This window comes from Ursus arctos, unplaced genomic scaffold (genome assembly GCF_023065955.2).
Source record: "Ursus arctos isolate Adak ecotype North America unplaced genomic scaffold, UrsArc2.0 scaffold_6, whole genome shotgun sequence".
Classification (NCBI taxonomy): Eukaryota; Metazoa; Chordata; class Mammalia; order Carnivora; family Ursidae; genus Ursus; species Ursus arctos.
The window spans coordinates 754792-898970 of NW_026623078.1; the positions used below are offsets into that span (position 1 = coordinate 754792).

General features: G+C 47.4%; 2 long non-coding RNA genes across 4 annotated transcripts; both read left to right on the forward strand.

Moving 5' to 3' along the window:
- The first annotated feature begins 52525 nt into the window (after positions 1-52525).
- Positions 52526-99423, forward strand: LOC130542932 (uncharacterized). Of its 3 annotated transcripts, none has more exons than XR_008957855.1 (7): positions 52526-52603; positions 54863-55001; positions 67819-67974; positions 69284-69448; positions 70522-70723; positions 71290-71399; positions 98354-99423. It is a non-coding gene; the product is annotated as an uncharacterized LOC130542932 (long non-coding RNA). The 3 variants fall into 3 exon arrangements; XR_008957854.1 differs by lacking the exon at positions 98354-99423 and adding an exon at positions 74515-76585; XR_008957856.1 differs by lacking the exons at positions 67819-67974; positions 98354-99423 and adding an exon at positions 74515-76585.
- Positions 99424-99428: 5 nt separating this feature from the next.
- LOC130542933 (uncharacterized) lies at positions 99429-100810 on the forward strand. Its single transcript, XR_008957857.1, has 3 exons — positions 99429-99736; positions 99872-100064; positions 100256-100810. It is a non-coding gene; the product is annotated as an uncharacterized LOC130542933 (long non-coding RNA).
- The last annotated feature ends 43369 nt before the right edge of the window (positions 100811-144179 follow it).

Consider the following 144179-nt stretch of genomic DNA (forward strand, 5'->3'; position numbering starts at 1 on the left):
AAATTCATTCAAACTTAATAGGAAAAGTAGTATTTACTAACTGGCAGGCTTTTAAGATTACAGAAAGAACCAATTTTACATGAATACTATATCTATTCCTCTGAAAATGCTACAAAAATATAGGAATCCATAATGTTAGATATTTTCAAGTTTTGTAGTCAAAATAACTTCCTTAATATTTCTTACACATTTCTCATACACATATGCTTCACACATGCTCCCCATTTTTCAGACAAGGTCAATGTTTTCACTACAATTCATTTACATTGTTATTAGAACTATTTTCTAGGTCTGTTGATAAAATTTGGCCTCACACATTGATAACACATTTTTCTAATTACACTGTAATTTTCACTAGTAATTCTAGCTTTTTTGAATATACAAATCATTTCAACTTATTATATCATTGCTTTAACACTTCATACACATCTTGAGACATTTAGGCCACAAAAGATTATATTTAATATTAAAAGGATCAAATGTAAATAATTCTCAATTACTTATCCAAAGTGAAAACTTGAATAACGTGTATAGTCTAAATGTGCAAATAATCAGAAGATACAGATTTTTTACCCTCCTGCTACCGAATGTTTCCCTGAGTTGCTGTCAGAGACAATGTTTACAGTGTTGTGCTTTAATTCCTACTCTCTTGTCAAGACACCAATTGAGGGGGCGCCTGGGCGGCACAGCGGTTGGGCGTCTGCCTTCGGCTCAGGGCATGATCCCGGCGTTCTGGGATCGAGTCCCACATCAGGCTCCTCCGCTATGAGCCTGCTTCTTCCTCTCCCACTCCCCTGCTGTGTTCCCTCTCTTGCTGGCTGTCTCTATCTCTGTCAAATAAATAAATAAAATCTTTAAAAAAAAAAAGACACCAATTGAAAGCAGAATGCTAAGAACTCAGTGAGAACTAAGAGTGATAAATGAAGTGCCAGCATAATTTGGAAATTGGAAAATGTGCCCTTGAAAACATATTAGTTCGCTCAGTTTGTAACGTGTAACAGCAGTATTGGTTTTCTCTCTTCACTGCTAGGTCAAGACACTGATGGAAGTAGGAGTCGGCCGAGCCAGAAACAGATCTTCAGCTGGGGTCCAGTAAAGAGTGTGGGAAGGCTTCCCCGAGGCTGGCAAATATCTCGCCCCAGTGGCTAACACCCCTTGCTCTGTCATTCTGCCTGAGATTTCACCCAAAATGACATTCGCTTATGTGGTTAAGCTCAAGTATTTCCAGGAAGCTTAAGCAAGCTATGGTAGCCATTCCAACTTCCAGAAAGTCTCCCTCTTTGCTGTGATTGACCAAAAAAAAAAAAAAAAGAGGTAATTTTTGGTGGAAAGCAGAAATGAATTTGGAGCACTGGGATATTTTTCAGAGAAGAGAGGCCTGGTAAATTTTAGTAGCCAACAGGAAACATGAAACATAGAAGTCAGGGGAGAATGAAAAAGGTGATACCAGGACATAAATAAACACAGAAATGGGCAGAGGAATAAAATAAATAAATAAATAAATAAATAAATAAATAATAACAACAATAAGAACAATTATAATAACAACTCTCATGTCTTAAACTTTGCCCAGAGCAGTCCCAAAATATTCTATGTGGAGAAAGTGTAGGAACATGTCCAATGTGTAACTAAGATCAGTGGTCCCCTTGTGCGTTGCCATGATCTTGCCTGGCTCGTGGCCTAAACAACTGGGTGAATCCTGAAATCTGCTCCACTCAGGAGAAAAGCTGGAGTGGCACATCGAATGTGCACATCTTCACAGCCTGGAACCTCAGGGTGGTTCCAGAACACTTTTCTCCTTTGCTTCCACGTTGGTCCAGTTATGTAGTTCTATCAATACGGATAACAGAATGTACTCAGAGAATCAGATGAGCATGGACTCTCCACCAGGAAGGTAAGTCAACATAACACAAAAACAGATATGGCTATCAGAGTGGAACACGTGTCTTTTCCTAGCTGGGTATTTTGTCTCTCACAACACAACCTTGCAGACTATCAAGGATATAACAATTTTTGAAAGGGTCATGTTAGGAAAAGAAAATTATACACAGATGCAGCATTTTCCAATCTCTGTGCCATAGATAAGGTAGCTCTGAGAGTAACCAGGAAGGGGCTCAAATAGCGTGAGCCACTGGATCACTGTCACACACACTATAAGAAGCATGTCCTTTTACAGTAGGCTGTCTTACAAAAATGTCCATTTTCCGGGAATGGCATAGTACCAACAAAAGATGTTTTTGTTCTCCATTCCCACACTGTTTAAGAAAAGGCGAAAAAACATGGGTTACTTAAATTATAGCACATCCATAGCACACCATGGAATACAAACAAGGACGAAAACATCCTTGAGGGGGCTTAACTAAAATATGTGTGCCAACAATGCTGCCATGCCTGTACAATAAGCACATAAAAATACCAAAACTAATTTATTAAATTAAAACACACAGAACTGTACACAGTACAGAACTTTTGCCAAAGTTCAAGGGTAACACACGTGAAGAGTTAACACCTTCCAGAGAGTCTTTCAGTAAATCCTGAAAATTCCTATCCTCAAGTCCCCTGCCTTTGAGAGTGCTTACTTCTAACTTCTGCCTTAGAATCTCCAGCCACCATTAGCACAATCTCCTCCTTACTAGCGAGGTTAGACCTTCCCTGACACAAATCCCTCTTGTCTTTAGGATGTAACACTAGGTCTGCATTATCAGTCTAGAAGGACCCTCTGGTGGCAGTTGTGGTGCAGGCTCCTAGTGGGTCATTTTGTGGTTATCTCTGGTCCTTCGCGTACCTCCAAATAATATTAGCCGTGAGGCGATGGGTTTGACACTGCTAATTTCACAGAAGCATCTAAGGCATGAAAGGCTTCTCTTTGAGTATAAGGGTAAGTTACAGACCTTTATCTTTTATTTATTGGTAACGGTTGAATCAGATGTACGTGCATATATATTTACATACACACACACACACACACACACACTCCTCTATGTCCCAAAGATTAACGCTGAGCCTTATCTTATCCTGAAGTCTCCAAACTGTTTACTGAAATCAGGCAGATGAGATGAGAAGAGATGAGAAGGGGAGGGGAGGGGAAAGAGAGGACAGGAGAGAGTGGAAAGGGAGAGAAGAGAAAGAGGAGAGGAGAGGAGAGAAAGAACACCACAAATCTCAGTGGAACAGGCCATGCGTAAGAAGCAAGCTATGTGGTGAGAATGAAGAAGTGAGCACTAAAATTCCATCAAGAAACGACTCTTCAGCTCCACTGCCTGCCGCCACATGGGAACGAGGACCAGGTTTCCAGAGCTTCCAGTTCTTACACAGAAGCCAGGAATCCTCATGTACAATTTCTTATATGTTGACTTAAAATAGTTAAGTCTTGTGCAGACCAAACAAAAAATTTCCGTGAGAAGGATTTAGTCAATGAGCAGTGAGCGTGACCCTCAGTCTAAACAAATAAGAAGATAGGGAAACATCTGCCTAACTTCTTGATCACTGGCCGTTATTTCTCAACACCCGAGTTAGTACTTCTGGATTCTAGAGCATTGTTTCTTCCCCTTCTTCAATCAGACACTTTCAAATCATGCTGCCTCCCCTACACACACACCCCAACACACAAAGTGAGACTAAGAAAGGAGTCTACTGCTGAGCCAGGAACATATCTCTAAAAGTTACCCTATCCCAGTTACAAAGAACCCTGGAGGAAACTTCCTCCACCTGACCTGTTCGGACTTTTTATCTTATCCAAGACCCATTTCCCTGCCAGGCTCACTGGGGAAGTAGAAGGAGGATTCCTCTATTAAGTGTGTACTAAAACTATTGTCTCCTCCCTCGATCTACTCTTTCGATATGAGTTCAAGCTCTCATCACTTCTCATCCGGCCCACTTGTCAATTTACATGAAGTTCATCGCCGCCCTCTAATCCAAACTTCCCACTGTTGACAATATCCTTGCTTATGCCTTAGACACCATCAAAGACACACCAAAGTCACTCTGCATTGCCTTAGACTTTCTTATGGTTACCAACTGTGACCACAGGCTCTCATGTACGTTCTGTCCTCCTATTATACTCATCCCCAGACTTAAATCCCCCTTAACACTGATCCTTGAAATTGGTGTTTCAATCAAAATCCATTCAACCACAGTCAGGATTATTTAAATTGAAAATAATGTAATAATGACAATTTAGTAAAACATGTTAGAATCAGAGACTTGATGAAAGACAGAAGGTAAGATTTTTAAAATGAGAGATTACTCAACATTCTTCAAGACACATTTCTTTATTTTTTATTCTCATTCACATAGGATTGATGTTATACCTAAGATAGTTGTAAAGATTAGAACTTAGAAGGAGGAATATATGCATGTATTCTTTTAGGAGTTATCTTCTGAAACCTTAGACTATCACCAATATTGAAGATAAAGAAATGTTTTGACAGGCTCTTGGATTTCTCATGTTGTATTTCTATCAAGAATTATGCTTAACTTGTATGCTCATGCTACAAGTTAACTGCCTTTTCAACATTCTTTACAGTCTTCTGCATGACAAAAGATACCATAAAGGAAATCAAAGACAAGCAAATTAATAAGGAAATGACAAAACAGTAAATAAGGTTAAATGGATAAAGATACAAATAGCAAATTCACAGAAAAACCTATACAATGGGACACAAAATTATGAAAAAATCCTTATGAAAACATGTGCAGTCCCATTAATAATCAGGATTGTACCATAAAACAGCAATGGGATCTTTTTTAAAAAATCAACTAAATATTATTTATTGTTGGATAATTTTAAGTGTAAGTGAGAGTATAAAGAAATGGACATTCCTAAACTGGGGATGAAAATGCAAATTGGTATACAACCTGTTTGGAAGGAAAATTAATTAGGGAAATTAAATATGCACATACTTTGTGATGCAAGATTCCATTTGCCAGCATGTACACCAGAGAAAAGTGTGTTACATCTTCAAATAGGCAGACACTGAGTGCTCTGCATGGCTGTCTGTAGGAGGATAGTGCATTTAGAAAAAAATGGGGCAGAAACAGATAGGGAGTGATAATTTCAAAAATCCAGATACAAACTATGGGTGATTTGCTGCCATTTATGTCACCAATATTTAGTGGAAGAACAAAGACTTAGGGTCACCTTAGAAACCATGAAATGTATGTAAATATCAATCTTAAAGCTTTGGGAATATTTATCGATCTTTATAATTTATAGGTAATGGGCACTGGATGCTTGATCATCTGATGATGTTAGTTCATCAGATTCTCAAACAGTTCATGACTCAGAAGATGAACAACGTTTTTAGAGTTAATAAAAAAGGATTACTGAATCTATTATATATATTTTGATCTTAGGATTTAAAATGCTTTTTGTACTTCTCACAGTCAACACCGAGGTCTATGATACAAAATAGATTGATAATAATATTTACAATATAGGATTGTTATAGGGCTTTCTTGAGGTAATGTATGTAAGTACCCTACGGATATGCGAACCGCAAGGCTGGTCTGTGGGAGGGACTCATTATGTTGGTCAGTCATGCTAGTATTCCACTGACTCAGCATCTCTCTCTAAAATAACGGTATTTATGAATTCAAGACATACCTTTCATGAATAGCAAGAACTTGCTCTATGACAAAAATAAACATAACAATTTTGTTTCTGTTGAACACCAAGCCAACTCTTTCCTTTCAAACCATGTTTACAAGGGAAATACTCATAAAGCTGAGATGGCTGGTGGTTCTAGGGATCACCTAGAAAATGGATTGTCAGAGATTGATTAGACACTGACTGGAGACACCAAGTAAGACAACAGTAACAAAGTAAGCAAGCTATCTGTGATTCAGAAACTGATAATCAAAAGTGCACTGATCAGCTACTATTACAGCAACCAAGTGATTTCCTCCAGTTCGGGCTCTATTTCTGATATAGCGTCATATGTTATCAATGAAAAAAATAATAACTAAATCTCCCTTCTCCTAATTTCCAGTTCCCTTCAAGGGAAACAATAATTTTATCGCCCCATTGCTAAAATGAAGTTGCATTAAATACATCTGCTCTCTAAACTTTCTGATGTGGTACTGTAAAAGTAGTTAGGTTTCCACTGTAAGACTGAATGAAATCAGTGGCCGTAATTAGGACCCAACTTACGTCATAACAGTACCTGAGGGGGGGGGGGAGTATTTATCTCAGTGTTCCTGCTTTTCCATTCTTGGAAGCCGGTTTGGATGGATCCCAATGCCCTATAAGTCCTCCTGCGTTTGACTATTATCGGTCTCCTCCCCAGGAATCATTCTGCCCAAACCAAAACTCCACTCAATAGATAAATGCTACCAATCACGGAAAGGGAAAATTGAAAACTTGTAAGTATTCCCCAATATTAATGTGCCTGAACAATCATATTTAATTAGTTCTCGGGTCTATTATTTGTTCTGTCTACCCAAAGTTCTATTGTAGTTATTTCAATGATGAACTTGCTTCTTCTCAAAAAGTTTTATTATTCTGAGAAATTGCTTGAAAATAGCAGAAGTTGTAGTGGGGTAGTGAAGGCCTGATAATACATTCTAAAGGTTTTTTTAATAGTGTAATTTATGTTAAAACTTGTCCTAATACATTGCAAGATCACTTAGATATTTTATTTTAAATACTGTATGTAGCTTTCTCACAGCTCTACTGCCATTTCCAGTAAAATGAGATTTTCATGAAAGACATTAAAAATCATGTTGCACTTAAATGGTGATATTGTTTCAATCTTTCATCAGGCGAGGTCATTTTCGTTCAGAAATTTGACATTCATCTAGAACATTCTGTATCTAAGAAAAATGAAATGCCTACAGTTGCTTCAATTTCCAGACTTAACTACTTTTACATAAGAGTCGAGTTCCTCTTCAGCCCACTAAGGTACTCACACATCTTCCTTTATTCTTTAAGGCCAAACTGTCCTGAAACAGCTCCCCTGGAAATCTGACATAGTTACAGAAAAGAGCCATAAAATGTCTTATTAAGGGATTCAAGCTCGCAATCATTAACATGTAGATATGTATTTCACTTGGGTATAGAAATTAACCTACTATGCTTTATTTATTTTTAAATTTTATACACTGATACCCCTTGTACATTAATACCCCTAATCTGGGATTCAGGGGAGCTAATAAACACACATTTCCTCCTGTTCCTTTTCTTCCTCCTCCTCACTCATTAGTTTTCTTCTCTAAGAATACACATTAAGAAGTTAAATGCTAAAAACTGAAATTCAACAGGAGACTTGCATGTTTGCAAAGACCTCTGATGTTTCTAGTTAAACACATACCTTATCTCCTTACTCTCACCTAATTTCTTTTTTTTTAATTTTTTTATTATATGTTAGTCACCATACAATACATCATTAGTTTTTGATGTAGTGTTCCATGATTCATTGTTTGCGTGTAACGCCCAGTGCTCCATGCAATACGTGGCCTCCTTAATACTATGCTTTTTTTTAATACAAAAGGAGGCAGTCTGGAGAGATTTGAAGGAAACACAAAGGCACAATTAAATTATTAACAGTTCTTGATAGATACAGAAAGAGAAGCAGGTACAGTTAAACTTTCATCTGATACAGGCTGGGATGAGGATATCTGTGCCTAGAGGCAAAAGTAAGGAAATAGGAAAATGTACCGATTTTGCTGATGATGTATCCTAAATACATGCTTTATTTTGGTTTCCTTCTGAAAAAATTTACTTTTCCTATAATTTACACTTGTATTCCTTGTTTGATTACAAAACAATTTTACATATGTTATGTCTTTGGACTTTTACAGTATTGTATGTTAGAGCAAGTTTTGGCTATTTAACAATGAGGAAATGGAACTTAAGTGACTTATGTAATAAGTTGAAGAGCAGGGTCATATACCCTATGTCTTGTGTTTCACTAAGTTTTTTAGGCATCATGTTATTGTCTTAGGGGAAAAAAACCCTGCTTTATGAGCCTATAAAGAACATTTTGACACCCTTTGATTTATAAGATTTGTTAGTTGGGCATGCATCAGATTTTCTTTAGTGCACAACAAAATAAATTTAGAAGAGTAAGAATAATTCAAATTCCTAAAGACAACATTGAGTAAATATTTTTAAAAATCAAAATACTATCAAAGTTAACACACACACGCACCCACAACATACGCACACAGCACAAATTTCAAGATACACAGCACAAGAATTTAAAGTCTATCTCCCTTCTGTCTCTTGCTGCCAGAAGTATCCCAGCCAAACAATTATATCTCCCAAGCGAAGATATTGAAGCATGATTTCTTTTTGCTTCCCTGCCCTTTTTTTTTTTAAATGATTTTTTATTATATTATGTTAGTCACCATACAGTACATCCCCGGTTTCCGATGTAAGGCTCGATGATTCATTAGTTGTGTATAACACCCAGTGCACCATGCAATACGTGCCCTCCTTACTACCCATCACCGGTCTATCCCATTCCCCCACCCCCCTCCCCTCTGAAGTCCTCAGTTTGTTTCTCATAGTCCATAGTCTCTCATGTTTCATTCCCCCTTCTGATTACCCCCCCTTTCTTTATCCCTTTCTTCCCCTACCGATCATCCTAGTTCTTATGTTCCATAGATGAGAGAAATCATATGATAGTTGTCTTTCTCTGCTTGACTTATTTCACTTAGCATTACCTCCTCCAGTGCTGTCCATGTTGTAGCAAATGTTGAGAACTCGTTCTTTCTGATAGCTGAGTAATATTCCATTGTATATATGGACCACAACTTCTTAATCCAGTCATCTGTTGAAGGGCATCTCGGCTCCTTCCACAATTTAGCTATTGTGGACATTGCTGCTATGAACATTGGGGTGCATATGGCCCTTCTCTTCACCACGTCTGTATCTTTGGGGTAAACACCCAGTAGTGCAATGGCTGGATCATAGGGTAGCTCAATTTTTAACATTTTAAGGGACCTCCACACTGTTTTCCAGAGTGGCTGTACCAACTTGCATTCCCACCAACAATGTAGGAGGGATCCCCTTTCTCCACATCCTCTCCAACAATTGTTGTTTCTTGCCTTGTCTATTTTTGCCATTCTAACTGGCGTAAGGTGGTATCTCAGTGTGGTTTTGATTTGAATTTCCTTGATCCCTGCCCTTTATTTTTAACACAATGATTCTGTCCTACAAATTAGTTTCAACTTTTATCACTTAGCTCCATGGACAAGTGTGCTTGCACACACACACACACACACACACACCTGGGGACGCACACACTCTTCGTTCCGTATCAGCACAGGATCTTCCTTATTTTAATGGCTATAGAAATGTGTTATAATTTATTTGACCAGTTGGACATTTAAGTTATTTCCAAATATATCTTGCACAGATGTCATTTAGATAGCATGTATGTCACTGGATAAATTCCTAGAAGGGGAATTATTAAGCAAAATGAATTATACATTTCAATTTTGAGAAATATTGCCAAACTGCCTGTTGTATTGTATTAATCTCTATTTCCACCAGCAACGCATGAGAATGCATGCTTTCCTGACACCCCATTGACACATTGTGTCAGTAATTTTTTTTTTTAACTATAGGAATAGGATAGGTATGTTACATAGCTGAGTTTCAATTTGTATAAGTGAGGATGAGATTTTTCCCCACATGCATGTCATCTTCCCAATCCTTCATTGGACATTGGTCTTTTCCCAACTGATTCACATGGATGCTGGACATGTTAAGAATATGAATTCCTTAACTGTTAAAGGAATTATAATTTTTTCCAGTTTTATCTTTTGTTTGTAGAAGTTTATATGCAGTTTTACTTTAATGTAATTAAACACAGCTATTTATATATTTTTGAGCTTTTTGTCATTTTAAAAAAGCTTTCTCCAATCCAACACCATAGCATTTGAGTTGAGCTTTGCCTTGATAAGTTAACTAGTGGTATGTTTTATATAAAATGTATCATGCAGATGAATGAATTATCCTATTGGAAAAAAATATCTCCTATTTAAATTTTGGAGTTTGAGATAGTCAACATTTTGCTTTTTGCATGGTTAATATTCAAATGCACAGGCATTGGAAAACGGGCCTAATTGTTTCTAAAGCTATTTCTGGTTCTAAATGATAAAACCACATCTTTGACACAAACAAAGATACTTTGTTCTCATTTCCAGTAGAAACTGACAGCCTCCAAGTCATCTAGTAGTTACCCTAAAGGATCCAACTATAATTAAGATGTAGGAGATGTAGTTTACATCCCTTTGACCAGAATTAGAATTGTATTTGTCAAAATATTTTTCTTATGTTTATTCTAGCTGAAACTAGAAGCTACTTCTCATGAAGTAGATGGTGTAAAAGCATTTGTGGTTTTGTATCTTTACTGAGATTTTACAGTTTTCTGGTGATATTTCTATCTGTGGACTCAAAGCCTCGTAATTAATCATATATGTTGAAAACGCCTTTGTTCTTCATGACATGAAACTGTATTTTTTGAGTGACTTAAATGGGAGTATCTACACATAAACCTATATGCTCTTTTTATATTGATATATACATTTAGTCCAAAAAGTATACAAGTATACTGTTGGATAACAGTAATATTTTGAAGGGATATTCTATAGATTCATGGCTTTGTTCTTTTGTGAGAAAAGATTTTCCCTTTTTAAAAAAGAAAACTATACTCACATTTCTCGGTAAGGCAATTCTGTGTAGTTAAATCAGAGAAAGAACGTTTTGTAAGGTTTAGAGAACTCTTTCAGGAGAGACTACAACATAGACTTGCAGTTAGTATACGTGAGTTAGTATAAGTGAAGTAATTATTTAAAGTCCAAGGACTTCATGTGAATCTCCAGAGCAAGTCAAAGCATACCAAGAATTCTCAACATAAAAGAGAGGAGTTGGGTTTGTACATGAATAAGATAATCAGATTTTAAAATTCCAATGTAGTTATCTAAACAGTCCACCCATACCAATTGTAAATTGTATTCACTTACTTAAAATGTGTAATTCTACCCAAAAGTTCATTTGTCCCGACAATTTACTTAAATGATGTCCCTATAATAACGTGGAAAGTAAAATGGAAAATTCGAACATTTATCCCACATGGAGCAATATGGAAGACTCTAAATAAGAGACTTCAAATAAATACCTTTTTATACAATGAATTGCTTTGAATGAACCAAATTTCCAGTGTTAGTGACATATAAATGGAGATGAAGGAAAATCTTGTCTTTTACTTCTATTTTTATTATTACATACAGAAATAAGATTTTAAACAACAGAAGGAATAAAATCAAATATTTCAGAAAAATAGAAAGTTTTGAGGAGTAATTGTATATGGTATTGTTTATCCATGAGTATGATTTGGTAGGTCTTTCAACCCAGGTGGGAAAAGCAGGAGAGCAGCCCTGTGGGTGGGAGTGTGGGGTAGAGTGGGTGGGTGATTGGCACCTACAACTCCCAGACATATCCTGTGCAGGATTTAATACTGTAAGTGTGATGGAACTTCACTTTAACATTCCATAGCAGAGTGTAGCTTTGACATAAAGTGACTCTACCTTCGATCCATAGCAAGATGGTTAATTGCAAGTACAGAAGAACCCTATTAGGCAGTACTTCCTTAGACGATGACTACGGAGTAGTTTACCTGCCTCTTGGCCACAACTTTTGTAAGCGAAAGGCCGCCTAACTCCCTAAAGTTGGCTAGTATCCATTGCTTGCTTCTAAGCCAGTGCATTTCTTCTGCTCAATTTCCCAATTAAATCTGATCTTTCTTTGGGATCAAGTAAGTGAGCTGTAAGTAATAAATAAAAATACTAGCTAGAGAACAGGTGGATAGGTAGTGAAGGTAAGAGTTTGCCTGGAAGGAAGAGAAAGAAAATACAAACATATTAAGAGTCTCTAAAAAGTTAATACACATTGAATGTGAATGTAACTACTCATTTTTTTAAAACTGTGACTCTATCTAAAATAAAAGAGATGCTTTTCTGTGTGACTTTGGGATAATTATCTTTTATTTAAAAAAAAATCAAAATCTGTCCATGCGTTCCCAAGAACATGTACTTTGGCAATTAAATGCAGCAGTAGGGCTATCAGAATGGGAAGTATTTTAGCAATTATTAGTTCATAAAATAAACTTGATTTCTTTTTGAGTCAAGTTCATATAAGTGGGATATGCATGGAGCACTTTACTGTGGTTTACAAAAAAAACTATTTCATATGGGAATCTGATCTCCATCAAAGCATTAAATCCTAGTCAATCACTAAAACCACTAGATCTCAATCACGACATCACCTTTTAGGTTTACAGTTCTTCCTCCTATGTTGGAGGTTCTCAGAATAACAAAGTTTTTCAACTAGATCCAGGAGAACTATGGAGGTCCTCATGTCAGACAGGTAGGTAGCAGAATTTCAAAAATCACATTTGGACAGTCAGGTGCCTTTCTCAGTTTGCTACATAAATTTGCCACAGCCTAACAAGTCTACCATTTTATGTTGCAACCATGTAAGTTATATACTATTTTCCAAACTGAACTTTTAAGAGTAAAAGGGACACCAATAATAAGGATACCAGGAAAACAAACATAATCTGGGCCTATTTCAGGCTAACTGGAACTTAATGGCCACCTTACCAGGGAAGTGTTAGGGTCCTTTGTCTGCTTCTATTTCAAGAATGCAAATATTGACTTTGATATTTATATTGATTAAAGCAGGAAAAACATTACATCTCAATTTCTTTTGATGAAATGTGGATACACCATTTAGAATGATGGCTCACCCTTTCACATCCTATGATCTACCAATCTCGTTACCACTTTTTAAAGCTGGTTCATACAGAGAAAACCCAAAACACCACTTGTTTTAATATTGTAAATAAAAGACTTGAAACAGGGTAACAGGATCTCTGAAAAGCCAGGCCTTAAAAGGCATAAAATTGCAAGTCATTGTAATGTTGATCTTTATCCCCAAGATGATTTTGATAATGATAAGGTTTGTTATCATTCCTTGGATGAGTGCTGTATGCCAGGTGTTTTGCTATGTGCTTTTCATATATTAACTTTCCTCACCTATCTAACATCACTCTCAATCTGTCCAGATTTGCTTTATTCTAAGAAGAAAAATCAGTCATAGATAAGTTTGATTTGTTTAAAGAAGCCCAGCTAGTCACCCAATGGAAGCTTCTGTGTTCAAACTGGGATACAATTCCAATCCCCATGCTCTTCTTGAATAAGCTACAATACCTTTATGTCATCTTTCTTAGGAATTTTAGGATTCCTCCTGACATAGTACTGTGGTCAGCCTTGTTCCCACTGCTGACTTTTACATTAAGGAATTAGTGGAGACATTTGAGGCCATCAGGAAACAGAACATGATGTACATTTGCCAATGTGTAAAGAAGAAAAATGTCCACATTACTAGCAAAATAATAAAAGCCACGTGTACCTAATCCACAGCAAATAATATTGACCGGAGACAATAAACCGTGGGAACTGACATGGGATTGGAAGATAAGAAATTCTTAGTAACTGCTTTGTCAACACCAAATTCCCCATGAACTCCTCTTTGCAGCCCAGTAATAAGGGGCTCCTCTACCCTGCCACCTACCAGGCAGTCACATGAGGAGAGATGGGAGGTCTACCCAGTACACGTTCCATAGCAGGCACCAGAACACCTACGTGCTGGTAAATATCTGTTAATTGCAAGAAGGACCTAGAATTAACTAAATCAGGGCATTAGTCAAATGGATAGGAGTATTTCCCATCTGCAAGGCCTCTTTTTTCATTAAGTTAGTATTAATATATGACTATTATCATTTCCATCTCTCAAATCAGAAAACCAGGCACAGCAACATTACTAATTAGATCACACCCTTTCTAAGTGATATAATCAATTAAAAGATCTGGGTATTTTAATTTGAATAAGACTGTAGGCTTAAGTACTATGCCCCACTCTGCTTTTACTAAATTCTACAAATAAAAATTTAATTTGCAATACTGAAGAAAAATCATTAAAGTACAGATATGTTCGATTTTTAAAATGAAGTGCTTCTATTATTTCAATCCACATTATTATAAAGCTATATTTAAAAAAAAATTATCTTCAAAATGTTAACAAGGTTGCCCAAGGTCTACTCCTTAAATGATCTGAGCTAATCATCCTGCTTGGCCACTCCCTGACATCTCGATTTCAAGAAATAAAAGTTCTAGATGAAAACACATATTGAAAACATGTGCTGAAGTGGTGATTGGAAATCAGGCATATTTCACTTCATCAGCTACACGAAGTATCAGGGATTATGTGATGTTTCTACGTACACCTTGTCCTGATAGAAATAAAGTTGCATTTTTACCTATATTGTGATTTTACGAAAGGATCACTATTTGTCTTCCTCTCTACTCTCAGCTTCATTCTAGCAACTAATACTAATTACAGGAAGGTTGAATCGCCATCACGTGTGATTAACTTCAATGGCGTCCCTTTCTCCTCCACTTCAGACATCCTCTCCTTTCATGGAGTTCTTCTCAAGGCCACTTAGGACATCGGTGACACCTACAGAGAATACTAAAACCAAACTCATTATGAAAAGTAGTAGGGAGAGCCACTGTAGACAGGAGGAGGCATCTGGGGAAACCCAACAATAACAACAACATTTGCTGGAGCAAATGAAGATTGCAGCTGTGTCCCTACATCCCTTAGCACTATGGGAAAGATGAAGTAGGAAATGCTTTAAAAAAAAATTACACCGAATTTTAAAAAATTGTTTAACACTGTTTAATCCTGTTTAAAGCATACAAGAGAGTATCATTAAAAACTTCTCGAGAAACAACTGTGTTTTGATGCTTTGCTACTTAGAAATGTAACAATGGAAGATGTAGGGTTGGAAGGGTTTAGATTTCATGTGAGCATTCAGGGTAAAGAGAGCGGAGCACTGGGATAAGGCACAAAGAGAATCTGGAGAGAGAGACAGCAAGAAGATGGTGGACTTGGTATGACATGCCAACCTTAGTGGGCTCAGCTACCACCCTGAAGGGCAGCTTCTGAGTCAGACGACAGGAGAAGAATGAGACACAGCTCAGTCCCTACAGATTCAGTGAGGACTTGGTCTCAGTTCTGAGATTCAGAGGTAAAACCGGTACTGCTGTGCTCTCTGTGGGTGGGTTCTGGCACTTGGCTAACAGCAGAAGAACTACTGCATAGGGGAGAGAGACAAGACTTGCCCCAGGGCTGTATATAGCCAAGGTGTACTTGAAAGTAAATCTGTCTTCATAAACCAGTAAGAAAAAACAAACTTCACTCATAGTGGGCAAGTTAAAACTAGACTTATATCTTTTTATTTTCACATCTTGCTTTCTTTTATTTTTAAAAGACTATTTGAGAGACAGAGAGAGAGTGAGCAGGAGGGGCAATGGGAGAGGGGGAGAAGCAGACTCCCCACCGAGCATGCAGCCTGATGTGGGGGCTTCATCCCAGGACTCAGAGATTGTGCCCGGAGCCAGTCAGATGCTTAACCAACTGCGGGGTGAGGCACCCCTCACATTTTGCTTTAACGTCATTTTGTCTTGTAATGGAAATGTATATATGTTTTATCCATATTTGCCTTTTTATTTAATAAACAGCTATTTTTATATAGGTAAAACACTTTGAATTTTAGTAAACTATGACCATATAAAGGACGCTTTCTCAGAGCACTGCTTTTGTCTGTCAAGCAGCTACGTCATTTAATGGAAACTAAGCCAAACTGTAGCCATAAGCACAAGCATGGTACTCCAATATATATGCTCTTTGAATGCATATTAATCACATATTACACTCTCAAATGGCTACTTGGACCAAGCAAGTAATACATGAATGAAACGAGCCAAGATAAGAAAAATCATAATTGTTGGGGCGCCTGGGTGGCACAGCGGTTAAGCGTCTGCCTTCGGCTCAGGGCATGATCCTGGCGTTATGGGATCGAGCCCCACATCAGGCTCCTCTGCTATGAGCCTGCTTCTTCCTCTCCCACTCCCCCTGCTTGTGTTCCCTCTCTCGCTGGCTGTCTCTATCTCTGTCAAATAAAATAAATAAAATCTTAAAAAAAAAAAAAAAGAAAAATCATAATTGTTGAAATCTATGGTAAACTGATGTGTACTTGCCATGGCTAAAAGGACTCTACTCCAGAAGATTTCTTCCCTGTAGAAAGTGAACTCCATGTTGGCAAATCCCACAATTTTCAAAAGCCAGGTTACATGAAATTTCCCGATTTTTAAAAGTTATTCAATTAAAAAATACTACAGAGGTAAAAACAAAACAATACCACTCACAACAGTCATTGCAATAGAAATACATCTGCTGAATGAATTTGGCTTACAGGCTGCCAGTTTATGACTTCTGATCAAATTTTTGAAATTATCTTTGGGAGGGTGGGGAGGGGAAGACTCAATTTGAAAGGAGCCACATGTAGTTTTGCAAGAGAATTTGTAGACGTCAAGTATGCACTCAGAACATTGCCCAAGGGAAAACGAAAACTAAAATAAGACACATTAAGGTTAATACTCAAAGGAAGGAAAAGTCACTCCTTTGCTATCATGCAGACGTACATTCACACATGATTGCTGGCTGTAAGACCAAATCAGTCTGTGAGACTAAACCAGAAAAAGTAAAAAGAATATAAACAAGCAAAAATAAAAGAAATATAAAAATCTTTCAATTTCTCATAGACAAGGACTAGAAATCCAATGTCAATAAAAACAAACAAACAACCCCACCAAACAACTTCCCTAGGTATTACCTGGCAAACATGGGCATTAATCACAGTTTCACACTAAACTGCAGATTTTATAGCAGTATTTGCTGCAATAAAACTTGCTTAGTCTTAGCGCTAGTTGTAATTTATGTTTTGTTTAGATGAATTCATGAGTTCTCTGTACCTAAATTTAATTAATGAATGAAAATAAATAGTTTAGCTTATGTGCTTGCTTTGAAAAATAGATATAAATAAAAGGTAATAGTACATGGGTGATGGACACTGGGGAGGGTATGTGTTGTAATGAGCACTGGGTATTATATAAGACTGATGAATCACAGACTGTATCCCTGAAACAAATAATACATTACATGTTAATTAATTGAATTTAAATTAAAAATGTTTTAATAAAAAAATAAAATGTAATAATACATTTAAAACCACATTTTGCATGGTAAGTATGTCCTATCTACTGGTGAGTTGATTACCAGAAAACATAGCAGGTGCCAATGGGGAATGTAAATATAGTTATTGACCTACTGTGTCAGTGACAAGAGATTAGTCTTTTTTTCCAGGAGGTTGTAATTAGCCTTGCAGAAAATATTCATTCCATACCAAATTAGACTACACATTGTATTTCTGTCATTGAATGTTTTCCTTGATGGTTGTCTGAGTAAAACAAATTGGATGTAGGTTGAAGGTATATCATTCAGGCACCTTCTTTCAAAAGTAATTAGGGTCTTACTCACTTGAAACCAGATAACTACATTTAATGTAATCTTAAAAGGGCCCCTAAGGATTGTTTTCCATTGGTAAATGAATGAGAAGTGGAACAAATTGACTTTCATGATCACTAAAGTTTAGAAGAACTAGGAAAAGAAAATAATGCTGAATCGAAAATTTAGTCTCTTAAGACTAATAAAGGTAAAATACTTTTTTTCATTTATTCTCATGTAACCCCCAAGGGATTTTTGTCCAGTGACAGTGGCACATGGAAGGATGTTCCACAAAGACTCATTCAGTGATCAGCTCAGCATGGTTCCACACTAGACCTCCAACCAAATGAAAGCTAGACACTCATCCCCTTGGCTTCAATTCATTTAGGAAAAAAAGTGTATCTTTGGATAGCTCACTGTACTCCATGCTAGCACACCAGGATGATAAGACTTCATTCCTGACTCAGAATATAGGTGGAGACCCATCACTGTCTGACCTAAACCAGGCCACCTGTAATTAGAAAATAAATTCACTACCAGACCAAGAACTAGGTTAGTAGATACACAAAGATTTTAGGAGTAACATCATAAAATTAGAACAGAGGAGATCTTGAAGGGAAAAAAAGGGTTTGGTAATTATTAATGGGCAGAAATGCTAATGATTTTAAAAATTCAGCAACTTTCAGAAGAAATCTTTCCCCAATTTCAAGTATTTCTAGAAAATGAATCTAGATGCAGTTTTGAATAGGTTTGTATACCAGAAAACAATTATATTTGATTTTTCTTATTTTTCTATGTCCAGTGTAAGAAAAAAATTGTACTAAATCACTGCAGGTACTGTCTAATTAAGTCATATTCAACAATATATTTTAGTCTTCGAATGTACCCTACTAAAAGAAATACAATTTTTGAATCAAATAAAAGCTATTTTAAATTTCACTCTGCCAATTTCTAAAATGTATTCAGAAATTTATATGAAAATTATTTCAATGGCCACCGTGCTTAAATCTCTTATTTTAAAATATACATTTTCTTATTAAATCTATTTATTTGAATTTTAATTAACATTTGAATATGTTAATTTGTAAAGATACTTAAATATGCCAATGCTCCTATTTCCTTCCTCTGGGTGGGTATTTGAAACACATTTCTGTAAATTTAAAGGACCCTTTAAACTTTGAAAACATAGCTATTATTTTGTACTTTCAAAACTTGGTGTTGCCTATGACCCTTTTTAACTGAATGTCTTCTAAGCAGTAAGCCTGCCACACTTCACCCATGTAATGGACACCCTGTGGATAAAATCATGATGCTTCATCTTCCTGACAGCATTCTCTTCTCTCCTGAGGGAACTTCTAATGGGATGACTCCGGTGTCTTGAATGTTTCTTTCAATTTCCTTCATATGATACACAGCCTATTCTTATTATGCTGTTTTTTTTTTTTTTTTGTAAAAATTCTGATCTAGAATTTGGCCTACTGTAGTGTATTGCTTATAGGACTCTCTTTTCAGCAACTTTGAACAGATTATTGAGGTTTAATTGACATACAATTAACCACACATGTTGAAGGATACAATTTGATAAGTTCTGAGTATGTAAATAAACATATATTGGTCAAATTCTAAAAAGATATGTTGAAATATTTGTTTCCTCAGGATGTGAACTTATTTGGAAATAGGGTAACTGCAGATGTAATTAGTTAATATGAGGTCGTATTGGAATTCCAATATGACTAGTGTTTTATGTTTTTTTTTTATGTTAGTCACCATACAGTACACCATTAGTTTTTGATGTACTGTTCCATGATTCATTGTGTATAACACCCGGTGCTCCATGCAATACCTGCCCTCCTTAATACCCATCACCGGGCTAACCCATCCCCCACCCCCCTCCCTTCTGAAACCCTCAGATTGTTTCCCGGAATTCATAGTCTCTCATGGTTCGTCTCCCCTCTGATGCCCCCCCCTTCATTTTCCCCTTCCTTTAAGAAGTGGGAACTTTGGAAAAAGACACAGATGCAGGGAAGATGGCCATATGAAGATGGAGGCAGAGACTGCAGGGATGTTGCCCCAAAGCCAGAAACACCCAGGACTATTACAGACTGGAAGAAGCAAGGAAGGATCCTCCCGTAGAGACCTCAGAGGAAGCATGACCCTGGAACACACGGAGTTTGAACTCCTAGTCTCCAGAACTGACGTCATAAAATTCTGTTACTTCAAGCCAACCAGTTTGTGGTAATTTATTATAGTTGCCCTAGGAAACTAATAAAATTTGCAATCAGGAAACTGACAACAAAAATAGCAAACAAATGCATCACCTCAAAGAGTTACATGATCCCCTTGCCATTGACATTTCCCTAACACTCACCCCATCCCCATGAAACCACTGAACATTTTTCTGTCATCCTAGATTGCATTTTCTACAATTTTACATATATTTTACATAAATTTATAAGAATTCTAGAATTATATGAAATATAGACATATGGCATGCACTGGATTCTTTCAGCGTAATTATTCTGAGACTCATTCATGGTGTTGTTCATTCACGTGCACATTCACTTGTTGCTCCTTTGTGTTAACAAACAGTATTCCATTACATGACTTTACCACCATCAGTTCATTCACTCACCTGCTGACATACATTTAGATGGTTTACAAAATCCTGGCTATCCGAAATACACCAGCTATATACATCATCTGAGTGTACAAATATCTGTATGGAGTTACACTTTCACTTCCCTTGGGTAGAGAGACCCCTAACTGTGGAATCACTGGGTCACAAAGCAGGTAAATGTTTACATTGTAAAGCAACTACCAAACTGTCTTCCCAAATGTATGAGAATTCCAGTTCCTCCACACCCTTGTCAACACTCGGTATGTGTATTAATTGTTCTTGGTTATTTTCTGTATATTATGACGTTCTGACCTCTCTTGGGAGCCTTCAGACCCGGGAAGAGACTGCCCTTCCCGGAGCTAGAGGATATCTGAAGATAATGACAACCTTCCCACAAGCACGTTTTCACGTACACACCAAGCAGTGCACTGTCCGTGCCCCAACTATGTCTTACCCAGCTCTCCCTCCCATGCCCGTACGGTCGTGTCCCCTTGCTGGGGAGCACACGTGCCAGGACCGCAGCGGTGCCGGAAACCGTGGAGAGTACCGAACCCCGTGGACATGACGCCCTTTCCTATGCCTAAGCCCCTCTGACAAAGCTTAATGCCTACAGGAGGCACTGGAAGAGACACAGCAGTACCCAGTAATAAAATAGCATCATTATAGCAATATACGTTCACAAAAGCTCATGAACGAACGTGGTCCCCCTCTCCCCAAATCCCTTATTACAACGCACTCACCCTTGTCTCTGTGACGTGCTACGAAACATCCACAGCAGGACAGGAAGTGGGACTAACGAGACGGGCGCGCCATGTGAAGCAGCTTCAGCAACCGGCTATTTACGCTCCGACCGGAAGGAGGTGGAGCCACAGCTGCTCCCTGATGCAGGTGCAAGTGCGGAGCTGAAGATGCGGAGTCCGGTGCTTTCTCTGCCCTGAATGGGTTTCAGGCAACTAGAGACCACCTCTGTGGCCCCAGACGCACCAGAGTAATTCGAACCAGCTGAGCCTAAAGTGTTGACTCCTTCTTGCCTTGTCTTTCCTGGGGGAATTCCAAGGCGGCTCTGGCACAACTGCCTTCCTGGTTGGATTTACACTCTATTATTAAAGAAAGTCTTTCGTATTGATTTGTTTTTTCAAAAGTCTTCCCTAATTCATCTGTCTGTTCTGCCTCATCATTCCTTTTTGATAGGCATCGAGCATTCTCGCATCTGCAAGGATGAAAATACGGTAGCTATTTATGAGACCGCCATGAAATTGGAAAGGTTGAAAATCAGTTTTTGATACAGATTTCCATAAATAATTTTATTATTATATTCCTAATCTCTAACTGCTGAATGCTAGATGAATCTCTTACTTTGTTTTCTTGAAACAGAACATAATTTAAACTATTTTTGGGTTTTTTTGGTTTTGGGGGTTTTTTTGTTTTTGTTTTTTGTTTTTTTTGTAGCTGGTCTGTGATGTCTTTTAGCTTGAACGAAGTTTTGTTTAGAGAAAACATTTCTTCCTTTATCTGTATAGTCACACAGATTATAGTTTTAAGGGTGGGGGAGGGGCATAGGAAGAAGGAGACCGAGAATCTCAAGCGGACTCCATGCTGAGCACAGACCTGTCACAGAGCTTGATCTCACAAGCTTCAGGTCATGACCTGAGCCCAGATTAAGAGTAGGACGCTTAACTGACCGAGCCACACAGATGCCCCTCTTAGTAGATCTTATTAGGAGTGTATCAAATCTATTAGTCTATAATTTATAGAGAAATCAACTTTTGGCTGTTTAATACTTTTATTGACTATTTAGTGTTCCATAGATTTTAAATTTTAATTTCTGCTCTTTGTTTTTCTTCCATTTTCTTAGAATTGATATTATCTAACTCCTTTAGAATAATCATTTTTAGCCTTTCTTTTTTTGTATATATACATTTAATGTAATACCTTCTGTCTAAACAATTTTGCCTGCCTCTGCAGGCAATACTAGATTTTTAAAAAATTGTAATTCAGTTCAAAATATTGTCTGTGGATTATTTAGTAATATATAGCTTTACTGTATAACGCTTGATCTGTGGATTATTTAGTAATATATAGCTTTATTTTCAAATATAAGGACATATTCTAGTCATCTTTTATGACTGAATTCCAGTTTACATTGTGATCAAAGGACTTTCTGAATTATCTAGTACTTTAACATTTGTTGAGATTTTCTTTTTACTCCAGTCTATATAAAAATTTTTTACAATACTCTTTGATAAATGTTCATGTGAATGTCAAGAGAATCTGTGCTTTCATCTATTTTGTTCTGCAGCACTTCATATATATCAATTAGGTAAATATCTTAATAACTTCTATAGATCTTCTATGTGCTTATTGAATTTTTTTCCTGCTTGGACTTAGTTATGAGAAATGTGTGTTAAAATCTTCTTCATTGTGGATTTTTGCACTCCACCTTTTACTTTTGCCACTTTGTTCTGTATATATTTGGAACTTAAATTGTTGGATGCACACAATTTTAGAATTATTAAATCTTCTTGGTAGATTGACCTTTTTCATTATGAAATGTTTTTCTTCTATTTATTTTTTTGCTCTCTCTTTATTTCTAGTGATACTTCTTGCCTTAAAATATTCCCTATTTGACATTGGCATAACTACATAAGACTTCTTTTGGATACTGCTGAAATAACATGTTTTACCATTCTTTAGTTTTTTTAGCACTTTTTTCTGTATTTATTTCTAGGAGTATTTTCCTTCTTCTTGAAGACTTCCTTTTAGTATCTACTACTAGTGAATTCTCTTCACTATAATTTTGTGGACATGTCTTTATTTCACCTTTACTTTGAAGGATTTTCTCAGTGGGCATAGAATTATATATTTTAAATTATTTTGTTTAAAATGATAATTGCCATTTTTTAAAAATATTTCTATTAAGAATTCCACTGTCAGTCTTATTTTTAGTCTTTTGGGTTGCAGTTAAGAAATACACCCTTCCTATAACACTAACTTGACTACTAAGATAAGGAAAAACTGAAAAGCGGGAAAAGTTCATAGTGAGGAAAAAAAACAACTATAAGGGGAAGAAACACCATAGAAAATAATTTATTAGACAATTAAGTGACACTTACTTTTGACCAAAGTTTGTAGACTGGCTGGAATTTGATTATTAGCGGTCAGATGAAAACAAGTAATGCTCCACTCTTTGTCAGAATACCTTCCAGAATGTCCTTTAGTAGAACCTGGATGTTACATGAAACTAATTGCCACAAATGAGGTTATAGTTTTAGTAAAATCCAGCATGGATGTAAATTTTGACTCGTATTCCAAACCTAAAATGAAAGTAGAACTACGTTAATAACAGTCATATTTGATGAAAATAATTAATTCACTTATTCATTGATCAATATCGTATACCAATGAGGTGACAAAAGTTAATTTTCTTTCATTATAATTCACTTGATATATTTTGTTAAAGATATTTATAATATCAGTCAATAAAAATAAATACTGACTTTCAGTGAAGACACGATGCAGACATGGGTATTACATGAGAACATAAACCCTATGAGACTGTGAACTTTGTGTATCTTGTTCTCTGTGGTATCTCTTGCACTGAGATTAAGGTTTATTTCATAGTGCTCAAAAATATGTGTTGAGGGTGCAGGAATGCATTACACAGGTGATGGGGATTAAGACATGCCCTGGGGATAAGCACCAGGTGTTGTATGTAAGTGTTGACTCACTAAATTGTACACCTGAAACTAATATTACACCGTATGTTAACTGGAATTTCAATAAAAATTTTAAAAATATATATGTGTTGAACAAATGGATCAGTTTTTCTCTAAAAGTTGACTTAAAAACATCTTAAGGGTGATGATAATAAGCAGTATAATCTAGTTGGAGAGGCATCTAACAGAAGTCTGTAAACATCAATCTCTTATTCACTCTAAACACATAGTCCAGATAGTATTTACAAATGAGGCAAATCTTGAATGTCCCCTGAGATTGGCTCCATCACTATTTTTAGGGGATACTGAAGTTACCACGTAGTGTGATCTGAGATGTCTTCAGGCCTAGTTTGCTCTAAAAATTATTAACACCTTTCAATGGTATAAACCACCTCTTGAAACTTTGAACTCTTCATCGTTTGCAGCACTTCTGGCGAGGCTACCAAGCTCTGTATATATTCAGTATGTTTTGATGGTAACAATAGTTTGAAAAGAAAAATATGGAAAATAACTACATATATTTGGGTGAGAAAGATAACTCCAAGTTTAGACATATGAGACAGGCCTACGTTTCTCACCAATAGCATTTCATGATTGTCTACAGTTCCTGCCTGGCTTGAAGATCTTTAATGTAAAATACTTATTTGGTTAGATAGTGGTGAGGCTCTTGCCTCCAGACTTATTTAGCAACTGCCATAACTTTTACTCTCTTAGCATATTATTAGATTCTATGAGTGGTATAAAAAGTGCATAACACAGTCTGTTTTTATGACCATCACAATTTGTTTTCCGCAAGAAAAAAATAGAGATATCTGCATTTGCTTGAACATGTATTAGAAATTCTGAAACCTCATATTAGAAGTCTGAAACTTCATAGTGGGATTATATATTTGAGGTCTAAATCTTGACTTAACTTTCCTAAAGATATCCATGGTTGGCAAAGCTGGGAAGTTGTGTTATGTAAAACCTTCCTGGTCTACTACTTCTGGGTTAAATTGAGAGTGTTATCACCCATCCTTGGAAAGAGAAAAGTTCCCCTCCCCCCGGAAAAACCGGATTACTTTAACCTTTACAAATGTAAAATAATGCCACCTAAAGGAGCTCCACTGATACAAAACAGAATTAGCATGCAGAATCTACTTTCATGTGAAAAACAGAGCAAAGAAACTATAGTCTGTGTCCTTCACCACTACTTCCCTGGAATAATGGAAAGATCACAGCCTTTTGAATGAGATAAATCTGGATTTGAGTCATATTTGTGAATTAGCACAGGTTTCTTAGTTTCTCACCTACAAAATGGCCTTAATAATGTCGCCACAGAGCATTCTTGTGAAGATTAAATAAGAGAATGCATGTGAAAGCTCTCAGCAATTAGATTTTCAGTAAAAATGAAGTCTAGTCTTCTGTTGTTCTTATAGTTGTTTCCACAGAGTTTAACAGAAATTGTCTTTCATTTCATACATTAGCTTTGTCTTTCTATTGGGTTAACATATAATTGAGGAAATGGCCAAGAGTTGCGTGGAAAAAAATCACTAATCATCAGGGAAATGCAAATCAAAACCACAATGAGATATTACTTCACATCTGTTAGAATGGCTGTCATCAAAAAGAAAAGAGGTAACAAGTGTTGGTGAGGATGTGGAGGAAAGGGAAGCCCCCCATACACTGTTGGCAGGAATGTAAATCGGTTCAAACACTATGGGAAACAGTTTAGAGTTTCCTCAAAAAACTAGAAATAGAACTACCATATGATCCAGCAATTCCACTTCTGGCATGCAGCCAAAGGAAATGAAATCTCTATCTTAAAGAGATATTTGCACTCCTGTGTTCATAGCATCCTTATTTACAATAACCAAGATATAGAAAGAGCCTAGAGCAATGAGAGATGAATGGATAGAAAAATAGCAAATATACATATATATGGAATATATATATATATATATATATATACACACATATATATGGAATATATATATATATTCCATATAAATTGATCAATGTGGAATATTATGCAAACATAAAAAGGAAAGAAATCTGGCCATGTATGACAACCTATATGGACTTTGAGGACATTATGCTAAGTAAAATAAATCAGACAGGGAAAAACAAATACTCATATGTGTAATCTGAAAAAGCCAAATTCAGAATCAGAGAATAGAATGGTGGTTGCCACAGGATGGGAAATGGGAAGAGTTGGTCAAGGAGTACAGACTTCTAGTTATAAGATTAATAAATTCTGGGCATCTAATGATGATTACAGTTAGCAATACTGTGTTATACACTTCAAAGTTGCTAAGAGAGTAGATCTTAAGTGTTCTCACCACAAAAACAAAATGGTAATTATGTGAGATAATGGAGGTGTTAACTAACTTTATTATAGTAGTCATTTCACAAAATATGTGTTCAAATAATCACCTTGTATATCTTAACCTTATACAATGTTATATGTCAATTATATCTCAATACAGTTGGAAAAAATACAATAATAAGGTCTTAGTCTTCTCCTTAGTACCAGTTTTCAGTCAGTTATAACACTGTGGTCTGGAAATACTACTTACCAGTTTGAGAAATAGACTGGTTCTCTCATTGTTTCATTTATGCCTATCTGCCTATCTATCTATCATCTATCTATCCATCCATCCATCCCAGATCTTCTATACCTGATATGGATACAAGTGAACTTCAATATTTCTGTATTTATTGTTAAATTTGGTATTTTATTCCTTAAATACTTGAACAAAATTATCGTAAGTGCTATATAAATAGTAGATGCCATTATTATAGCTCAATCAGTAAATACTTCATTTTACAATAATTCATTCAAAAATTATAGGAGAAAAGATATAAATTTCTTCTGAAAACATGGTTAAAATCAAAATTCAAGTTCTAAGCTGATAAAATTCTTAGTAGTAACAATAAAGCTGACAATACTTACTCAACCAGAAAAGTAGTTGACTTATCCCAATCTTACTCAAAGATTTCTGTTAGGTGACTTTAAATATCTCTTCTCACATACAAAAATGTGTACCTCATTTAATTGAGATAAAGATGCTTTCAATTTCCATTTATAAAATAATGGCCCTAAAGACTTTAAAACAAATAGTTAACACCAGTATGATTTATGGTGGGGATTTCAACAAAACTCCATCACAGATAAAGGTCAAAGTGATAAACTTATATTCCTAATGACAGAGAGTTCCAGAAACAGAGGTAAATCGAAGGTCTGTATACATAATCATGGAATGATAATGTACTAGAGAACACCTGCATTATAACTCTGGCAGAAACCCTGCATCCTAAACGGCTAAGCGGGGAGCAGAGAATGAAAAGATGTTGATCACAACATAGTTACCAACACTCCCTTCACTGCACCCCCCCCCCCAAAAAAAAAGGAGTAATCCAGATTTATCAGGCAGTCATGGACATTTTTTTAAAAGGAAGTTTTTTTTGTTTTTTGTTTTTAATTTATTTATATTGCATTTTCTTTTAATTTCTGGAAGGATGAATGCACTTACAATAAGTTTTAGCAAGCGTATATGATATTTGTAATTCTGTCTTCTTTGTGTAGACCACTCATTATACACATTGGCATTGCCCAGGTGTGTCTTCTTCCCTTGACTACTTGTTTTTCCCATTCTGTGGATTTAACTATCACTTTAGCCATATGTGTGTGTGTGTGTGTGTGTGTGTGTGTGTGTGTGTGTGTGTGTGTGTCTATACATACAGATATAGAATATATCAGAATCCAGTGTCTCTGTAAGGTATCATTCACAATGTTGGATATAATCCCATATTATTAGCTATACAAAGAAACCTTAAAATGTAACTAATACTCAGAATAAAAGGCAATCAATGAACAACTCTATAAATATACTAAAAACCACTAAATTATAGACTTTAAATGATAAATTCTATCATATGAGTAATTTCTCAAACTATTTCAGCAATAACAAGCAATCACTGGGGTTTCTGAGATGATCCATATGTAATTAGCAGACAAGATTTTAAAAGCATTTATAATAACTAGGCTCAGTATGTAAATTAAAATACACACATAATGATTAAACACATAAATCTTAGCAGATAAACTGAAATGTTCATTGAAGAACCAAATGGAAATTCTAGAAAAAAGTATAGATACATAGATCTTATGTATATGTATACTCCATGTACTTATATCTACATTTATAACTATCTATAGTAAAGTTTTCAACCATAATCATTCTCTACTTGAAACTTCTGTAATAGATACAAGGGTCCAATGACCATCTTCACTTTGTCTCATATGCACCTTGAAGTCAACACATTTAAAACTGAGCTTAACATCTTGTCTAAAACTCCACCTTCTGTATACCTCCACAGAAACAACAGATTCCACCCATCCCATCCAATATGGAAACTGAGATTTACCTTTGAACTCACATTTTTCTTCTCCACTCACATCTAAACAATCACCCAGTGAACACAGATTTTACTTTCTTAGTTTCCGTTTTCTTTTTTCTGCATCACTACTAGATCTATCATGGGTAATTGGGGGGAAAATCTCCTTTGTTCTCTTCTGCCTCTGGTCTTATTTCTTTAAATCCATTCTCTAAACAAAGCATAGTTACAAACTGAAATATAACTAGGGGCGCCTGGGTGGCGCAGTCGTTAAGCGTCTGCCTTCGGCTCAGGGCGTGATCCCGGAGTTATGGGATCGAGCCCCACATCAGGCTCCTCCGCTATGAGCCTGCTTCTTCCTCTCCCACTCCCCCTGCTTGTGTTCCCTCTCTCGCTGGCTGTCACTATCTCTGTCGAATAAATAAATAAAATATTAAAAAAAAAAGAAAAGAAATATAACTATACTACAGTTATGATCAGGTATTTTCAATGACTCTACATATCCTTTGAATTAACTCCAATCTTCCTATATTATGTGCAAAAGAGAAGATACTTCCACATCCCCTTCTTCAACTGGAAGAAAAAGATGGGAAAGGGAAATTTTAACTTTAAGTCAACTAGGAATCTTGACTATTTTATGGGACTGGGCATTTTAATAATTGACTGAAGGAACTGACTGGAAAAATCATGAGGGAAACCCCATCTGAGTTTCAGCTGGAGAAAAGAGAAATGATTAGCCTCATCAAATGAATATAAAGAATAATAAGAGGAGGATCAGGGTCATGTATACTTTCATTCCAAGGAGGATGGATTTGATACACTAGTTATATGTGCAATTTTTTATACTCGATAGAAGCTCTGTACTTCATGTTCATTTAAAAAAAGAGAAAGAAAAGCTTTATCCTTAGTTTAGAATGCCCTATCTCCTCCTTCTGCCTTACTTGAATAATTACTCTTCATTCTTTAAAACACAACTGGTGATTTTACTTAGCAATTCCTGATTATTCAAATCTTAGTTTGTATTCCGCATCCTTGTTCCCATCATACCCCTTGATCTACACATGCCATCATCCTTACAGTATTGGATTTTGACCATGTGTTTTGGTTCTGACTATTCCATGAATTCTTTAAAGCCAGAGAATATGGCCCATTCATCTTTGTGTTTTCAAAACTGCAAACTGGACCTGAAATATTAGGTTATTGATAAATAAATGAAATGATGTTGCAGAGAAGGAGAGACAAATGGAACTATCAACAACAATAGAGAAGTAAGTATGATTATTTTTGAGAGGGGATGAAGAACTCCATCTGGGGAAGTTCATACTGGAATGGCAAAAGGTCGTTTTTAAAAATAGAGCTTCCTACAGACCTAATAAGCACTAGTTGAAGTTAAAACAGCACAAAAAGCTAGTTAGCACAATATCATTGGGATGCTTTGAAATTGCACTCTCTTTAGATACAGGAATCTGAACTGGAAATTCTGGGAGTTTCAAAAAATAGAAGGTATGGTCCCTTCACTCCTTAACATCTCTGTAACCATGCACCACCTTTGGGGAATAATCATCTTCTGAGAAGATCCATCTGATGACTGAGATACAGAGAATACAAGTGATTCTCTCAATTGCTTAATAACGAAACTAAGACAAAACAAAAAACCTATCTTCTCTAAGGAAAATAACCCAATGCTTTGTGTGAGAGAAAATAGAACTAAGGAATGATTTAGCTATAGAAAACACAAGTATGATGATTATTTCAGTTCCTCTCAGAAGAAAGGAATGTCTTATGATACCACGTACAGAAAACCCAAAAGACTACCAAAAATCTATTGGACTAATAAAGGAATTCAGTAAGATCACAGGATATAAAAATAAATATACAAAAATCCATTACATTTCTATACACAATAAAGCAGCAGAAAGAGAGATTGAGAAAATAATCCCATTTACAATTGCACCAAAAATAATAAAATATCTAGAACTAGGGACCCCTGGGTGGCTCAGTCAGTTAAGCGTCTGTCTTTGGCTCAGGTCATGATCCCAGGGTCCTGGGATGGAGGCCCACATCGGGCTTCTTGCTCAGTGAGGAGCCTACTTCTCCCTCTACTTCTGCTCCTCCCCCTTGTTTGTGCTCTCTCTCTGGCAAATAAATAAGTAAATCTTTAAAAAATATATCTAGGAATAAACTTAACCAAAGTGATGAAAGTCTATACTCTGAAAACTAGAAAACATTGATAAAAGATATCAAAGACAACACAAACGGAAAGATATTCCATGTTCATGAATTGGAAGGACAAATATTGTTTAAATGTCCATACTACCCAAAGAAATCTACACATTAAATGCAAACCCTATAAAAATACCAACAGCATTTTTTACAGAAGTAGAACAAACCAACCTAAAATTTGTATGGAACCACAAAAGACCCTGAATAGCCAAAGCAATCATGAAAAAGAAAAACAAAGAGGAAGTATCACAATCCCAGATTTCAAGTTATACTACAAAATTGTAGTAGTCAAAACAGTATGGTATCAGCATAAAAATAAACACATAGATCAATGGAACAGAATAGAGAGCCCAGAAATAAACCTGTAATTATATGGTCAATTAATCTTTGACAAAGGAGGCAAGAATATGCAAAGGGTAAAAGAGAGTCTCTTCAACAAATGATGTTGGGAAATCTCTATGCAAAAGAATGAAACTGGACCACTTTTTTACTTGGTACACAAAAATAAACTCAAAATGGGTTAAAGACCTAAATGTGAAACCTGAAACATAAAAATTCTAGAAGAAAGCACAAGCAGTGATTTCTCTAACACTGGCCATAGCAACATTTTCTAGATATTTCTCCTAAGGCAAGGGAAATAAAAGCAAAAATAAACTATTGGAACTACATCAAAATGAAATGCAAAGGAAATGACCAACAAAACTAAAAGACAATCTAATGACTGGGAGAAGGTATTTACAAATGACATAATCAACAAAGGGCTAGTATCCAAAATATATACAGAACTGATACAACTCAACACCAAAAAAACAAATAATCCAATTAAAAATGGGCAGAAGACATGGGAGGTTACTCAAAAAATTAAAAATAGAACTACCATATGATGCAGTAATACAAAACCACCAATTCAGCTAGATATATGTACCCCTATGTTTATTGCAGCATTATTTACAATAGCCAAATATCCTAAAGTGTCCAACACTAGATGAATAGATAAAGAAGTGGGATATATATACAATGGAATATTACTCAGCCATAGAAAAGAATGAAATCTTGCCATTTGCAACATGAATGGATCTAGAGAGTATAACGCTAAGTGCAATAAGTCAGACAGAGAAAGACACATACCATATGATTTCACCCATATGTGGAATTTAAGAAACAAAACAAAGGAAAAAAGTAACTAACCAAAAACAGACTCTTAACTACAGGGAACAAACTGATGGTTATCAGAAGGGAGTTGGGTGGGGGGATGGGTGAAATAGGTGACAAGGATTAAGAGTACATTTATCACAATGAGCACTGAGTAATGTATGGAATTGTTGAATCACTATATTGTATACCTGAAACTAATATAACACTGTATGTTAACTATATTGAATTAAAATAGAATAAAATAAAAACTCACTTTCATATTAAAAGAAAGGGGATTTCTTAACATGGGTTTTAACTATTTTTTTTACTTTATTTTTATTTTTTTAAAAGATTTTATTTATTTGAGAGAGAGTGAGAGAGAGAGAAAGAGAGAACATGAGCAGCGGGAGTGGGAGAGGGTGAAGCAGACTCCCTGATGAGCAGAGAGACTGATGCAGGGCTCGATCCTGGGACTCCAGGATCATGACCTGAGCTTAAAGCAGATGCTTAACCAACTGAGCCACCCAGGTGCCCCTTAACTATTTCTTTTGAAAAAACTCTACAAAAAAAAAACCTATTACCTTTTCACCTAATATAAAAAAGTGAAAAATTACCATATAAATAAAATTAGGTGCATATGTTTCTATTTTCTTTTGAAAATATATCCCAGGGTAGAAAATGTTGCTTTAATAATGTTATGACTATCTATCATCTATCTATCTATCATCTTTGTGTATGTATGCACACACATTATATATCAAGGATTATCCCTTTTTTAAAAATTTTCTTATGCTACCCTTTAGTTACTTATTTTGAACATTAAGATACTAAATTTTTAAGAACTTCTTTTAATGAAAAGTTTCAAGTTTATTAATTTAGTTTTCCTAATAAAAATGAAGAAAACAAGGCATTTTACAGAACTGACTATAATCACTGTTATATAGCCAATGGAAGGGAAAGGGGATAAAAAAAATATCTTATGGAGTTAACAATGGTTAATTAGTATTTCATGTTAAAGTAAAGGCATTCAATTTAAAATAATATTAAATGGCTCAAGTGGCATAAAAATGCTCCCAAGTTTGAGTAACAAAATCTAACAGATTGATTAGAGTTGGTTTGGGTTTTCAGAGTTCAACTCTAGAGGCCTTGTCTCTGCCACCTTACTTTTACAATGACATTTTCAGTGCACAGTGATTACTCATTGGGTTTTCCTTTCCCTCTGAATGGTTTATGGCAACAGGAGTCATCGGCCATGAAATTGCAGGAGGTCTCCGAATAAATACTATCATTGACTGAAGGGAAACAGCTGCACACATTTGTAAAGATTTCTATAACATTTAATGTAAAACAAGGCATCACACTGGACCTGGCGAGGTGGTTCTCCTCCTTCTTCTTCCCCTCCTCCTCCTTCTTCTAATGGAAATATCCTGATTTAGGCAGGCAAAGGCTGGATATGTTTTCTTAAGTGAAAAGCAATGGAGACATCCTGGAACTGCTGCAAAGATTAAGCCCCATTCATATAAACACCCATTTCCTATTCCTTAAAGTAAAAAAAAAAAAAAAAAAAAAGCTATAAATTAACTTACTGAAGAAAACCACAGGCAAGTATATGCATATACATATATGCACATATATCTGCATATTTAATTTACCTATTGGAAATCTTTTCCCCATTTAAATTCAAACAAGTCCCTTAATGAGTCTTCATCTGTCCCTTCATTTGTTCATTTGTCATGAGTCCCCAGAAATGAAAGACTCCATTTTATGAATGAAGATAAAATGTTCCTTGAATAGTGAATCTTTCTTAATAAAAGGAGAATTCAGGTTAAAGCAAGGGGGATAATCAGTACTTGAGGGCCTTGGGTTATTTTTTCTAAAGTTTTAATTCATTTATATCTTCACTAAAAAGAAAAATGTAAATTAATCTCTGGGTTACCATTTAGCACACAAGTGAGTTCTAAGATATTATCTGAGGGAATTAAGACAGCCGAAATTATCCTGATATAAGAGAAAATCAATAGTATTCAGTAATGTGTAATTGCATTTTATTTTAGTGAATGTTAGAATAACGACATATACGTGTTAAACCACAAGCATCTTATGGGCTTTAAAATATGTGGTTAGGGGATTTTCCAGCTGCCACATATCCTGCCAGATGCTTCGGGTTTTTGGTCTATTCCACACATTTGGAATGAAGAAACTTGCTCTGCAGAAGTGCCAGGGCCTGCATTCAGATGCTTTCCTCCAGCCACAGAGCTGCCTGCAGTTCCCGCCCTCAGGATCTCTGCCCATCAACAACTTTGCCTCGAGTTTCAATGTGCTGATCATAATAACAAAGACGAGGAGAGCTACTTTCAGTCACATGAATTTAGAGCTGAAGAGCTCTAATTTTTTTTTTTTTTTGGCGTGGTTATTCAGATGAAATTGTATAACACGGTAATGAAACTTACAAGGTTAAAAATTAAAGGCCAAAATAACATTTAAATAGGATGTGAAACACACAGCATAATCATAAAGCGGTAGACTAGTTTCCAAAAGTCACTACAGAACACTAATCTCATAAACTTATAATGAGTACTATGTATATAAAGATATGTGTGCATAATAAAAGCTTAGATATCTTTGACGCAAACATTTGTAATATAAATAACCTTCTCAGCAAACATGTGCACAGGGATATTTTGAAACTCACAACACTTGTCAAGGGGAAATTAATTTCCACTTGAAATAAGGTAATGTGAATGTCAAAAATGCCCTTTGGAAGTTTAATCACAAAACAAAAGATCATGTCTAAGGAGTAAATTTACATACAAAAAAATGATCTATCACACGGCCTAAATGTTGCTTTATTGCAACCCAGTTTAGTAAGTAATCTAGCTGTGTGATCTTGGGTGAGTCAGTTTCAGTGTGCGCATATAAATAACTGACTTGTGAGGGTACAGTGAGGCATGTATTCAACAATCATAAAAATAACAAAGCAAGTCCATGATACCTTATTTTAAAAATTGTAAGATATCTTTATATCCATACATCTATATGTATAGACAGGAGTTATTTACATAACTAATGATGGCTATACTTTCCTATTTCCATCTTAAACACAAGTATACATGTACTTATAAAAATTTAATTTTTAGATTTGATAATAGTTTATAATATTATGAAATATTCTTCATATCAAAGGAAGAAAAGTCCTATAGGATCATCTCTTCCAAGAGTAATAACAAGAGGCAGATTTGTTCAAAATTTTAAAATGACTGTTGAAAAATGTTGAAAAGCTATCAGAGAATTTTTTTTAATGATTTTTTATTATATTATGTTAGTCACCATACAGTACATCCCCGGTTTCCGATTGCTTTGGGTACGATGGACATGTTCACATAATTAACTCTTCCAGTTAAGGAGCATGGCATATGCTTCCATTTGTTTGTGTTGCCTTCCAAATCTTTGACCCATACATTCTGCCCCCCCTCGACACACATGTTTTTCATTTCTTTTCTGCCATGTGTTGAGTGTACTATGTCTTTCTCATTGTTGGTTACTTTTATTCCTAGATTTTTTTTTTTTGATGCAATTGTAAATGGCATTGCTTTTTTAATTTCTCTTTGCGAAAGTGTGTCATCAGTATACAGAAATGCAAGAAGTTGGGTCATCTGGGTGGCTCCATAGGTGAAGCGTCTGCCTTCTGCTCAGGTCAGGGTTCTGGGATCGAGCCCCGTGTTGGGCTCCCCGCTTAGCGAGGGTCTGCATCTCCGTCTTTCTGACACTCCCCCGGCTCGTGCTTTTTCTCTTCCTGTCAAATAAATAAATAAAATCTGAAAAAAAATAAAGACAACAGGTCTCTGTATATTGACTTTATGTCCTGCAGCTTTCTTGAATTTGTTTATTCTAACAGGTTTTTTTTTTTTTTTTTGGTGGAATCCTTTGGGATTTCATGTCATTTGCAAATAGTGACCGTTTTCCTGTATGGATTTCATATCTTTCTCTTTTTTTAAAATTATGTTAGTCACCCTACAGTACTTCATTTGTTTTTGATGTAGTGTTCCAGGATTCATTGTTTGCATATAACACCTAGTGCTCATTATGACACGTGCCCTCCTTAATACCCATCACCAGGATAACCCATTCCCCTACCCCTCCCTTTCTGCAACCTTCAGTTTGTTTCCCAGTGTCAATAGTCTCTCATGGTTCATCTCCCCCTCTCATTCCCCACCTTCACTTTTCCCTTCCTTCTCCTAATGTCCTCCATGCTATTCCTTCCATTCCACATAGGAGTGAAGCCATATGATAATTGTCTTTCTCTGCTTGACTTAATTTCACTTAGCATAATCCCCTCCTGGTCCATCCACGTTGGTGCAAATGGTGGGTATTCATCCTTTCTGATGACTGAGTAATATTCCATTGTATAGATGAACCACATCTTCTTTGTCCATTCATCTGCTGAAGGACATCTTGGCTCCTTCCACAGTTTGGCTATTAGGGACATTGCTGCTATGAACATTGGGATACAGGTGCCCCTTCTTTTCATTACTCTGTGTCTATGGGGTAAATACCCAGTAGTGCAATTGGTGGGTCGTAGGATAGCTCTGTGTTCAACGTCTTGAGGAATCTCCATATTGTTTTCAAAAGTGGCTGTACCAGCTTGAATTCTCACGAGTAGTGTTAGAGGGCTCCCCTTTCTCCACATCCTCTCTGACTTTTTTTTATTTCCTGTCTTGTTAATTTCTTCTCAAGATTTTATTTATTTATTCCACAGAGATAGAGACAGCCAGCGAGAGAGGGAACACAAGCAGGGGGAGTGGGAGAGGAAGAAGCAGGCTCATAGCGGAGGAGCCTGATGTGGGGCTCCATCCCATAATGCCGGGATCACGCCCTGAGCCGAAGGCAGACGCTTAACCGCTGTGCCACCCAGGTGCCCCCTGCCTTGTTAATTTTAACCATTCTAACTGGTGTAAGGTGGTATCTCATTGTAGTTTTGATTTGTATTTGCCTGATGGCAAGTGATGTGGAGCATTTTTTCATGTGTCTGTTGGCCATTTGTATGTCTTCTCTGGACAAGTATCTCTTTGTGTCTTCTGCCCATTTTTTGGGTGTCGAGTTTGAGGAGTTCTTTATAGATCTTGGATACCAGCCCTTTATCTGTAATATCATTTGCAGATATCTTCTTCGATTCCATAGGTTGCCTTTTTGTTTTGTTGATCGTTTGCTTTGCCGTGCAGAAACTTTTTATCTTGATGAAGTGCCAATAGTTCATTTTTGCTTTTATTTCCTTTGCCTTTAGAGACGTGGCTTGCAAGAAGTTGTTGTGTCCAAGGTTGAAGAGTTCTTTTGATTTTGATATGAGACAGGAATCCATTATCTTTCTTTCCTGATTGCATTCGAGTCCTCTGTCTTTCTTGGTGAGTCTAGCTAAGTTTGTCAGTTTTGTTTATCTTTCCAAAAAAGGCAGCTCTCATTTTCATTGTGTGTGTGTGTTTTTGTGTGTGTGTGTGTGTGTGTTTTTAGTCTCTGTTGGATTTATTTATGCATTCCTTTTTGTTATTTCCTTATTTCTACTAATTTGGGGCTTTGTTTGCTGTTTTTTTTTTTCTACTTCTTTACCACAGAAATCAGGCTGTTTATTGGAGAGCATTCTCATGGATTGATGAAGACTTGAATTTCTATGAACGTCCCCCCCGTAGAGCTACTTTTGCTGCATCCCATAAGTTTTTGTAGGTTGTCTTTTTCATCAGTGTCAAGGTATTTCTAAAAATTTTTTTGATTTCTTCTTTGACTGTTGGTTGTTCAGTAGCATGTTGTTAAATCTCCACATATTTTTTTAAGATTATTTAAGTATCTGGCAGAGAGTGAGACCGCGAGAGAGGGAACGCAAGCAGGGGGGTGGGAGAGGGAGAAGCGGGCTTCCCACTGAGCAAGGAGCCTGATTCGGGGCTAGATCCCAGGCTCCTGGGATCACGACCTGAGCTGAAGGCAGATCGTTAATGACTGAGCCACCCAGGCCCCCCAATCTCCACCTGTTTTTGACTGTCCCATTTTTTTCTTGAGACTGATTTCTAGTTTCATATCATTGTGGTTGGACAAGATTTGTAGCAGAAGGTGAAGAGAGCATTCAGATGAAAGGTTTGTTTCCTGGAGGGTTTTCTGAGGGCAGACCATGAGTTCCGTGGGGACGGAGGAAGGTTTTGTGAGACGGGGGGTGGGGTTAACCCTTGTTAGAATTACTGACTACTACCATGCAGGCTGTGTGCTACCGTTCACACCGTAGTCCTGATGGGCTTGTACTTCATTAGAAATATTTTCTAGGAGGTGTAGGCATAGGCTTCTCTAAAAGAAAGGTGCCATGTGGGTTCATGGCATGACCCCAGGTCAGCAACCAGGATGTATGGTATTGTGGGGGATCAGAACCAGGCTTTCTGTGGGAAGTGACGGAAATAGGGTATGGTGAGCTCCATGACCTCATAGGTGAGGTCCCGAGTGACCCACTGGGTGTTGGGTTCCGTGGATCTGTTTCATCAGGTGCTGTGGAATTCAGGGACACCCTCCTGTCTGTGGATTTGTGTGGAGACAGGTAGACATCAGTGTCTGGCCAGGCACGAGGGTCGCACTGGACCACCACCAGAGGTGCAGCACGCGGGGGAGCCACTGCTTGGTTTCCACGAAAGCTGACCAGGGTCTGTGACCGTGATTCCTAGCAGCTGCAAGGGGAGAGGAGGCCGGGGGTGGTGCACACTTCCTAGACTTGTGGTCAGGACTAGTCTGGAGCCCACTGAAGTCAGCCACTCCTGGCACAGAAGGCCCCCAGTCAGTGTAGCTGTGGGCACTGCTCCCATGGCACTTTCGGGCCGGCTCCATGCTGCCACCTCCTGCTTTTCATCATCATCTTCAAGGTCGTGCGCCTCTGCTCTTGCCCCATGGCCTCCGGGGTATTGTCCGTCCTCCATCTGGCCCTCGTCCCTGGTGCCCTGTGCAGTCCGATGCCAGGGTAGCCTTCTCGAGACAAATATCTGGCCCTGATGGAACACTTCCATGGATCTCGTGTGATGCGAGGATGATGTCCTGCCCTGGAAGGGGGCTGCAGGTCCCCAATCAGGAGAGCCATGTCTCCCTTTTCAGCATGGCCTGCCCTCCCCTCAGTCTTCTTCAGGGAAGCTCTCCCCACTTCCTGAGATGACAGCTCTGAACTTAAAAGTGGATGTTATTTTACATATCTCTATGCCTTAGTTCATCCATGGCATGTCTTCCAACGCCGTTAGTGGGTTTTTGTTTTTGTTTTTGTTTTTTTTTTTTTTAGCAGTTCTGAAGGGCTGTCTGCTCAAGGAGGGGATGACCTGGGTGGGGCAGCTTTCCCTCTCATCTCCCTCAGCCTGTCTCTGAGCCCTGGGGCCAGCTGTCCCACTGAGGATTGAGGGACCCGAGCCAGCCCATCCTGAGCCCAGGCTGTGTGTCAGCTGTGTAGACGGATGCGTGTCGGAGCGGTGGGCAGCTGGCATAGGCCAGGGGCAGGCAGTGTCTCCCCATTCCTTCCCTCCCTTCCTCCCAGAGGTAGCTCAGAGCAGCCTTCAACCCCTGCATCTCCGGATCCCTTGACCTATGTCTCCTGTGTTCAGCTGGTGACCTTGGAGTTTCGCATGGATTCTACCTCCCATACCCTCTCCTGTAGCAGTTCCTGGATCAGGGGAGGGGTCGGACCCTTGTCTGATTTTGGTCTTCTTCCTGTCCCGCACCAAGCCCACTCACCTTTGCATCTTCCATGTATGTGCTTGGAAGCAAGTCCATCCACAGGGAACCTATTAGCCAAATGGATCCAGGTAATGAACATTGAAGTAGAGATCCAGGATCCATAATAAACCTGCTCTGAAACCTGTCCCAAAGTCTGTGACTCTCTCACACTGAAACAGAAACAATAATAGCTTTCTGGACTGTGAAGTGACATGTGTCTCTACTTCCAATCTTGAAGGCATAGGTGCTGAGCCTGGACAGAAAAGGACCATGGCTCCCGTGGGCTGGGATCCACAGTAAGAACTCAGTGAAATCTGAATTCGAGGCATAGAATGAATAATTATTGTAGAGTGAATCCTCCCAAGTAGGGCTTATGCACATTGCAGAGGAAAAGCTTTTTCAAAGAGGTTCCTGAAAGAAAAATCTTTTTAAAAAATTTATTTTAATTCCAGTAGAGCTAACATACAGTGTTACATTCGTTTCAGGTGTACAAGAGAGTGATTCAGTAATTCTATATATTACTCAGTGGTCATCCAGAAAAGTGTCCTCTTAATCCGCTTCATCTATTTCACTCATCCCTCTATGCACCTCCTCCTCTCTGGTAACCATCCGTTTGTTCTCTATTGTTAAGAGTTTGTATTTTGCCAGGCCCATACTCAGGCAACCCTGTTTGGGTAGAGTTTCCGTGTCCCCTGCGAGGGGGGATGGCGGTGGGCACGCTGTGAGCCGGTATTTCCAGGCTTTTGTTCCCTGGCGGCTTTCTCTGGCGGTCTGCTGTGCCTCTTCTGAGAGTCAGAGCAGCAGAGGCTGAATTGTCACAGAACAGAGGGATTGCGGCCCATTCTCCACCGATGTTCTGGCCACTTTAACTCCGTTACTGTTGGTGCTGCTCAACCCTGTAGCGTCCCGGGCTGTGCGCCCCACACCCGGCGTCCCTGCCCTCACTTCCAGGGCAGGCGCGTCTCTGTCCTTTGTGTTTCTAATGCCGCCAGCCGCCAGCCGCCCCCCGCGCGCTCCCGGATCTCCCGGTCTCAGTCTGGATCCCGTGAGCACACCAGGATTCCGGAGTTCCGTGAGAAGCCTGGTGGCGCGCGCACCCGGTTCAGGGTCTCAGTCTGCTGTTTCGTGGGTGCCGACCGTGAGTCCGCCCGCTCCCCCGTGCAGGTGGCCCGCCAACCGCCAGCCGCCCTGCGCGCGCTCCAGAAGCTCCTGGTCTCAGTCTGGATCCCGTGAGCACACCGGGATTCAGGAATTCCGTGAGAAGCCTGGTGGCGCGCGCACCCGGTTCAGGGTCTCAGTCTGCTGTTTCGCGGGTGCCGACCGTGAGTCCGCCCGCTCCCCCGTGCAGGTGGCCTGCCAGCTGCCAGCTGCCCCGCATGCGCTCCGGGAGCTCCCGGTCTCAGTCTGGATCCTGTGAGCACACGGGATTCCCGGGTTCCGCGAGATGCCTGGTGGCGCGCGCTCCCGGCTCACCGGTGTCAGTCCGCTCTCTCGCGGGTGCCCTCTGTGAGTCCGCCCGCTCCCCCCCCCCCCCCCCGCAGGTGGCTGCCGCTTCCCGGCGCCCGAACGCGGCGGCTCCCTCCCCCTTCCGTTTATCTTCCGATATCTGTGCCCGGTTTCACGGCTCCCCGCTTCGTACCTCTCAATACTCAGCGCTGGAGATGTTCATTTGTAGAGATCCAGATGTATCTTCCTGCGTCTCAGGCTGATTCCGTGGTTGTTTAGGCTGGTCTGGTACCTATCCAGCTCGACTCAGGGGACCTGTGAAAACGGGGTCCCCTACTCCTCCGCCATCTTAACTCCTCTCTTGTACCTGAAATAGTATTTAAAAACACTCAGCTCAGCCTCTTCTACAAAGTGAGCCAATGCTTATAAACACGGCTAAAATATTCCCTTACCGACGATGACTTCCCAGCCATCGTAGTGTTTAACTGGTATGACTGTGACTTACATTAGTCAACATTTGCAGAGAAAGAACTTAGTGCATCCAGGGGGCACTTCATGTTGAAATTAGTTTGTGACAACGAGCTACTGTGTTTTCTTCTGCAGTCCAAGGGAATGGTGCCAGACATGTCTAAGGTGTCTAGCAGTTCTACAATTCTGATTTTAAGTGGTCTGTGTGCTTCAGAGATTTGGGCAGGAGAAGGGCAGGAGTCCAGAGACTGTGAACACTTCTGTTACCTGTGCTGACCATGGAGCAGGTAGCCTTCTGTGGGCATCATTTTGATTTCTTGGTACTCTTGTGAAAGGTGCTTTTGTCTCAAATTCCTCCATTTAGGAGCAATTATAATGATAAAAGTAATGTTTATCTTATATCATCTGTGGGCCCTGATCCTGGGCTCCCAGGGAAGCTATCCTTTAACATTTTACCCGGCTCAAAATGACTGGGCAAAACCTCAAAGCATGGGCCCTATTTCTGCCCCAAGCACATGTTGTACATCTGTTTCGAGAAGAAAACAATAACCCAAAATGCCAACATGAAGATAAGAAAAAATAAAGAACCTCTTTGGCTCCCATAAGATTAAAGTCATACTGACATGTACATACTGAAAATGCATGAAATCATTGCATGTCCTAAAGCCCAAGCCTTGGAGGGTCTGAGAGCCACTGACCTTGCCCAGAACCAGGCACACCCCAGCAGGGAGGGCTGGTGCAGAAAGGGAAGGGGCAGGACGCTGAGGGTGGTCTGCAGCTAGAGGGGTCCCTGGAAGGGGCCAGGTGTGTGGGGGGAGCCCGGCCCACGACCCCACCCATGCCTGTGCTGGGTGTTGAGTAGAGGAGGCGCCTCTTGGACCCCCTGCACTTTCAGGGTTCCAGGGGCTTGAGGGCGGGTTGCCCGGCATCCAAGGGGCTAGGGCACCACCCTCCCCGACCAATCACCGCTTGGGGGTGGAGCTACGTCTCTGTGGGCGGTCCCAGAGTTGCAGCGGGTTGCAGACCTGGGGCAGAAGAAGGGGCACTGGGAGAGAGAGAGTTGCCCTGCGGAGGTCCGGGCTGGTGAGTGAGCAGCATGCCCCGGGGTGGGGGTCGGGGGGGTAGGGTGCGCCCCAGGTGGGAGGCAGGGTTCTGGAAGGGCACGTGGAGAGGGTTCATTGTGGGGACTCAGGTGAGTTTTCTTTTTCCCTTTAAAGTCTCTTCCGCCCCATGTCCTCAACTGGCCTTATTCCCCATACCCGTGAACCCCAGGGCGCCCACTCACCTGAGCTTTTGTGGGATGGGTTGCAGAATTTCAGGGTTTCCCCTGTTCCCCGGGAAGAGTGCGGGTAAGGACCTCACAGAATCCCCACCTTCAGTGGGGTGTCCCCCGGTTCTCTGACACAGTGCAGGTGATGCATCTTGAGCAGTACCCCGAGTTCAGCAGGGTGTGCCCTGGTCCCCCAGGCACAGGTGTGGCAGTAGCAAGCCCCAGAGCCATCCCCCAACTTCAGCATTATGCCCCGTGTGCCCCCGAGTTAGTGGTAATTGGCTGTTAGAATCATGCAGGAGAATCCTCCAGGTGGGGGCCTGGAGGCGGGCGTAAACCAGACCCCACTCTAGTTGCATTGGGAATAGACGAATTGAGGGTTTCTTTAGAAGAGTAAGTCTGCTTTCCAGAAAAGGCAAGGTCATTGGTCTATTGAGAATGAAGATAATTAGTGCTAAACAACAAGTATGTGTTGCCCCTTCGTCCAGAAACCGAAGCAGGTGTGCAGGCTTTAGGTCAGAGGTGCCTTCTTCTCCCCAGCTGACAGCACTTCTCTGCTCTGGCTCCATGAGACCCGAGGTTTTGAACGTCAGCATCTGAGTCAGGGAGGCAGCTTGTCACAGGACGCCAGTGTTCAGAGAAAACACAGCTATTTTGGCATAATGTCCTATCTATGTCAGGACTGGAGGTAAAACCTCTCATTATCCCAAAACCTCCTGGGCTTTTCTCTTTTCTCTAGTTGAGCCACAAAGTAAAATTGAAGTAGCTGTCAGCATTCTGGGTTTGGTGCAAGAATTACTTAGTTTCCCTGCAGGTAGAACTTTGCAGGGGATCACAATTTCTCTGTCCATTTATTGCTTACAAATGTATTTTGACTATCTGTTTCCTAGGAACCCTCTTTTATTAGAAAGGGAAGGTGAGATTCACTCTGTGCCTGTTTGTAACATCTAATTTGTTCCTTCATCTAACAGTGTTTATTCAATTGGGCCTAAGATATGGTTGAGTGGCCAGCATCTAGAGTTAGATGGCTTTTTTTCATCTGATACAGACTTGGATGATGTCATTTGACAAAGGTGATGTTTCATCATTGATTAGTTTATTCATCAGAAGAGTTAAAATTAGGGTGGAGGGAAAATTCAAAATTATCCAAATGGGCCTGTTCCTGTTTAAAAGTTGAGCTTGACTTTCTAGTTTTACTATTATCTCGATATTTTGAGGTGCCATATTCTGTCTGTAGTTTCTTTGGTGGTGGAGTCAGAAGGAGAGTCTGGGAATTCTTTTGGATAGTGGCATGCTGGTGGCTTCAAGGGGCTTGGCGTCAGGAGCCTTGGGGTGAATTCTGCAACTGCTTGCCTGACCCTGGGTGCATCTCGCAGAGGTTTTGTTTCCTCTTATGAAATTGCCAGCAGATAATGTTCTGCTTAAAGGGGAACCCTCCCATCCTGTTGGTGGGAATGCAGAGTGGTGCAGACAGTCTGGGAAACAGTGTGGGGGTTCCTCAAAAAGTTAAACATTGAACAACCACATGATCCAGCAATTGCTCTCCTAGGTGCTTACCCAAAAGATACAAAAATGCACATTCGAAGGGGGTACATGCACCATGATGTTTATAGCAACAATGTCCACAGTAGCCAAACTATGGAGAGAATCCCAAAGTCCATGCACTGATGAATGGATAAAGCAGATGTGGGATACGTGTATATATGTGTGTGTGTGTGTGTGTGTGTGTGTGTGTGTGTATATATATATATATATATATATATATATATATATATATATATATATATATATATGAATATGACCCAGCTTCAAAAAGAATGAAATCTTACCATTTGCAAGGATGTGGATGGATCTAGAGCGTATTAAGCTAAGCAAAATTAGTGAGGAAAGACAAATATCCTATGCTCTCACGCTTGTGGAATTTCAGAAAGAAAACAGATGAACAGAGTTGAGGGGTGATGAGAAAGGCAAACAAGGAAATAGACTCAACCTTGGAGAACAAACTGAGTGTTGCTGCAGGACAGGGGCGTGGGGGGAAGAGTTAAATGGGTGAGGGGTATTAAGGAGGGCGCTTGTGATGAGCACTGGGTACTGTATGCAGGTGAGGAATCACTAAATCCTACCCCTGAAGCGAATATTCCATGGCATGTGAACTAACTGGAATTTAAGTAAAAGAAGAAAGGAAAAAGTGTTCTGCTTCATGAAGAGTGAGGTAAAATTGTAGTGATTTGGGCTGTACTGTTCTATAGATGATAGTTGTAAAACACCCTGTTGTAAGATACACTAGTTTCTTATCACATAAGGAGTCCTCAGAAAGCTGCAATGAAAGATTCAGATCTCAGAGCATGTTCATGTTCCACTGATATGTTACAGTTTGCACAGGTAGGACAGAAGGAGAGAAAGGCAACAGAAGGGGAAAGTAGGTGTGAACCTTTCATTAGTTAGCATTATAGGTTTCTCATGAAAGCCTTGCGCCAGTGTGATTTTGCAAGAAGAGGGGGAATCCGGGAGCTTTGCAGGAGACGGGGGAGTTCCAGGTCTGGGTAAAGCTGACAGGGGTCCCAGAGGAGAGCTGAATGCATTCTGCAGCAGGGTGTGGGCAGGGTGGGCTCCAGGGGTGGCTGTGGGTCTCCTGTGTGAGAGTTGTGACAGGTGAGGGCTGTGTGCAAGTTCCTGGCTGAGGACAAGTGAGGCACAGGTGGAGAGCTGGCAGAAAACCTTTTTCTGGGCCACCAGCCTCACCCAACACACACAGCCTCACCTTCTGTCCCTGTCACTCCAATTCAGACTTCTCAGAAGGCGAGTGAGAACACATCAAGAGCATTCGAAACAGAAGGGAAAGCATGTGCAAAGGCTCTGGGGCAGGAGAATTCCAGATATGTCCAGGAGCAGCAAGAAGGCCCTGTGGCCACAGGGGACAGCTTAGGACATGACCTCGGGGAGGTGACAGAGGGCGACAGAAAGCCATTCCAGGGCTATAACCCCATGAGACCCTGTTTCACTAGGCCATCGTGGCTACAGCGTTGAGAACAGATGACAGAGGGTTGAAGATGGCAAGGCAGGTCAATGACGAAGCTTTTCCAGGAACTCAGGCACTGTGGACCAGACAGGTGGCCTTGGATGGAGTGGCTAGACCTATTCTGGGTCCATTTTGAAGATGGAGCTCACAGGATTTGCTGATGAGTTAGATATTAGGAGCAGGAGAACGGAGGAATTGGGGTAACTCCCAGCTGTTGTGGGTTGTCCTGATCGAGGGGAAGGAGAGGGTTTCTGGGGTAAGGAGGTAGTCCGTGTTCCGCATGCTGAGGAAGGTGCCTTTCCCGGTGGATCTGCTGAGGTTTGTGTCTGGGAGAACCTTTCACATCTCCTCCCTCAGCAATGCTCAAGTACAAGTATCCCCCAGCTTTTAAACGTTCACAGTAAGACACTTGGCTTTCTTGAAAGAACTACGTTATTACCCAGCTTCAGTGAGAGGAAGAGACCTAAAGAGGATTTCCCTCTTATGAAAAAAGGTGAACAGTGAGAATCGCGTTCAGCATCTGTTTTGGGGCGAAGCACGACAGAGGCGGCGTGCACCCCAACCAGCTCCTTCCGCTGGGAACCGCTCTCCGCATCCAGCCACCAGCACTTTGAATTGTGTCTGTGAGCCTCTGCTGTGCTTTATCTTCATTTATGCTGGGCCTCCGTTAGAAACTTGTGTCCTGAGGCCTAAGAAAAGCCAAAGAGAAGGAATCTTGGAGTCTGAGCACACTGTCCAATTTTTCCGTGTAAATGAATGGTCATTCCTTCTTTACACCATTTCTGCTGTGCAAGGTTTCTCAGAAGCCCTGTACTTTCAAAGAGCAGGGAAACCTATACCCCATGCTGCGGGGTTAGTTTTAGTCTCCATGCTGGACAGAACATTTCATGACTGTCGGATTTTCTCACTCAAACATTGAGACTTGGACCACCTTCACCCGTTTCTACCACCCCATCCCCGAATCTGGCACCTACCAATCTGCTCTCAGTATCTGTGCGTTCAGTATTTGTTTATTCCACGTGGAATGTACATGAGAGCATCTGGTATTTGTCTTTCTGTGTCTGAGTTACTTGGCATAAGGCCCCCAAGGTCTGTGTTTCCATGTCTGGTTATTGAATAATGCTGCAGTGAACGTGGGAGTGCATCTGTCTTTTTGAGGCAGTATTTTTGTGTTCTCCAAATCAATACTCAGTAGAGCCATTACTGGGTCATGTGGTAGTTGTATTTATTTTTTCAGGAACCTCCATACCGTTTGTCACAGTGGCTGCACCAATTTCCATTCCCACCAACAGCGCACAGTGTCTCCTCGTCTGCACACCCTTGACCCCACCTGGTGTCTGTCTCTGGGACAACTGCTGTTCCAACAGTTGTGAGGGGATAGCCGATTGTGGGTTTGACTGATGTTTCCCTGACGATGATTAGTGATGTCGAACAACTTTTTCTGTCTGTTGGCACCTGTGTGCCATCTTTGGACAGTATCTATTCACATATTCACCCCATTTTTTATACAGTTTTTTTTGTTTTGATTTGTATGAGTGTTGTGTGCATTTTGGATATTAGCCTCTTCTCACACATATGATTCGCAGATATTTTTTTCTTATTGGGTCAGTGGCCTTCTAAGTTTTTGATGGTTTCTTTTGCCGTGTGGAAGATTTCAGTTTGATGTTGTTCCACTTGTTTATTTTTGCTTTTGTTGCCTTTGCATTTGGTGTCCGATCTGAAGACTCTTTGCCAAAACCAATGTCGAGAGACTTAGTACCTGTGTCTTCTTGGAGGTTTATGGATTCGGGTCTTATGTTCAAATCATTCACCCATTAAAAATTTTGTGTGTGGTGTAAGAAAGTGACCCAGTTATATTCTTCTGCATTTAGTGTCCAGTTTGCCTGTTACCGCTCACTGAAGAGACAGTCCTTCCCTCATGGCATATCTTCTGCTGCTGTGTCGTAAGTTAGGGTCATCTACGTGTGGGTAAGTTTCTGAGCTTTCTGTTCTGTTCCACTGACCTGGTGTCTGTGTTTCTGCCAGCACCATCCTGTTTTGATGACAACAGCTTTGTAATCTAGCTTGAAATCCAGGAGTGTGTTGACTGCACCTTTCTTTCTCCAGGTTGCTTTGGGTATTTGGGGTCTTTTGTGATTCCATACAAGTTTGAGGACTGTTTTCTATTTCCTCGAATAATGCCACTGGAATTCAGATGGGGATTTCATCACATCTGTCGATTGCTTTGGGTACGATGGACATGTTCACATAATTAACTCTTCCAGTTAAGGAGCATGGCGTATGCTTCCATTTGTTTGTGTTGCCTTCCAAATCTTTGACCCATACATTCTGCCCCCCTCGACACACATGTTTTTCATTTCTTTTCTGCCATGTGTTGAGTGTACTATGTCTTTCTCATTGTTGGTTACTTTTATTCCTAGATTTTTTTTTTTTTGATGCAATTGTAAATGGCATTGCTTTTTTAATTTCTCTTTGCGAAAGTGTGTCATCAGTATACAGAAATGCAAGAAGTTGGGTCATCTGGGTGGCTCCATAGGTGAAGCGTCTGCCTTCTGCTCAGGTCAGAGTTCTGGGATCGAGCCCCGTGTTGGGCTCCCCGCTTAGCGAGGGTCTGCTTCTCCGTCTTTCTGACACTCCCCCGGCTCGTGCTTTTTCTCTTCCTGTCAAATAAATAAATAAATAAAATCTGAAAAAAAATAAAGACAACAGGTCTCTGTATATTGACTTTATATCCTGCAGCTTTCTTGAATTTGTTTATTCTAACAGTTTTTTGTTTTTTTTTTTTTTGTGGAATCTTTTGGGATTTCATGTCATTTGCAAATAGTGACCGTTTTCCTGTATGGATTTCATATCTTTCTCTTTTTTTAAAATTATGTTAGTCACCCTACAGTACTTCATTTGTTTTTGATGTAGTGTTCCAGGATTCATTGTTTGCATATAACACCTAGTGCTCATTATGACACGTGCCCTCCTTAATACCCATCACCAGGATAACCCATTCCCCTACCCCTCCCTTTCTGCAACCTTCAGTTTGTTTCCCAGTGTCAATAGTCTCTCATGGTTCATCTCCCCCTCTCATTCCCCACCTTCACTTTTCCCTTCCTTCTCCTAATGTCCTCCATGCTATTCCTTCCATTCCACATAGGAGTGAAGCCATATGATAATTGTCTTTCTCTGCTTGACTTAATTTCACTTAGCATAATCCCCTCCTGGTCCATCCACGTTGGTGCAAATGGTGGGTATTCATCCTTTCTGATGACTGAGTAATATTCCATTGTATAGATGAACCACATCTTCTTTGTCCATTCATCTGCTGAAGGACATCTTGGCTCCTTCCACAGTTTGGCTATTAGGGACATTGCTGCTATGAACATTGGGATACAGGTGCCCCTTCTTTTCATTACTCTGTGTCTATGGGGTAAATACCCAGTAGTGCAATTGGTGGGTCGTAGGATAGCTCTGTGTTCAACGTCTTGAGGAATCTCCATATTGTTTTCAAAAGTGGCTGTACCAGCTTGAATTCTCACGAGTAGTGTTAGAGGGCTCCCCTTTCTCCACATCCTCTCTGACTTTTTTTTATTTCCTGTCTTGTTAATTTCTTCTCAAGATTTTATTTATTTATTCCACAGAGATAGAGACAGCCAGCGAGAGAGGGAACACAAGCAGGGGGAGTGGGAGAGGAAGAAGCAGGCTCATAGCGGAGGAGCCTGATGTGGGGCTCCATCCCATAATGCCGGGATCACGCCCTGAGCCGAAGGCAGACGCTTAACCGCTGTGCCACCCAGGTGCCCCCTGCCTTGTTAATTTTAACCATTCTAACTGGTGTAAGGTGGTATCTCATTGTAGTTTTGATTTGTATTTGCCTGATGGCAAGTGATGTGGAGCATTTTTTCATGTGTCTGTTGGCCATTTGTATGTCTTCTCTGGACAAGTATCTCTTTGTGTCTTCTGCCCATTTTTTGGGTGTCGAGTTTGAGGAGTTCTTTATAGATCTTGGATACCAGCCCTTTATCTGTAATATCATTTGCAGATATCTTCTTCGATTCCATAGGTTGCCTTTTTGTTTTGTTGATCGTTTGCTTTGCCGTGCAGAAACTTTTTATCTTGATGAAGTGCCAATAGTTCATTTTTGCTTTTATTTCCTTTGCCTTTAGAGACGTGGCTTGCAAGAAGTTGTTGTGTCCAAGGTTGAAGAGTTCTTTTGATTTTGATATGAGACAGGAATCCATTATCTTTCTTTCCTGATTGCATTCGAGTCCTCTGTCTTTCTTGGTGAGTCTAGCTAAGTTTGTCAGTTTTGTTTATCTTTCCAAAAAAGGCAGCTCTCATTTTCATTGTGTGTGTGTGTTTTTGTGTGTGTGTGTGTGTGTGTTTTTAGTCTCTGTTGGATTTATTTATGCATTCCTTTTTGTTATTTCCTTATTTCTACTAATTTGGGGCTTTGTTTGCTGTTTTTTTTTTCTACTTCTTTACCACAGAAATCAGGCTGTTTATTGGAGAGCATTCTCATGGATTGATGAAGACTTGAATTTCTATGAACGTCCCCCCCGTAGAGCTACTTTTGCTGCATCCCATAAGTTTTTGTAGGTTGTCTTTTTCATCAGTGTCAAGGTATTTCTAAAAATTTTTTTGATTTCTTCTTTGACTGTTGGTTGTTCAGTAGCATGTTGTTAAATCTCCACATATTTTTTTAAGATTATTTAAGTATCTGGCAGAGAGTGAGACCGCGAGAGAGGGAACGCAAGCAGGGGGGTGGGAGAGGGAGAAGCGGGCTTCCCACTGAGCAAGGAGCCTGATTCGGGGCTAGATCCCAGGCTCCTGGGATCACGACCTGAGCTGAAGGCAGATCGTTAATGACTGAGCCACCCAGGCCCCCCAATCTCCACCTGTTTTTGACTGTCCCATTTTTTTCTTGAGACTGATTTCTAGTTTCATATCATTGTGGTTGGACAAGATTTGTAGCAGAAGGTGAAGAGAGCATTCAGATGAAAGGTTTGTTTCCTGGAGGGTTTTCTGAGGGCAGACCATGAGTTCCGTGGGGACGGAGGAAGGTTTTGTGAGACGGGGGGTGGGGTTAACCCTTGTTAGAATTACTGACTACTACCATGCAGGCTGTGTGCTACCGTTCACACCGTAGTCCTGATGGGCTTGTACTTCATTAGAAATATTTTCTAGGAGGTGTAGGCATAGGCTTCTCTAAAAGAAAGGTGCCATGTGGGTTCATGGCATGACCCCAGGTCAGCAACCAGGATGTATGGTATTGTGGGGGATCAGAACCAGGCTTTCTGTGGGAAGTGACGGAAATAGGGTATGGTGAGCTCCATGACCTCATAGGTGAGGTCCCGAGTGACCCACTGGGTGTTGGGTTCCGTGGATCTGTTTCATCAGGTGCTGTGGAATTCAGGGACACCCTCCTGTCTGTGGATTTGTGTGGAGACAGGTAGACATCAGTGTCTGGCCAGGCACGAGGGTCGCACTGGACCACCACCAGAGGTGCAGCACGCGGGGGAGCCACTGCTTGGTTTCCACGAAAGCTGACCAGGGTCTGTGACCGTGATTCCTAGCAGCTGCAAGGGGAGAGGAGGCCGGGGGTGGTGCACACTTCCTAGACTTGTGGTCAGGACTAGTCTGGAGCCCACTGAAGTCAGCCACTCCTGGCACAGAAGGCCCCCAGTCAGTGTAGCTGTGGGCACTGCTCCCATGGCACTTTCGGGCCGGCTCCATGCTGCCACCTCCTGCTTTTCATCATCATCTTCAAGGTCGTGCGCCTCTGCTCTTGCCCCATGGCCTCCGGGGTATTGTCCGTCCTCCATCTGGCCCTCGTCCCTGGTGCCCTGTGCAGTCCGATGCCAGGGTAGCCTTCTCGAGACAAATATCTGGCCCTGATGGAACACTTCCATGGATCTCGTGTGATGCGAGGATGATGTCCTGCCCTGGAAGGGGGCTGCAGGTCCCCAATCAGGAGAGCCATGTCTCCCTTTTCAGCATGGCCTGCCCTCCCCTCAGTCTTCTTCAGGGAAGCTCTCCCCACTTCCTGAGATGACAGCTCTGAACTTAAAAGTGGATGTTATTTTACATATCTCTATGCCTTAGTTCATCCATGGCATGTCTTTCAACGCCGTTAGTGGGTTTTTGTTTTTGTTTTTTTTGTTTTTTTTTTTAGCAGTTCTGAAGGGCTGTCTGCTCAAGGAGGGGATGACCTGGGTGGGGCAGCTTTCCCTCTCATCTCCCTCAGCCTGTCTCTGAGCCCTGGGGCCAGCTGTCCCACTGAGGATTGAGGGACCCGAGCCAGCCCATCCTGAGCCCAGGCTGTGTGTCAGCTGTGTAGACGGATGCGTGTCGGAGCGGTGGGCAGCTGGCATAGGCCAGGGGCAGGCAGTGTCTCCCCATTCCTTCCCTCCCTTCCTCCCAGAGGTAGCTCAGAGCAGCCTTCAACCCCTGCATCTCCGGATCCCTTGACCTATGTCTCCTGTGTTCAGCTGGTGACCTTGGAGTTTCGCATGGATTCTACCTCCCATACCCTCTCCTGTAGCAGTTCCTGGATCAGGGGAGGGGTCGGACCCTTGTCTGTTTTTGGTCTTCTTCCTGTCCCGCACCAAGCCCACCCACCTTTGCATCCTCCATGTATGTGCTTGGAAGCAAGTCCATCCACAGGGAACCTATTAGCCAAATGGATCCAGGTAATGAACATTGAAGTAGAGATCCAGGATCCATAATAAACCTGCTCTGAAACCTGTCCCAAAGTCTGTGACTCTCTCACACTGAAACAGAAACAATAATAGCTTTCTGGACTGTGAAGTGACATGTGTCTCTACTTCCAATCTTGAAGGCATAGGTGCTGAGCCTGGACAGAAAAGGACCATGGCTCCCGTGGGCTGGGATCCACAGTAAGAACTCAGTGAAATCTGAATTCGAGGCATAGAATGAATAATTATTGTAGAGTGAATCCTCCCAAGTAGGGCTTATGCACATTGCAGAGGAAAAGCTTTTTCAAAGAGGTTCCTGAAAGAAAAATCTTTTTAAAAAATTTATTTTAATTCCAGTAGAGCTAACATACAGTGTTACATTCGTTTCAGGTGTACAAGAGAGTGATTCAGTAATTCTATATATTACTCAGTGGTCATCCAGAAAAGTGTCCTCTTAATCCGCTTCATCTATTTCACTCATCCCTCTATCCACCTCCTCTCTGGTAAGCATCCATTTGTTCTCTATTGTTAAGAGTTTGTATTTTGGTGTGTCTCCTTTTTCTCTTTTATTTATTTAGTTTTGTTTATTTTAAGTTCCCTATAAGAGTGACATCATATGGGATTTGTCTTTCTCTGACTGACTGATTTCAGTTAGGATAATACTCTCGAGCTCCATCCATGTGGCTGCAAATGGCAAGGTTTCATTCAAGCCTAGTAATACTCCATTGTGTGTGTGTGTGTGTGTGTGTGTGTGTGTGTGTGTGTGTGTGTGAATACACACATCTATCATCTCATTTGTCAATTTTTCTACAGACACTTGGGTTGCTTCCATATTGTGATATTGTAAATAATGGTGCAAGAAACATAGGGGTGCACGTATCCTTTTAAGTTGCTGTTTTCATAGTCTTTGGGCAAATACCAGTAGTGTGATTGTTGGATTGTAGGGTAGTTCTATATTTAATTTTTTGAGGAACCTTCATACTGTTTTCCACGGTGGCCACCACAGTTTGCATTCCCACCCACAGTTCGCGAGGATTCCCCTTTATCCACATCCTCCCAACGCCTGCTCTTTCTTGTGCTTTTGATGTTAGCCATTCTGACAGGTGTGAGGTAATACCTCATTGTCCTTTGGATTTACATTTTCCTGATGATGGGTGATGGTGAACATCTTTTCACGGGACTGTTGGCCATTTGTATTTCTTCTTTGGAGAAATGTCTCTTCATGTCTTCTGCCTATTTTTTAACTGAATTCTTTGTTTTTTGGGGGTCGAGTAGTATCAGTTCTATGTTTTGGACACTATCCTTTTATTGCATATGATCTTTGCAAACATCTTCTCCCTTTGAGTAGGTTGTCTTTTTATTTTTACGTTTTCATTGTTCTTCTGCCATGTGGAAACTTTTTATTTTGCTCTATTCCCAATAGTTAATTTTTGCTTTCATTTCCTTTGCCTCAGGAGACAGTCTAGAAAAACGTTGGTATGGTCCATGTCAAGAAGTTACTGTCTTCCCTCCTGTAGAATTTTTGTGGATTTAGGTCTCATATTGAGGTCTTGAAACTGTTTTGTGTTTGTCTGTATTGTGTAAGAAAGCAGTCTAATTTCATTCTTTTGTGCGTAGCTGTCTAGTTTTCCCAACACCATTTGTTGTAGAGACTGTCCTTTTCCCTTTTGATATCATTGCTTGCCTTGTGGAAGATTCATGGACCACATAATTGTGGGTTTCTGTCTGAACTTGTATCCTGTTCCTTTGGTCGCTGTGTCTATTTTTGTGCCGTACTCTCTTGTTAGGATGACTGCAGCTTTGTAGTATAACCTGAAATCTGAAATTGTGAGTCCTCCAGCTTTGTTTTTCTTTTCCACATTGCACTGGCTGTTCAGTATCTTTAGTGGTTCAATACAAATGTTTAGGATTGTTTATTCGAGGTCTTTTATTCTTTAATTTAAATTCAATTAGCCAACTTACAGTACATCATTAGTTTCAGATGTAGTCTTCAATAAATTACCAGTCGTGTGGAACACCCAGTGCTCATTGTATCGTGTGACCTCCTTAATGCCACTCACCCAGTTACCCTCCCCCCCAACTTCTCCTCCAGCAATCATCAGTTTGTTGCGATAGTTAAGAGTCTATCATGGGTTTTCTCCCTCTGATGACTTCCCTTTCTATTTTCCCTCCCTATGGTCTTCTTCCCTGTTTCTGATATTCCACATAGGAGTGAAAGCATATGATCATTGTCTTTCTTTCATTGGCTTATTCCACTCAGCATAATACCTTCCAGCTCCACCCAGGTCGGTGTGATGGTAAGTATTCATCCTTTCTGATGGCTGAGTAATATTCCATTATATATATGATCCACATCTTCTTTATCCATTCATCTGTCCATGCTCATCTGCACTCTTTCCACAGCTTGTCTATTATGGATATTGCTGCTATGAACACTGGGGTGCATGTGTCCCGTCTTCACTACCTCTGTCTCTTTGGGGTAAATCCCCAGTAGTGCAATTGCTGGGACATAGGGTAGCTTTATTTATAACGTCTTGAGGAAACTCCGTACCATTTTCCAGAGTGGCTGTACCGGACTGCATTCGCACAGGGGTGTAAGAGGGTTCCCGTTTCTCCACATCCTCTCCAACATGTATAGTTTCATGTCTTCTTATTTTTAGATATTCGGCCTCGTGTGATATGGCATCTATAGGGGTTTAGATTTGCATTTCCCTGAAGCCAAGTGATATGAAGCATTTATGCATGTATCTTTTGGTCACCAGTACATCGTCATCAGTGAAATGACTTCCCATTTTAATCCATCTCAAGACCTAAAGCTGGGTAAGGCACTGAAGCTGGATGATGCCATCGGTTGGAATTGTGGAGAATTTCAAAAGATCTCCATGGAGAGCAAGTTTAAAGGTCAGTGTGAAGCTACTAATTGGATCCGGGGAGATCTCTGAAAGTGGGGGTTCCCTGGGATGGGCTGAGGGGGGCCCTCCGATTTTCCTGCTATGAATCCTTTCTGCAGCCCCAAACGGACAGTTTCCTGCAGTGGGGCAGGCTGAGTCCTCTAGTCGTGCAGAGGTGAGCCCAATGCCTGGTACCTTGGAGGCAGGCAAACGGGGAGGGGACCCTCAGCAGAAGACCCAGGGTTAGGTTAGGCCTCAAGAGACAGCAGGTGCGAACTGCCCAGTGCTCAGAGAACTCCCAGGCCGACTGAGATGAGGGCACAAGGGCGGGTGACTGTGAGCCTTGGGGTTTGATCCGGAAGGGCTCACAAAGGTCGGGGTTCACCAGCAGGGGCTCTGAGGGGGTGTCCCAGTTCTCTTGCACTGAATGCTCTATTGTGCCCCAAAACGGTACAGTTTCCTGTGGGCTGCAGGCTGAGTCCTACGGTGGGGCTTGGGTGTCCCCAGTCCCCCGGAGTTGGGCGCCAGGATCCTGGGGAGGGGCCCCTCTGTGGCCAAACTAGGGTAAGGGTTAGGGTCCAGGGGCCCGGCAGGGCCAATCTAGCAAGCTGTGCGGCGAGCTCCGTGGAGGGCTGAGATGAGGCCATGGGGGAGGGTGAGCATGGGCCTCAGGGTTGGGGCACGGGGGTTGCCAAAGGTGGGGACGGGCTCCGGGGGCCTCCCCAAGTTCTCGTGCCCTGTATGCTCTGTAGCGCCCCAAGGGGCACGGTTTCCTGCGGACTGGCAAGCTGAGTCCTGAGGCGGGGCACAGGTATCCCAATTCCCCGGGGCTGCGGTGTAAGGCTCCTGGGGAGGCCGCCAAACCCGCGGCTGACCTAGGGTTAGGGTTAGGCCCCAGGAGCCCCGCAGGCCCGATCTGCTGGCTGTATGGTGAGCTACACAGGCTGAGGTGAGGGTGTGGGGAGGGTGAGCGTGGGCCTCAGGGTTGGGGTGCGGGAGGCCGCCAAAGTTCGCTGGGGGCTCAGGGGGGCCCTCCTGGTTCTCCCGCCCTGAATGCTCTATGGCCTCCCAAGGGGCACGGTTTCCTGCAAGGTGGCAGACTGAGTCCTGCGGTGGGGCTCAGGTGTCCCGAATCCCCGCGGCTGCGGCTCCAGGCTCCTGGGGAGGGGCCCCTCCACAGATGAACTAGGGTTAGGGTTGGGGCCCAGGAACCCCGCAGGCCAGATCTGCCCACTATGTGGCGAGCTCTGCCACGGGTTGAGGTGAGGGTACGGGGTGGGGTGAGCATGGGCATCAAGGTTGGGGCTTAGGGATCGCTGAAGTTCTCCGGGGGCTCTGGGGGCCCTCCCGGTTCTCCCACCCTGAATGCTCTACAGCCTCCCAAGGGGCACGGTTTCCTGCGGGGTCGCAGGCTTTGTCCTGCAGTGGGGCTCAGGTGTCCCCAGTCCCCAGGGCTGCGGCACCGGGCCTCGGGGGAGGGGCCCTCCCTAGCCGACCTAGGGTCAGGACTAGGCCCCAGGAACCGGGCAGGACTGATCTGCCGGCTCTGCGACGAGCTTGGTGGCAGGCTGACGGGAAGGCGCGGGGCGGGATGAGCGTGGGCCTCAGAGTTGTGGTGTAGGGGGCCGCCGAGGATCGCTGGGGGCTCAGGGGGGCCCTACTAATTCTGCACGGGATGCTCTGCGGCGTCCCAAGGGGCATGGTTTCCTGAGGGGTGGCAGGCTGAGTCCCGTGGTGGGGCTCAGGTGTACCCAATCCCCGGGGTTAGGGTACGGATTAGGGTACGGGTTAGGGTTAGTGTACGGGTTACAGTTAGTGTTCGGGTGAGGGTAGGGGTTAGGGTTAGGGTAAGGTGAGGTTACGGGTTAGGGTTGGCTTTAGGGGTTACAGGTTAGGGGTTATGGGTTACGGTACGGATTAGGGTTTAGGGTACGGGTTAGGGTTTAGGGTTTGGGTTTAGTGTACGGGTTAGGGTTAGGGTACGGGTTAGGGTATGGATTAGGGTTTGGGTACAGGTTAGGGTACGCGTTAGGGTACAGTTTAGGGACGGGTTAGGGTACGGTTTAGGGTGCAGGTTAGGGTTAGGATATGGGTTAAGGTTAGGGTATGGGTTAGGGTTACGGTACGGGTTAGGTTACGGTTTAGGATTAGGGTTAGGGTACAGGTTAGGGTGAGGGTATGGATTAGGGTATGGGTTAGGGTTAGGGTATGGGTTATCGTTAGGGTTACGTTTTGTGTTAGGGATAGGGTACGGGTTTGGGTTTGGGTGTGGTTTAGGGTATGGGTTAGGATACGGGTTAGGTTTAGGTTAGGGTTAGGGTTAGGGTACGGTTTAGGAAATGGGTTAGGTTTAGGGTACGGTTTAGGGTTAGGGTATGGGTTAGGGTACAGGTTAAGTTACTAGTTAGGGTTAGGGTTCGGGTTAGGGTATGGGTTAGGGTCCGGGTTAGGGTTAGGGTACAGGTTAGGGTAAGGGTTAAGGTACGGGATAGGCTGCAGGTTAGTGTTAAGGCAGGGTACTGGTTAGGGTTAGGGTTTAGGGTTAGGGTTAGTATACGGGTAGTGTTAGGCTACAGGTTAGCGTACGGGTTAGGGTTAGGGTACGGGTTAGGTTCAGGGTTTAGGGTTTAGGGTTAGGGTACGAGTTAGGGGACGGTTTAGGGATAGTGTTAGGGTATGGGTTTGGGTTAGGGTTAGGGTACGGATTAGGGTACGTGTTAGGGTTAGGGTACAGGATAGGGTATGTGTTACGGTTAGAATACGGGTTAGGGTACAGGTTAGGGTACGGTTTAGGGTTAGGGTAAGGGTTAGGGTACGGGTTAGGGTTAGGGTACGGGTTATGGGTAGGTTTAGGGGAAGGTGTAGGGTTGAGGGTAGGGTTAGGTTTAGTGGTTAGGGTTAAGGTTAGGGTTTAGGGTTTAGGTTTAGAGTTAGGGTTAGGGTTAGACCCCAGGAGGCCAGCAGGCCTGATCTGCCAGCTCTGCGGTGAGCGGTGGGAAGGGCTGAGGTGAGGGCGCTGGCGATGGGAGCGTGGGTCTCAGCGTTTTGGCGTGGGGGGCCTTCGAAGGTCATTGGTGGCTCGGAGGGCCCTGCCCGTTCTCCCACCCTGAATGAATGGCGGTACCCCTAGCGGCTCGGGTGCCAGCGGGGCAGCAGGGTGAGTTCGGTGCTGAGGCTTGGGGGTCCCCAATCCCCAGCGTTCAGCGCCAGTCCCCTTGAGAGGGGCCCCTCGGGGGCCAAACTAGGGTTAGGGATTGCCCCCAGGAGGATGACAGGCCCGATCCGCCAGCTGTGCAGTGAGCGGAGGGGCGGGCCGAGGTGAGGGCGCTGGCGAGTGGGAGCATGGGCCAAAGCATTTTGACTCAGGGGCATTCAGAGTTTGCCAGCGTCTCAGAGGGCCCTGCCTGTTCCTCCGCCCTGAATGACTGGTGGCGCCCCTAGCGGCCCAGGTGGCAGCAGGGCGGCAGGGTGAGTCTGGTGCTGGGGCGCGGGGGTCGCCAATCCCCGGCTTTGTGGTGCAGGCCCTTTGGGAGGGGCCCCTCGGGGGCTGACCTAGGGTTAGGGTTAGCCCCCAGAAGGCCGGCAGGCCCTATCTGCCCACTGTGCGTCGAGCGGAGGGGCGGGCCCTGGTAAGGGCGCTGGTGAGCGGGAGCCTGGGCCCAAGCGTTTTGGCGTGGGGGCCCTTTGAAGGACGCTGGGGGCTCGGATCGCCCTGCACGGTCCTCCCCCCTGAATGACCAGTGGCGCCACTGGCAGCCCGGGTGGTTGCGGGGCGGCAGGGTAAGTCCGGCACTGGGGCTTGGGGGTCGCAAATCCCCAGCGTTGTGGTGCCAGGCCCCTTGGAAGGGGCCACTTGGGGGCCGACCTAGGGTTAGGGTTAGGGTTAGCCCCCAGAAGGCCGGCAGGCCCGATCCGCTGCTGTGCGGCGAGCGGATGGGTGGGCCGAGGTGAGGGCGCTGGCGAGCGGGAGCGTGGGCCCCAGCGTTTTGGCACAGGCTGCTATCGAAAGTCGCCGAGGGCTCAGAGGGCCCTGCCCATTCTCCCGCCCTGAACGATCAGCGGCACCCTAGGGGCCCGGGTGTCGGCGGGGCATAAGAGTGAGTCCAGCGTTGCGACTCGGTGGTCCCCAATCCCCGGCGTTGCGGCGCCAGGCCCCTTGGGAGGGACCCCTCGTGGGCCGATCTAGGGTTAGGGTTAGCCCCCAGGAGGCTGGCAGGCCCGGTCCGCTGCTGTGCGGGGAGCGGAGGGGCGGGCCGAGGTGAGGGCGCTGGCGAGCAGGAGCGTGGGCCCCAGCGTTTTAGCGCGGCTGCTATCGAAGTTCACCGAGGGCTCGGAGGGCCCTGCCCATTTTCCCACCCTGAATGAACGACGGCAGCCCTAGCAGCCTGGGTGGCGGCGGGGCGGCAGGGTAATTCCGGTGCTGAGGCTTGGGGGTCCCCAATCCCCGGCGTTGTGGCGGCAGGCCCCTTCAGATGGGCCCCTCTGGGGCCAACGTAGGGTTAGAGTTACCCCCAGGATGCCGGTAGGCCGGATCCACCAACTCTGCAGTGAGCGGAGGGGCGGGCTGAGTTGAGGGCACTGGTGAGCGCGAGCTTGGGACCCAGCGTTTTGGTGCGGATGACCTTCGTAAGTCGCCAGAGTCTCGAGGGCCCTGCCTGTTTACCAACCCTGAATGACCGGCGACGCCCCAGCGGGCCCGGTGTGGGCTTGGCGGCAGGGTGATTCCCGCGCTGCAGCTCGGGGGTCCCCAATCCCCTGAGTTCGGTGCCAGGCCCCTTGGGAGGGGCCCCTCGGGGGCTGACCAAGGGTTAGAGTTAGCTCCCAGGAGGCCGTCAGGCCCAATACTCCGGCTAGGCCGTGAACGGAGGGGCGGGCCGAGGTTAAGGCGCTGGCGAGCGAAAGCGTGGGCCCTGGCGTTTTGGCACAACGGGCCTTTGAAGATCACCGGGGCCTCGGAGGGCCCTGCCTGTTCTCCCGCCCTGAATGAAAGGCAGCACCCCTAGCGGCCTGAGTGGCGGCGGGGCTGCAGGGTGAGTCCGACGCTGGGGCTCGGTCGTCCCCAATCCCCGGCATTGTGGTGCCAGGTCCCTTGGGAGGGACGCCTCGGGGGCCGACCTAGGGTTAGGGTTAGCCTCCAGGAGGTCGGCAGGCCTGATCTGCCGGCTGTGCCGCAAGCGGAGGGGCGGGCCAAGGTGAGGGCGCTAGCGAGAGGGAGTGTGGGCCCAAGCGTTTTGAAGTGGGAGGGCTTCAAACGTCGCTGGGGGCTCGAAGGGCCCTGCCCCTCCTCCCGCCCTGAATGACTGGAGGCGCCCCTAGCGGCCTGAGTGGCGGCAGGGCAGCAGGGTGAATCTGGCGCTGAGGCTCAGGGGTCCCCAATGCCCGGCGTTGCGTCTCCAGGCCCCTTGGGAGGGGCCCTTCCGGGGCCGACCTAAGGTAAAAGTTAGCCCCTGGAGCCTGGCAGGCACGATCTGCCGTCTGTGGCGAGCGGAGGCGCGGTTGAAGATCAGGGAGCTGACGAACGGGAGAGTGGGCCCCAGCGTTTTGGCGCTGGGGGCCTTCGAAGGTCACCGGGGCAGGGAGGGCCCTGCCTGTTCTCCCACCCTGAATGATCGGTGGTGCCCTAGCGGCCCGGTGTTGGCGGGGTGGAAGGGTGAGTCCAGCGTTGCGACTCGGGGGTCCCCAATCCCTGGCGTTCCGTGGCAGTCCCTTTGGGAGGGGCCCCTCGGGGGCCAACCTAGGGTTAGGGTTAGCCCCCAGGAGGCCGGCAGGCTCAATCCACCGGCTCTGCGGCGAATGGAGGGGTGAGCCAAGATGAGGTCGTTGGCGAGTGGGAGCGTGGGCCCCAACATTTTGGCTTGGGGGGCCTTCGAAGGTCACAGGGGGCTCGGAGGGCCCTGCCCGTTCTCCCGCCATGAAGGACCGACGACGCCCCCAGCGCCCCGGGTGGCGGCGGGGTGGCAGGGTCAGTCCGGCGCTGGGACTCGGGGGTCCCCAATCCCCAGCGTTGCAGCGCCAGGCCCTTTGGGAGGGGCCCCTCGGGGACTGTCCTAAGGTTAGGTTAGCCCCCAGGAGGCCGGCAGACCCGATCCGCCGCCTGTGCGGTGAGCGGAGGGATGGACCGTGGTAGGGCGCAGTCGAACCGTAGCGTGGTATCCAGCATTTTGGCGTGGGGGGCCTTCGTATTTCACCAGGGGCTCGGAGGGCCCTACCGGTTATCCCGCCCTGAATGACCGGCGGCGCCCCTAGCGGCCCGCGTGGCGGCGGGGCGGCAGGGTGAGCCCGGCGCTGCGGCTTGCGGGTCCCCAATCCCTGGCGTTGCGGCACCAGGCCTCTTGGGAGAGGCCACTCTGGGGCCCACCTAGGGTTAGGGTTATCCCTGAGGAGCCTGGCAGGCTGGATCCGCCGGCTGTGCAGCTGGGGGGGGGGGGGGGGCGGGCCGAGGTGAGGGCGCTGGAGAGCGGGAGCGTGGGCCTCAGCGTTTTGGTGCGGGGGACCTACGAACGTCGCCGGGGGCTCGGAGGGCCCTGCCCGTTCCCCCACCCTAAATGACCGGCGGCGCCCTAAGTGGCCTGGGTGGTGGCGGAGCGGCAGGTTGAGTACATTGCTGGGGCTCAGGGGTCCCCATCCCGGGCCTTGCGGGGCCACGCCCCTTGGGAGTGGACCCTCAGGGACTGACCTAGGGTATGTGTTAGCACCCAGGAAGCCAGCAGGCCCGATCTGCCGCTGTGCAGCGAGCGGAGGAGTGGGCTGAGGTGAGAGCGCTGGCGAGCGGGAGCATAGTACCCAGCGTTTTGGCACGGGGGGCCTTGGAAGGTCTCCAGGGCCTAGTTGGGCCTTACCCGTTCTCCTGCCCTGAATGACCGGTGGCGCCCCTAGGGGCCCAGGTGGCGGTGGGGCGGCATGGTGAGTCCGGCGCTGTGGCTCCGGAATCCCCAATCCCAGGCGTTGCGGCGCCAGGCCCCTAGGATGGGCCCCTCGGGGGGAAAACCTAGGGTTAGGGTTACCCTCCAGGAGGCGGCAGGCTCAATCCGCCGCCTGTGCGGCAAGTGGAGGGGTGGGCCGAGGTCAGGTCGCTGGAGAGCAGGAGCGTGGGCCCCAGCGTTTTGGCTGTGGGGGCCTTCGAAGGTCACTGGGGGCTCGGAGGGCCCTGCCCGTTCTCCTGACCTGAATGACTGACGGCACCCCTAGCGGCCCGGGTGGCAGCGGGGCAGCAGGGTGAGTCCAGTGTTATGGTTCGGGGATCCCCAATCCCCAGCGTTGCGGCGCCAGGCCCCTTGGAGGGAACCCTCTGGGGCCGACCTAGGGTTAGAGTTAGCCCCCAGGAGGCCGGAAGTCCCGATCCGCCGGCTGTGCGGTGAGCGGAGAGGCGGGCCGAGTTGAGGGCGCTGTCGAGCGTGAGCATCGGCCCCGGCGTTTTGGCGCGGATGGCATTCGAAAGACGCCGGAGTCTTGAGGGCCCTGCCGGATCTCCCACCGTGAATGACCGGCGACGCCCCAGCAGGCCCGGTGTCGGCTTGGCGGCAGGGTGAGTCCGGCGCTGCAGCTCAGGGGTCCCCAATCCCCTGCGTTTGGCGCCAAGCCACTTGGGAAGGGCCCCTTGGGGGCCGACCTAGGGTCAGGCTTAGCCCCCAGGAGGCCGGCAGGCCCGATCCCTCTGCTGTTCCACGAGCGGAGGGGCAAGCCGATGTGAGGGCGCTGGCGAGGGAAGCGTAGGCCCAAGCATTTGGCAGGGGGGGCCTTAGAAGGTCGCGGGGCCTCGGAGGGCCCTGCCAGTTCTCCCGCCATGAATGATCAGCAGCGCCCCTAGCGGCCCGGGTGACGGCGGGGCGGCAGGATGAGTCCGGCGCTGGGGCTCGGGGGTCCCCAATCCCCAGCGTTGCAGCGCCAGGCCCCTTGGGAGGGGCCCCTCAGGGGCCGACCTAGGGTAAAGGTTAGCCCCTGGAGGCCGGCAGGCACGATCCGCCGTCTGGGGCGAGCGGAGGCGCGGTCGAAGATCAGGGCTCTGGCGAGCGGGAGAGTGGGCCCCAGCTTTTTGGCGCTGGGGGCCTTCGAAGGTTACCGGGGCAGGGAGGGCCCTGCCTGTTCTCCCGCCCTGAATGATCGGCAGTGCCCTAGTGGCCTGGGTGTCGGCGGGGCGCAAGGGTGAATCCAGCATTGCGACTCGGGGGTCCCCAATCCCCGGCATTCGGCGGCAGTCTCTTTGGGAGGGGCCCCTCGGGGGCCGACCTAGGGTTAGGGTTAGCCCCCAGGAGGCCGGCAGCCCCGATTTGCCAGCTGTGCAGCGAGCGGAGGGCGGGCCGAAGTGAGGGCGCAGGTTAGCGGGAGCATGGGCCCCATCGTTTTGGCGCGGGGGTCCTCCGAAGGTCGCTGGGGGCTCCTAGGGCCCTGCCCATTCTCCCGCCCTGAATGACCAGCAGTACCCCTAGTGGCATGGTGAGCATTGCCCGTTCTCCCGCCCTGAATGAACGGTGGTACCCCTAGCGGCTCGTGTGCCAGCGGTGCGGCAGGGTGAGTCTGGTGCTGTGGCTCGGGGGTCCCCAATCCCTGGCGTTGTGGCAGCAGGCCCCTTTGGAGGGGCCCCTCTCTTGGGCCGACCTAGGGTTAGAGTTAGCCCCCAGGAGGCTGGCAGGCCCGATCCGCCAGCTGTGCGGAGAGCGCAGAGCGGAGGGGCGGGCCGAGGTGAGGGTGCTGGCAAGCTCCAGCGTGGGCCCCAGTGTTTTGGCGCAGATGGCCTTCAAAATTCACCGGAGTCTTGAGGGCTCTGCCCGTTCTCCCACCCTGAATGACCAGCGACGCACCAGCGGGCCCGATGTCGGTGGGGAGGCAGGGTGAGTCGTAGACATGAGTTAAAAGATGGCTTTGATACAATTTTTTCTTAAGTTTTTTTTTAATATTATGTTAGTCACCATACAGTACATCCCGGGTTTCCAATGTAAAGTTCGATGATTCATTAGTTGCGTATGACACCCAAGGCACCATGCAATACGTGCCCTCCTTACTACCCATCACCAGTCTATCCCAATCCCCCACCGCAATCCTCTCTGAAGCCCTCAGTTTGTTTCTCAGAGTCCATGGTCTCTCATGCTTCATTCCCCCTTCTGATTACCCCTCTTTCTTTATCCCTTTCTTCCCCTACCGATCTTCCGAGGTCTTATGTTCCATAGATGAGAGAAATCATATGATAATTGTCTTTCTCTGCTTGACTTATTTCACTTAGCATTATCTCCTCCAGTGCCGTCCATGTTGCAGCAAATGTTGAGAACTCGTTCTTTCTGTTACCTGAGTAAAATGCCATTGTATATATGGACCACAACTTCTTACTCCAGTCATCTCTTGAAGGGCATGTCGGTTCCTTCCACGATTTAGCTATTGTGGACATTGCTGCTATGAACATTGGGGTGCATATGGCCCTTCTCTTCACCACGTCTGTATCTTTGAGGTAAATACCCAGTAGTGCAATGGCTGGATCATAGGGTAGCTCACTTTTTAACTTTTTAAGGGACCTCTACACTGTTTTCCAGAGTGGCTATACCAACTTGCATTCCCACCAACAGAGTGGGAGGGATCCCCTTTCTCCACATCCTCTCCAACAATTGTTGTTTCTTGCCTTGTCAATTTTTGCCATTCTAACTGGCATAAGGTATTATCTCAGTGTGGTTTTGATTTGAATTTCCCTGATGGCTAATGATTTTGAACATTTTTTCATGTGTCTGTTAGCCATTTGTACATCTTCATTGGAAAAGTGTCTGTTCACATCTTCTGCCCATATTATAATTTGCTTATTTTTTTCTTGTGTATTGAGTTTGAGGAGTTCTTTGTAGATCTTGAATACCAGTCTTTTATCTATAGTGTCATTTGCAAATAAATTCTCCCATTCCGTGGGCTGGTGCTTAGTTTTTTTTACTGTTTCCTTGGCAGTGCAGAAGCTTTTTGTCTTGATGAAGCCCCACAAATTCGTTTTATCTTCTGTCTCTCTTGCCTTTGGATATGTGTCATGAAAAAGTTTACTTTGGCCGATGTCGTGGAGGTTGCTGCCTATGTTCTCCTCTAGGATTTTGATGGATTCCTGTCTCACTTCGAGGTCTTTCATCCATTTGGAGTTTGTTTTTGTGTATGGTGTGAGTGAGTGGTCATGTTTCATTCTTTTGCATGTAGCTGTCCAATTTTCCCAGCACCATTTATTGAAGAGACTGTCTTTTTCCCACCGGATGTTTTTTCCTGCTTTATCAAAGATTAGTTGCCCAAAGAGCTGAAGGTCCATTTCTGGGTTCTCTATTCTGTTCCATTGGTCTATGTGTCTGTTCTTGTACATGCTGTCTTTGTGATCACAGCTTTGTAGTACAGCTCGAAATCCGGCATTATGATGCCCTCAGCTTTGTTTTTCCTTATCAACAGTTCCTTGGAGATTTGGGGCCTTTTCTGGTTCCATACAAATTTAAGGACTATTTGTTCCAGTTCTTTGAAAAATGTCATCGGTATTTTGATCAGGATAGCATTGAATGTGTAGATTGCTCTGGATAGCATGGACATTTTAACTATGTTAGTTCTTCTGATCCATGAGCATGGAATATTATTCCATCTTTTCTTGTCTTCCTCAATGTCTTTCAAGAGTGATTTGTAGTTTTAGAATACAGATCCTTTAAGTCTCGGTTAACTTAATGCAAAGGTAACATATGGTTTTTGGTGCTCTTGCAAATGGGATGGATTCCCTAATTTCTCTTTCTTCAGTCGCATTATTTGTTTATAGAAATGCAACTGATTTCTGAGCATTGATTTTGTATCCTGCCACATTGTTCTTTCTTAAAGACTGGTTAATGGCCCTTTCCTTATGCTTTCATTCCCACTCGGAAACATGCATCCATCATCGTGACAGACGTTAGGATTCGGAGGACCCTTTCCATACCCTCTTCTTACTGAGAGTTACGTCTATGGCAGTTTAATTAATGTTCAACACACATACTGGGAAACACTGGTGCCTTCACTAATCGATGTTGCTGTCTCTCTGCACAAACTTGGTTCGCTGAATTAAATAATGGCACTTTCTTTTCCTTTTCACAAAACCTTTTCAAATGGCTTTCCTCCTCATGACAGATGTGAGTTGAGAGATGCTTTCTGTGTAGTGTTCTTAAGTAGTTAAACAAAGGGCATTATCTTGATGCTTGCAGACCCCATTTTGCACAATGCTCCCAATCCATGACACCAGATGTGAGGTGCAAGATGCTTTTATATAGAGTGTTCTCTCCTAGCGTAAAGCAGGTGACACCTTACTTATGCATTCATGGACACTTTTGAAAAACTTGCCACCTTCCTAAGAGAAGATTTGACTTGGACAATGGTGTCTATTCGGTGTTCTGACTGAGATTTGTGAAAATTGTCCTTAAGGTTCATCACACTTTTTGGAAAACTTGGGTGTGTTCATTGGTCCTGATGTTGGTTTGATGTTGCCTTCTATCAACACTGAGTTGGTTCTCACAACTACTTAGATAGGACCTCTCCTTCTGCTTTCACTTGCACTTCTGCAAGTACTTCTTCTTCATTACAGAAGATGTGAATTGGAAGATCTTTTCCCAAGGGTGTCCTTACCTGAGCATACAGCATGTTCCTTACATTTTCATACACACTTTTGGAACATACATCCATCCTCATGAACGTAGATATGATTTGGAATGTTGTCTCTAGATGGTGCTCTTTCAAATCTATGGCAGTTCCCTTAAGGTTCAACACATGTAATGGGAAACCCTGCTCTCTTCACTGATCAATGTTGCCTACCCAAACTTGGTTCTCTGAACTGACTGATGGCACTTTCTTTTCGTGTTCACACAACCTTTTCTAATGGCTTTCTTCCTTTTCTTTGGAAATTTTGTTTGGAAATTTTAATATGCCTTTCTTAATATTTGATAGAGCAGACAAAACTCGGTCACAAATGTGACCTAATTGACGTCTATGGAACATTCGATAATAAGTGCAGAATACATTATTTTCCAGCGGTCATAGACTATTTACCCAAACAGATGATATGTTGGACCATGAATCATGTCTACATTTTAAAATACTGAAAATAACTAGATTCTATTCTTAGGCCTCCAAGGAATAGAGCCCTAGTCCTCATCAAAAGAAGACCAGGCAGTCCCTCTATGTTTAAAAATTCAATGTAACTTTGCTGCATATCTTAAGGGTCAGAGAGGGGATCGCAGTGGATATTTGCCACCTTTTCTACATCAGGGCTCACACACAATGGCCCTTTGTCTCTGAAGAACACTGACTATCCTAACGTAGACAGGAGTTAAGCCTCCTATCAGAGTTCTGCATGTGCCAGCCACACCTGGCAGCCTTGGCCTGGGCTCACCACCACCTCCCTCCAGCTTTCCTTCTTGGTGGCATTGAGTTAAGGGAGTCAACATAGCCATATGGAGATGGGAGCTCCCCTCTCCTAGTGATGATGGTGCTATTGTCCCCACCAGTCTATCAACATGATTTCTGAGAGAATTACGACACAATAGCAGCTTCTTGACCTTCCTTAAGGTTTAAAAATCATCTTGTGAGTCATCTTTTCAAAAAACGGTTTCACCATGTGTTCTTTTCTCTGGAAAAGAAATAGACCCAATGGTAATTATGGCTCCTGAGCACCTGCTCTTGGGAGATTGCATAGTGGCTCTGTTTAGCATTCTCCCTCTTAAACTTCTCAACTAGGGTGTATATAGAATGAGTCCCATTTCCTAGATGGATAGACAAGGGCTCAGAGATTATATGAATTACAGAGGATTTTAGTGTCAGAAACCTAAGTGGGATTTCCAAACTGACTCCAAAACCCTTGTTCTTCCATACAGGGTACCATTTCACTCTTACCTCTGGTCTTGTTGATCTGGAAACCTAGGAAGTATTAGGATTTTCTTGTTGTGTGGCCAAATGGAACGAATTCGGCTGCCTTTTCACCTCTGCCCATCATGACCATGAAGATAATTATCTCAGTGGAGGACCTTTGAGTAAGAGACTTAAAGATCCCTAGGAATAGAGATACTATACTATTTTTCTGATATTAAAGTGCCTGAAAGAACTATCCTTTTTTAATTGATGGAAGCTCTTGGTGGAAAGGTTGGAAAGACTATTTGAAAACACTCAGCCTCGGGGCGCCTGGGTGGTACAGCGGTTAAGCGTCTGCCTTCGGCTCAGGGCGTGATCCTGGTGTTATGGGATCGAGCCCCACATCAGGCTCCTCCGCTATGAGCCTGCTTCTTCCTCTCCCACTCCCCCTGCTTGTGTTCCCTCTCTCGCTGGCTGTCTCTATCTCTGTCAAATAAATAAATAAAATCTTAAAAAAAAAAAAAAGAAAACACTCAGCCTCTTCTACAGAGTGAGACAATGCCTCTAAAGATTGCTAAAATATTCCCTTACCTCTGATTATTTACTTCCCAACTATCGCAGTGTTTCTATGTTAGGATTACGATTTCCATGAGGCAAAAGTTGCGGAGAAAGAACTTAGTGTATCCAGGGGCACTTTCGTATTGTGACAGTGAGCTATTCTGTTGTATTCTGTAGTCCAAGGGAATGGTGCCAGACATCTCTAAGATGTCTAAAATTCTGACTGTAAATGATCTGTATGCTTCAGAGATTTGGGCAGGACAAGGGAGGAGTCCAGAGACCGTAAACGCCTCTGTTACCTGTGTTGACCATGGAGCAGGTAACCTTCTGTAGGGGTCCTTTTGATGTCTCTGAGCTATGGGAAAGGTGCTTTCATCTCAAGCTCCTCCATTTGGTAGTGGTGATAAGGATAAGAGTAATTTTTATCTCATACCATCTGTGGGCCCTGATCTTGACCTCCTAGGGAAACCCTCCTTTATCATTTCACCCAGCTCAAAATGACCGGGCAAACCCTCAAAGCATGGGCCCTATTTCTGCCCCCAGCACATATTGTCCATCTGTTTCAAAAAGAAAAAAGAGAACAAAAAAATGCCCTTGCCAACATCAAGGTGAGAACACAAAAGAACCTCTCTGTCCCCCGTAAGATTAAAGTCATACCGACTTGTACATACTGAAAAGATAAGAAAAGTCTGTCACTTTCTGGAATCTTCTGCCTCATCGTGATGGGTAACTGTACCTAACACAAAACAGAACAAATATATAACCCTGCCCTAAATGTTCCTTCCCTGGAGCACTCCCTTCTTTGTGAAGACTGTGTCTCCCAGGCATCTGACCTGACTTGGGTTTGAATAAAACTCTCTTCATTTCTCTCTAAAATGTTTTAAAATGTTCCTTCCTTTAGTGTTGACAATAACACTATGTTTTCTTTTCAAGTGAAAAATAAATGTTCCTGGTTCACAACCGTGACAGCACAGAAGGCCGGCTGTTCCTCCTGGCCCCTACCCTGCAGAACCAAGCATGTGTATATAGATTCCAGCACAAATGGGCTCATCCTAGAAGGATGCTTTGAAGGTCTGAGAAGCACTATCCACTCCATGGGTGAGACAAGAAGGCAAAGCTATTCCCGCTTGGAGCATTCCTTTTGGGGCTTAAAATTGCCTTGGACATGCATGAAAGCATTGCCATTTCCTAAAGCCCAAAGCTGGAACAGTCTGAGAGCAGCTGACCTAGCCAGAATCCAGGCACACACCTGTAGGAAGGGTTGGTGCAGAAGGGAAGGGGCAGGGCTCTGAGGGTGTTCTGCAGCTAGAGGGGTCCGCGGAAGGGGCAGTGTGTGTGTGTGTGTGTGTGTGTGTGTGTGTGTGTGTGCGCACGCGCGCGCGCGCTTGGGGCCCTGCCCGTGATCACAGTCATGCCTGCGCTGGGCATTGAGCCAAGGAGGCAGGTCTTGGACCCCTTGCACTCCCAGAGTTGTGAGTCATGGGGCCGGTTGCCCCGCATTCAAGGGGATGGAAACCGCACACTCCCAAACCAATCACCCCATGGGGGTGGAGCTACGTCTCTGTGGGCAAACCCAGAGCAGACCTAAGATGCAGACTGGGAACCAGGGAAGGGGAGCTCTGAGAGATTCAAAGTGTGGAGTTCCTGGCTGAGTGAATGCATGCTGTGTGCCTGTGTGGGGCATGGTCTGGGAGTAGGGGCACCCCAGGTGAGAGGTGGGGTTCTGGAAGGGCATGTGGAGGGAGTTCATTTGGAGATTCAGTTGAGTTTTCTTTTTCCCTTGATAGTCTCTTCTGCCTACTCTCTGTCAACTGGCCTTACATAGCAAACCCATGGACTCCAGGGCACCTGCTCAGCAGAGCTTTTGTGATATTGGTCACAGACATTCCAGGGTTTCACTTGTTCCCCAGCAAGAGCGAGAGTAAGGACCGCACGGTCCCCAACTTCAGTGCGGTGCCCCTGTCCCCTGACACAGTGCAGGTAATGGACCTTGAGCATTTCCCCAAGTTCAGCAGGGTGTTCCCTGTTCCTTCAGGCACATGTGTGGCACTAGGAAACCCCAGAGCCGTTACCCAACTTCAGCATTGTGCTGCCTGTTCCCTGGGAATGGTGGCAATGGGCTGGAAGATAATTACTACTAAAAGACAAGTCTGTGTTTCCCCTTCTCCCAGAAACTGCAGCAGGCATGCTGGCTTTAGGTCCGAGGAGCCGCCTTCTCCCCACCTGACAACACTTCTCTTCTCTGGCTCCGTGAGACCCGAGGTTTTGAACATCTGCATCTGAGTCAGTGAGGCAGCTTGACACAGGACACCAGCATTCAGAGAAAGCGGCAGGTCCATTTGGAGAAATGTCATATCCACGTCAGGACTGGAGGTAACACCTCTCATTAACCCACTATCTCCTGGGCTTTTCTCTTTTCTCTAGTTGAGCCATGAAGTAAAACTTTAGTAATAGTGTCAGTGTTCTGAATTTGGTGAAGGAGGTACTTAGTTTCTGAACTTAGAGCACTTTGCAGGGGATCCCATTTTCTCTGTTCATTGACTGCTTATGAATGTATTTTGAACAGCTGTTTCCTAGAAACACTTTCATTAGAAAGGGAAGGTTAGATTTACTCTTTGTGTATTTTTAAGATATACATCTAACAGTGTTTATTCAGTTGGGCCTACGATATGGGTGAGTGGCCACCATTTAGGGTTAGATGGCTTTTTGTCGTCAGATACAGATATGGATGATGTCTTGTCATTTGTCAAAGGTGATGTTTCATCACTGATTAGTCTTTTCATCCCAAGAATTACAATGAGGGTCGAGGGAAAATTCAAAATTATTTAAAGCAGCCTTTTCCTGTTTAAAAGTTAAGCTTGACTATCTAGCTTTACTAGATGTATCAACTCAATATTTTAAGGTGCCATATTCTCTCTGTCATTTCTTTGGTGGTGCAGTCAGAAGGAGAGTCTTTGGGAATTCTTTTGGATAGAGTCATGCTGGTGGCTTCAAGGGGCCTGGTGACGGGAGCCCTGGGCTGAGTTCTGGAACTACTTGCTTGACGCCGGTGAGTCAGGTTATCCCACAGAGTTTCTGTTTCCTCCTTATGAGATTGCTGGAAGGTGAAATAAGTCAAGCAGAGAAAGGCAATTTTGATACGGATTCACTCATTCATGGAACAGGAGAAATAGCAGGGAGCTCAGTAGGAGAAGGAAGGGAAGAATGAAGGGTGGGGTAAACAGAAGGGGGAATGAACCACGACAGACTATGGACTCTGGGAAACAAACTGAGGGCTTCAGAGGGGTTTGGTGGGGGATTGGGATAGGCCGGTGATGGGTATTAAGGAGGGCACGTACTGCATGGAGCCCTGGGTGTTGTACGCAAACAATGAATCATGGAACACTACATCAAAAACTAAGGATGTAGTGTATGGTGACTAACATAACATAATAAAAAAAAATTTAAAAAAGAAAATAAAGAAATTGATGGGAGGTCATATCTGTGGAAAGTCTTTTTACACAGAAACTGTTCTGCCTATTGAAGAGCAACTAAAAACGAGGTGATTTGGGCTCTATTATTCTGTAAGTAATAATTTTAAAACTCCCTGTCCTAGGGATATGGTATTTTATTGCATAAGGAGGCCTGAGAAGGCTGCAATGAAAGATTGAGATCTCAGAACACGTTCATGTTCCATGCATACATCACTTAACAGTTTGCACAGGTAGGAAGGTAAGTGGAGATAAATATGAAAGAAAGGGAAAGAAGGTGTGAACCATTCATTAGGTAGCCTTCTCCCTTTCTCAGGAAAGCCTTGGGCCAGTGTAATTGTGGAAGAAGAGGGGGAATCCTGGAGCTTTGCAGCAGATGGGGGTTCCAGGTCTGGGTAGAGGTGACGGGTCCCAGAGGAGAGCTGAGTGCATTCTGCAGCAGGGTATGGGCAGGGCGCGCTCCTGGGGTGGCTGTGGTCTCCCATGTGAACGTTGTGACAGGTGAGGGCTGTGAGCTGGTTCCTGGCTGAGGACAGTTGAGGCACAGGTGGAGAGCTGGCCGAGTCCCTTCTTCAGGGCCACCAGCCTCAGCCAGCACACACAGAATCATCGTTTGTCCCTGTCACTCCAATTCAGGCAGTCAGAGTTGCCAGGCCGAGATGTTTGCTGGAGCTTCTTTCCTTGCATGTGTGTGAAGTTTCAAACCTGAAGTGGTGGACATGATGGGTCCTCAGAAAATCCGTAACTCTTTTATTTCCTGCTCTTATATCGACCAGTGAAGTGAATCGGACCGGCTAGTAGAAGGGGCTATCTGTGCGTTTTTATTTCCCAGTTTAATTAAAGAATGGGAAAACAGTCTTGTGAAATATTAAAAGAATCCTTTGTTGGTGTTCATGTCCCCCCCCCCCCCGGGGTGGGGGTGCTTACCTGGAGACCCATCCAGGGCTCTGGAAGCTTGACCCGGTGAGTCACTTGCGACTTGAGCTGGGGAATTAATGAAGAAAACAGAATGAATGCTGGAGTTTGCCTGTATAATTTGGACTCAGACACGTCCATGTAGCATCGGAACTCTTCACCCATGAGGCGTGTCGGGATCCCTGAGGTTGTGGGCTTTGCTTTATGGGCTGAGGTTTTGTCTTCATCCTTATCTGGACAAGAGCCATGCCATCTGGCAATGGAGATCCAAATCCTTAGGTGACCATATCATCATCATCATTATCATGATTATTAATTATTATTATTATTTTAAGAAGCAAGAGAGACATTGACTTTGAAATAAAATTATCAAAAGAAAGAACGCAAGGTCAAATATATACGTGATGATTGAACTTGTGGTATCTCTCATTGGTGTGGGTCTTGTAGGGCTGCCCGAATGAGAAAGACCAAGGAATTCTATGTGGATAAAAGTGTGCTGTACACAGGGAGTGTTTTATTCCATCATTTGACCTCTCTCTCTGAAGGGAAAATAGAGTGGTGACTGGAGCTTGGTTCTGATTGGAAGGCCTGGGAGGTCAGTGAATCGAAAGAGCAGTGTTCATGCTTACATGGTTCTCAGTGCCCAGTGAGCGAAGTTTGGACGCTTGGACTCGGAAGCGTTGGTGTTCAGGGAGGATGTTGTCCGAGTTTGCAGCACATCGAGACACTTGGCTGGTCTGCCTAATTGGGCCAGTTTCTGCCTTTCTAAGGGCAGCTTGAAAGTGGCTTGTAAACCTAGGACATTTGTGGAGTGTTCTGCATGGGACCACTGTGTGGGCCAGTGTAGACACAACCCAGGGAATTCCAGAGCTAATGATGAGCACGTTTGTGAGGCTGGAGTTTGCTTCTCTGTGAGAAGGATTGAGCTGGAGTGGAAAGAAGTCTCTGGGTCTTAGGACTCACTGAGCGGATCCAAGCCTGGCAGGGTGCTGAGATCAGATGTCTGTTTCCCAGGATTTTGGCCAGAGGGATATTTGGGCTCTGGGCAGCATCTCTGCTCAGGTTTCTTGGATGAGCACCTCAGGGAAGAGGAGTGAATGTGTGTGCTCACCTGTCATCGAGGAAGGTTTCTGGTTTCAGGTTTCGTGTACAGGTGAATTCCTCATATGGCTCCCTTACCTGATGGTGTTCAGGGTGCAGGAGGTGGATGGACCCCCTCGTCCCGGGCATCCTGGCTGTGTAAGAGTCCTGGGGCACCTTTTCCCCTGGACTTTGGACCAGGAAATTGGGAGCAGTAGGTGATGAAGCCATCAGTTGATGCCTCAGTTTCTTCCCTGCCAAGATGAACTGGAGATTAAAATAAGTGCTATGGAAATATAAAGGAGGAGACAGGACTGGGGGTGCTGAAGGGAAGGTGGGGATGGTGTTTGGTATTCACATAGGGGTCAGGTGGTACTTCACTAGGAGGGTGATGCTTGAGTCAAGATCTAGGGAAGGTCAGTGATATCACATGAAGAGCATTCTAAACAGAATGGAAAGCATGTGCAAAGGCCCCAGGGAAGGAGCATACCAGGTGCATCCATGAGCTACAAGATGGCCCTGTGACCACAGGCGACAGCTTAGGACTTGCATCATCAAGGTGACAGAGTGACAGAAAGCCATAGCAGGGCTGTGACCCCATGGGACCCTGTTTCACTGGGTCATCCTGGCTGCAGGGTTGAGAACAGATGACAGAGGGTTGAGGTTGGGCAAGGGAGGTCAATGATGACTCTTTTCCAGGAACTCAGGCAAGAGATGGGCTCCAGTGTGGTCCAGACAGGCGGCCTTGAAAGGAGTGGTGAGTCCTACGGTGGGTACGTCTTGAAGATGGAGCTCACAGGATTTGCCGACAGCTTAGATATTGAGGATGGGAGAAAGGAGGAACTGGGGTAGCTCCCAGCTGTTGTGGGTTGTCCTGAGCGAGGGGAAGGAGAAGGTATCTGGGGGTAGGAGGTAGTCTGCGTTCGGCATGCTGAGGAAGGTGCCTTTCTGGGTGGATCTGCTGAGGTTTGTTTCCAGGAGAAGCTTTCACATCTCCTCCCTCAGCAACGGTGAAGTATAAGTATTCCCCATTTTTTAAAAGTTCATGGGAAGACACTTGGCTTTTTGGAAAGATCTCCGTTATCACCTGGTTTCACTAATGGGAAGAAACCTGAAGAGGATGTTCCTTATGAAAATAGTTGAACGGTGAGCTTTGCATTCAGCATCTGTTTGGGGAGAAGCACGACAGACGCAGTGTGCACCGTAACCAGCTCCTTCCTGTAAACCGCTCTCCGTGTCCAGCCACCAGCGCTTTGAATTCTGTTTGTGAGCATCTGCTGTGCTTTCTCTCCATTTATTTTCGGCATCCATTAGGAATTGTGTCCTGGGTCCTGAGAAATGCCAACACTAAGTAAATTTAGGAGTCTGAGCATGGTCACTAATTTTTCCATATTAATTAATGGTCATTCCTTCTTTACACCCTTTCTGCTCTGAAAGGTTTCCTAGGAGTACTGTACTTTCAAAGAGCTGGGGAACCTGTACCCCATCCTGCGGGGTTCACTTTAGTCTCCATGCTGCACAGAACATTCCATGGCTGTCGGATTTTAACACACAAACCTGTATCTTTGACCACCTTCACCCTTCCCATCCTCCTCTGAATCAGGCACCCACAAATCTATTCTCCATATCTATGTGTTCAGTAATTTCTTTCCCCATGTTGTATGTACATGTGAGCATCTGTAATTGCCTTTCTGTGTCTGAGTTCTTCAGGAGGGAGCCCCATCAGTCATCTGATAGAGCACTTTCATGGATCCCCTGTGAGGCAAGGATGATGCCCGGCCTTGGAGGGGGTCCACAGGTCCGCCCTCAGGATCCATGTCTCCCACTCCAGCCTTTTCAGAATGGACCTCTCACACCAAATCTAGGGTTAGGGGTAAGGCATAGGAGAATGAGAGTTCCAATAGGGTGGATGTGTCCAGAATTTCCACGGTGGGGGCGGGGATTGATGGCATGGGTTGGGGTGAGTGTGAAGCAGTGGGTTTGTGCCCATGAGCCAGTGAATGTGGGGGATCGAGGGAATCAAGTACAGAAGTAATTAGGATTTCTCCCCCTCGACCTCCTTTCTGGAGTCCCAAATAAAACGGTTTCGCTTTGGGTGGCATACTGAGGCCTTAGGTATGACTCAGGCTTCTTCATCTCCGTATCTTTGGAGGCAGACCTCTGGGAGTGGACTACTCAGAATCCAACCTATGATTACTGTCATGGAGGGGAGGATGGAAAGCCCGATTGACCGGCTCTAAACAACCTGACCTGGGGGCTGAGGAGAGTGCCAGTGTCACGGATGAGGGCCTAGAGTTCCGCTGAAAGTGGAGATTTGCTGGGCTTAGGTCAGGTGTTCACTTAGGTTTCTTCTCGCAAAACTTTCTGGAGTCCCAAATGGCATATTTTAGTTCTGTGTGGCAGGCTACTGCCTAACATTGCTCAGTGGTACCTGATCCCTGTGCTTTGGAGTCAGGCGTATGGGAATAAACCTAACAGACCCCAAACTAGAATTAAGGCATGGGTCTAGGGGCATGGCCCTAAAGATCAGCCAGCAGATGCGACCTTCCAGGGGCCAAGAGTAGGGCATGATTTGGGTTGCATCTGAAACACAGCAGTTGCAGGCAGGGGGGCTTTGAATGTGGGGTTCGTTGGGTTTGGAACAGCTGGGAATTCATAACTTCTGCTCTGCATTCCTTCTGTGGGTCCAAATGGCACAGTTTCCATCTGCATGGCATGCTGATTTGCAGGTATGACTCAGGTTTCCCCAGTCGCTGTGTGTTTGCCTCCTGGAAAGACCTCTTGGAAGCCAACGGAACATTTGGCTTAGGGCTCAGGAGCCTGGGAGGGACCATCTCCTGGTTTTGAGCTCACCATTGCTGTGTCCTGATTTGAGTAGGTGGGTTGTGGAGAAGGGAAGGCTCAGGGTTTTGGTCCAAGGGGACCCTGAATGCGGGAGCCAGCTAGAATTGATTCAGTGGGATATGCAGATTTTTCAGCCCCCGAATACCTCTGCATCCCAGATGGTACGTTTTCTTTCTGTGTGGCATGCTGAGGCCTCAGATAGGGCTCAGGTTTCCCAAATCCCTATCTTTGTGCCATCTCTCTAGGAGTGGACCCCTGAGTACCCAAGCTATGGTGAGTGTCACGCCCTAGGAGGCTGCAAAGCCCAATCGACTGGCTCTGCCACCCTGTTGAGGCTCAGGAGAGTGGGCTGGAGAGACTGTCGGCACAGTGTTTAGGGGTCAGGAATCCACTGGAAGTGATTTTCTCTTTGCTTTGGTCAGGTGTTCCCTGAGGTTTCTCCTTCTCAGAGTGCTTTCTGGAGTCCCAGATGACAACCTTTCCTTCTGTGTGGCAGGCTTTGTGTCCTGACATTGCTCAGCAGTCCCCATTCCCTGGTCCTTGGAGCTAGATGTCTCGGAATGGACCTCACACTACTCAACGTGTAGTAAGGGCACGGGTCTAGGTGTATGGCTGTTCAGATGAGCCATCCGATGTGAGATTCCAGGGGCCTAAGAGGAGGGTGTGCTTTGGGTTGAATGTCAGACACAGGAGTTGCCCACAGGGGGTCTGTGGAAGTGGTGTCTCGCTGGGATTGGATCAGGTAGGCATTCTTATTTCTCTTCCTCTGCAGGTCCAAATGGTACGGTTTCCCTCTCTGTGGCATGCTGATTCACCAATGTGGCTCAGGTTTCCCCAGTCCCTGTGTGTTTGGTGCTTGGCTCCTGGAATGGTCTCTGGGAACCCAACGGAGCATTTGGCTTAGGGCTCAGGAGCATGGGAAAGACCATATCTTGGTTTTGAACTCAGCATTGCCGTGTCCTGATTTGAGTAGGTGGGTTGTGGAGAAAGGAAGGCTCAGGGTTTTCATCCAAGGGTCTCCTGAATGCGGGAGCTGGACGGGATTGACTGTGTGGGATATGCAGATTTCTCCTGCTCCTAATAGCCTCTAGAGTCCCAGATGGCACTCTTTCTTTCTGTGTGGCATGCTTTGGCCCCAATCGGGCTCAGGCTTCCCCAATACCTATATCTTTGTGCTGTGTCTCTAGGAGTGAAACCCTGAGAACCCAACCTAATGTTAATGTCAGGCCCTAGGAGGATGGAAATCTCAATCGGCTGGCTCTGCGACCCTATCGGGGCTGAGGAGAGTGGGTTGGGGAGACTGTCGGCACAGTGTTTAGGGGCCAGGAATCTGCTGGAATTGGTTTCGTCTGGGCTTGGGTCAGGTGTTCCCTGAGGTTTCCCCATCTCAGAGTGCTTTCTGGAGTCCCAAATGGCAGCCATGTATAGTGTTGTGTCTTTCCTTGTATAGTGTTGTGTCTCAGAGATAAGTGTTTTTCATTTTCATCAGGCGTCCGTGACCAATTTGATGAATGCTTCCATATTCATGAATGATGATATTATGGGTAAGTGGGTTCCTGTACAATGTTCTTTCTTACCTATAAGTTTATGGCACTTTGGTTAGGTTGCTGCAATCACTTATGATAGGGAGTCCACATTAACCAAATATATTGTATGTTGTAAGATGGTTCCTGTACACTGTTGTTTCTCAGTTATATGTTCGGAGGACTTACCCAATGGAACCATAACCACCTTGATTCATGCTTCCATCTTCAGAAGGCTGATGTGATTTGAAGGGCATTATCCTCACACCATTGTTTCTTAGCTATAAGTATGGGAAAATTTCCCTAGGCCTACACACACAATGTTGAATAGGCATCAGTATTGATTAGGCTGATGTTAGTTGAAGGTGTTTTCCTGTACACGGTGGTTCATTACCAATAAGGATGGGGAATAGTCCTCAAGATTCAAGAAACTGTTCATTAATGCTTCCATATTCATGAAAGATGCTGTTAATTGTTAATGCTATTCTGTAAAGTGGTGTTGTCAAGGGATAGGTATGTGGTCCTTTTCTTCTGATTCTACCTCCTCCTTGGTTCATGTTTCCATATTCGTGAATGGTGATGTTCATTGTAAGGGGTTCTATCCTCTACACGGTTTTTTCTTAGATATATGTATGTGGTTTGGTGATTCATACACACCCTATTTTCTGAAGAATTGTATAATCATGAGGGTGATTTTAGCTGAGGGCAGTCCCTATACACTGTTGTTTCTTACAGATATGTACTTAGACCTTTCCTAAAGCTTCGACAACCACTTTGAGTCATGCTTCCCTATTTCTAATCAGTGATATTATTGGTAGACATTATCCTGACACTGTTGTTTCCTAGAGAGAAGGGTGTGGTCATTTCCCTAGGACTGCAACACAATTTTGCGAAGGGATCCCTATGCAGGAGGTTGCTTTAATTGGAGGATGGTTCAAAGACACTGCTATCTATTACGTACAAGAATGGGGCACAAATTTCATGTTTCAAGACCACTATGGTAAAATCTTCCTTACTCTTGAAAGATGATGTTCATTGGTCTTTCCTTGTATAGTGTTGCGTCTCAGAGATAAGTTTTTGGCACTCTTGTCAGGCTTCCACAACCATTTTGGTTAATGCTTCCATATTCATGAATTTTGATATTAGGGCTAAGTGGGTTCCCGTACACTGTTGTTTCTTACAGATAAGTTTATGGCCTTTTCATTACATTGCCACAACCATTTACGATAAGGATGCCACATTAACCAAAGATATTGTACGTTGTAAGATGGCTCCTGTACACTGTTGTTTCTCAGCTTTATGTTCGTAGGCCTTACCAGAGGGTACCCTAGCGACCTTGACCGATGCTTTCGTCTTTAGGAAGGCTGATGTGACTTGAAAGGCATTATCCTGACACTGTTGTTTCTTAGCTATAATTATGTGGACCTTTCCCTAGGCGTACACACCCAATCTTGAATAGGGATCAGTGTTGAGGAGGCTGATATTAGTTGAAGGTGTTTTCCTGTATACGGTGGTATATTACCAATAAGGTTGGGGCACGGTCCTCAAGATTTACAAACTTTTCATTAGGGGCGCCTGGGTAGCACAGCGGTTAAGCGTCTGCCTTCGGCTCTGGGCGTGATCCTGGCGTTATGGGATCGAGCCCCACATCAGGCTCCTCTGCTATGAGCCTGCTTCTTCCTCTCCCACTCCCCCTACTTGTGTTCCCTCTCTCACTGGTTGTCTCTATCTCTGTCAAATAAATAAATAAAATCTTTAAAAAATAAAAAATAAAAACTTTTCATTAATGTTTCCATATTCATGAAAGATGATGTTAATTGTTAATGCTATTCTCTAAAGTGGTATTGTCTTGGGATATGTATGTGGTCCTTTCCCTCTAATTCCACCTCCACCTTGGATCATATTTCCATATGCGTGAATGCTGATATCCATTGTAAGGGGTTCTTTCCTGTACACTGTTGTTTCTTAGATATATGTATGCGTGCCTTTGGTGATTCATAACCCCCTATTTTCTTTTTTTTAGTGTTTTTTAAATTATTTTATGTTAGTCACCATACAGTATATCCCTTGTTTTTGATGTAAATTTCAATGATTCATTAGTTGCGTATAACACCCAGTGCACCATACAATACGTACCCTCCTTAATGCCCATCACCAGCCTCTCCCATTCCCTCACCCCTCACCCCTCTGAAACAATCAGTTTCTATCTCAGAGTCCATTATCTGCCATGCTTTATTCCCCCTTCTCATTACCCCCCCTTTTTATCCCTTTCTTCTCTTACCAATCTTCCTAGTTCTTATGTTCCATAATTGAGAGAAAAAATATGATAATTGTCTTTCTCTGCTTGACTTATTTCACTTAGCATTACCTCCTCCAGTACCGTCCATGTTGCAGCAAATGTTGAGAAATCATTGGTCTTTCCTTTCCTGTATACTGTTGTGTCTCAGAGATAAGTTTTTGGCACTTTCGTAAGGCTCCACGACCACGTTGGTGAATGCTTCCATACTCATTATTAATGATGTCAGGGCTAAGTGGGTTCCCGTACACTGTTGTTTCTTACAGATAAATTTTTGGCATTGTAGTTATGTTGCCAGAACCACTTACAAAAAATTGTACGTTGTAATATATTTCCTGTACACTGTGGTTTCTCAGGTATATTTCAGTAGGCTTTTCCTAATGGTACTATAACCACCTAGATTCCTGCTTCCATCTTCAGGAAGGCTGATGTAACTTGAAGGGCATTATCCTGACACCGTTGTTTCTTAGCTATAAGTATGTGAACCTTTACCTAGGCCTACAGAGCCAAAATTGAATCGGGATCAGTGTTGAGGAGGCTGATGTGAGTTGAAGGTGTCTTCCTGTACACAGTGGTTCATTAGCAATAAGGATTGGGCAGAGTCCCCGAGATTCCAGAACCTTTTCATTAATTCTTCCTTACTTGTGAAGGATTATGTTCATTGGTCTTTCCTTGTATAGTGTTGTGTCTCAGAGATAAGTGTTTGGCACTTTAGTCAGGCTTTCACGTCCAATTTGGTTACTGCTTCCATATTCACGAAGGATGATGTTAGGGCTAAGCGGGTTCCTGTACACTGTTGTTTCATATAAAAAAGCTTAAGGATTTTCTTTACGATGCCACAACCACTTACGATAGAGATTCCACATTAACCAAAGATACTGTATGTTGTAAGAGGGTTCCTGTACACTGTTTTTTCTCAGCTTTATGTTCGAAGGCCTTTCCTAACGGTACCATAACCACTTTGATTCCTCCTTCCATCTTCAGGAAGTCTGATGTGACTTGAAGGGAATTATGCTGACACTGTTGTTTCTTATCTCTAAGTATGTGGACATTTCCCTAGGCCAACACACCCAGTGTTGAGTTGGGATCACTATTGAGGAGGTTGATATGAGTTGAAGGTGTTTTCCTGTACACGGTGGTTTATTACCTAAAGGATGGGGCAAAGTCTTGGTAATTCCAGAACCTTTTGATTCATGCTTCCATAATCATGAAAGATGGTGTTCATTGGTCTTTCCTTGTATAGTGTTGTCTCTCAGAGATACGTGTTTTGCACTTTCGTAGGCTTCCACGACCATTTTCGTTAATGCTTCCATGTTCACGAATGATGGTGTTAGGGCTAATTTGTTCTTGTACACTGTTGTTTCTTACAGATTAGTTTATGGCATGTTCTTTACGTTGCCACAACCACTTACGATAGGAATTCTACACTGAGCAAAGATACTGTACATTATTTGTTATTTTTTTACTTTAATTTCTGCCAGATTTGGTCTCATTTCTGCCCTTAGAGATTCTATATTCTCATCAATATTTTCGTTAATACTTTTTCAAGTCTACACACCATCTTCACCTTTGTTACTCTGAATTCCATTTCTGATAATTTGGTTATGTCCATATCCATTAGTTCTGTGGCAGAAGCCACAGACTCATTTTCTTTTCTTTGCTGGGGTGGATTTCTCCTTCTAGACAATCTAATGAGAAGTTGTGGGTTTGTCCAGAGCCCAAATTATTGACTGGGACCCAGGCCATGAGCCCTTGTTTTATGGGGATCTTAGGGATGTGGGCTTCTTGATTTTTCAGCCTGCCTTCTGGGGGAGGGGCCTGCCAAGCCGATATTAAGGTTAACCCTGTTTGGGTATAGTCTCTGTGTCCCCTGCAAGGGGGGATGGGGATGGGCACAGAGTAATTCGGTATTTCCAGGCTTTTGTTCTCTGGCGGCTTTCCCTGGTGTTTTGCTGTGCCTCTTCTGAGAGCCAGAGCAGCAGTGGCCAGATTTCATCCTCTGTCTCAGAGGGATTGCGGACAGTTCTCCACTGATGTTCTGGCCACTTTAACTCTGTTTCTGTTGGTGCTGCTCAACCCTGCACTGTCCGGGATGTGAGCCCCACACCTGGCATCCCAGCTCTCACCTACAGGGCCAGTGTGTCTCTGTCCTTTGTGTTTCTAACACCGCCAGCCACCAGCGGCCCCTGAATGCTCCAGGAGCATTATGTGTCTCTTTCTTACACACTTTTGCACATGCTTCCGTTTTCATGACAGAGGACTGTGAGATGACAGATGGTTTCTCTACGGTGTTCCTTCATTGATTCAGTATATGGCACTTTCCTTATGTTTTCTTAGGCACCTGTACAAATGGTTTCATCTTCACCACCGAAGACGTGACTTCAAAGATGGCTTTGGTACAATGTTCTTTCCTAAGATTGGTTCACGTCCCTTTCCTTATGCTTTTATTCCCAATCAGACACATGCTTCCATCATCATGACAGTTTATGGGACTTGGAAAACCCTTTCCATACCCTCTTCTTCCTGAGATTACGTCTATGGCTGTTTCCTTAAGTTTCAACACACGTATTGGTAAACCCTGGTGTTTTCACTGATCAACGTTGCCTTGTCTCTACAAAAACATGGTTCACTGAATTGACTGATGGCACTTTCCTTTCGTTTTCACACAACCTTTTTGAAGGGCTTTCCTCCTCATGACTGATGTGAGTTGAGAGATGCTTTCTGTGTAGTGTTCTTACGTCGTTAAATGAAGGGCATTATCTTGATGCTTGCAGACACCGTTTGGCACAATGCTCCCACTTCATGACACCAGATGTGAGGTGCAAGATGCTTTCACATAGAGTGTTCTCTCCTTGAGTAAAGTAGGTGACCCTTTCCCTATGCATTCGTAGACACTTTTTTTTTTATAATGATTTTTTATTATATTATGTTAGTCACCATACAGTACATCCCCGCTTTTCGATGTAAGGCTCGATGATTCATTAGTTGTGTATAACACCCAGTGCACCATGCAATATGTGCCCTCCTTACTACCCATCACCGGCCTATCCCATTCCCCCACACCCTCCCCTCTGAAGTCCTCAGTTTGTTTCTCATAGTCCATAGTCTCTCATGTTTCATTCCCCCTTCTGATTACCCCCCCTTTCTTTATCCCTTTCTTCCCCTACCGATCTTCCGAGGTCTTATGTTCCATAGATGAGAGAAATCATATGATAGTTGTCTTTCTCTGCTTGACTTATTTCACTTAGCATTATCTCCTCCAGTGCCGTCCATGTTGTAGCAAATGTTGAGAACTCGTTCTTTCTGATAGCTGAGTAATATTCCATTGTATATATGGACCACAACTTCTTAATCCAGTCATCTGTTGAAGGGCATCTCGGCTCCTTCCACGATTTAGCTATTGTGGACATTGCTGCTGTGAACATTGGGGTGCATATGGCCCTTCTCTTCACTATGTCTGTATCTTTGGGGTAAACACCCAGTAGTGCAATGGCTGGATCATAAGGTAGCTCGATTTTTAACTTTTTAAGGGACCTCCACACTGTTTTCCAGAGTGGCTGTACCAACTTGCATTCCCACCAACAATGTAGGAGGGATCCCGTTTCTCCACATCCTCTCCAACAATTGTTGTTTCTTGCCTTGTCTATTTTTGCCATTCTAACTGGCGTAAGGTGGTATCTCAGTGAAGTTTTGATTTGAATTTCCTTGATGGCTAATGATTTTGAACATTTTTTCATGTGTCTGTTAGCCATTTGTATGTCTTCACTGGAAAAGTGTCAGTTCATATCTTCTGCCAATTTTATGATGTTTATTTGTTTCTCACGTATTGAGTTTGAGAACTTCTTTGTAGATCTTGGATACCTGTCTTTTCTCTGTAGTATCATTTGCAAATGTATTCTCCCATTCCGTGGGCTGCCTCTTTGGTTTTCTGTTTCCTTGGCTGTGCAACAGTTTTTATATTGATGAAATCCCACAAGTTCATTTTATCTTTTGTCTCTCTTGCCTTTGGAGATGTGTCATAAAAAAGGTTGCTGTGGCTGATGTCATAGAGGTTGCTGCCTATGCTCTTCTCTCGGATTTTGATGGATTTCTGTCTCACATTGAGGTCTTTCATCCATTTAGAGTTTCTCTTTGTGTATGGTGTTAGGGAGTGGTCACATTTCATTCTTTTGCATGTAGCTGTCCAATTTCCCCAGCACCATGTATTGAAGAGACTGTCTTTTTTCCACTGGATGTTGTTTCCTGCTTTGTCAAAAATCAGTTGCCCAGATTCGAGGGCCCATTTCTGGGTTCTCTATTCTGTTCCATTGGTCTATGTGTCTGCTTTTGTGCCAGTACCATGCTGTCTTTGTGATCACAGCTTTGTAGTACAGCTTGAAATCTGGCATTGTGATGCCTCCAGCTTTGTTTTTCCTTTTCAACAATTCCTTGGCGATTCGGGGCCTTTTCTGGTTCCATACAAATTTAAGGGCTGTGTTTTCGAGTTCTTTGTAAAATCTCATCGGTATTTTGATCGGGATAGCATTGAAAGTGTAGATTGCTCTGGGTAGCATGGACATTTTAACTATGTTAATTCTTCCGATCCATGAGCATGGAGTATTTTTCCATCTCTTTGTGTCTTCCTCTATGTCTTTCAAAAGTGATTTATAGTTTCTAGAATATAGGTCCTTTACGTCTCTGGTTAATTCCTAGGTAACATATGGTTTTTGGTGCTATTGTAAATGGGCTGGATTCCCTAATTTCTCTTTCTTCAGTCTCATTATTCGTGTATAGAAATGCAACTGATTTCTGAGCATTGATTTTCTATCCCACCCCATTACTGAATTGCTCTATAACTTCTCATATTTTGCGCGTGTATTCTATTGGGTTTTCCATATAGAGTATCATGTCATCTGTGAAGAGAGACATTTTGACTTCTTTGCTGATTTGGATACCTTTTATCCCTTTTTGTTGTCTGCTGTTGCAAGGACTTCTAGTACTATGTTGAATAATAGTGGTGAGAGTGGGCATCCTTGTTGAGTTCCTGATCTTAAGGGAAAGGCTTCCAGCTTTTCCCCATTGAGAATATTTTCTGTAGCCTTTCCATAGATGGCTTTTATGAGATTGAGAAATGAACCCTCTATTCCTACACTCTGAAGGGTTTTAATCAGGAAAGGATGCTGTATTTTGTCAAATGTTTTTTCTGGATCAGTTGAAGGGATCATATGGTTCCTGAGTCTTTTCTTGTTGATATGATGTATCACGCTGATCGATTTGCGAATATTGAACCACGCTTTCATCCCAGGGATGAATCCCACTTGTTCATGATGGATAATCGTTTTAATGTACTGTTGGATTCTATTAGCCAGAATCTGGTTGAGGATTTTGGCATCTATATTCATTAGGGAAATTGGTCTGTAATTCTTCTTTTTGAGGGGGTCTTTGCCTGTTTTGCGGATCAAGGTAATATTGGCCTCATAGAATGAGTTTGGTAGCTTTCCTTCTGTTTCTATTTTTTGAAATAGCTTTAGGAGAATAGGTATTATTTCTTCTTTGAATGATTGGTAGAATTCCCCAGGAAAACCGTCCGGGCCTGGAGTTTTGTTATTTGGAAGGTTGTTTATCACTGGCTCAATCTATTCACTGGCTTGGATGGCTATGTATTTCCCCATTAGGACTGCCTTTGCAGTATCCCATAGGTTTTGGACCATTGTGTTTTCATTCCCCTTGGTCTCCATAAATTGTTTAAATATATTTTTGATTTCCTGGTTCATTGGGTCATTCCTGAGCAGGATGGTTCTTAGTTTCCAAGTGTTTGAGTTTTTTTCCAAAATCTTCCTTGTTTTTGAGTTCCAATTTCAGAGTGTTGTGCTCTGAGAATATGCACGGGATAATTTCAATCTTTTGGTATCAGTTGAGACCTGATTTGTGTCCCAGAACATGGTCTAATCTTGAGAATGTTCCATGGGCATTAGAATAGAATGAGTATTTCTTTGGTTCTGGGGTACAGTGTTCTATATATATCTATGAGGTCTATCTCATCTAGCATGGCATTCAAAGCTCTTGTTTCTATGTTGGTTTTCTGCTCCGGTGCTCTGTCTGTTGCTGATAGTGGAGTGTTGAGGTTCCTACTATTAATGTATTTTTATCTATATATCTCTTTATTCCGGTTAAGAGTTGGCTTGTGTATCTTGCTGCTCCCCTGTTGGGGGCATATATATTTATAATTGTCATATCCACTTGTTGGATACATCCTTTAAGAATAATATAGTGCCCTTATGTGTCTCTAACCATAGTCTTTAGTTTCAAATCCAATGTGTCTGACATGAGAATTGCTACCCCAGCTTTCTTTTCAGGTCCATTGGCGTGAAAGATGGTATTCCATCCTTTTAGTCTGAATGTATCTTTAGGTTCAAAATGAGTGTTTGTAGACAGCAAATGGATGGGTCATGTCTTTTTATCCAATCAGCAACCCTGTGGTGTTTTATGGGAGCATTTAGGCCATTTACATTGAGAAGGATTATTGAGAGATGTGATTTTAATGATGCCATATTGCCAGTAAAGTCTTTGTTTCCATAGATTGTGACTTTATGTTCTGTATCACTCTTGGGGCCTTTTTACTTTTATAGAACCCCCCCCCCCTTAATATCTCCTGTAGGGCTGGTTTTGTGGTTAAAAAAATTGGTCAATGACCACGATTCTGGAAGGTCTTTATTTCTCCATGAATTCTGAATGACAGCCTTGCTGGATAAAGGATCCTTGGCTGCATGTTTTTCTCTGAAAGAGATTTAAAAATGCCCCCCAACCCTTTATCTCATTCCAGGTCTGTGGAGAGAGGTCAGACGTAATTCTGATATCTTTGCCTTGGTACGTGAGAAACTTCTTTGCCCTGGCCGCTTTCAATACTGTATCCTTGCATCTAATATTTGCGAAATGCACTATGACGTGACGTGGCGTGGGTTTGTCGTGGTTGAGCTTGGAAGGGGTCCTCTCTGCCTCTTGGACACGAATGTTTGTTTCCCTTGCTAGATTAGGGAAGTTTTCAGCTACAATTTGTTCAAATATCTCTTCTAGACCTCTGTTTTTCTCTACGTCCTCAGGAATGCCGATGATTCTGACACTGGAACGTTTTATTGAGTCAGTCATTTCCCGTAACCTACATTCCTGTGTGTGGATTTTTTTTGAGTCCAGATTCTCTTTTAGCTTTTTCCTCTACTGACCCATTTTCCAATTCGCTGATACGTCCTTCTGCCTCATTCACCCTGGCCAACAGAGCCTCTAGTTTTGACTGCATTTGGCTCCTAGAATTTTTAATTTCTGCCAGATTCGCTCACATTTCTGCCCTTAGAGATTCTATGTTCTCATTAACAATTTTGTCAATATTTTTTTCAAGTCTACAAATCATCTTGACCATTGTTACTCTGAATTCCATTTCTGATAATTTGGTTATATCCATATCCATAAGTTCTGTGGCAGAGGCCACAAACTCATTGTCTTTTCTTTGCTGGGGGGGGGGGGACTTCTCCTCATCATTCAGATGAGGAGAGGTTGTGGTGTTGTCCAGAGCCCAAATTATTGACCACGACCCAGGCCGTGCGCCCTTGTTTTATAGGCATCTTAGGTATGGGGGCTTCTTGATTTTTCAGCCTGCCTTCTGAGGTAGGGGCCTGCCGTGCCGATACTTGGGCAACCCTGTTTGGGTAGAGTCTCTGTGTACCCTGCGAAGGGGGATGGGGGTGGGCACACTGTGAGCCGGTCTTTCCAGGCTTCTTTTCTCTGGCAGCTTTCCCTGGTGGTTTGCTGTGCTTCTTCTGAGAGTCAGAGCAGCAGTGGCCGAATCTCAGCCTGTCTCAGAACAGATGGATTGCGGACCATTCTCCACTGATGTTCTGGCCACTTTAACTCTGTTTCTGTTGGTGCTGCTCAACCCTGCACTGTCCAGGATGTGAGCCCCACACCTGGCTTCCCAGCTCTCACCTACAGGGCCAGTGTCTCTCTGTCTGTGTTTCTAACACCGCCAGCCGCCCCTGCATGCTCCAGGAGCTTTATGTGTCTCTTTCTTACACACATTTGCACAAGCTTCCGTTTTCATGACAGAGGACTGTGAGATGCCAGATGGTTTCTCTACGGTGTTCCTTCGTAGATTCAGTACATGGCACTTTCCTTATGTTTTCTTAGGCACTTGTACAAACGGTTTCATCTTCAAGACTGAAGACGTGACTTCAAAGATGGCTTCGGTACAATGTTCTTTCCTAAAGTTGGTTCACCTCCCTTTACTTATGCTTTTATTCCCAATCAGACACATGCTTCCATCATCATGACAGATTATGGGACTTGGAAAACCCTTTCCATACCCTCTTCTTCCTGAGATTACGTCTATGGCTGTTTCCTTAAGGTTCAACACACGTATTGGTAAACCCTGCTGTTTTCACTGATCAATGTTGCCTTGTCTCTACAAAAACATGGTTTGCTGAATTGACTGATGGCACTTTCCTTTCGTTTTCACACAACTTTTGAAGGGCTTTCCTCCTCATGACTGATGTGAGTTGAGAGATGCTTTCCTTGTAGTGTTCTTACATGGTTCAACAAAAGGCATTATCTTGATGCTTGCAGGCACAGTTTTGTACAATGCTCCCAATTCATGACACCAGATGTGAGGTGCAAGACGCTTTTATATAGAGTGTTCTCTCCTTGAGTAAAGTAGGTGTCCCTTTTCCTATGCATTTGTAGACACTTTTGAAAATCTTGACATCTTCCTAACAGAAGATGTGACTTGGATGAGGGTGTCCATTCGGTGTTCTGACTGAGATTTGGGTATATTGTTCTTTCCTTAAGGTTCAACGCACGTATTGGACAACGCATATATATTCCTGGGTCACCATGTTACTTCGATGTTGCCTATCAACACTGACCTGGTACTCACAACTACTTAGGACCTCTCCTTATGCTTTCACTCACACTTCTGCATGTACTTCCATCTTCATTACAGAAGATGTGAGTTGGGAGATTTTTTCCAAGGGTGTTCTTACCTGAGCATACAGCATGTTCCTTAGGTTTTCATACAGTTTTGGAACATACATCCATCTTCATGAAGGTAGTTGTGATTTGGAAGGTTGTCTCTAGATGGTGCTCTTTCTTAGTGTTAAGCATATGGCACTTCTCTTACGGTTCAACAGAGATATTTGAAAATCTCTCTTCATACATCAGGATGTTTGAAATCTCTTCCTCTATACAGAACATTGGTGCTCAGAGTCGAGTAAATGGCATTTCTTTACACATTCCCTCACCCTTTAGCCAATGCTTCCAGGGTCATGTGAAAAGATGTTTCAGAGGGTATTCTATGGAGTTCTCTTGTAAAGTTAAGCATACGATAATTCCCTTAAGCTGAGAAACACTCTCTTGTATATGCTTCCAGCTTCATGAAAGAACACGTGCCTTTAAAGATGGATTAGGTACTGTCCTTTTTTGGAGCCATGTCTCTGCCACTTTCCTTATGTTTTCACCACAACGTTGCAAACATTTTCGTCTTCATGACAGAAGCCGTGGTTTGTAAGATGCTATCTACCCAGTGCTCTCACCTACTAAGTTTATGGCACTTTCCTTAAGTTTCAACACATAGGGAAGAAAACCCTGGTTGATCCATTTGTCAGGAGGTGGGTTCGATATCGTTTTCTATCTAGACAGATTTGGTTCTCAGAATTAAGTAGACAGCCCTTTCTCTACGTGCTTGCACACACTCTTGCCAAGGCTTCCATCTTCACAACAGAAGTTGTGAGTTGAGACATGATGTCTATACAGTGTTCTTCTATAGAGTGAGGCAACGCGCTTTATGCATCTTTTTTGTACACACTTTTTCACATGCTTCCTTTTTCATGCCAGAAGACAGTGAGATGCAGGGCGCCTGGGTGGAACAGCACTTAAGCGTCTGCCTTCAGCCAGGGCGTGATCCCGGCATTGTGGGATCGAGCCCCACATCAGGCTCCTCCGCTGTGAGCCTGCTTCTTCCTCTCCTACTCCCCCTGCTTGTGTTCCCTCTCTCACTGGCTGTTTTGCTGTCAAATTAATAAATGAAATCTTAAAACAAAAGAAAAAGAAGGGTTGCAGATTGGATAAAAAGAAATGACCCATCCATTTGCTGTCTACAAGAGACTCATTTCGAACCCAAAGATGCATTCAGACTGAGAGTAAGGGGATGGAGTACCATCTTTCACGCAAATGGACTTCAAAAGCAAGCTGGGGTAGCAATTCTCATATCAGATAAATTGGATTTTAAACTACAGACTATTGTTAGAGATGCAGAAGGGCACTATGTTATTCTTAAAGGAAGTATTCAACAAGTGGATATGACAATTATAAATATATATGCCCCCAACAGGGGAGCAGCAAGATACACAAGCCAACTCTTAACCAGAATAAAGAGACATATAAATAAAAATACATTAATAGTAGGGGACCTCAACACTCCACTCTCAGAAATAGACAGAACACCCTGGCAAAAACTAAGCAAAGAATCAAAGGCTTTGAATGCCATACTTGACAAGTTGGACCTCATAGATATATAAAGAACACTATACCCCAGAACCAAAGAATACTCATTCTATTCTAATGCCCATGGAACATTCTCAAGAATAGACCATGTTTTGGGACACAAAACAGGTCTCAACCGATACCAAAAGATTGAAATTATCCCGTGCATATTCTCAGACCACAACGCTCTGAAATCGAAACTCAACCACAAGGAAAAATTTGGAAGAAACTCAGACACCTGGTGACTAGGAACCATCCTGCTCAGGAATGACTCAATAAACCAGGAAATCAAAAATCAAATTAAACAATTTATGGAGACCAATGGGAATGAAAATACAACAGTCCAAAAACCTATGGGATACTGCAAAGGCAGTCCTAAGGGGGAAATACATAGCCATCCAAGCCTCACTCAAAAGAATAGAAAAATCTAAAATGCAGTTTTTATATTCTCACCTCAAGAAGCTGGAACAGCAACAGAGGGACAGGACTAATCCATGCACGAGGAAGCAGTTGACCAAAATTAGAGCTGAAATCAATCAAGCAGAAACCAGAAATACAGTAGAGCAGATCAACAGGACTAGAAGCTGGTTCTTTGAGAGAATCAATAAAATTGACAGACCACTGGCAACGCTCATCCAAAAGAAAAGAGAAAGGACCCGAATATTAATATTATGAATGAAAAAGGAGAGGTCACGATGAACACCATTGAAATTGGAAGGATTATTAGAAATTTTTATCAACAGCTATATGCCAATAAACTAAGCAATCTGGAAGAGATGGAATCCTTCCTGGAAACCTATAAACTACCAAGATTGAAAGAGGAAGAAATTGATTTCTTAAACAGGCCAATTAATGATGAAGAAATTGAGTCAGTGATAAACAACCTTCCAAATAACAAAACTCCAGGCCCGGATGGTTTTCCTGGGGAATTCTACCAAACATTCAAAGAAGAAATAATACCTACTCTCCTAAAGCTATTTCAAAAAATAGAAACAGAAGGAAAGCTACCAAACTCATTCTATGAGGCCAATATTACCTTGATCCCCAAACCAGGCAAAGACCCCCTCAAAAAGGAGAATTACAGACCGATTTCCCTAATGAATATGGACGCCAAAATCCTCAACAAGATACTTGCTAATAAAATCCAACAGTACATTAAAAGAATTACCCATCACGATCAAGTGGGATTCATACCTGGGATGCAAGCGTGGTTCAATATTCGCAAATCCATCAGCGTGATATATCAACAAGAAAAGACTCAGGAACCATATGATCCTCTCAATCGATGCCGAAAAAGCATTTGACAAAATACAGCATCCTTTCCTGATTAAAACCCTTCAGAGTGTAGGAATAGAGGGTACATTTCTCAATCTCATAAAAGCCATCTGTGAAAAGCCTACTGCAAATATTATTCTCAATGGGGAAAAGCTGGAAGCCTTTCCCTTAAGATCAGGAACTCGACAAGGAAGCCCACTCTCGCCACTATTATTCAACATCGTACTGGAAGTCTTTGCAACAGCAATCAGACGACAAAAAGGGATCAAAGGTATTCAAATCGGCAAAGAAGAAGTCAAAATGTCTCTCTTTGCAGATGACATGATACTCTATGTGGAAAACCCAAAAGAAGCCGCTCCCAAACTATTAGAAGTTATAGAGCAATTCAGTAATGTGGTGGGATACAAAATTAATGCTCAGAAATCAGTTGCATTTCTGTACACGAATAACGAGACCGAAGAAAGAGAAATTAGGGAATCCATCCCATTTACAATAGCACCAAAAACCGTACGTTACCTTAGAATTAACCAGAGACGTAAAGGACCTATATTCTAGAAACTATAAATCACTCTTGAAAGACATTAAGGAAGACATAAAAAGATGGAAAGGTATTCCATGCTCAAGGATCAGAAGAATTAACATAGTTAAAATGTCCATGCTACCCAGAGCCATCTACACTTTCAATGCTATCCCGATCAAAATACTGAGGACATTTTTCAAAGAACTGGAACAAATAGTCCTTAAATTTGCATGGAAACAGAAAAAGCCATGAATCTCCAAGGAACTGTTGAAAAGGAAAAATAAAGCTGGGGGCATCACAATGCCAGATTTCGAGCTGTACTACAAAGCTGTGATCACAAAGACAGCATGGTACTGGCACAAAAGCAGACACATAGACCAATGGAACAGAATAGAGAACAGAGAAATGGACCCTCGGCTCTTTGTGCAGCTAATATTTGAGCAAGGAGGAAAAAACATCCGGTGGGGAAAAAAGTCTCTTCAATAAATGGTGCTGGGAAAATTGGACAGCTACATGCAAAAGAATGAAACTTGACCACTATCTCACACCATACACAAAAATAAACTCCAAATGGATGAAAGACCTCTATGGGAATCCATCAAAATTCTAGAGGAGAACATAGGCAGCAACCTCCACGACATCGGCCAAAACAACCTTTTTCATGATACATCCCCAAAGGCAAGAGAAACAAAAGATACAATGAATTTATGGGACTTCATCAAGATTAAAAGTTTCAGCACAGTCAAGGAAACAGAAAATCAAAGAGGCATCCCACTGAATGGGAGAATATATTTGCAAATGACACTACAGATAAAGGACTGGTATCCAAGATCTACAAAGATCTTCTCAAACTCAATACACGAGAAACAAATAAACAAATCAAAAAATGGGCAGAAGATATGAACAGACACTTTTCCAATGAAGACATACAAATGGCTAACAGACACATGAAAAAATGTTCAAAATCATTAGCCATCAAAGAGATTCAAATCAAAACCACACTGAGATACCACCTTACACCAGTTAGAATGGCAAAAATAGACAAGGCAAGAAACAACAATTGTTGGAGAGGATGTGGAGAAAGGGGATCCCTCCTACATTGTTGGTGGGAATGCAAGTTGGTACAGCCACTCTGGAAAACAGTGTGGAGGTCCCTTAAAAAGTTAAAAATTGAGCTACCTTATGATCCAGCCATTGCACTACTGGGTGTTTACCCCAAAGATACAGACGTAGTGAAGAGAAGGGCCATATGCACCCCAATGTTCACAGCAGCAATGTCCACAATAGCTAAATCATGGAAGGAGCCGAGATGCCCTTCAACAGATGACTGGATTAAGAAGTTGTGGTCCATACATACAATGGAATATTACTCAGCTATCAGAAAGAACGAGTTCTCAACATTTGCTACAACATGGATGGCACTGGAGGAGCTAATGCTAAGTGAAATAAGTCAAGCAGAGAAAGACAACTATCATATGATTTCTCTCATCTATGGAACAAAAGAACTAGGAAGATCAGTAGGAGAAGAAAGGGATAAAGAAAGGGGGGGTAATCAGAAGGGGGAATGAAACATGAGAGACTATGGACTATGAGAAACAAACTGAGGGCCTCAGAAGGGAGGAGGGTGGGGGAATGGGATAGACCGGTGATGGGTGGTAAGGAGGGCACGTATTGCATGGTGCACTAGGTGTTATACGCAACTAATGAATCATCGAGCCTTACATCGGAAACCGGGGATGCACTGTATGTTGACAAACATAATAAAACATTAAAAAAAGAAAAAAAAAGAAAAACTGTGAGATGCAAGATGCTTTCTCTATGGTGTTCTTTCAGAGAGTTCAGTATATGGCACTTTCCTTATGTTTTCTTAGACGCCTGTTGAAATGCTTTCATCTTCATGATAGAATACGTGAGGTGAAAGATGGCTTCGATACAATATTCTGTCTTAAATATTCGTTATTGGCCCTTTCCCTATGCTTTTATTCCCACTCTGAAACATTCTTCCATCATCATGACAGACGACGGGAGTTGGAAGACTGTTTCCATGCACTCCTATTACTGAGAGTTACATCTGGGGCTGTTTCCTTAAGTGAACCTTAAGGAAACACATATAGGGAAGCCCTAGCGTCTTCACTGATCAAAGTTGCCGTCTCTCTACACAAACTCTTTAGCTAATTGACTGATTGCACTTTCTTTTTGTTTTCACACAACCTTTTCGAACGGCTTTCATCCTCATGAAAGAAGTGAGTTGAGTGATGCTTTCTGTGTAGTATTATTACAGTTTTAAACGAAGTGCATTATCTTGATGCTCGCAGGCACTGTTTTGCACAATGCTCCCACTTCATGAGAAAAGATGTGAGGTGCAAGATGCTTTTAGATAGAGTATTCTCTCCTAGTGTAAAGTAGGTGACACCTTCCTTATGCATTCGTAGACACTTGAAAAACTTGCGATCATCCTCACAGAAGCTGTGACTTGGAAGATGGTGTCCATTCGGTGTTCTGACTGAGATTTGTATATAGTGCCCTTTTCCTTAAGGTTCAAGGCACGTGCTGGACAACGGGTGTATATTCATGGGTCACCATGTTACTTCGATGTTGCCTTCTATCAACACGGAGTTGTTTCTCACAACTACTTAGATAGGACCTCTCCTTATGCTTTCACTTGCACTTCTGCAAGTACTCCCATCTTCATTACAGAAGATGTGAGTTGAAAGATTTTTTTCCAAGGGTGTTCTTACCTGAGTATACAGAATGTTCCTTAGGTTTCATGCAGATTTTGTAACATACATCCACCCTCATGAACTTGATTTGGAAAGTTGTCTCCAGATGGTGCTCTTTAATAGTGCTAAGCGTATGGCACTTCTTTTACCGTTCAACACAGATATTTGAAAAAGCTTCTCTCTTCATGCATCAGGATGTTTGAAGTTTCATTCTCTATACAGAACCTTGGTGCTCAGAGTGGAGTAAACGTCATTTCTTTACAAGTTCCTTTACCCTTGAGCCAATGCTTTCAGCCTCATGAGAAAAGATCTGAGTTTCAGACAGTGTCCTACGGATTTCCCTCATAAAGTTAAGCGTACGATAATTCCCTTATGCTGAGAAACACTGCTGAGAATGCTTCCAACTTCGTAAAAGAAGACGTGCCTTGAAGGATGGATTCGGTACGGTCCTTTCTTGAAGCTAAGTCTCTGCCACTTTCCTTATGCTTTCAGGGCAATGATGCAAACGTTTCCATCTTCATGACAGAATTTGTTGGTTGAAAGATGCTATCTACCCAGTGCTCTCACCTACTATTAAGTTTATGGCACTTTCGTTAAGGTTCAACACACAGGAAGGAAACCCCGGTTGATCCATTTGTCAGGAGGTTGGTTTGATATTGTTTTCTATCTACACAGATTTGGTTCTTAGAATTAAGTAGACGGCACTTCTTTATGAGCTCGCACACATTCTTACCAAGGCTTCCGTCTTCACTACAGAAGTTGTGAGTTGAGACATGGTGTCAATACAGTGTTCCTGTATAGAGTGAAACAACGCGCTTTATGCGTCTGTTTTCACAGACAGTTTTGCACATACTTCCGTTTTTATGACAGAAGACTGTGAGATGCAAGATGCTTTCTCTATGGTGTTCTTTCGTGGACTTCAGTATATGGCATTTTCCCTATGTTTTCTTAGACACCTGTGCCAATAGTTTCATCTTCACGACCGAAGATGTCAGGTGAATGATGGCTTTGATACAGTGTTCTTCCTTGAAGATTGGTTAGTGGCCCTTATGCTTTCATTCCCACTCTGCAACATGCTTCCATCATCATGACAGAGGATGGGAGTTGGAAGACCCTTACCATGCTATTCTTACTGAGAGTTACGTCAATGGCAGTTTCCTTAAGGTTCAACACACATATTGGAAAACCCTGGTGTCTTCAGTGATCAACGTTACCGTCTCTCTGCACAAACCTGATTCACTGAATGGAGTGATGGCACTTTCTTTTCGTTTTCACACAACATTTTTGATCGGCATCCTCTTTTTTTGGAAATTTTGTTTGGAAATTTTAATATGCCTTTCTCAATATCTGATGGAAAAAGCAGACAAAACATTGGTAACAAATGTGACCTAATTGACGTCTATGTAATATTGCATAATACGTGCAGAATACATTATTTCCAGTGGTCATAGACTATTTACCCAAACAGATGATATGTTGTTCCATGAATCATGTCTACATTTTAACATCCTGAAACTAACTAGATTCTATTCTTAGGCCACCAAGGAATAGAGCCCGAGTCCTCACGAAAAGAAGACCAGGAAATCCCTCCATGTTTAAAAATTCAATGTAACTTTGCTGCATATCCTAAGGGTCAGAGAGGGAATCGCAATGGACATTTTCCACCTTTTCTACATCAGGGCTCACACACAATGGCCCTTTGTCTCTGAAGAGCACTGACTATCCTAACATAGACAGGACTTAAGCCTCCTATCAGGGTTCTGCATGTCCCAGGCACACCTGGCAGCCTTGGCCTGTGCCCACACACACCTCCCTCCAGCTTTCCTTTCTGGTGGCATTGTGTTAAGGTAGTCAACATAGCCATATGGAGATGAGAAGCTCCCCACTCCTAGTGATGATGTTGCTATTGTCCCCACCAAGCTAATAACATGATTTCTGAGAGAATTACAACAAAATAGCAGTTTCTTGACCTTCATGAAAGTGTGAAAATCATCTTGTGAGTCATCTTTTCGAAACACGGTTTCACCATGTGTTCTTTTCTCTGGAAAAGATATAGACCCAATGGTAATTATGGCTCCTGAGCACCTGCTCTTGGGAGAATCCATACTGGCTCTGAGTAGCATTCTCCCTCGTAAACTTCTCAACTGGGGTGTAGATAGAATGAGTCCCATTTTTAGATGGATAGACAAAGGCTCAGAAATGATATGAATTACAGAGGATTTTAGTGTCAGAAACCTAAGTGTGATCTCCAAACTGACTCCAAATCCCTTGTTCTTCCATACAAGGTACCATTTCGCTCTACCCCAGGTCTTCTCAATCTGGAAACCTAGGAAGTATTAGGATTTTCTTGTTGTGTGGCCAAATGGAATGAATTTGGCTGCCTTTTCACCTCTGCCCATCATGATCATGAAGATAATTCTCTCAGTGGAGGACCTTTGAGTCGGAGACTTAAAGATCCCTAGGAATAGAGATACTATACTATTTTTCTGATATTAAAGTGACTGAAAGAACTATGCTTTTTTAATTGATGGAGGCTCTGGTCTGTAGAGTGTCCTGTAAGGTCGGAAATAGTATTTAAAGCAGTTAGCCTTTTCTATAGAGTGAGACAATGCTTCTAAAGATTTCCTAAATATTCCCTTACCTGTGATTATTTATTCCCAACCATCGTAGTGTTTCTATGTTACGATTATGATTTCATTAAGGCCAACGTTGCGGAGAAAGAACTTAGTGTATCCAGGGGCACTTTCGTGTTGTGACAGTGAGCTATTCTGTTGTATTCTGTAGTCCAAGGGAATGGTGCCAGACATCTCTAAGATGTGTAAAATTCTGACTGTAAATGATCTCTATGTTTCAGAGATTTGGGCAGGACAAGGGGAGGAGTCCAGAGACCATGAACGCCTCTGTTACCTGTGTTGACCATGGAGCAGGTAACCTTCTGTAGGGGTCCTTTGATGTCTCTTTACTATTGGAAAGGTGCTTTCATCTCATGTTCCACCATTTGGTAGTGATGATAAGGATAAGAGTAATTTTTATGTCATACCATCTGTGAGGCCTGATCTTGGCCTCCCAGGAAAGCTCTCCTTTAACATTTTACCCAGCTCAAAATGACTGGGCAAACCCTCAAAGCATGGGCCCTATTTCTGCCCCCAGCACTTATTGTCCATATGCATCAAAAAGAAAAAGAGAACCAAAAAATGCCTTTGCCAACATCAAGGTGAGAACACAAAAGAACCTTTCTTGCTCCCATAAGATTAAAGTCATACTGATTTGTACATACTGAAAACATAAGAAAAAGTCTGTCACTTTCTGGAACCTTCTTCCTCATCGTGATGTATAACTGTACGTAGCACAACTCAGAACAAATATATGACCCTGCCCTAAATGTTCCTTCCCTGGAGCACTCCCTTCTTTGTGAAGATTGTGTCTCCCAGGCAGCTGTCTTTGACTTGGGTTTGAATAAAACTCTCTTCCTTCCTCTCTAAAATGTTTTAAAAGGTTCCTTCATTTAGTGTCGACAATAACACTGTTTTCAAGTGAAAAATAAATGTTCCTGGTTCACAACCGCGACAGAACAGAAGGCCGGCTTTTCCTTCCTTCCCTGTAGAACTAAGCATGTGTATATAGATTGCAGCACAAATGGGCTCACCCTAGAAGGATGTTTTGAAGGTCTGAGAAGCACTATCCACTCCATGGGTGAGACAAGAAGGCAAAGCTATTCCCGCTTGGAGCATTCCTTTTGGCGCTTAAAATTGCCTTGGATATGCATAAAAGCATTGCATTTCCTAAAGCCCAAGGCTGGAACAGTCTGAGAGCAGCTGACCTTGCCAGGAACCAGGCACACCCTTGCAGGAAGGGTTGGTGCAGAAGGGAAGGGGCAGGGCTCTGAGGGTGGTCGGCAGGTAGAGGGGTCCGCGAAAGGGGCCGTGTGTGTGTGTGTGTGTGTGTGTGTGTGTGTGTGTGTGTGTGTGTGATTGCAGCCCTGCCCATGATCCCCGTCATGCCTGCTCAGGGCGTTTAGCCAAGGAGGTGCCTCCTGGACCTCTGCACTCCCAGAGTTGTGAGTCATGGGGCCGGTTGCCTGGCATTCAAGGAGTTGGAAGCATCATACTCCCCAAGCAATCACCCCATGGGGGTGGAGCTACGTCTCTGTGTGCAGATCCGGAGCAGCCCAAGGACGCAGACCAGGAGCCAAGGAAGTGGAGTTTTGAGAGAGTGGACCTGTGGAGTTCCTGGCTGGGTGAGTGCATGCTGTGTGGCCATAGGTGGGCTTTCTGGGAGTAGGGGTACCCCGGGTAAGAGGCGGGGTTCTGGAAGGGCATGTTGAGAGAGTTCATCATGGAGACTCAGTTTTCTTTCCTTTTTCCCTTGAAAGTCTCTTCTGCCTAGTCTCCGTCAACTGGCCATACACCCCAGACCCAGGAACTCCAGGGCACCCGCTCAGCAAAGCTTTTGTGGGATGGTTCGCAGACATTCCAGGGTTTCCCGTGTTCCCCAGGAAGAGCGAGAGAAAGGACCGCACAGTCCCCAACTTCAGTGCGGTGCCCCTGTCCCCCGACACAGTGCAGGTAATGGACCTTGAGCAGTTCCCCGAGTTCAGCAGGGTATTCCCTGTTCCCTCAGGCACAGGTGTGGCGCTAGGAAGGCCCAGAGCCGTTACCCAACTTCAGCATTGTGCTAGCTGTTTCCTGGGAATGGTGGCAATGGGCTGGGAGATAATTACTACTAAAAGACAAGTCTATGTTTCCCCTTCTCCCAGAAACCACAGCAGGTGTGCAGGCTTTAGGTCCGAGGAGCTGCTTCTCCCCATCTGACAACACTTCTCTGCTCTGGCTCCGCGAGACCCGACGTTCTGAACGTCTGCATCTGAGTCAGTGAGGCAGCTTGACACGGGATCCAGCATTCAGAGAAAGCGGCAGGTCCATTTGGAGAAATGTCATATCCACATCAGGACTGGAAGTAAAACCTCTCATTAACCCACCATCTCCTGGGTTTTTCTCTTTTCTCTAGTTGAGCCATGAAGTAAAACTTAAGTAATAGTTGTCAGCGTTCTGAATTTGGTGAAGGAGGTACTTAGTTTCTGAGCTTGGAGCACTTTGCAGGGGATCCCATTTTCTCTGTTCATTGACTGCTTATGAATGTATTTTGAACAGCTGTTTCCTAGAAACACTCTTTCATTAGAAAGGGAAGGTGAGGTTTACTCTTTGTCTATTTTTAAGATATACGTTTGACAGTGTTTATACAGTTGGGCCTAAGATAAGGGTGAGTGGCCACCATTTAGTGTTAGATGGCCTTTTGTCGTCACATACAAATATGGATGATGTCTTTCCAATTGTCAAAGGTGATGTTTCATCACTGATTAGTCTTTTCATCCCAAGAGATACAATGGGGGTCGAGGGAAAATTCAAAATTATTCAGAGCAGCATTTTCCTGTTTAAAATATATGCTGGTGGTGGGTAGTAAGGAGGGCACATATTGCATGGTGCACTGGGTGTAATATGCAACTAATGTATCATCGAAATTTACTGTACTGTATGGAGACTATAACATTATGTAATAAAAAACAATAAAAAAATAAAGGTAAACCTTGTGTATCTAACTATACCAGATGTATCATCTCAATATTTTGAAGTGCCATATTCAATCTGCTGTTTCTTTGGTGGTGGAGTCAGAGGAGAGTCTTTGGGAATTCCTTTCGATAGAGGCATGGTGGTGGCTTCAATTGGGTAGGCGACAGGGGCCCTGGGCTGAGTTCTGGAACTGCTTTACTGATGCTGGGTGAGTCAGGTTATGCCAAAGAGTTTCTGTTTCTTCCCTATGAGATTGACAAAAACCGGCTTCCAACGGAAAAATCTTCCGTAACGTGCAAACATGCTCACAAGTGCCTGTGCCAAGGTGAAGTAAATGCCATACACTGATCTGTAAGAGACCACAGTTTGCTAGCAGGAGATAAACCCGAACGAACACAACATGGGACACTTGAGGCAGAAACGGCTTCCGCCGAAAAATAAGTTCTTGATGTGGAAAACCTATCCAAAGTGGTTGTAGCAAAGTAAACAGAATGCCACACACTTATGTGTAAGAAACAACATTCCCCAGGCATGGTCTAAGCCCAGACATCGTCACTGTGCTTTTGGTAGCATGAGGGAAACCCGAGCCCCACATCCCTGACCCATTTGGCAAAAAAACGACTTCCAACGGAAACAGTTTTCCTAAGGAGCATACCCTATCACAAGTGGTTGTGGCAAGGTAAAGGAAATGCCATCCACTTCTCTGGAAGAAACCACAGTGCCCAGCCATGTTCTAAGCCCTAACATCATCACTGGGCTTCTGGCAGCATGAGTGAAAACAGAGGAGCAAGCACGGAGACCCATTTGAGAAAAACCGGCTTCGAACGGAAAAATCTTTCATAACGTGCAAACATGCTCACAAGTGCCTGTGGCAAGGTGAAGTAAATGCCATACACTGATCTGTAAGAGACCACAGTGCCTAGGAACAGTCTGAGCCCTTACCTCATCCGGGCGGTTTTGCTAGCATGAGTTCAACCCGAACGAACACAGCCCGGGGACCCCTGGGACAAAAACGGCTTCCGACGAACAATAGGGGCTTGATTTGGAAAACCGATCCCAAGTGAGGGTAGCCAGGTAAACAAAATGCCACACAGGTGTAAGAAACAACGATGCCCAGACATGGTCTAAGCCCCTCACCTCGTCACTGTGCTTTCGGTAGCTAGAAGGACCCCCGAGGCCCACGGCAGTGAGACCCGTTTGGCAAAAAGCCGGCCTCCAACGGAAACAGTTTTCCTCAGGTGCAGACACTATCACAAGTGGTTGTGGCAAGGTAAAGCAAATGCCATCCACTTCTCTGGAAGAAACCACAGTGCCCAGCCATGTTCTAAGCCCTCCCATCCTCCCTGGGCTTCTGGCAGCAGGAGTGAAAAGAGAGGAGCAGAGCACTGGGACCCGTTTGACAAAAACTGGCTTCCCACGGGAAAGTTTTTCTCCGAGTACAGACATGCTCCCAGGTGCCTGTGGGAAGGGGAAGGAAATGCCATACACTGACCTGGAAGAGACCACAGGGCCCAGGCACAGTCTGAGCCCTTCCCTCATCCCGGCGGTTTTGCTAGCAGGACTTCAACCCCAAAGAACACAGCCCGGAGACCCCTGGGGCAAAAACGGCTTCCGACGAACAATACGCGCATGCTGTGGAAAACCTATCCCAAGTGGGGGTAGCCAGGTCAACAAAATGCCACACACCCAGGTGTAAGAAACAACATTGCCCAGGCATGGTCTAAGCCCCTCACCTCGTCCCTGTGCTTTGGGGACCCGGAGGGACACCCGAGGGCCACGGCCCTGAGACCCCTTTGCAAAAAGCCGGCTTCCCAGTTTTCCTGAGGTGCAAACCCTCTCACAAGTGGTTGTGGCAAGGTAAAGTAAATGCCCTCCACTTCTCTGGAAGAATCCACAGTGCCGAGCCAGGTTCTAAGCACTCCCATCCTCCCTGGGCTTCTGGCAGCAGCAGTGAAAAGAGAGGAGCAGAGCACTAGGACCCGTTTGTCAAACACCGGCTTCCCACGGGAAAGTCTTTCTCCGCGTGCAGACATGCTCCCAGGTGCCTGGGGCAAGGGGAACGAAATGCCATACACTGACCTGGAAGAGACCACAGGGCCCAGGCACAGTCTGAACACTTCCCTCAACCCGGCGGTTTTGCTAGCAGGAGTTCAACCCCAACGAACACAGCCCGGAGACCCCTGGGGCAAAAACGGCTTCCGACGAACAATAGGTGCTTGCTGTGGAACACCTATCCCAAGTGGGGGTAGCCAGCTCAACAAAATGCCACACACCCAGGTGTAAGGAACAACATTGCCCAGGCATGGTCTAAGCCCCTCACCTCGTCCCTGTGCTTTGGGGAGCCGGAGGGACAGCCGAGGCCCACGGCCCTGAGACCCCTTTGCAAAAAGCCGGCTTCCCACGGAAACAGTTTTCCTGAGGTGCAGACCCTATCCCAAGTGGTTGTGGCAAGTTAAAGCAAATGCCCTCCACTTCTCTGGAAGAAACCACAGTGCCCAGCCATGTTCTAAGCCGTCCCATCCTCCCTGGGCTTCTGGCAGCAGGAGTGAAAAGAGAGGAGCAGAGCACTGGGACCCGTTTGACAAAAACCGGCTTCCCACGGGAAAGTCTTTCTCCACGTGCAGACATGGTCCCAGGTGCCTGTGGCAAGGGGAAGGAAATGCCATACACTGACCTGGAAGAGACCACAGAGCCCAGGCACAGTCTGAACCCTTCCCTCAACCCGGCGGTTTTGCTAGCAGGAGTTCAACCCCAACGAACACACCCCGGAGACTCCAGGGGCAAAAACGGCTTCCGACGAACAATAGGTGCTTGCTGTGGAACACCTATCCCAAGTGGGGGTAGCCAGCTCAATAAAATGCCACACACCCAGGTATAAGAAACAACATTGCCCAGGCATGGTCTAAGCCCCTCACCTCGTCCCTGTGCTTTGGGGAGCCGGAGGAACAGCCGAGGCCCACGGCCCTGAGACCCCTGTGCAAAAAGCCGGCTTCCCACGGAAACAGTTTTCCTGAGGTGCAGACCCTCTCACAAGTGGTTGTGGCAAGGTAAAGCAAATGCCCTCCACTTCTCTGGAAGAAACCACAGTGCCCAGCCATGTTCTAAGCTCTCCCATCCTCCCTGGGCTTCTGGCAGCAGGAGTGAAAAGAGAGGAGCAGAGCACTGGTACCCGTTTGACAAAAAGCGGCTTCCCACGGGAAAGTCTTTCTCCACGTGCAGACATGCTCCCAGGTGCCTGTGGCAAGGGGAAGGAAATGCCATACACTGACCTAGAAGAGACCACAGGGCCCAGGCACAGTCTGAACCCTTCCCTCAACCCGGCGGTTTTGCTAGCAGGAGTTCAACCCCAACGAACACAGCCCGGAGACCCCTGGGGCAAAAACGGCTTCCGACGAACAATAGGCGCTTGCTGTGGAAAACCTATCCCAAGTGGGGGTAGCCAGCTCAACAAAATCCACACACACAGGTGTAAGAAACAACATTGCCCAGGCATGGTCTAAGCCCCTCACCTCGTCCCTGTGCTTTGGGGAGCCGAGGGACACCCGAGGCCGACGGCCCTGAGACCCCTTTGCAAAAAGCCGGCTTCCCACGGAAACAGTTTTCCTGAGGTGCAGACCCTATCCCAAGTGGTTGTGGCAAGGTAAAGCAAATGCCCTCCACTTCTCTGGAAGAAACCACAGTGCCCAGCCATGTTCTAAGCCCTCCCATCCTCCCTGGGCTTCTGGCAGCAGGAGTGAAAAGAGAGGAGCAGAGCACTGGGACCCGTTTGACAAAAACCGGCTTCCCATGGGAAAGTCTTTCTCCACGTGCAGACATGCTCCCAGGTGATTGTGGCAAGGGGAAGGAAATGCCATACACTGACCTGGAAGAGACCACAGGGCCCAGGCACAGTCTGAACCCTTCCCTCAACCCGGCGGTTTTGCTAGCAGGAGTTCAACCCCAAGGAACACAGCCTGGAGACCCCTGGGGCAAAAACGGCTTCCGACGAACAATAGGTGCTTGCTGTGGAACACCTATCCCAAGTGGGGGTAGCCAGCTCAACAAAATCCACACACCCTGGTGTAAGAAACAACATTGCCCAGGCATGGTCTAAGCCCCTCACCTCGTCCCTGTGCTTTGGGGAGCCGGAGGGACACCCGAGGCCGACGGCCCTGAGACCCCTTTGCAAAAAGCCGGCATCCCACGGAGACAGTTTTCCTGAGGTGCAGACCCTATCCCAAGTGGTTGTGGCAAGGTAAAGCAAATGCCCTCCACTTCTCTCGAAGAAACCACAGTGCCCAGCCATGTTCTAAGCCCTCCCATCCTCCCTGGGCTTCTGGCAGCAGGAGTGAAAAGAGAGGAGCAGAGCACTGGGACCCGTTTGACAAAAACCGGCTTCCCACGGGAAAGCTTTCTCCACGTGCAGACATGCTCCCAGGTGCCTGTGGCAAGGGGAAGGAAATGCCATACACTGACCTGGAAGAGACCACAGGGCCCAGGCACAGTCTGAACCCTTCCCTCAACCCGGCGGTTTTGCTAGCAGGAGTTCAACCCCAACGAACACAGCCCGGAGACCCCCGGGGCAAAAACGGCTTCCGACGAACAATAGGTGCTTGCTGTGGAACAGCTTTCCCATGTGGGTGTAGCCAGCTCAACAAAATGCCAGACACCCAGGTGTAAGAAACAACATTGCCCAGGCATGGTCTAAGCCCCTCACCTCGTCCCTGTGCTTTGGGGAGCCGGAGGGACAGCCGAGGCCCACGGCCCTGAGACCCCTTTGCAAAAAGCCGGCTTCCCACGGAGACAGTTTCCTTGAGGTGCAGACCCTATCCCAAGTGGTTGTGCCAAGGTAAAGCAAATGCCCTCCACTTCTCTGGAAGAAACCACAGTGCCCAGCCATGTTCTAAGCTCTCCCATCCTCCCTGGGCTTCTGGCAGCAGGAGTGAAAAGAGAGGAGCAGAGCACTGGGACCCGTTTGACAAAAACCGGCTTCCCACGGGAAAGTCTTTCTCCACGTGCACACATGCTCCCAGGTGCCTGTGGCAAGGGGAAGGAAATGGCATACACTGACCTGGAAGAGACCACAGGGCCCAGGCACAGTCTGAACCCTTCCCTCAACCCGGCGGTTTTGCTAGCAGGAGTTCAACCCCAACGAACACAGCCCGGAGACCCCTGGGGCAAAAACGGCATCCGACGAACAATAGGTGCTTGCTGTGGAACACCTATCCCAAGTGGGGGTAGCCAGCTCAACAAAATCCACACACCCAGGTGTAAGAAACAACATTGCCCAGGCATGGTCTAAGCCCCTCACCTCGTCCCTGTGCTTTGGGGAGCCGGAGGGACACCCGAGGCCGACGGCCCTGAGACCCCTTTGCAAAAAGCCGGCATCCCACAGAGACAGTTTTCCTGAGGTGCAGACCCTATCCCAAGTGGCTGTGGCAAGGTAAAGCAAATGCCCTCCACTTCTCTCGAAGAAACCACAGTGCCCAGCCATGTTCTAAGCCCTCCCATCCTCCCTGGGCTTCTGGCAGCAGGAGTGAAAAGAGAGGAGCAGAGCACTGGGACCCGTTTGACAAAAACCGGCTTCCCACGGGAAAATCTTTCTCCACATGCAGACATGCTCCCAGGTGCCTGTGGCAAGGGGAAGGAAATGCCATACACTGACCTGGAAGAGACCACAGGGCCCAGGCACAGTCTGAACCCTTCCCTCAACCCGGCGGTTTTGCTAGCAGGAGTTCAACCCCAACGAACACAGCCCGGAGACCCCTGGGGCAAAAACGGCTTCCGACGAACAATAGGTGCTTGCTGTGGAACACCTATCCCAAGTGGGGGTAGCCAGCTCAACAAAATGCCACACACCCAGGTGTAAGAAACAACATTGCCCAGGCATGGTCTAAGGCCCTCACCTCGTCCCTGTGCTTTGGGGAGCCGGAGGGACAGCCGAGGCACACGGCCCTGCGACCCCTTTGCAAAAAGCCGGCTTCCCACGGAGACAGTTTTCCTGAGGTGCAGACCCTATCCCAAGTGGTTGTGGCAAGGTAAAGCAAATGCCCTCCACTTCTCTGGAAGAAACCACAGTGCCCAGCCATGTTCTAAGCCCTCCCATCCTCCCTGGGCTTCTGGCAGCAGGAGTGAAAAGAGAGGAGCAGAGCACTGGGACCCGTTTGACAAAACCCGGCTTCCCACGGGAAAGTCTTTCTCCACGTGCAGACATGCTCCCAGGTGCCTGGGGCAAGGGGAAGGAAATGCCATACACTGACCTGGAAGAGACCACAGGGCCCAGGCACAGTCTGAACCCTTCCCTCAACCCGGCGGTTTTGCTAGCAGGAGTTCAACCCCAACGAACACAGCCCGGAGACCCCTGGGGCAAAAACGGCTTCCGACGAACAATAGGTGCTTGCTGTGGAACCCTATCCCAAGTGGGGGTAACCAGCTCAACAAAATGCCACACACCCAGGTGTAAGAAACAACATTGCCCAGGCATGGTCTAAGCCCCTCACCTCGTCCCTGTGCTTTGGGGAGCCGGAGGGACACCCGAGGCCGACGGCCCTGAGACCCCTTTGCAAAAAGCCGGCTTCCCACGGAGACAGTTTTCCTGAGGTGCAGACCCTATCCCAAGTGGTTGTGGCAAGGTAAAGCAAATGCCCTCCACTTCTCTGGAAGAAACCACAGTGCCCAGCCATGTTCTAAGCCCTCCCATCCTCCCTGGGCTTCTGGCAGCAGGAGTGAAAAGAGAGGAGCAGAGCACTGGGACCCGTTTGACAAAAACCGGCTTCCCACGGGAAAGTCTTTCTCCACGTGCAGACATGCTCCCAGGTGCCTGGGGCAAGGGGAAGGAAATGGCATACACTGACCTGGAAGAGACCACAGGGCCCAGGCACAGTCTGAACCCTTCCCTCAACCCGGCGGTTTTGCTAGCAGGAGTTCAACCCCAAGGAACACCGCCCGGAGACCCCTGGGGCAAAAATGGCTTCCGACGAACAATAGGTGCTTGCTGTGGAACACCTATCCCAAGTGGGGGTAGCCAGCTCAACAAAATCCACACACCCTGGTGTAAGAAACAACATTGCCCAGGCATGGTCTAAGCCCCTCACCTCGTCCCTGTGCTTTGGGGAGCCGGAGGGACACCCGAGGCCGACGGCCCTGAGACCCCTTTGCAAAAAGCCGGCATCCCACGGAGACAGTTTTCCTGAGGTGCAGACCCTATCCCAAGTGGTTGTGGCAAGGTAAAGCAAATGCCCTCCACTTCTCTCGAAGAAACCACAGTGCCCAGCCATGTTCTAAGCCCTCCCATCCTCCCTGGGCTTCTGGCAGCAGGAGTGAAAAGAGAGGAGCAGAGCACTGGGACCCGTTTGACAAAAACCGGCTTCCCACGGGAAAGCTTTCTCCACGTGCAGACATGCTCCCAGGTGCCTGTGGCAAGGGGAAGGATATGCCATACACTGACCTGGAAGAGACCACAGGGCCCAGGCACAGTCTGAACCCTTCCCTCAACCCGGCGGTTTTGCTAGCAGGAGTTCAACCCCAACGAACACAGCCCGGAGACCCCTGGGGCAAAAACGGCTTCCGACGAACAATAGGTGCTTGCTGTGGAACAGCTTTCCCATGTGGGTGTAGCCAGCTCAACAAAATGCCAGACACCCAGGTGTAAGAAACAACATTGCCCAGGCATGGTCTAAGCCCCTCACCTCGTCCCTGTGCTTTGGGGAGCCGGAGGGACAGCCGAGGCCCACGGCCCTGAGACCCCTTTGCAAAAAGCCGGCTTCCCACGGAGACAGTTTCCTTGAGGTGCAGACCCTCTCACAATTGGTTGTGCCAAGGTAAAGCAAATGCCCTCCACTTCTCTGGAAGAAACCACAGTGCCCAGCCATGTTCTAAGCCCTCCCATCCTCCCTGGGCTTCTGGCAGCAGGAGTGAAAAGAGAGGAGCAGAGCACTGGGACCCGTTTGACAAAACCCGGCTTCCCACGGGAAAGTCTTTCTCCACGTGCAGACATGCTCCCAGGTGCCTGGGGCAAGGGGAAGGAAATGCCATACACTGACCTGGAAGAGACCACAGGGCCCAGGCACAGTCTGAACCCTTCCCTCAACCCGGCGGTTTTGCTAGCAGGAGTTCAACCCCAACGAACACAGCCCGGAGACCCCCGGGGCAAAAACGGCTTCCGACGAACAATAGGTGCTTGCTGTGGAACAGCTTTCCCATGTGGGTGTAGCCAGCTCAACAGTATGCCAGACACCCAGGTGTAAGAAACAACATTGCCCAGGCATGGTCTAAGCCCCTCACCTCGTCCCTGTGCTTTGGGGAGCCAGAGGGACAGCCGAGGCCCACGGCCCTGAGACACCTTTGCAAAAAGCCGGCTTCCCACCGAAACAGTTTTCCTGAGGTGCAGACCCTATCCCAAGTGGTTGTGGCAAGGTAAAGCAAATGCCCTCCACTTCTCTCGAAGAAACCACAGTGCCCAGCCATGTTCTAAGCCCTCCCATCCTCCCTGGGCTTCTGGCAGCAGGAGTGAAAAGAGAGGAGCAGAGCACTGGGACCCGTTTGACAAAAACTGGCTTCCCACGGGAAAGTTTTTCTCCGAGTACAGACATGCTCCCAGGTGCCTGTGGGAAGGGGAAGGAAATGCCATACACTGACCTGGAAGAGACCACAGGGCCCAGGCACAGTCTGAGCCCTTCCCTCATCCCGGCGGTTTTGCTAGCAGGACTTCAACCCCAAAGAACACAGCCCGGAGACCCCTGGGGCAAAAACGGCTTCCGACGAACAATACGCGCATGCTGTGGAAAACCTATCCCAAGTGGGGGTAGCCAGGTCAACAAAATGCCACACACCCAGGTGTAAGAAACAACATTGCCCAGGCATGGTCTAAGCCCCTCACCTCGTCCCTGTGCTTTGGGGACCCGGAGGGACACCCGAGGGCCACGGCCCTGAGACCCCTTTGCAAAAAGCCGGCTTCCCAGTTTTCCTGAGGTGCAAACCCTCTCACAAGTGGTTGTGGCAAGGTAAAGTAAATGCCCTCCACTTCTCTGGAAGAATCCACAGTGCCGAGCCAGGTTCTAAGCACTCCCATCCTCCCTGGGCTTCTGGCAGCAGGAGTGAAAAGAGAGGAGCAGAGCACTAGGACCCGTTTGTCAAACACCGGCTTCCCACGGGAAAGTCTTTCTCCGCGTGCAGACATGCTCCCAGGTGCCTGGGGCAAGGGGAACGAAATGCCATACACTGACCTGGAAGAGACCACAGGGCCCAGGCACAGTCTGAACACTTCCCTCAACCCGGCGGTTTTGGTAGCAGGAGTTCAACCCCAACGAACACAGCCCGGAGACCCCTGGGGCAAAAACGGCTTCCGACGAACAATAGGTGCTTGCTGTGGAACACCTATCCCAAGTGGGGGTAGCCAGCTCAACAAAATGCCACACACCCAGGTGTAAGGAACAACATTGCCCAGGCATGGTCTAAGCCCCTCACCTCGTCCCTGTGCTTTGGGGAGCCGGAGGGACAGCCGAGGCCCACGGCCCTGAGACCCCTTTGCAAAAAGCCGGCTTCCCACGGAAACAGTTTTCCTGAGGTGCAGACCCTATCCCAAGTGGTTGTGGCAAGTTAAAGCAAATGCCCTCCACTTCTCTGGAAGAAACCACAGTGCCCAGCCATGTTCTAAGCCCTCCCATCCTCCCTGGGCTTCTGGCAACAGGAGTGAAAAGAGAGGAGCAGAGCACTGGGACCCGTTTGACAAAAACCGGCTTCCCACGGGAAAGTCTTTCTCCACGTGCAGACATGGTCCCAGGTGCCTGTGGCAAGGGGAAGGAAATGCCATACACTGACCTGGAAGAGACCACAGAGCCCAGGCACAGTCTGAACCCTTCCCTCAACCCGGCGGTTTTGCTAGCAGGAGTTCAACCCCAACGAACACACCCCGGAGACTCCAGGGGCAAAAACGGCTTCCGACGAACAATAGGTGCTTGCTGTGGAACACCTATCCCAAGTGGGGGTAGCCAGCTCAATAAAATGCCACACACCCAGGTATAAGAAACAACATTGCCCAGGCATGGTCTAAGCCCCTCACCTCGTCCCTGTGCTTTGGGGAGCCGGAGGAACAGCCGAGGCCCACGGCCCTGAGACCCCTGTGCAAAAAGCCGGCTTCCCACGGAAACAGTTTTCCTGAGGTGCAGACCCTCTCACAAGTGGTTGTGGCAAGGTAAAGCAAATGCCCTCCACTTCTCTGGAAGAAACCACAGTGCCCAGCCATGTTCTAAGCTCTCCCATCCTCCCTGGGCTTCTGGCAGCAGGAGTGAAAAGAGAGGAGCAGAGCACTGGTACCCGTTTGACAAAAAGCGGCTTCCCACGGGAAAGTCTTTTTCCACGTGCAGACATGCTCCCAGGTGCCTGTGGCAAGGGGAAGGAAATGCCATACACTGACCTGGAAGAGACCACAGGGCCCAGGCACAGTCTGAACCCTTCCCTCAACCCGGCGGTTTTGCTAGCAGGAGTTCAACCCCAACGAACACAGCCCGGAGACCCCTGGGGCAAAAACGGCATCCGACGAACAATAGGTGCTTGCTGTGGAACACCTATCCCAAGTGGGGGTAGCCAGCTCAACAAAATCCACACACCCAGGTGTAAGAAACAACATTGCCCAGGCATGGTCTAAGCCCCTCACCTCGTCCCTGTGCTTTGGGGAGCCGGAGGGACACCCGAGGCCGACGGCCCTGAGACCCCTTTGCAAAAAGCCGGCATCCCACAGAGACAGTTTTCCTGAGGTGCAGACCCTATCCCAAGTGGCTGTGGCAAGGTAAAGCAAATGCCCTCCACTTCTCTCGAAGAAACCACAGTGCCCAGCCATGTTCTAAGCCCTCCCATCCTCCCTGGGCTTCTGGAAGCAGGAGTGAAAAGAGAGGAGCAGAGCACTGGGACCCGTTTGACAAAAACCGGCTTCCCACGGGAAAATCTTTCTCCACATGCAGACATGCTCCCAGGTGCCTGTGGCAAGGGGAAGGAAATGCCATACACTGACCTGGAAGAGACCACAGGGCCCAGGCACAGTCTGAACCCTTCCCTCAACCCGGCGGTTTTGCTAGCAGGAGTTCAACCCCAACGAACACAGCCCGGAGACCCCTGGGGCAAAAACGGCTTCCGACGAACAATAGGTGCTTGCTGTGGAACACCTATCCCAAGTGGGGGTAGCCAGCTCAACAAAATGCCACACACCCAGGTGTAAGAAACAACATTGCCCAGGCATGGTCTAAGCCCCTCACCTCGTCCCTGTGCTTTGGGGAGCCGGAGGGACAGCCGAGGCACACGGCCCTGCGACCCCTTTGCAAAAAGCCGGCTTCCCACGGAGACAGTTTTCCTGAGGTGCAGACCCTATCCCAAGTGGTTGTGGCAAGGTAAAGCAAATGCCCTCCACTTCTCTGGAAGAAACCACAGTGCCCAGCCATGTTCTAAGCCCTCCCATCCTCCCTGGGCTTCTGGCAGCAGGAGTGAAAAGAGAGGAGCAGAGCACTGGGACCCGTTTGACAAAACCCGGCTTCCCACGGGAAAGTCTTTCTCCACGTGCAGACATGCTCCCAGGTGCCTGGGGCAAGGGGAAGGAAATGCCATACACTGACCTGGAAGAGACCACAGGGCCCAGGCACAGTCTGAACCCTTCCCTCAACCCGGCGGTTTTGCTAGCAGGAGTTCAACCCCAACGAACACAGCCCGGAGACCCCTGGGGCAAAAACGGCTTCCGACGAACAATAGGTGCTTGCTGTGGAACCCTATCCCAAGTGGGGGTAACCAGCTCAACAAAATGCCACACACCCAGGTGTAAGAAACAACATTGCCCAGGCATGGTCTAAGCCCCTCACCTCGTCCCTGTGCTTTGGGGAGCCGGAGGGACACCCGAGGCCGACGGCCCTGAGACCCCTTTGCAAAAAGCCGGCTTCCCACGGAGACAGTTTTCCTGAGGTGCAGACCCTATCCCAAGTGGTTGTGGCAAGGTAAAGCAAATGCCCTCCACTTCTCTGGAAGAAACCACAGTGCCCAGCCATGTTCTAAGCCCTCCCATCCTCCCTGGGCTTCTGGCACCAGGAGTGAAAAGAGAGGAGCAGAGCACTGGGACCCGTTTGACAAAAACCGGCTTCCCACGGGAAAGTCTTTCTCCACGTGCAGACATGCTCCCAGGTGCCTGGGGCAAGGGGAAGGAAATGGCATACACTGACCTGGAAGAGACCACAGGGCCCAGGCACAGTCTGAACCCTTCCCTCAACCCGGCGGTTTTGCTAGCAGGAGTTCAACCCCAAGGAACACCGCCCGGAGACCCCTGGGGCAAAAACGGCTTCCGACGAACAATAGGTGCTTGCTGTGGAACACCTATCCCAAGTGGGGGTAGCCAGCTCAACAAAATCCACACACCCTGGTGTAAGAAACAACATTGCCCAGGTATGGTCTAAGCCCCTCACCTCGTCCCTGTGCTTTGGGGAGCCGGAGGGACACCCGAGGCCGACGGCCCTGAGACCCCTTTGCAAAAAGCCGGCATCCCACGGAGACAGTTTTCCTGAGGTGCAGACCCTATCCCAAGTGGTTGTGGCAAGGTAAAGCAAATGCCCTCCACTTCTCTCGAAGAAACCACAGTGCCCAGCCATGTTCTAAGCCCTCCCATCCTCCCTGGGCTTCTGGCAGCAGGAGTGAAAAGAGAGGAGCAGAGCACTGGGACCCGTTTGACAAAAACCGGCTTCCCACGGGAAAGCTTTCTCCACGTGCAGACATGCTCCCAGGTGCCTGTGGCAAGGGGAAGGATATGCCATACTCTGACCTGGAAGAGACCACAGGGCCCAGGCACAGTCTGAACCCTTCCCTCAACCCGGCGGTTTTGCTAGCAGGAGTTCAACCCCAACGAACACAGCCCGGAGACCCCTGGGGCAAAAACGGCTTCCGACGAACAATAGGTGCTTGCTGTGGAACAGCTTTCCCATGTGGGTGTAGCCAGCTCAACAAAATGCCAGACACCCAGGTGTAAGAAACAACATTGCCCAGGCATGGTCTAAGCCCCTCACCTCGTCCCTGTGCTTTGGGGAGCCGGAGGGACAGCCGAGGCCCACGGCCCTGAGACCCCTTTGCAAAAAGCCGGCTTCCCACGGAGACAGTTTCCTTGAGGTGCAGACCCTCTCACAAGTGGTTGTGCCAAGGTAAAGCAAATGCCCTCCACTTCTCTGGAAGAAACCACAGTGCCCAGCCATGTTCTAAGCCCTCCCATCCTCCCTGGGCTTCTGGCAGCAGGAGTGAAAAGAGAGGAGCAGAGCACTGGGACCCGTTTGACAAAAACCGGCTTCCCACGGGAAAGTCTTTCTCCACGTGCAGACATGCTCCCAGGTGCCTGTGGCAAGGGGAAGGAAATGCCATACACTGACCTGGAAGAGACCACAGGGCCCAGGCACAGTCTGAACCCTTCCCTCAACCCGGCGGTTTTGCTAGCAGGAGTTCAACCCCAACGAACACAGCCCGGAGACCCCCGGGGCAAAAACGGCTTCCGACGAACAATAGGTGCTTGCTGTGGAACAGCTTTCCCATGTGGGTGTAGCCAGCTCAACAGAATGCCAGACACCCAGGTGTAAGAAACAACATTGCCCAGGCATGGTCTAAGCCCCTCACCTCGTCCCTGTGCTTTGGGGAGCCGGAGGGACAGCCGAGGCACACGGCCCTGAGACCCCTTTGCAAAAAGCCGGCTTCCCACCGAAACAGTTTTCCTGAGGTGCAGACCCTATCCCAAGTGGTTGTGGCAAGGTAAAGCAAATGCCCTCCACTTCTCTCGAAGAAACCACAGTGCCCAGCCATGTTCTAAGCCCTCCCATCCTCCCTGGGCTTCTGGCAGCAGGAGTGAAAAGAGAGGAGCAGAGCACTGGGACCCGTTTGACAAAAACTGGCTTCCCACGGGAAAGTTTTTCTCCGAGTACAGACATGCTCCCAGGTGCCTGTGGGAAGGGGAAGGAAATGCCATACACTGACCTGGAAGAGACCACAGGGCCCAGGCACAGTCTGAGCCCTTCCCTCATCCCGGCGGTTTTGCTAGCAGGACTTCAACCCCAAAGAACACAGCCCGGAGACCCCTGGGGCAAAAACGGCTTCCGACGAACAATACGCGCATGCTGTGGAAAACCTATCCCAAGTGGGGGTAGCCAGGTCAACAAAATGCCACACACCCAGGTGTAAGAAACAACATTGCCCAGGCATGGTCTAAGCCCCTCACCTCGTCCCTGTGCTTTGGGGACCCGGAGGGACACCCGAGGGCCACGGCCCTGAGACCCCTTTGCAAAAAGCCGGCTTCCCAGTTTTCCTGAGGTGCAAACCCTCTCACAAGTGGTTGTGGCAAGGTAAAGTAAATGCCCTCCACTTCTCTGGAAGAATCCACAGTGCCGAGCCAGGTTCTAAGCACTCCCATCCTCCCTGGGCTTCTGGCAGCAGCAGTGAAAAGAGAGGAGCAGAGCACTAGGACCCGTTTGTCAAACACCGGCTTCCCACGGGAAAGTCCTTCTCCGCGTGCAGACATGCTCCCAGGTGCCTGGGGCAAGGGGAACGAAATGCCATACACTGACCTGGAAGAGACCACAGGGCCCAGGCACAGTCTGAACACTTCCCTCAACCCGGCGGTTTTGCTAGCAGGAGTTCAACCCCAACGAACACAGCCCGGAGACCCCTGGGGCAAAAACGGCTTCCGACGAACAATAGGTGCTTGCTGTGGAACACCTATCCCAAGTGGGGGTAGCCAGCTCAACAAAATGCCACACACCCAGGTGTAAGGAACAACATTGCCCAGGCATGGTCTAAGCCCCTCACCTCGTCCCTGTGCTTTGGGGAGCCGGAGGGACAGCCGAGGCCCACGGCCCTGAGACCCCTTTGCAAAAAGCCGGCTTCCCACGGAAACAGTTTTCCTGAGGTGCAGACCCTATCCCAAGTGGTTGTGGCAAGTTAAAGCAAATGCCCTCCACTTCTCTGGAAGAAACCACAGTGCCCAGCCATGTTCTAAGCCCTCCCATCCTCCCTGGGCTTCTGGCAGCAGGAGTGAAAAGAGAGGAGCAGAGCACTGGGACCCGTTTGACAAAAACCGGCTTCCCACGGGAAAGTCTTTCTCCACGTGCAGACATGGTCCCAGGTGCCTGTGGCAAGGGGAAGGAAATGCCATACACTGACCTGGAAGAGACCACAGAGCCCAGGCACAGTCTGAACCCTTCCCTCAACCCGGCGGTTTTGCTAGCAGGAGTTCAACCCCAACGAACACACCCCGGAGACTCCAGGGGCAAAAACGGCTTCCGACGAACAATAGGTGCTTGCTGTGGAACACCTATCCCAAGTGGGGGTAGCCAGCTCAATAAAATGCCACACACCCAGGTATAAGAAACAACATTGCCCAGGCATGGTCTAAGCCCCTCACCTCGTCCCTGTGCTTTGGGGAGCCGGAGGAACAGCCGAGGCCCACGGCCCTGAGACCCCTGTGCAAAAAGCCGGCTTCCCACGGAAACAGTTTTCCTGAGGTGCAGACCCTCTCACAAGTGGTTGTGGCAAGGTAAAGCAAATGCCCTCCACTTCTCTGGAAGAAACCACAGTGCCCAGCCATGTTCTAAGCTCTCCCATCCTCCCTGGGCTTCTGGCAGCAGGAGTGAAAAGAGAGGAGCAGAGCACTGGTACCCGTTTGACAAAAAGCGGCTTCCCACGGGAAAGTCTTTCTCCACGTGCAGACATGCTCCCAGGTGCCTGTGGCAAGGGGAAGGAAATGCCATACACTGACCTGGAAGAGACCACAGGGCCCAGGCACAGTCTGAACCCTTCCCTCAACCCGGCGGTTTTGCTAGCAGGAGTTCAACCCCAACGAACACAGCCCGGAGACCCCTGGGGCAAAAACGGCTTCCGACGAACAATAGGCGCTTGCTGTGGAAAACCTATCCCAAGTGGGGGTAGCCAGCTCAACAAAATCCACACACACAGGTGTAAGAAACAACATTGCCCAGGCATGGTCTAAGCCCCTCACCTCGTCCCTGTGCTTTGGGGAGCCGAGGGACACCCGAGGCCGACGGCCCTGAGACCCCTTTGCAAAAAGCCGGCTTCCCACGGAAACAGTTTTCCTGAGGTGCAGACCCTATCCCAAGTGGTTGTGGCAAGGTAAAGCAAATGCCCTCCACTTCTCTGGAAGAAACCACAGTGCCCAGCCATGTTCTAAGCCCTCCCATCCTCCCTGGGCTTCTGGCAGCAGGAGTGAAAAGAGAGGAGCAGAGCACTGGGACCCGTTTGACAAAAACCGGCTTCCCATGGGAAAGTCTTTCTCCACGTGCAGACATGCTCCCAGGTGATTGTGGCAAGGGGAAGGAAATGCCATACACTGACCTGGAAGAGACCACAGGGCCCAGGCACAGTCTGAACCCTTCCCTCAACCCGGCGGTTTTGCTAGCAGGAGTTCAACCCCAAGGAACACAGCCTGGAGACCCCTGGGGCAAAAACGGCTTCCGACGAACAATAGGTGCTTGCTGTGGAACACCTATCCCAAGTGGGGGTAGCCAGCTCAACAAAATCCACACACCCAGGTGTAAGAAACAACATTGCCCAGGCATGGTCTAAGCCCCTCACCTCGTCCCTGTGCTTTGGGGAGCCGGAGGGACACCCGAGGCCGACGGCCCTGAGACCCCTTTGCAAAAAGCCGGCATCCCACGGAGACAGTTTTCCTGAGGTGCAGACCCTATCCCAAGTGGTTGTGGCAAGGTAAAGCAAATGCCCTCCACTTCTCTCGAAGAAACCACAGTGCCCAGCCATGTTCTAAGCCCTCCCATCCTCCCTGGGCTTCTGGCAGCAGGAGTGAAAAGAGAGGAGCAGAGCACTGGGACCCGTTTGACAAAAACCGGCTTCCCACGGGAAAGCTTTCTCCACGTGCAGACATGCTCCCAGGTGCCTGTGGCAAGGGGAAGGAAATGCCATACACTGACCTGGAAGAGACCACAGGGCCCAGGCACAGTCTGAACCCTTCCCTCAACCCGGCAGTTTTGCTAGCAGGAGTTCAACCCCAACGAACACAGCCCGGAGACCCCCGGGGCAAAAACGGCTTCCGACGAACAATAGGTGCTTGCTGTGGAACACCTATCCCAAGTGGGGGTAGCCAGCTCAACAAAATGCCACACACCCAGGTGTAAGAAACAACATTGCCCAGGCATGGTCTAAGCCCCTCACCTCGTCCCTGTGCTTTGGGGAGCCGGAGGGACAGCCGAGGCCCACGGCCCTGAGACCCCTTTGCAAAAAGCCGGCTTCCCACGGAGACAGTTTCCTTGAGGTGCAGACCCTATCCCAAGTGGTTGTGCCAAGGTAAAGCAAATGCCCTCCACTTCTCTGGAAGAAACCACAGTGCCCAGCCATGTTCTAAGCTCTCCCATCCTCCCTGGGCTTCTGGCAGCAGGAGTGAAAAGAGAGGAGCAGAGCACTGGGACCCGTTTGACAAAAACCGGCTTCCCACGGGAAAGTCTTTCTCCACGTGCAGACATGCTCCCAGGTGCCTGTGGCAAGGGGAAGGAAATGGCATACACTGACCTGGAAGAGACCACAGGGCCCAGGCACAGTCTGAACCCTTCCCTCAACTCGGCGGTTTTGCTAGCAGGAGTTCAACCCCAACGAACACAGCCCGGAGACCCCTGGGGCAAAAACGGCATCCGACGAACAATAGGTGCTTGCTGTGGAACACCTATCCCAAGTGGGGGTAGCCAGCTCAACAAAATCCACACACCCAGGTGTAAGAAACAACATTGCCCAGGCATGGTCTAAGCCCCTCAACTCGTCCCTGTGCTTTGGGGAGCCGGAGGGACACCCGAGGCCGACGGCCCTGAGACCCCTTTGCAAAAAGCCGGCATCCCACAGAGACAGTTTTCCTGAGGTGCAGACCCTATCCCAAGTGGCTGTGGCAAGGTAAAGCAAATGCCCTCCACTTCTCTCGAAGAAACCACAGTGCCCAGCCATGTTCTAAGCCCTCCCATCCTCCCTGGGCTTCTGGCAGCAGGAGTGAAAAGAGAGGAGCAGAGCACTGGGACACGTTTGACAAAAACCGGCTTCCCACGGGAAAATCTTTCTCCACATGCAGACATGCTCCCAGGTACCTGTGGCAAGGGGAAGGAAATGCCATACACTGACCTGGAAGAGACCACAGGGCCCAGGCACAGTCTGAACCCTTCCCTCAACCCGGCGGTTTTGCTAGCAGGAGTTCAACCCCAACGAACACAGCCCGGAGACCCCTGGGGCAAAAACGGCTTCCGACGAACAATAGGTGCTTGCTGTGGAACACCTATCCCAAGTGGGGGTAGCCAGCTCAACAAAATGCCACACACCCAGGTGTAAGAAACAACATTGCCCAGGCATGGTCTAAGCCCCTCACCTCGTCCCTGTGCTTTGGGGAGCCGGAGGGACAGCCGAGGCACACGGCCCTGCGACCCCTTTGCAAAAAGCCGGCTTCCCACGGAGACAGTTTTCCTGAGGTGCAGACCCTATCCCAAGTGGTTGTGGCAAGGTAAAGCAAATGCCCTCCACTTCTCTGGAAGAAACCACAGTGCCCAGCCATGTTCTAAGCCCTCCCATCCTCCCTGGGCTTCTGGCAGCAGGAGTGAAAAGAGAGGAGCAGAGCACTGGGACCCGTTTGACAAAACCCGGCTTCCCACGGGAAAGTCTTTCTCCACGTGCAGACATGCTCCCAGGTGCCTGGGGCAAGGGGAAGGAAATGCCATTCACTGACCTGGAAGAGACCACAGGGCCCAGGCACAGTCTGAACCCTTCCCTCAACCCGGCGGTTTTGCTAGCAGGAGTTCAACCCCAACGAACACAGCCCGGAGACCCCTGGGGCAAAAACGGCTTCCGACGAACAATAGGTGCTTGCTGTGGAACCCTATCCCAAGTGGGGGTAACCAGCTCAACAAAATGCCACACACCCAGGTGTAAGAAACAACATTGCCCAGGCATGGTCTAAGCCCCTCACCTCGTCCCTGTGCTTTGGGGAGCCGGAAGGACACCCGAGGCCGACGGCCCTGAGACCCCTTTGCAAAAAGCCGGCTTCTCACGGAGACAGATTTCCTGAGGTGCAGACCCTATCCCAAGTGGTTGTGGCAAGGTAAAGCAAATGCCCACCACTTCTCTGGAAGAAACCACAGTGCCCAGCCATGTTCTAAGCCCTCCCATCCTCCCTGGGCTTCTGGCAGCAGGAGTGAAAAGAGAGGAGCAGAGCACTGGGACCCGTTTGACAAAAACCGGCTTCCCACGGGAAAGTCTTTCTCCACGTGCAGACATGCTCCCAGGTGCCTGGGGCAAGGGGAAGGAAATGGCATACACTGACCTGGAAGAGACCACAGGGCCCAGGCACAGTCTGAACCCTTCCCTCAACCCGGCGGTTTTGCTAGCAGGAGTTCAACCCCAAGGAACACAGCCCGGAGACCCCTGGGGCAAAAATGGCTTCCGACGAACAATAGGTGCTTGCTGTGGAACACCTATCCCAAGTGGGGGTAGCCAGCTCAACAAAATCCACACACCCTGGTGTAAGAAACAACATTGCCCAGGCATGGTCTAAGCCCCTCACCTCGTCCCTGTGCTTTGGGGAGCCGGAGGGACACCCGAGGCCGACGGCCCTGAGACCCCTTTGCAAAAAGCCGGCATCCCACGGAGACAGTTTTCCTGAGGTGCAGACCCTATCCCAAGTGGTTGTGGCAAGGTAAAGCAAATGCCCTCCACTTCTCTCGAAGAAACCACAGTGCCCAGCCATGTTCTAAGCCCTCCCATCCTCCCTGGGCTTCTGGCAGCAGGAGTGAAAAGAGAGGAGCAGAGCACTGGGACCCGTTTGACAAAAACCGGCTTCCCACGGGAAAGCTTTCTCCACGTGCAGACATGCTCCCAGGTGCCTGTGGCAAGGGGAAGGATATGCCATACACTGACCTGGAAGAGACCACAGGGCCCAGGCACAGTCTGAACCCTTCCCTCAACCCGGCGGTTTTGCTAGCAGGAGTTCAACCCCAACGAACACAGCCCGGAGACCCCTGGGGCAAAAACGGCTTCCGACGAACAATAGGTGCTTGCTGTGGAACAGCTTTCCCATGTGGGTGTAGCCAGCTCAACAAAATGCCAGACACCCAGGTGTAAGAAACAACATTGCCCAGGCATGGTCTAAGCCCCTCACCTCGTCCCTGTGCTTTGGGGAGCCGGAGGGACAGCCGAGGCCCACGGCCCTGAGACCCCTTTGCAAAAAGCCGGCTTCCCACGGAGACAGTTTCCTTGAGGTGCAGACCCTCTCACAAGTGGTTGTGCCAAGGTAAAGCAAATGCCCTCCACTTCTCTGGAAGAAACCACAGTGCCCAGCCATGTTCTAAGCCCTCCCATCCTCCCTGGGCTTCTGGCAGCAGGAGTGAAAAGAGAGGAGCAGAGCACTGGGACCCGTTTGACAAAAACCGGCTTCCCACGGGAAAGTCTTTCTCCACGTGCAGACATGCTCCCAGGTGCCTGTGGCAAGGGGAAGGAAATGCCATACACTGACCTGGAAGAGACCACAGGGCCCAGGCACAGTCTGAACCCTTCCCTCAACCCGGCGGTTTTGCTAGCAGGAGTTCAACCCCAACGAACACAGCCCGGAGACCCCTGGGGCAAAAACGGCATCCGACGAACAATAGGTGCTTGCTGTGGAACAGCTTTCCCATGTGGGTGTAGCCAGCTCAACAGAATGCCAGACACCCAGGTGTAAGAAACAACATTGCCCAGGCATGGTCTAAGCCCCTCACCTCGTCCCTGTGCTTTGGGGAGCCGGAGGGACAGCCGAGGCCCACGGCCCTGAGACCCCTTTGCAAAAAGCCGGCATCCCACAGAGACAGTTTTCCTGAGGTGCAGACCCTATCCCAAGTGGTTGTGGCAAGGTAAAGCAAATGCCCTCCACTTCTCTCGAAGAAACCACAGTGCCCAGCCATGTTCTAAGCCCTCCCATCCTCCCTGGGCTTCTGGCAGCAGGAGTGAAAAGAGAGGAGCAGAGCACTGGGACCCGTTTGACAAAAACCGGCTTCCCACGGGAAAGTCTTTCTCCACGTGCAGACATGCTCCCAGGTGCCTGTGGCAAGGGGAAGGAAATGCCATACACTGACCTGGAAGAGACCACAGGGCCCAGGCACAGTCTGAACCCTTCCCTCAACCCGGCGGTTTTGCTAGCAGGAGTTCAACCCCAACGAACACACCCCGGAGACTACAGGGGCAAAAACGGCTTCCGACGAACAATAGGTGCTTGCTGTGGAACACCTATCCCAAGTGGGGGTAGCCAGCTCAACAAAATCCACACACCGAGGTGTAAGAAACAACATTGCCCAGGCATGGTCTAAGCCCCTCACCTCGTCCCTGTGCTTTGGGGAGCCGGAGGGACACCCGAGGCCGACGGCCCTGAGACCCCTTTGCAAAAAGCCGGCATCCCACAGAGACAGTTTTCCTGAGGTGCAGACCCTATCCCAAGTGGCTGTGGCAAGGTAAAGCAAATGCCCTCCACTTCTCTCGAAGAAACCACAGTGCCCAGCCATGTTCTAAGCCCTCCCATCCTCCCTGGGCTTTTGGCAGCAGGGGTGAAAAGAGAGGAGCAGAGCACTGGGACCCGTTTGACAAAAACCGGCTTCCCACGGGAAAATCTTTCTCCACGTGCAGACAAGCTCCCAGGTGCCTGTGGCAAGGGGAAGGAAATGCCATACACTGACCTGGAAGAGACCACAGGGCCCAGGCACAGTCTGAACCCTTCCCTCAACCCGGCGGTTTTGCTAGCAGGAGTTCAACCCCAAGGAACACAGCCCGGAGACCCCTGGGGCAAAAACGGCATCCGACGAACAATAGGTCCTTGCTGTGGAACACCTATCCCAAGTGGGGGTAGGCAGCTCAACAAAATCCACACACCCAGGTGTAAGGAACAACATTGCCCAGGCATGGTCTAAGCCCCTCACCTCGTCCCTGTGCTTTGGGGAGCCGGAGGGACAGCCGAGGCCCACGGCCCTGAGACCCCTTTGCAAAAAGCCGGCTTCCCACGGAGACAGTTTTCCTGAGGTGCAGACCCTATCCCAAGTGGTTGTGGCAAGGTAAAGCAAATGCCCTCCACTTCTCTGGAAGAAACCACAGTGCCCATCCATGTTCTAAGCCCTCCCATCCTCCCTGGGCTTCTGGCAGCAGGAGTGAAAAGAGAGGAGCAGAGCACTGGGACCCGTTTCACAAAAACCAGTTTCCCACGGGAAAGTCTTTCTCCACGTGCAGACATGCTCCCAGGGGCCTGTGGCAAGGGGAAGGAAATGCCATACACTCACCTGGAAGAGACCACAGGGCCCAGGCACAGTCTGAACCCTTCCCTCATCCCGGCGGTTTTGCTAGCAGGAGTTCAACCCCAACGAACACAGTCCGGAGACCCCTGGGGCAAAAACGGCTTCCGACGAATAATAGGTGCTTGCTGTGGAACACCTATCCCAAGTGGGGGTAGCCAGTTCAACAAAATGCCACACACCCAGGTGTAAGAAACAACATTGCCCAGGCATGGTCTAAGCCCCTCACCTCGTCCCTGTGCTTTGGGGAGCCGGAGCGACACCTGAGGCCCACGGCCCTGAGACCCCTTTGCAAAAAGCCGGCTTCCCACGGAAACAGTTTTCCTGAGGTGCAAACCCTATCCCAAGTGGTTGTGGCAAGGTAAAGCAAATGCCCTCCACTTCTCTGGAAGAAACCACAGTGCCCAGCCATGTTCTAAGCTCTCCCATCCTCCCTGGGCTTCTGGCAGCAGGAGTGAAAAGAGAGGAGCAGAGCACTGTGACCCGTTTGACAAAAACTGGCTTCCCACGGGAAAGTTTTTCTCCACGTGTAGACATGCTCCCAGGTGCCTGTGGCAAGGGGAAGGAAATGCCATACACTGACCTGGAAGAGACCACAGGGCCCAGGCACAGTCTGAACCCTTCCCTCAACCCGGCGGTTTTGCTAGCAGGAGTTCAACCCCAACGAACACAGCCCGGAGACCCCTGGGGCAAAAACGGCTTCCGAGGAACAATAGGTGCTTGCTGTAGAACACCTATCCCAAGTGGGGGTAGCCAGCTCAACAAAATGCCACACACCCAGGTGTAAGGAACAACATTGCCCAGGCATGGTCTAAGCCCCTCACCTCGTCCCTGTGCTTTGGGGAGCCGGAGGGACAGCCGAGGCACACGGCCCTGAGACAACTTTGCAAAAAGCCGGCTTCCCACGGAGACAGTTTTCCTGAGGTGCAGACCCTATCCCAAGTGGTTGTGGCAAGGTAAAGCAAATGCCCTCCACTTCTCTGGAAGAAACCACAGTGCCCAGCCATGTTCTAAGCCCTCCCATCCTCCCTGGGCTTCTGGCAGCAGGAGTGAAAAGAGAGGAGCAGAGCACTGGGACCCGTTTGACAAAAACCGGCTTCCCACGGGAAAGTCTTTCTCCACGTGCAGACATGCTCCCAGGTGCCTGGGGCAAGGGAAGGAAATGCCATACACTGACCTGGAAGAGACCACAGGGCCCAGGCACAGTCTGAACCCTTCCCTCAACCCGGCGGTTTTGCTAGCAGGAGTTCAACCCCAACGAACACAGCCCGGAAAACCCTGGGGCAAAAACGGCTTCCGACGAACAATAGGTGCTTGCTGTGGAACACCTATCCCAAGTGGGGGTAGCCAGCTCAACAAAATGCCACACACCCAGGTGTAAGTAACAACATAGCCCAGGCATGGTCTAAGCCCCTCACCTCGTCCCTGTGCTTTGGGGAACCGGAGGGACAACCGAGGCACATGGCCCTGAGACCCCTTTGCAAAAAGCCGGCTTCCCAACTAGACAGTTTTCCTGAGGTGCAGACCCTATCCCAAGTGGTTGTGGCAAGGTAAAGCAAATGCCCTCCACTTCTCTGGAAGAAACCACAGTGCCCAGCCATGTTCTAAGCCCTCCCATCCTCCCTGGGCTTCTGGCAGCAGGAGTGAAAAGAGAGGAGCAGAGCACTGGGACCTGTTTGACAAAAACCGGCTTCCCACGGGAAAGTCTTTCTCCACGTGCAGACATGCTCCCAGGTGCCTGGGGCAAGGGGAAGGAAATGCCATACACTGACCTGGAAGAGACCACAGGGCCCAGGCACAGTCTGAACCCTTCCCTCAACCCGGCGGTTTTGCTAGCAGGAGTTCAACCCCAACGAACACAGCCCGGAGACCCCTGGGGCAAAAACGGCTTCCGACGAACAATAGGTGCTTGCTGTGGAACACCTATCCCAAGTGGGGGTAGCCAGCTCAACAAAATGCCACACACCCAGGTGTAAGAAACAACATTGCCCAGGCATGGTCTAAGCCCCCCACCTCGTCCCTGTGCTTTGGGGAGCCGGAGGGACAGCCGAAGCACCCGGCCCTGAGACACCTTTGCAAAAAGCCGGCTTCCCATGGAGACAGTTTTCCTGAGGTGCAGACCCTATCCCAAGTGGTTGTGGCAAGGTAAAGCAAATGCCCTCCACTTCTCTGGAAGAAACCACAGTGCCCAGCCATGTTCTAAGCCCTCCCATCCTCCCTGGGCTTCTGGCAGCAGGAGTGAAAAGAGAGGAGCAGAGCACTGGGACCCGTTTGACAAAAACCGGCTTCCCACGGGAAAGTCTTTCTCCACGTGCAGACATGCTCCCAGGTGCCTGGGGCAAGGGAAGGAAATGCCATACACTGACCTGGAAGAGACCACAGGGCCCAGGCACAGTCTGAACCCTTCCGTCAACCCGGCGGTTTTGGTAGCAGGAGTTCAACCCCAACGAACACAGCCCGGAAACCCCTGGGGCAAAAACGGCTTCCGACGAACAATAGGTGCTTGCTGTGGAACACCTATCCCAAGTGGGGGTAGCCAGCTCAACACAATGCCACACACCCAGGTGTAAGAAACAACATTGCCCAGGCATGGTCTAAGCCCCTCACCTCGTCCCTGTGCTTTGGGGAGCCGGAGGGACAGCCGAGGCACACGGCCCTGAGACCCCTTTGCAAAAAGCCGGCTTCCCACGGAGACAGTTTTCTTGAGGTGCACACCCTATCCCAAGTGGTTGTGGCAAGGTAAAGCAAATGCCCTCCACTTCTCTGGAAGAAACCACAGTGCCCAGCCATGTTCTAAGCCCTCCCATCCTCCCTGGGCTTCTGGCAGCAGGAGTGAAAAGAGAGGAGCAGAGCACTGGGACCCGTTTGACAAAAACCGGCTTCCCACGGGAAAGTCTTTCTCCACGTGCAGACATGCTCCCAGGTGCCTGGGGCAAGGGGAAGAAAATGCCATACACTGACCTGGAAGAGACCACAGGGCCCAGGCACAGTCTGAACCCTTCCCTCAACCCGGCGGTTTTGGTAGCAGGAGTTCAACCCCAACGAACACAGCCCGGAGACCCCTGGGGCAAAAACGGCTTCCGACGAACAATAGGTGCTTGCTGTGGAACACCTATCCCAAGTGGGGGTAGCCAGCTCAACAAATTGCCACACACCCAGTTGTAAGAAACAACATTGCCCAGGTATGGTCTAAGCCCCTCACCTCGTCCCTGTGCTTTGGGGAGCCGGAGGGACAGCCGAAGCACACGGCCCTGAGACCCCTTTGCAAAAAGCCGGCTTCCCACGGAGACAGTTTTCCTGAGGTGCAGACCCAATCCCAAGTGGTTGTGGCAAGGTAAAGCAAATGCCCTCCACTTCTCTGGAAGAAACCACAGTGCCCAGCCATGTTCTAAGCCCTCCCATCCTCCCTGGGCTTCTGGCAGGTGGAGTGAAAAGAGAGGAGCAGAGCACTGGGACCCGTTTGACAAAACCCGGCTTCCCACGGGAAAGTCTTTCTCCACGTGCAGATATGCTCCCAGGTGCCTGTGGCAAGGGGAAGGAAATGCCATACACTGACCTGGAAGAGACCACAGGGCCCAGGCACAGTCTGAACCCTTCCCTCAACCCGGCGGTTTTGCTAGCAGGAGTTCAACCCCAACGAACACAGCCCGGAGACCCCTGGGGCAAAAACGACTTCCGACGAACAATAGGCGCTTCCTGTGGAAAACCAATCCTAAGTGGGGGTAGCCAGCTCAACACAATGCCACACACCCAGGTTAAGAAACAACATTGCCCAGGCATGGTCTAAGCCCCTCACCTCGTCCCTGTGCTTTGGGGAGCCGGAGGGACAGCCGAGGCACATGGCCCTGAGACCCCTTTGCAAAAAGCCGGCTTCCCACGGAGACAGTTTTCCTGAGGTGCACACCCTATCCCAAGTGGTTGTGGCAAGGTAAAGCAAATGCCCTCCACTTCTCTGGAAAAAACCACAGTGCCCAGCCATGTTCTAAGCCCTCCCATCCTCCCTGGGCTTCTGGCAGCAGGAGTGAAAAGAGAGGAGCAGAGCACTGGGACCCGTTTGACAAAACCCGGCTTCCCACGGGAAAGTCTTTCTCCACGTGCAGACATGCTCCCAGGTGCCTGGGGCAAGGGGAAGGAAATGCCATACACTGACCTGGAAGAGACCACAGGGCCCAGGCACAGTCTGAACCCTTCCCTCAACCCGGCGGTTTTGCTAGCAGGAGTTCAACCCCAACGAACACAGCCCGGAGACCCCTGGGGCAAAAACGGCATCCGACGAACAATAGGTGCTTGCTGTGGAACACCTATCCCAAGTGGGGGTAGGCAGCTCAACAAAATCCACACACCCAGGTGTAAGGAACAACATTGCCCAGGCATGGTCTAAGCCCCTCACCTCGTCCCTGTGCTTTGGGGAGCCGGAAGGACACCCGAGGCCGACGGCCCTGAGACCCCTTTGCAAAAAGCCGGCTTCTCACGGAGACAGATTTCCTGAGGTGCAGACCCTATCCCAAGTGGTTGTGGCAAGGTAAAGCAAATGCCCACCACTTCTCTGGAAGAAACCACAGTGCCCAGCCATGTTCTAAGCCCTCCCATCCTCCCTGGGCTTCTGGCAGCAGGAGTGAAAAGAGAGGAGCAGAGCACTGGGACCCGTTTGACAAAAACCGGCTTCCCACGGGAAAGTCTTTCTCCACGTGCAGACATGCTCCCAGGTGCCTGGGGCAAGGGGAAGGAAATGGCATACACTGACCTGGAAGAGACCACAGGGCCCAGGCACAGTCTGAACCCTTCCCTCAACCCGGCGGTTTTGCTAGCAGGAGTTCAACCCCAAGGAACACAGCCCGGAGACCCCTGGGGCAAAAATGGCTTCCGACGAACAATAGGTGCTTGCTGTGGAACACCTATCCCAAGTGGGGGTAGCCAGCTCAACAAAATCCACACACCCTGGTGTAAGAAACAACATTGCCCAGGCATGGTCTAAGCCCCTCACCTCGTCCCTGTGCTTTGGGGAGCCGGAGGGACACCCGAGGCCGACGGCCCTGAGACCCCTTTGCAAAAAGCCGGCATCCCACGGAGACAGTTTTCCTGAGGTGCAGACCCTATCCCAAGTGGTTGTGGCAAGGTAAAGCAAATGCCCTCCACTTCTCTCGAAGAAACCACAGTGCCCAGCCATGTTCTAAGCCCTCCCATCCTCCCTGGGCTTCTGGCAGCAGGAGTGAAAAGAGAGGAGCAGAGCACTGGGACCCGTTTGACAAAAACCGGCTTCCCACGGGAAAGCTTTCTCCACGTGCAGACATGCTCCCAGGTGCCTGGGGCAAGGGGAAGGATATGCCATACACTGACCTGGAAGAGACCACAGGGCCCAGGCACAGTCTGAACCCTTCCCTCAACCCGGCGGTTTTGCTAGCAGGAGTTCAACCCCAACGAACACAGCCCGGAGACCCCTGGGGCAAAAACGGCTTCCGACGAACAATAGGTGCTTGCTGTGGAACAGCTTTCCCATGTGGGTGTAGCCAGCTCAACAAAATGCCAGACACCCAGGTGTAAGAAACAACATTGCCCAGGCATGGTCTAAGCCCCTCACCTCGTCCCTGTGCTTTGGGGAGCCGGAGCGACACCTGAGGCCCACGGCCCTGAGACCCCTTTGCAAAAAGCCGGCTTCCCACGGAAACAGTTTTCCTGAGGTGCAAACCCTATCCCAAGTGGTTGTGGCAAGGTAAAGCAAATGCCCTCCACTTCTCTGGAAGAAACCACAGTGCCCAGCCATGTTCTAAGCTCTCCCATCCTCCCTGGGCTTCTGGCAGCAGGAGTGAAAAGAGAGGAGCAGAGCACTGTGACCCGTTTGACAAAAACTGGCTTCCCACGGGAAAGTTTTTCTCCACGTGTAGACATGCTCCCAGGTGCCTGTGGCAAGGGGAAGGAAATGCCATACACTGACCTGGAAGAGACCACAGGGCCCAGGCACAGTCTGAACCCTTCCCTCAACCCGGCGGTTTTGCTAGCAGGAGTTCAACCCCAACGAACACAGCCCGGAGACCCCTGGGGCAAAAACGGCTTCCGAGGAACAATAGGTGCTTGCTGTAGAACACCTATCCCAAGTGGGGGTAGCCAGCTCAACAAAATGCCACACACCCAGGTGTAAGGAACAACATTGCCCAGGCATGGTCTAAGCCCCTCACCTCGTCCCTGTGCTTTGGGGAGCCGAAGGGACAGCCGAAGCACACGGCCCTGAGACACCTTTGCAAAAAGCCGGCTTCCCACGGAGACAGTTTTCCTGAGGTGCAGACCCTATCCCAAGTGGTTGTGGCAAGGTAAAGCAAATGCCCTCCACTTCTCTGGAAGAAACCACAGTGCCCAGCCATGTTCTAAGCCCTCCCATCCTCCCTGGGCTTCTGGCAGCAGGAGTGAAAAGAGAGGAGCAGAGCACTGGGACCCGTTTGACAAAAACCGGCTTCCCACGGGAAAGTCTTTCTCCACGTGCAGACATGCTCCCAGGTGCCTGGGGCAAGGGAAGGAAATGCCATACACTGACCTGGAAGAGACCACAGGGCCCAGGCACAGTCTGAACCCTTCCCTCAACCCGGCGGTTTTGCTAGCAGGAGTTCAACCCCAACGAACACAGCCCGGAAAACCCTGGGGCAAAAACGGCTTCCGACGAACAATAGGTGCTTGCTGTGGAACACCTATCCCAAGTGGGGGTAGCCAGCTCAACAAAATGCCACACACCCAGGTGTAAGTAACAACATAGCCCAGGCATGGTCTAAGCCCCTCACCTCGTCCCTGTGCTTTGGGGAGCCGGAGGGACAACCGAGGCACACGGCCCTGAGACCCCTTTGCAAAAAGCCGGCTTCCCAACTAGACAGTTTTCCTGAGGTGCAGACCCTATCCCAAGTGGTTGTGGCAAGGTAAAGCAAATGCCCTCCACTTCTCTGGAAGAAACCACAGTTCCCAGCCATGTTCTAAGCCCTCCCATCCTCCCTGGGCTTCTGGCAGCAGGAGTGAAAAGAGAGGAGCAGAGCACTGGGACCTGTTTGACAAAAACCGGCTTCCCACGGGAAAGTCTTTCTCCACGTGCAGACATGCTCCCAGGTGCCTGGGGCAAGGGGAAGGAAATGCCATACACTGACCTGGAAGAGACCACAGGGCCCAGGCACAGTCTGAACCCTTCCCTCAACCCGGCGGTTTTGCTAGCAGGAGTTCAACCCCAACGAACACAGCCCGGAGACCCCTGGGGCAAAAACGGCTTCCGACGAACAATAGGTGCTTGCTGTGGAACACCTATCCCAAGTGGGGGTAGCCAGCTCAACAAAATGCCACACACCCAGGTGTAAGAAACAACATTGCCCAGGCATGGTCTAAGCCCCCCACCTCGTCCCTGTGCTTTGGGGAGCCGGAGGGACAGCCGAAGCACCCGGCCCTGAGACACCTTTGCAAAAAGCCGGCTTCCCATGGAGACAGTTTTCCTGAGGTGCAGACCCTATCCCAAGTGGTTGTGGCAAGGTAAAGCAAATGCCCTCCACTTCTCTGGAAGAAACCACAGTGCCCAGCCATGTTCTAAGCCCTCCCATCCTCCCTGGGCTTCTGGCAGCAGGAGTGAAAAGAGAGGAGCAGAGCACTGGGACCCGTTTGACAAAAACCGGCTTCCCACGGGAAAGTCTTTCTCCACGTGCAGACATGCTCCCAGGTGCCTGGGGCAAGGGAAGGAAATGCCATACACTGACCTGGAAGAGACCACAGGGCCCAGGCACAGTCTGAACCCTTCCGTCAACCCGGCGGTTTTGGTAGCAGGAGTTCAACCCCAACGAACACAGCCCGGAAACCCCTGGGGCAAAAACGGCTTCCGACGAACAATAGGTGCTTGCTGTGGAACACCTATCCCAAGTGGGAGTAGCCAGCTCAACACAATGCCACACACCCAGGTGTAAGAAACAACATTGCCCAGGCATGGTCTAAGCCCCTCACCTCGTCCCTGTGCTTTGGGGAGCCGGAGGGACAGCCGAGGCACACGGCCCTGAGACCCCTTTGCAAAAAGCCGGCTTCCCACGGAGACAGTTTTCTTGAGGTGCACACCCTATCCCAAGTGGTTGTGGCAAGGTAAAGCAAATGCCCTCCACTTCTCTGGAAGAAACCACAGTGCCCAGCCATGTTCTAAGCCCTCCCATCCTCCCTGGGCTTCTGGCAGCAGGAGTGAAAAGAGAGGAGCAGAGCACTGGGACCCGTTTGACAAAAACCGGCTTCCCACGGGAAAGTCTTTCTCCACGTGCAGACATGCTCCCAGGTGCCTGGGGCAAGGGGAAGAAAATGCCATACACTGACCTGGAAGAGACCACAGGGCCCAGGCACAGTCTGAACCCTTCCCTCAACCCGGCGGTTTTGCTAGCAGGAGTTCAACCCCAACGAACACAGCCCGGAGACCCCTGGGGCAAAAACGGCTTCCGACGAACAATAGGTGCTTGCTGTGGAACACCTATCCCAAGTGGGGGTAGCCAGCTCAACAAATTGCCACACACCCAGTTGTAAGAAACAACATTGCCCAGGTATGGTCTAAGCCCCTCACCTCGTCCCTGTGCTTTGGGGAGCCGGAGGGACAGCCGAAGCACACGGCCCTGAGACCCCTTTGCAAAAAGCCGGCTTCCCACGGAGACAGTTTTCCTGAGGTGCAGACCCAATCCCAAGTGGTTGTGGCAAGGTAAAGCAAATGCCCTCCACTTCTCTGGAAGAAACCACAGTGCCCAGCCATGTTCTAAGCCCTCCCATCCTCCCTGGGCTTCTGGCAGGTGGAGTGAAAAGAGAGGAGCAGAGCACTGGGACCCGTTTGACAAAACCCGGCTTCCCACGGGAAAGTCTTTCTCCACGTGCAGATATGCTCCCAGGTGCCTGTGGCAAGGGGAAGGAAATGCCATACACTGACCTGGAAGAGACCACAGGGCCCAGGCACAGTCTGAACCCTTCCCTCAACCCGGCGGTTTTGCTAGCAGGAGTTCAACCCCAACGAACACAGCCCGGAGACCCCTGGGGCAAAAACGACTTCCGACGAACAATAGGCGCTTCCTGTGGAAAACCAATCCTAAGTGGGGGTAGCCAGCTCAACACAATGCCACACACCCAGGTTAAGAAACAACATTGCCCAGGCATGGTCTAAGCCCCTCACCTCGTCCCTGTGCTTTGGGGAGCCGGAGGGACAGCCGAGGCACATGGCCCTGAGACCCCTTTGCAAAAAGCCGGCTTCCCACGGAGACAGTTTTCCTGAGGTGCACACCCTATCCCAAGTGGTTGTGGCAAGGTAAAGCAAATGCCCTCCACTTCTCTGGAAAAAACCACAGTGCCCAGCCATGTTCTAAGCCCTCCCATCCTCCCTGGGCTTCTGGCAGCAGGAGTGAAAAGAGAGGAGCAGAGCACTGGGACCCGTTTGACAAAACCCGGCTTCCCACGGGAAAGTCTTTCTCCACGTGCAGACATGCTCCCAGGTGCCTGGGGCAAGGGGAAGGAAATGCCATACACTGACCTGGAAGAGACCACAGGGCCCAGGCACAGTCTGAACCCTTCCCTCAACCCGGCGGTTTTGGTAGCAGGAGTTCAACCCCAACGAACACAGCCCGGAGACCCCTGGGGCAAAAATGGCTTCCGACGAACAATAGGTGCTTGCTGTGGAACACCTATCCCAAGTGGGGGTAGCCAGCTCAACAAAATGCCACACACCCAGGTGTAAGAAACAACATTGCCCAGGCATGGTCTAAGCACCTCACCTCGTCCCTGTGCTTTGGGGAGCCGGAGGGACAGCCGAGGCACACGGCCCTGAGACCCCGTTGCAAAAAGCCGGCTTCCCACGGAGACAGTTTTCCTGAGGTGCACACCCTATCCCAAGTGGTTGTGGCAAGGTAAAGCAAATGCCCTCCACTTCTCTGGAAGAAACCACAGTGCCCAGCCATGTTCTAAGCCCTCCCATCCTCCCTGGGCTTCTGGCAGCAGGAGTGAAAAGAGAGGAGCAGAGCACTGGGACCCGTTTGACAAAAACCGGCTTCCCACGGGAAAGTGTTTCTCCACGTGCAGATATGCTCCCAGGTGCCTGGGGCAAGGGGAAGGAAATGCCATTCACTGACCTGGAAGAGACCACAGGGCCCAGGCACAGTCTGAACCCTTCCCTCAACCCGGCGGTTTTGCTAGCAGGAGTTCAACCCCAACGAACACAGCCCGGAGACCCCTGGGGCAAAAACGGCTTCCGACGAACAATAGGTGCTTGCTGTGGAACACCTATCCCAAGTGGGGGTAGCCAGCTCAACAAAATGCCACACACCCAGGTGTAAGAAACAACATTGCCCAGGCATGGTCTAAGCCCCTCACCTCGTCCCTGTGCTTTGGGGAGCCGGAGGGACAGCCGAGGCACACGGCCCTGAGACCCCTTTGCAAAAAGCCGGCTTCCCACGGAGACAGTTTTCTTGAGGTGCACACCCTATCCCAAGTGGTTGTGGCAAGGTAAAGCAAATGCCCTCCACTTCTCTGGAAGAAACCACAGTGCCCAGCCATGTTCTAAGCCCTCCCATCCTCCCTGGGCTTCTGGCAGCAGGAGTGAAAAGAGAGGAGCAGAGCACTGGGACCCGTTTGACAAAAACCGGCTTCCCACGGGAAAGTCTTTCTCCACGTGCAGACATGCTCCCAGGTGCCTGGGGCAAGGGGAAGAAAATGCCATACACTGACCTGGAAGAGACCACAGGGCCCAGGCACAGTCTGAACCCTTCCCTCAACCCGGCGGTTTTGCTAGCAGGAGTTCAACCCCAACGAACACAGCCCGGAGACCCCTGGGGCAAAAACGGCTTCCGACGAACAATAGGTGCTTGCTGTGGAACACCTATCCCAAGTGGGGGTAGCCAGCTCAACAAATTGCCACACACCCAGTTGTAAGAAACAACATTGCCCAGGTATGGTCTAAGCCCCTCACCTCGTCCCTGTGCTTTGGGGAGCCGGAGGGACAGCCGAAGCACACGGCCCTGAGACCCCTTTGCAAAAAGCCGGCTTCCCACGGAGACAGTTTTCCTGAGGTGCAGACCCAATCCCAAGTGGTTGTGGCAAGGTAAAGCAAATGCCCTCCACTTCTCTGGAAGAAACCACAGTGCCCAGCCATGTTCTAAGCCCTCCCATCCTCCCTGGGCTTCTGGCAGGTGGAGTGAAAAGAGAGGAGCAGAGCACTGGGACCCGTTTGACAAAACCCGGCTTCCCACGGGAAAGTCTTTCTCCACGTGCAGATATGCTCCCAGGTGCCTGTGGCAAGGGGAAGGAAATGCCATACACTGACCTGGAAGAGACCACAGGGCCCAGGCACAGTCTGAACCCTTCCCTCAACCCGGCGGTTTTGCTAGCAGGAGTTCAACCCCAACGAACACAGCCCGGAGACCCCTGGGGCAAAAACGACTTCCGACGAACAATAGGCGCTTCCTGTGGAAAACCAATCCTAAGTGGGGGTAGCCAGCTCAACACAATGCCACACACCCAGGTTAAGAAACAACATTGCCCAGGCATGGTCTAAGCCCCTCACCTCGTCCCTGTGCTTTGGGGAGCCGGAGGGACAGCCGAGGCACATGGCCCTGAGACCCCTTTGCAAAAAGCCGGCTTCCCACGGAGACAGTTTTCCTGAGGTGCACACCCTATCCCAAGTGGTTGTGGCAAGGTAAAGCAAATGCCCTCCACTTCTCTGGAAAAAACCACAGTGCCCAGCCATGTTCTAAGCCCTCCCATCCTCCCTGGGCTTCTGGCAGCAGGAGTGAAAAGAGAGGAGCAGAGCACTGGGACCCGTTTGACAAAACCCGGCTTCCCACGGGAAAGTCTTTCTCCACGTGCAGACATGCTCCCAGGTGCCTGGGGCAAGGGGAAGGAAATGCCATACACTGACCTGGAAGAGACCACAGGGCCCAGGCACAGTCTGAACCCTTCCCTCAACCCGGCGGTTTTGGTAGCAGGAGTTCAACCCCAACGAACACAGCCCGGAGACCCCTGGGGCAAAAATGGCTTCCGACGAACAATAGGTGCTTGCTGTGGAACACCTATCCCAAGTGGGGGTAGCCAGCTCAACAAAATGCCACACACCCAGGTGTAAGAAACAACATTGCCCAGGCATGGTCTAAGCACCTCACCTCGTCCCTGTGCTTTGGGGAGCCGGAGGGACAGCCGAGGCACACGGCCCTGAGACCCCGTTGCAAAAAGCCGGCTTCCCACGGAGACAGTTTTCCTGAGGTGCACACCCTATCCCAAGTGGTTGTGGCAAGGTAAAGCAAATGCCCTCCACTTCTCTGGAAGAAACCACAGTGCCCAGCCATGTTCTAAGCCCTCCCATCCTCCCTGGGCTTCTGGCAGCAGGAGTGAAAAGAGAGGAGCAGAGCACTGGGACCCGTTTGACAAAAACCGGCTTCCCACGGGAAAGTGTTTCTCCACGTGCAGATATGCTCCCAGGTGCCTGGGGCAAGGGGAAGGAAATGCCATTCACTGACCTGGAAGAGACCACAGGGCCCAGGCACAGTCTGAACCCTTCCCTCAACCCGGCGGTTTTGCTAGCAGGAGTTCAACCCCAACGAACACAGCCCGGAGACCCCTGGGGCAAAAACGGCTTCCGACGAACAATAGGTGCTTGCTGTGGAACACCTATCCCAAGTGGGGGTAGCCAGCTCAACAAAATGCCACACACCCAGGTGTAAGAAACAACATTGCCCAGGCATGGTCTAAGCCCCTCACCTCGTCCCTGTGCTTTGGGGAGCCGGAGGGACAGCCGAGGCACACGGCCCTGAGACCCCTTTGCAAAAAGCCGGCTTCCCACGGAGACAGTTTTCTTGAGGTGCACACCCTATCCCAAGTGGTTGTGGCAAGGTAAAGCAAATGCCCTCCACTTCTCTGGAAGAAACCACAGTGCCCAGCCATGTTCTAAGCCCTCCCATCCTCCCTGGGCTTCTGGCAGCAGGAGTGAAAAGAGAGGAGCAGAGCACTGGGACCCGTTTGACAAAAACCGGCTTCCCACGGGAAAGTCTTTCTCCACGTGCAGACATGCTCCCAGGTGCCTGGGGCAAGGGGAAGAAAATGCCATACACTGACCTGGAAGAGACCACAGGGCCCAGGCACAGTCTGAACCCTTCCCTCAACCCGGCGGTTTTGCTAGCAGGAGTTCAACCCCAACGAACACAGCCCGGAGACCCCTGGGGCAAAAACGGCTTCCGACGAACAATAGGTGCTTGCTGTGGAACACCTATCCCAAGTGGGGGTAGCCAGCTCAACAAATTGCCACACACCCAGTTGTAAGAAACAACATTGCCCAGGTATGGTCTAAGCCCCTCACCTCGTCCCTGTGCTTTGGGGAGCCGGAGGGACAGCCGAAGCACACGGCCCTGAGACCCCTTTGCAAAAAGCCGGCTTCCCACGGAGACAGTTTTCCTGAGGTGCAGACCCAATCCCAAGTGGTTGTGGCAAGGTAAAGCAAATGCCCTCCACTTCTCTGGAAGAAACCACAGTGCCCAGCCATGTTCTAAGCCCTCCCATCCTCCCTGGGCTTCTGGCAGGTGGAGTGAAAAGAGAGGAGCAGAGCACTGGGACCCGTTTGACAAAACCCGGCTTCCCACGGGAAAGTCTTTCTCCACGTGCAGATATGCTCCCAGGTGCCTGTGGCAAGGGGAAGGAAATGCCATACACTGACCTGGAAGAGACCACAGGGCCCAGGCACAGTCTGAACCCTTCCCTCAACCCGGCGGTTTTGCTAGCAGGAGTTCAACCCCAACGAACACAGCCCGGAGACCCCTGGGGCAAAAACGACTTCCGACGAACAATAGGCGCTTCCTGTGGAAAACCAATCCTAAGTGGGGGTAGCCAGCTCAACACAATGCCACACACCCAGGTTAAGAAACAACATTGCCCAGGCATGGTCTAAGCCCCTCACCTCGTCCCTGTGCTTTGGGGAGCCGGAGGGACAGCCGAGGCACATGGCCCTGAGACCCCTTTGCAAAAAGCCGGCTTCCCACGGAGACAGTTTTCCTGAGGTGCACACCCTATCCCAAGTGGTTGTGGCAAGGTAAAGCAAATGCCCTCCACTTCTCTGGAAAAAACCACAGTGCCCAGCCATGTTCTAAGCCCTCCCATCCTCCCTGGGCTTCTGGCAGCAGGAGTGAAAAGAGAGGAGCAGAGCACTGGGACCCGTTTGACAAAACCCGGCTTCCCACGGGAAAGTCTTTCTCCACGTGCAGACATGCTCCCAGGTGCCTGGGGCAAGGGGAAGGAAATGCCATACACTGACCTGGAAGAGACCACAGGGCCCAGGCACAGTCTGAACCCTTCCCTCAACCCGGCGGTTTTGGTAGCAGGAGTTCAACCCCAACGAACACAGCCCGGAGACCCCTGGGGCAAAAATGGCTTCCGACGAACAATAGGTGCTTGCTGTGGAACACCTATCCCAAGTGGGGGTAGCCAGCTCAACAAAATGCCACACACCCAGGTGTAAGAAACAACATTGCCCAGGCATGGTCTAAGCACCTCACCTCGTCCCTGTGCTTTGGGGAGCCGGAGGGACAGCCGAGGCACACGGCCCTGAGACCCCGTTGCAAAAAGCCGGCTTCCCACGGAGACAGTTTTCCTGAGGTGCACACCCTATCCCAAGTGGTTGTGGCAAGGTAAAGCAAATGCCCTCCACTTCTCTGGAAGAAACCACAGTGCCCAGCCATGTTCTAAGCCCTCCCATCCTCCCTGGGCTTCTGGCAGCAGGAGTGAAAAGAGAGGAGCAGAGCACTGGGACCCGTTTGACAAAAACCGGCTTCCCACGGGAAAGTGTTTCTCCACGTGCAGATATGCTCCCAGGTGCCTGGGGCAAGGGGAAGGAAATGCCATTCACTGACCTGGAAGAGACCACAGGGCCCAGGCACAGTCTGAACCCTTCCCTCAACCCGGCGGTTTTGCTAGCAGGAGTTCAACCCCAACGAACACAGCCCGGAGACCCCTGGGGCAAAAACGGCTTCCGACGAACAATAGGTGCTTGCTGTGGAACACCTATCCCAAGTGGGGGTAGCCAGCTCAACAAAATGCCACACACCCAGGTGTAAGAAACAACATTGCCCAGGCATGGTCTAAGCCCCTCACCTCGTCCCTGTGCTTTGGGGAGCCGGAGGGACAGCCGAGGCACACGGCCCTGAGACCCCTTTGCAAAAAGCCGGCTTCCCACGGAGACAGTTTTCTTGAGGTGCACACCCTATCCCAAGTGGTTGTAGCAAGGTAAAGCAAATGCCCTCCACTTCTCTGGAAGAAACCACAGTGCCCAGCCATGTTCTAAGCCCTCCCATCCTCCCTGGGCTTCTGGCAGCAGGAGTGAAAAGAGAGGAGCAGAGCACTGGGACCCGTTTGACAAAAACCGGCTTCCCACGGGAAAGTCTTTCTCCACGTGCAGACATGCTCCCAGGTGCCTGGGGCAAGGGGAAGAAAATGCCATACACTGACCTGGAAGAGACCACAGGGCCCAGGCACAGTCTGAACCCTTCCCTCAACCCGGCGGTTTTGCTAGCAGGAGTTCAACCCCAACGAACACAGCCCGGAGACCCCTGGGGCAAAAACGGCTTCCGACGAACAATAGGTGCTTGCTGTGGAACACCTATCCCAAGTGGGGGTAGCCAGCTCAACAAATTGCCACACACCCAGTTGTAAGAAACAACATTGCCCAGGTATGGTCTAAGCCCCTCACCTCGTCCCTGTGCTTTGGGGAGCCGGAGGGACAGCCGAAGCACACGGCCCTGAGACCCCTTTGCAAAAAGCCGGCTTCCCACGGAGACAGTTTTCCTGAGGTGCAGACCCAATCCCAAGTGGTTGTGGCAAGGTAAAGCAAATGCCCTCCACTTCTCTGGAAGAAACCACAGTGCCCAGCCATGTTCTAAGCCCTCCCATCCTCCCTGGGCTTCTGGCAGGTGGAGTGAAAAGAGAGGAGCAGAGCACTGGGACCCGTTTGACAAAACCCGGCTTCCCACGGGAAAGTCTTTCTCCACGTGCAGATATGCTCCCAGGTGCCTGTGGCAAGGGGAAGGAAATGCCATACACTGACCTGGAAGAGACCACAGGGCCCAGGCACAGTCTGAACCCTTCCCTCAACCCGGCGGTTTTGCTAGCAGGAGTTCAACCCCAACGAACACAGCCCGGAGACCCCTGGGGCAAAAACGACTTCCGACGAACAATAGGCGCTTCCTGTGGAAAACCAATCCTAAGTGGGGGTAGCCAGCTCAACACAATGCCACACACCCAGGTTAAGAAACAACATTGCCCAGGCATGGTCTAAGCCCCTCACCTCGTCCCTGTGCTTTGGGGAGCCGGAGGGACAGCCGAGGCACATGGCCCTGAGACCCCTTTGCAAAAAGCCGGCTTCCCACGGAGACAGTTTTCCTGAGGTGCACACCCTATCCCAAGTGGTTGTGGCAAGGTAAAGCAAATGCCCTCCACTTCTCTGGAAAAAACCACAGTGCCCAGCCATGTTCTAAGCCCTCCCATCCTCCCTGGGCTTCTGGCAGCAGGAGTGAAAAGAGAGGAGCAGAGCACTGGGACCCGTTTGACAAAACCCGGCTTCCCACGGGAAAGTCTTTCTCCACGTGCAGACATGCTCCCAGGTGCCTGGGGCAAGGGGAAGGAAATGCCATACACTGACCTGGAAGAGACCACAGGGCCCAGGCACAGTCTGAACCCTTCCCTCAACCCGGCGGTTTTGGTAGCAGGAGTTCAACCCCAACGAACACAGCCCGGAGACCCCTGGGGCAAAAATGGCTTCCGACGAACAATAGGTGCTTGCTGTGGAACACCTATCCCAAGTGGGGGTAGCCAGCTCAACAAAATGCCACACACCCAGGTGTAAGAAACAACATTGCCCAGGCATGGTCTAAGCACCTCACCTCGTCCCTGTGCTTTGGGGAGCCGGAGGGACAGCCGAGGCACACGGCCCTGAGACCCCGTTGCAAAAAGCCGGCTTCCCACGGAGACAGTTTTCCTGAGGTGCACACCCTATCCCAAGTGGTTGTGGCAAGGTAAAGCAAATGCCCTCCACTTCTCTGGAAGAAACCACAGTGCCCAGCCATGTTCTAAGCCCTCCCATCCTCCCTGGGCTTCTGGCAGCAGGAGTGAAAAGAGAGGAGCAGAGCACTGGGACCCGTTTGACAAAAACCGGCTTCCCACGGGAAAGTGTTTCTCCACGTGCAGATATGCTCCCAGGTGCCTGGGGCAAGGGGAAGGAAATGCCATTCACTGACCTGGAAGAGACCACAGGGCCCAGGCACAGTCTGAACCCTTCCCTCAACCCGGCGGTTTTGCTAGCAGGAGTTCAACCCCAACGAACACAGCCCGGAGACCCCTGGGGCAAAAACGGCTTCCGACGAACAATAGGTGCTTGCTGTGGAACACCTATCCCAAGTGGGGGTAGCCAGCTCAACAAAATGCCACACACCCAGGTGTAAGAAACAACATTGCCCAGGCATGGTCTAAGCCCCTCACCTCGTCCCTGTGCTTTGGGGAGCCGGAGGGACAGCCGAGGCACACGGCCCTGAGACCCCTTTGCAAAAAGCCGGCTTCCCACGGAGACAGTTTTCTTGAGGTGCACACCCTATCCCAAGTGGTTGTGGCAAGGTAAAGCAAATGCCCTCCACTTCTCTGGAAGAAACCACAGTGCCCAGCCATGTTCTAAGCCCTCCCATCCTCCCTGGGCTTCTGGCAGCAGGAGTGAAAAGAGAGGAGCAGAGCACTGGGACCCGTTTGACAAAAACCGGCTTCCCACGGGAAAGTCTTTCTCCACGTGCAGACATGCTCCCAGGTGCCTGGGGCAAGGGGAAGAAAATGCCATACACTGACCTGGAAGAGACCACAGGGCCCAGGCACAGTCTGAACCCTTCCCTCAACCCGGCGGTTTTGCTAGCAGGAGTTCAACCCCAACGAACACAGCCCGGAGACCCCTGGGGCAAAAACGGCTTCCGACGAACAATAGGTGCTTGCTGTGGAACACCTATCCCAAGTGGGGGTAGCCAGCTCAACAAATTGCCACACACCCAGTTGTAAGAAACAACATTGCCCAGGTATGGTCTAAGCCCCTCACCTCGTCCCTGTGCTTTGGGGAGCCGGAGGGACAGCCGAAGCACACGGCCCTGAGACCCCTTTGCAAAAAGCCGGCTTCCCACGGAGACAGTTTTCCTGAGGTGCAGACCCAATCCCAAGTGGTTGTGGCAAGGTAAAGCAAATGCCCTCCACTTCTCTGGAAGAAACCACAGTGCCCAGCCATGTTCTAAGCCCTCCCATCCTCCCTGGGCTTCTGGCAGGTGGAGTGAAAAGAGAGGAGCAGAGCACTGGGACCCGTTTGACAAAACCCGGCTTCCCACGGGAAAGTCTTTCTCCACGTGCAGATATGCTCCCAGGTGCCTGTGGCAAGGGGAAGGAAATGCCATACACTGACCTGGAAGAGACCACAGGGCCCAGGCACAGTCTGAACCCTTCCCTCAACCCGGCGGTTTTGCTAGCAGGAGTTCAACCCCAACGAACACAGCCCGGAGACCCCTGGGGCAAAAACGACTTCCGACGAACAATAGGCGCTTCCTGTGGAAAACCAATCCTAAGTGGGGGTAGCCAGCTCAACACAATGCCACACACCCAGGTTAAGAAACAACATTGCCCAGGCATGGTCTAAGCCCCTCACCTCGTCCCTGTGCTTTGGGGAGCCGGAGGGACAGCCGAGGCACATGGCCCTGAGACCCCTTTGCAAAAAGCCGGCTTCCCACGGAGACAGTTTTCCTGAGGTGCACACCCTATCCCAAGTGGTTGTGGCAAGGTAAAGCAAATGCCCTCCACTTCTCTGGAAAAAACCACAGTGCCCAGCCATGTTCTAAGCCCTCCCATCCTCCCTGGGCTTCTGGCAGCAGGAGTGAAAAGAGAGGAGCAGAGCACTGGGACCCGTTTGACAAAACCCGGCTTCCCACGGGAAAGTCTTTCTCCACGTGCAGACATGCTCCCAGGTGCCTGGGGCAAGGGGAAGGAAATGCCATACACTGACCTGGAAGAGACCACAGGGCCCAGGCACAGTCTGAACCCTTCCCTCAACCCGGCGGTTTTGGTAGCAGGAGTTCAACCCCAACGAACACAGCCCGGAGACCCCTGGGGCAAAAATGGCTTCCGACGAACAATAGGTGCTTGCTGTGGAACACCTATCCCAAGTGGGGGTAGCCAGCTCAACAAAATGCCACACACCCAGGTGTAAGAAACAACATTGCCCAGGCATGGTCTAAGCACCTCACCTCGTCCCTGTGCTTTGGGGAGCCGGAGGGACAGCCGAGGCACACGGCCCTGAGACCCCGTTGCAAAAAGCCGGCTTCCCACGGAGACAGTTTTCCTGAGGTGCACACCCTATCCCAAGTGGTTGTGGCAAGGTAAAGCAAATGCCCTCCACTTCTCTGGAAGAAACCACAGTGCCCAGCCATGTTCTAAGCCCTCCCATCCTCCCTGGGCTTCTGGCAGCAGGAGTGAAAAGAGAGGAGCAGAGCACTGGGACCCGTTTGACAAAAACCGGCTTCCCACGGGAAAGTGTTTCTCCACGTGCAGATATGCTCCCAGGTGCCTGGGGCAAGGGGAAGGAAATGCCATTCACTGACCTGGAAGAGACCACAGGGCCCAGGCACAGTCTGAACCCTTCCCTCAACCCGGCGGTTTTGCTAGCAGGAGTTCAACCCCAACGAACACAGCCCGGAGACCCCTGGGGCAAAAACGGCTTCCGACGAACAATAGGTGCTTGCTGTGGAACACCTATCCCAAGTGGGGGTAGCCAGCTCAACAAAATGCCACACACCCAGGTGTAAGAAACAACATTGCCCAGGCATGGTCTAAGCCCCTCACCTCGTCCCTGTGCTTTGGGGAGCCGGAGGGACAGCCGAGGCACACGGCCCTGAGACCCCTTTGCAAAAAGCCGGCTTCCCACGGAGACAGTTTTCTTGAGGTGCACACCCTATCCCAAGTGGTTGTGGCAAGGTAAAGCAAATGCCCTCCACTTCTCTGGAAGAAACCACAGTGCCCAGCCATGTTCTAAGCCCTCCCATCCTCCCTGGGCTTCTGGCAGCAGGAGTGAAAAGAGAGGAGCAGAGCACTGGGACCCGTTTGACAAAAACCGGCTTCCCACGGGAAAGTCTTTCTCCACGTGCAGACATGCTCCCAGGTGCCTGGGGCAAGGGGAAGAAAATGCCATACACTGACCTGGAAGAGACCACAGGGCCCAGGCACAGTCTGAACCCTTCCCTCAACCCGGCGGTTTTGCTAGCAGGAGTTCAACCCCAACGAACACAGCCCGGAGACCCCTGGGGCAAAAACGGCTTCCGACGAACAATAGGTGCTTGCTGTGGAACACCTATCCCAAGTGGGGGTAGCCAGCTCAACAAATTGCCACACACCCAGTTGTAAGAAACAACATTGCCCAGGTATGGTCTAAGCCCCTCACCTCGTCCCTGTGCTTTGGGGAGCCGGAGGGACAGCCGAAGCACACGGCCCTGAGACCCCTTTGCAAAAAGCCGGCTTCCCACGGAGACAGTTTTCCTGAGGTGCAGACCCAATCCCAAGTGGTTGTGGCAAGGTAAAGCAAATGCCCTCCACTTCTCTGGAAGAAACCACAGTGCCCAGCCATGTTCTAAGCCCTCCCATCCTCCCTGGGCTTCTGGCAGGTGGAGTGAAAAGAGAGGAGCAGAGCACTGGGACCCGTTTGACAAAACCCGGCTTCCCACGGGAAAGTCTTTCTCCACGTGCAGATATGCTCCCAGGTGCCTGTGGCAAGGGGAAGGAAATGCCATACACTGACCTGGAAGAGACCACAGGGCCCAGGCACAGT